Raw genomic sequence first — 144179 nt, 5'->3', positions numbered from 1 at the left:
TTTGGTGTATGGTGTAAGATAAGGGTTTGATCTCATTCTTTTGCACACAGATATCCAGTTTTCCCAATACATTTGTTAAAAAGACTGTCTACATTTTGTATTTTTGGCACTGTTTTGAAGATCAGTTGACCATATATGCAGGGATTTCTTTCTCTCTCTCTCTTTCTTTCTGTCTTTTTTTTTTTTCTTAAGATTTTATCCACTTATTTGACAGAGAGAGAGATCACAAGCAGGCAGAGAGGCAGGCAGATGGACAGAGGGGGAAGCAGGCTCCCTACCGAGCAAAGAACCCGACGCAGGGCTCAGTCCCAGGACCCTGAGATCATGACCTGAGCCAAAGGCAGAGGCTTAACCCACTGAGCCACCCAGGTGCCCACATGGACTGATTTCTGAGAATGAATTGATTCAGTTCCATTGGTCTATATGTCTGCCTTTATTCCTGTACCATATCATTTTAATTACTATAGCTTTGTAAGATATTTGAAATCAGGAGATGTGATTTTTTTTTCCAGCTTTGTTCTTCAGGTTCAAGATTGCTTTGGGTTTTTGGAGTTCCCATGGTTCCATACAAATTCTAGGATTTTTTCTTATAAAAAAGTAGCTATCTGGATATTGATAAGAATGACACTAAATTTGTAGACTTTGTGTAGTATGGACATTTTAACAATATTAAATCCTTCTAATCCATGAGCATGGATAGACACATTTATTTGTGTCTTCAATTTCTTTCATTAATGTTTTCATTAATGTTTTGTAGGTTTCAGTGTGCAAGTCTTCTACCTCCTTAGTTAAGTTTATTCCTAGATATTTTATTCCTTTGATGCTATTATAAATGGAATTGTTTGCCTAATTTTTTTTGATAGTTCATTGTCATTGTATAGAAACACAGTAGATTTTTTTAAGATTTTATTTATTTATTTGAGAGAGAGAGAGAGGGAGAAAGGGATCATGAGTGGGGTGAGGGGCGGAGGGAGAAGCAAGCTCTCTGCTGAGCGGGGAGCCCGATGTGGGGCTCAATCCCAGGACTCCAGGATTATGATTTGAGCCGAAGGCAGATGCTTAACAAACTGAGCTACCAAGGCACCCCTGATTTTTGTGTGTTGATTTTGTGTTCTGTAAATTTACTGAGTTTGTTTATTTATTCTAACATTTTTTTGCAGTCTTTCATGTTTTCTATGTACGAGATCATTGTACATAGTCCCTGCAAACTGTACAATGTACACTGTATATTGTCCCTGCAAACAGGGACCATTTTACTTCTGTTTTTCTGATTTGGGTGTTTTTAAATTTATTTTTCTTGCCTGATTTTTCTGGCTAGAACTTTCATTACTATGTCAAGGAGAGAGTGGGCATCTTACCTTGTTCTGATGTTAGAGGGAAGGGTTGCAGTTTTTTACCATTGAGTATGATGTTAGCTGTAGGGTTTTCATAAAATTTTTTATTATATTGAAGTACTTTCCCATAGAAATCTTCTGCACAGCAAAGGACACCAACAACAGAGTGAAAAAGCAACTATGGATTGGTGGAAAATATTAGCAAACTTTATATCTGATAAGGGATTGGTTTCTAAAATATAAAGAACTCCTACAACTCAACAGTAAAAGAACTAATTGGTTAGTTTAAGAAAGAGACTAAAGACTTGAATAGGGATTTCCCTAAAAAAGGCATACAAGGGGCGCCTGGATGGCTCAGTGGGTTAAGGCCTCTGCCTTCGGCTCGGGTCATGGTCCCAGGATCCTGGGATCGAGCCCAGCATCAGGTTCTCTGCTTGGCAGAGAGCCTGCTTCCTCCTCTCTCTCTCTGCCTGCCTCTCTGCCTACTTGTGATCTCTCTCTGTCAAATAAATAAATAAAATCTTAAAAAAAAAAAGAAGGCATACAAATGGCCAACAGATATGTGAAAAGATGCTCAATGTTATCAATATTAGGGGGAATACAAAATAAAGCCATGGAATAGCATCTCATACCTGCTTGAATTATTGTTACCAAAAACAAACAAACCAGAAGACAGCAGGTATTGGCAAGGATGTGGAGAAATTGAAACCTTTATACACTTCTGAGGGAAATCCAAAATTGTGTGGCTGCCATGGAAAGCATTATAGTGATTCCTCAAAAAAATTAAGAATAGAACAACTATATGATCCAGCAATCCCACTTCTCATATTTATTCCAAAGAATTGGAATTAAGATCTTAAAGAGATAATAACACTTCTATGTTTATTACAGCACTATTCACATTAGTCAAGATATGGAAACAACCTAAATGTCCACTGGTGGATGAATGGATAAAGAAAATATGGTATAGGGTGCCTGGGTGGTTCAGTGGGTTAAGCTTCTGCCTTCGACTCAGGTCGTGATCTCAGTGTTATGGGATCAAATCCCACATCAGGCTCTCTGTTCAGCAGGGAGCCTGATTCTCGCTCTCTCTCTCTGCCTACTTGTGATCTCTCTCTGTGTGTCAAATGAATAAACAAAATCTTAAAAAAATGGTATATACATATAATGGAATATTATTCAGGCTTGAAAAGGAAGAAATTCTGCAATATGCAATTACATGCATAAACCTGGAGGATATTATGCTAAATGAAATAAACCAGACAAGGAAAGACAAATACTGCATTATTCCACTTATATGAAGTATCTAAAGTTGTCAAACTTGCAGAATCGAGAGAATGGAATGGTGGGTGCCAGTGGCTGGGAGCAAGGGGAAAGGGAAAGTGGTTAATCAACAAGCATAAAGTTTCAGTTATGTAAGATGAACAAGCTCTGGGGATCTGCTTTAGAATATTGTGCCCATTGTTAAAAATACTGTCTTGTACATTTAAAAATTTGTTAGAAGAGTAGATCTCATGTTAAGTGTTCTTACTATTTCTAAACTCTGATTATTTGATTGCATTTGGTCTTTCATGAGAAACTCAATATAAAATCATTTCTAAAGTCTATGTCTTTTTAGTGTTATTTATTAGGTTTTCCTATTATTTTCTGGTACTATATAGTAGAAACAACATTAGAATTTTTATTAAAAAGGAAAAAATCAGAAATTGTATTCTAAGAGTATGGTGTTAGAATAGAATTTATGAACACAATGCACAATACCAAATATTTGGGCTACGCTACATTAAAATTTAATAATAACATATTCCCATGGAAGAAATTGAAGCATTCTAATTTTTGCATAATTTAGTATGCTATCACAAATTTCTCCAAATAATAAGTAGTATTTTCAGTGATACAATTATAAGTTAGCAAGAAGGACTTTTGTTAGATGTTCAGTTACAAAAAACAAGCTGTACTGGAATAGATATTGTTCTAGAATGTGAACGGTTTCCAGTTTATAATATTCTATATAGCTATTCAAATACAGATAGGATAAATTAAAAATTTTATTATTTTTTTGTTTATATGCAGGATTCTTTATTAGATTATATTTTGAATTTTCAAAAATACCTAAAATCTCTGGACATTACTAATTTTATTAATGCTGAATTAATTTACAGTTAATGTAGGTAATAGGAGAACTATCTATAATTAGAGCTCAGTGGCCTAGAAAATGGGAAGAGAGATCCATTTACAGTTTTAAATTTGCTATGGATTAGTATCTCACAAAATCTGTTGAGTTATAAAACATTAGGTTCCGTTATAAGGATTTTACCTTATCTTACTGTGACTTAACAACTGGGTCTATATTGCCAAAGAGAAATAGAAATTGTTTGCAATTATTTGACATAAGTCTATCAACCCATGGTGTACTGGAATCAACTTAATGAGAGCTGATGGTGCACAATTTTTTGTTCAATCACATTATGTTGGTAACAACAGCTATGGTGAGAGTATTTATACTACAGAAATTGAAAAATGCTACAAATCATGTTGTTTCTACAAGACTGTTAAACATTACCACTGATACTAATTCACATTTTATTTCATTTAATCTTCACAATAAGCTAACGGTGTAGATTTTTTATCACCATTTCATAAGAGAGGAAGTTGCAATTCAGAGAAATCAAATTAAATTTTTGAGAATTTAATGCAGAACAGAGTCAGGATTCAAACCCAAGTCTATCTGATCCCATGGATAATTAATTTGTAAAATTTATCCTCTCTCCTTGCTGCAATAGGTATTTAGGTCATATCTTGATTATTACGCAAGTCCTATTTTGAAGTAATTACCTATTCAATAACGTCATAGAGCTGACTCTTCACAAGATATTAGGATTTTTAGGATAGGCTTGGAGAGAAAGAGAAACAAGAAGAATAATGTAGTATAAAGTTTGTTTTGATAAATCTATATACAGTGAAGAGTGGGGGGAGCTGAACATGAAAAGCATACATCACATCTACAGTGTAGAAACCTGATTGAGGCATAATTCTTATTTTCTCAGCACTTGGAGAAATGATCAAGCAAGCCAATATTAAATAAATCAATATTAGCATTGATTAATGTTAATATTAACATTAATAGTACACTACAACTATTATAAGTACTGACATTATTATTATTGCTATTTCTCCTTCTACCGTGTTTTGAGTATATACCATGGCCCAAGTTGTGTCAAAATGTTTTAAATAGTAATGTCTTATTTGAATCAGTCATTCAACATATATTTAACACCTGATCTGTATAAGACATTGTCAAATCTCAAAACTTTATAATGAAGTTTTATGGACTGAATGTTTATGTCCCTGGAAAATTCAGAACCTAACCCCCAGTGTGATTGTATTAGGAGGTGGGAATTTGGAGAAGTGATTACGTCTTGAGGGTAGAGCCCTAATGAATGGGATTATTGCCCCTACAAAGAAGACTGCAGAGAGCTCTTTCACCCCTTCACCATGTGAGGATACTGTGAGAAGATAGCTATCTGTGAACCAGGAAGTATGCCCTCACCCTACCCAGAATCTGTTGGCATCGTGATATTGGAATTCCCAACCTCTAGAATTGTGAGAAACAAATATCTGTTGTTTAAGCCACCTAGTCTATGGTATTTTTGTTATGGTGTCTCAAATAACTAAGGCAGCAGATATTATTGTATTGTTATAAAATGGGGATCCATTTTACAGGTGAGAAAAATGAGCTTTAGAGAACTTTCCTAATTTGTTTAATATTCAAGTGTCTGGATGGACTCTTTCTTAATCTTACCATCTTAGTGTGTGATTTGCTAGACTTCTGGAGTTCCTAGGCAATTTTCTCTAAGAAAATATAACTGTGCATGATTGATATGAAATATTCACCTAAAGGACCTTAGGGTGATACTGGAGAACACCATCATCCTCCACTTATCTTTTGAGTGGGTAATTTGAGGCTTATAAATCCATGTGAGATGTGATGATGTAAAATCTACTTCCTTGGCCTTGTGAAACCATGATGTACATAAAGATTCACATTGACAAAATACACAGCTTTTTAAGTCTCTGTGTTTCTCCAGAGAAGGAAAGGGACCACAAATACTTGGAGAAATGACCAGGGATTAATGCAAGGAAAATGACTAAACACATACCGAACAGTTCTAATTATTCTAATAATGATAAAAATCAATAACATACCTTGACAACTAGTAACTGGTCTTCATCATTATTAGAAGAATTAGAGCACTGGCTGTTATGTGCAAGTGATGAATCACTAAATTCTCCTGAAACTAATATTATATCTTATGTTAACTAACTAGAATTTAAATTAAAAACTTGAAACGGGGGCGCCTGGGTAGCGAGGAGCCTGCTTCCCCCTTCTCTCTCTGCCTGCCTCTCTGCCTATTTGTGATCTCTCTCTCTTTCTTCATCTGTCAAATAAATAAATGAAATTTTAAAAAAATTTGAAACAGATAATAATTCCAAATATAAAATATAAAAAAAGGAAATAGATTGATTCTCTATAAAAATTCACTTAGGACAAAGCCTGAAAAAAAACTACTTATACATTGAGAAGCTCAGTAGCCATTTTCATTTCTACTTTGATGGGATCTTGAATTGGAGGCCATGACTTCATTCTTTAAATTGCCTTTGTCCAACGCAATAAAAAATTTATTTCATTCAATGGAATTACCCAAATATTAGATTTTATTACTTTTACCTGATTCTCATAAGAAAGACTCCGTATTGATTTCAAAATTGTGTTGTTACTTCAGCTAAGATATTTTGAATTTGAGAGTTTTGAGCAACATGGTGATGACCAACCAGGCAATTTAATGGTCTTATGATTCAGACTTGAAGCAGTTTAGCGTGAACGTTATAGGAAACTATATCCTCAGACTAAAGAAGACCATAACTAAATTGTCAATGCTAGGTATGTTTTACTTCTCTGATATATATCTCATAGAATAATTGCAATTTTGACTTTCATAAGAGTTTTGATTACTCCATATCTATCTGAATGCATGTAATTCTTGAGCATTTCACAGATCCATTCACGATAAAGGGGGTAATGCAAGGCAGCTTTTTGAGGACAATAGTGACTGGATGGAGCTGGTGGCATGATACACTTTTACACCTTACAGTATTAAAGGCATTGTAGAGATCATTGACTCTACCTCCTTTCTTTTAAAGCTTTCATAATGTTTATAACAGAAATGCAGAAACAAACTAGAATGATCAAGAAGAAAAAGAGAAATGGTCATTTAAAATCCTTTTTCTTCTTTGTTATTAGTCAAAATATTAGGACATATAAATCCAAAAATATACTTTGAGCATTTCTGAGTTTTAAAGTATTATTTCTATTGATACTTAATGATGATAGAAAGTATCAAATGATCATTATTTGCCAGGCACTGTTTTAAGTACTCTATGTAGTTTCTCATTTGAAGTTTCTGTTATTAGCAGAACTTCCATAACTATTCCTGTAAGAATATTAATGTTATGATAAAATAGATAGCATCTGAGTTACCCCACAAAATAAATATTTTGAGTGATCATATTTTTGTACATATTTTTGAGTGTTAGCTTTATTGGAACCACTATTTAAATTCTAGCTAAATAGGAGAGACTAAACTTCAGACCCCATGTACCATATATTCTTGAAGGTAAGGCAGGAAATGAAATAAGTATATAATATAATAGCTACCAATAAAAAAATAAAATAAAGTGAGAGATGATAGTGATGGGGATGGTATTTTAGATAAGTTAATTAGAGACGTTCTTTCTGAAATGTGCCTTTTGAGTAGAGATGTAGATGAAGTTAAGGGGCAAGCCTTATGAATATTCAGGATGAGGGTATTTGAAGAAGAAGCCTCGGGCAAGTCCAAAGACTCAGAGATGGGAAAGCACAAGGAGGTCAGGATGACTGGAGAGGAGCAGACATAGAGAAAACGGTATTGGAAAAGGGGAAGTCTGAGAGGCAGCCAGGGGTCAGTAGGCCAAAAACTTTGTAGGTCATGACTATATAGACACATGCAACTTCAACTGTCCCTCTTTTGTTTCTTTGTAATTGTTTATAAAAATCAGATTGTAGTTAAATCCAAATCTTTGTCTACTCCAACCCTAAAGTGCTTCAGCTGAAACTGGGAGAAAAACAAAAACATTTTTTTCTGTTTGATCTCATTCAGAATCCATGGTCATCAGCTCCACGTGAATGGGATTAAGAATTTTGTCATGCACTTATTAAGCATAAGACACTTATTATAAATCAGGTGGAGATGTAGAATTGGATAAAAAGTAAGGAGTGTGGGATGGGAGTAAAAATTTGGAAGTTATTACTGTGCAAATAGTATGTGAGAGAATAAACATGGATAGAAAGACTGAGTCCTCAGGGACACCAATTTATGGAGCAGACACAGAAGAAGATGCAGCAAAGGAGGCTAACAGAGCAATGAGTTATGTAGGAAGGACTTCAAGGGTTGTGGTATCCCAGAAGTCACGTGAAGACAGTGTTTCATGTAGGATGGAGTGATCACTCTTGTCAAATACTGTGAAGAGTTGAGCAAGAAGGGATTGATCATTAGATTTGACAATGAGGTTGTCTTGAGAAGACAAGTCTAACTGGGACAGTCTCAAGACGATGTGGAAAGTGGAGTTTGCAAGTTTGGACAGTCCTTCCCAGAGGTGTGTTTATAAAAGGAACCAAAGTTGAGTGGTAGTTAGAACAATATATGGAATCTAGGGAGGAATGGCTTTTGATGTTATAGCATGTTTGTATGGGGATAGTCATGTTATATAGCATGTCTGTATTGTGGTAGTAATAAGCCAGTAGAGAGTATGAAAAGGTGATGATGAGACAAGAGGTATAATTTCAGAAGCAATTGCTTAGAGAAAGTGAGAGAAGGTGGGATCTAGTGCCTAAATGGAGAAGTTGGCCTTGGATAGGACCCTAGATGGTTGGCCTTTATAACTGGAGAGAAAGTAGAATATGAAGGAGTACAGATAAAAGTGGGCAGGTGAGGTAATAGAAGTTTGTGGACGTTCTCTCTTAATTGCTTTTCTTTTCTCTGTGACATAAAAAAGATCAGTAGCTGAAAATAGTAAGAAGGGAGAGTCTGTTGGAGGCTTAAGGTGAAAGAAGGTAGGAATAGCTTCTTGCCATCATGGGAGAATGAATGAAATGAGGAAATGCAGTTTGTCATAATTTTTGAACTTATGTTCATAAGTTTACAGTCAATAAAGTCAAGGTGTGGAAGAATTGTCTAGGTGGGCATTTTAGTTAAGACTTACAGCAGGATGAATGGTTTAGACAAAAACAACCTGCCAGATACTTGAGAGCAGGTACTTTTTAGGGAATAAGCAACAACAATGGTTTAAAAGTGGTGATATAGAACAGAAGAGCATGACCTCCCCTCCAGTATAGATGCTATGTGTGCTTTAGGAGATAAAAGAGTCATCACATGGGAGGGCTGCGGAAGAAAGAGATAAAGCATGTATTCATAGTTAAGATCAAGAAAAAAATGCCATATGAATTAAGGAATCTAGTTTAAAGAATAGTCTTCTCTCATCTTCTAGGGCTGGGTAGGTTTTGTATAAATACGTAAAAATGTAAACACCTGGATATTCTGAATTAGGATATCTCTAAAGAGAACAAGTTAAAAACTTTCACATAAGTATAAAAATTTATACTTCATTAAGCCTTAAAAGAGTAGCAACAAATAATCCTTAGTTTTAACTTTTCATCCTGTTATACTATCACTGGCATTAAGATAATAGCTTTATTTCCTATAGTTGACTTGTTTGGCTGTCAAAGATGAGACTGTTCTAGATTACTTGATTTTAAAGTTTTTTTTTTTTTTTTTTTTTTTTGCTGAATTCTTCCTTAAGTCACCTGGAGTATAGAAAATAGTTATAATATAGCTATTGCATTTTATGCTATTTGTTTCATTTTTAATGTTCAGTGCAAGTTGCATGAGGGCCAGAACCACATCTGGCATGACTCCCACCTAATTCTTTGTATCTGTCATAATGTTTGGCTGATTGGAAGCACTGATATTTGTTACATGAATCAATCATGATCAAGCTTTGTATTATTATTTTATGTTCTTTCTTTAACAAGATTCTAAGTTCCTTAAGGAGGGAGCAATGCCTATATATATATATATATATATATATATATATATATATAAAATATTGTGTGTATATATGTATACACACATATACATATATGTATATACACATACACATATATATACATTATATTCATACAAAACTGACTCACTTGACTAAATAAATTAATGAGCTGTGAAGCCACTTTCCATCTCAAATAATAAAAACATAAAATGGAAACACTAAGAATATTTCACAGTTTGTATTTTTTTTCTTTAGTTTTTATTACAACCTCTTCTTTCCTCTCAGGCATTAACTATTTGGGGGTATTTTTGATGATTTAAAAGTAATTAATAAACAAGCAAACAAAATCTTTCCTCAATATGCTCCTCTCTGTAGCCATCATTTTGGTCTTTCTCTCCCTTCACTGACAAACTTTTTGAAAGAACAAACCGCATGGCTGTTTCTTTCCTCACCTCATCAGTGCCTAAAAATCCACATCAGTCCTTCCCATTCTACTGAAATTGTTCTTCTGAAAGCACTAATAGCTTCTTAATTGCAAATCTGAAGTCCTATTCTCAGTTTTTAAATTATTTTTTTATTATGTTATGTTAGTCACCATAGAGTCCATCATCAGTTTTTGATGTAGTGTTCCAGGATTCATTGATTGCGTGTAACCCACAGTGCTCCGTGCAATCTGTGCCCTCCTTAATACCCATCACCTGGCCAAACCATCCCCCCACCCCTCTCCTCTCTATAACCCACAGTCTGTATTCTCAGTTTTTATTGGGTTTTATTTCTCTTCAGCCTTTGACACAGCAGAACACTCACTGAAGTCCTTTCCTCTTTTTTTTTTTTTGAGACCAGCACATACCCTGGGTCTCCTCCATCTTTAGCAACATTTGAACTCTGCCCTTCCAGTGACTCTTCCTTTATTTTTTCTTAAAATTTACTTATCTATTTCTAGATGGCATCTCTGGTTGAATTAATCCACTTTCATGTTTTCACTTGCCATCTTGCATTTTAAAGATTCATAAATATGCATTTCCACCCCATATTTCCAAATATTCCTATTGAACAACTGGACTACGTGCATGATATGAACCTTAAATTTAGCATGTCAAAAAGGGAAGTTACTATCATTCCATATTCAACTACTCTTACTTCTATATCCATTTTTGCTCTGGGAATGGCATCCATTCAGTCTCCCAATCTAGAGATCTTTCCTCTCTCACACCCAACAATTAATGTGCTGTCTGGTGAATATACTTTTCTTGAAAGTTATCTGTAACTTCTTTTCTTCCACCTTCACTTCCATTCTGTTTTCCAAGGTAACATCACCTTTTGGAATAACCTTCAAAATGATCTCTACCCCACCAATTTCTACCTACTCCAATTTATCCTTCACCCATCACCAGAATTACAATGCCAAAAACCAAAACAGAGTGTATCATTTCCTTACTTAAAACATCTGTTGATCCCACTAACTTATAAAATATGAACAAAAACCATTCTGGCATACTAAGCCTTTTAAGAATGTTATAAGCTATTCTTTCTGTCCTTTCTCTTGTTTTTTAATGACTGACTTTCCCCAGGCAACTTAACATTGCTATCTGCATTGAATGTCTGCCATTCCCCATAGTTGCTAGGTTTTTTTCAAGATTCTGAAATTGTGCACGTTTCTTCTCCCTTCTTCCCATCCAGTGTAACCACGTTCTTTTCCTTATTTATTTGTGCTTGATCCTGCACATGTATTATTGGATGACACTACATGATAGCTACTGGAAAAAGGACTTGGAATATAATGGTGAGCAAAAGTAAGTGTAATTCCTCTTGAAGTAAATTTATAACATAGTGGAGGAAGGGAGACAGATATTAAATAATCACCATAATGAACGCAAAATTTAAAACAGTATAATACCCTGAATGAAAGGGATGGTGTACCACGAGTGTCTGAAAAAGGCTCCTGTTATATTTCCTGAGAGGAAAGGTGATCAGGAAAAGTTAAAATCTGAGAAAAAAAATAACTAGGTGAAAAATAGAGGAATGGGCTTTTCTGACAAAAGGATTAGCATTAGCATAGACCTTGTGGTGGAAATGAACATGGCCTGTTTGAGAGACAGAGAGAAGATCTATGTGGGTGGAACACAAAGAGAAAGGAGACAAGAGATAGGCACTGAATTTGGACCGGTAGGCAGGGGACCAGCTACAGAGGTTGTAGGTAAGCAGGGGACCAGCTACACAGGAGGCTCTTGGTCTTAATCTCAACATTGGTGGAAACCATTGGATAGGATTAACCAACTGAGCCACTCAGGCCCCCCTATCAAGTAACTTCTTAAACTCAGTCTAAATATTACTCATTCAGGGCTCATGTCCTTCAGGTTCTTTTGGCACAACATTCAGATGTCTTTATGGCACTTAAAATAGTTTCTCTGCTGAATAACTGTCTCTTCAGTTATTATGGGACTCCTGAAAGCAATCATCATGATTTATTCTTCTTTGTATTCCAACAAATTCCAGAGATCATACCTTTCAAATTTTATATATATATTTCATATATATGTATATATATATGTATTCCAGCAAATTCCAGAGATCATACCTTTCAAATTTTATATAAATATATATATATATATATATATATATATATAGTGGGGGGGTGGGTGAGCCTGGTGTGGGTATCAAGGAGGGCATGTATTATATGGAGCACTGGATGTGATGCATAAACAATGAGTTTTGGGACACTGAAAAAAAAATTAAAAAAAAGAAGCAAATGAGCAAAATAAATAAATAATGTAGTTTTATTTTTTGGCATACATATCTACTACACAGAGATAAGTTAACTTCACTGAAGAAATTAGGAGATTATTAAACCTGAACTCTTAGAAAATATATTTAGTAGTGTGTACTTTCAATAATTATGTATGACTACAAACTCTCAATTTTGTTTTCATTTATTATCCCATATCTTTTTCTAGTTCTCTTCAAAGAACTTTTTGGTTAACTGCACAAACAATATATGAGCAAATACACTAAAACACAGAGTTTTTGAAATGTATTAGTAGTATTTATCCCACTGCAAAATGGAATATTTCAGTTTTAGTAGAACTGCATTTTGAAAATGATTTGAGAATACTATTAAAAGTATGAAAATGAAATAAGTGAATGACTATGTTGCAATGATGCTTAATTTTTCAATATTCAAATTCTGCTTAATTTTCCAATATCCATATTCTACTTAGTTATTTTTCATATAAATTAATTATATTTCCTTTAAGTACTGAATATTTTTATATTTAACATTTTATAAAGGATTTACATAATTTTGTCTATTTTTTCCATGCTGTGTAAAATACAAGTAACTGAATAGATTGTTAAATATTTTTTTGATTAGTTGATACTTATTATTATGAATTTTATTCCATATAACTTATTGAGTATCTGTTTTGTGCAAGGTGCGATTTGAGTGCTTGGAGTCTCTGGGGTAGGAAAGAGAGACTTTCCATTTAAAGGTCAAATTAGAGCAAGGAAGGAGAAAAATGTTGTGGGAGTGTGAGGCGGAGCTGGCTGACTAACTCTTTCTGGAGAAATCAGAGAAGCTGTCACAAAGATGTAAATCTTGAAATGTCATGAAGAAATAGATGTTTAGGAGGTGGAAGGAGCAGCATGGTTGAAGGTCTGGGTTGTGAACTATGTATGCTTAAGTCATTAGGAAATGCTAAGTATGAGGAGAGCAAAATGTTTCTATGAAGTGTCTGAAGACGAGGCTGTATGTTCTTTAGTCTTTCAGTAAAACAAATAGCAACCACGACAGCAAAAAAGAAAAATAATCCCTTACCGTTTAATAAAATAGTATCAATCCTTGTCATTCAAAGAATGAATAATAACAATAGCATCGTAGTCTCAACTCCAAACCATTAACCACCAGCTGAACACTGAAAAGATATTATAGATACAATATGCCAAAATTCGCTAAACATGCACTATTTTTGTAGTATTAATGAAATGTTTTTTGTTTTTGTAGTATTAATGAAACATATGAAACAAGATGCTAGGAAATGTTCATATCATCTTAGAACCTGGGTATGGTGGTATCTCAAAAAAGTGCTTTTGAAGGATACCTATAGCTCTCCTTTCCTAGCTTAGAGAAACAAGATCTGAGGCATAAAAGGGCTGTGGAAACAAGGCTGTGTCTCTAAAGAGACTCAACTCTATACCACTGAAACCACAACATGGCTGGGACGTGAAGGGGGACCTGCAGGTGTCACCCAGACACCATTGTCATCTGCATCTCAGCCTTCTATTGAAGGAGGCATATGGAGGTGAGGGCAGGGGTGGAAAAGAGAGGATAAACAACATCATTAGATTCAACATGGCGAGAGGGTGACTTAAGGAGCTTCTCTGAATTTATCTCCTAAATTCTGAAAAGCAAAGTGAGCCATGCCCCTAGGCAGAGGACAAACGAGGTTGGGTAGTAGGACATTCTCAACAATAAAACCAGCATTGTCGTTATGACCCTTTCCTGGCAGCTAACTCTTCCTGTGCTAATCCTACATTTGTAGAAATAGCCAAACAGATGTCCAGATGGAGCAGGCCCTACTGACAGACAAAAAAGATGAAAGATAAACAGGAAAGAACCACACCAGATCTATAAATACAGAAGGGAAAATAAAGTGAAGAAACGAACATAAGCAGAGGCATATTGAAATTCAAAGGTCGTGCTTTTATTGCCTAGTTTTATCGGCAGGTCTCATTAACATTGCTGAGGCATAAATATGTTGAGATTAGATTTATAGTGGGGCACTTTGTTTGCTAGTCACTCTTCAGGTATTAACTAATACTTCAGATTTTTAGGTGTTAAAAAAACAAGACCTGTCTAAATTGAGACTTCAATCTCTCTTCCATTCCAGACTCCCACTGTGACTCTACCCCCAGCTCAGGCCAGCTCTTACAGTCCAATGGAGTAAGAGGATGTGATCTGCCTTTCCCTCTTTTCCACCTGTTCTTCCACTCTCTACTCCCTGTGCTGCATTCTTTTACCTCCAATGTCAGGGCAGGGAGAAACCTCAGAGGAAATGCTACTGTTGTAACTTGGCTTTAGGCCTTCTGTCTGACAGATGCATAAATGTTAGCTTTCCCTTGTAGCCCCTTTTTGTGGGTTATTGGAGAACTCTACCCACCCAGCTGATAACTTTGATAGATAAGTTTTGAATACTCTTTGACCTCCAGTAGCTTCTCATGGTTCTTGTTCAACAGCTTCATGCAGTATGCCATGCTTCTTTCTTTCTGCTTTGTTCTCATAACCACGGAAGGTTTTTATCCTGGGAGGAAGTCCTTTGAAACTTGACCAAGCCTGGCTAACTTCTAGACTGTCCATTTTGGCTTATGGAAAGTATGTATATTCATGCTCCTCCACTATGCTCTAGAAGTTCAAGCCTCTTTTTCTGCAGTTTTTTGTCTCTATCAATCAGCAACTAGGAGCAGCTCTTGCCACTTCTTGCCTTTTGAGTCTTCCAGACAAAAGGAAAGCTCTAATCCTTGTACCTCATCCCTAAGTTTCTTCAAGGACTGTCATACTATCTCCTCAGTAGCCGCAGAACAAAGACTGGCAAGCTTCTGCAGTCAGCAAATATCCAGTCCATGGATGAGTCTCTCCTCTAGCAACCACCTTGCTGCTTCCTGGAGCTTCTTACTCCCCTCTCCTGGTGTGGAGGGTAACCTGCCCTTCTTTTGAGGACAGGAAGGAAGGGGAATCAACAACCTTTGCATGATATTACTATAGGCCTTTAACACTTTTCCGAAAATGTCTCCACATGATAGTTCTTACAGATAAATAGAAGCTGGAGAGGGTGATGAGTTTAGGGTTACAAACTCAGTAGGATCCTCTTTTTAACAATTCTGCTATCAATAGTGTATCTTTCAGTCTTAGAAAATACATTTGTTTTCTACTGTGATTGTCACCAATTACCCACAAACTTAATGGCTTAAAACAACACAAAATTTATTGTCTTATCATTCTTTCAATTGGAAGTCTAATGTATCTCACTGGTTTAACATCAAGGTATTAGCAGAACTGTGTTCTATTTTAAAGGCTCTGGGGAGAATTTACTTTCTTACATTTTCAGCTCCTGGCGGCCATCCACATTTCTTGGTTCATGAGCCCTTTGTCCCATTTTCAAAGCAAGAAATATGGAATTTCTTTGACCCTTTTTCTGTAATGTTTTAGTCTGTTCAGGCTTCCATAACAAAATACTATAGATTAGGTGGCTTAAACATTAGAAATGTATTTTCTCAGAATTTAGCATTCTAGGAGATCAAAATCAAGGTACCCTCAGGTTTCTGACCCTTCTTCCTAGCCCTAGACAGACACTTTCCTTCTGTGTCTTCACACAGTTTCTTCTCTGTCCATGAACAGAGGTGGGGGCCAGTAGAGGGCTAGGGAGGGAACAAAACAAAGAGAGGGAAGTGCCAGAGTGAGGTCTGGAATCTCTTTCCAGATTAGGATCCTACCCTTAAGACCTCATTAATCTTAATTGTCTCTCTCAAGGGCCTCTCTCCAAAAACAGTTACATTGGGGATTATGGTTTCAACAAGTGAAGTTTGGAGAAACAAGTTTATAATTTATAGTCCTGCCTAGTGACTTTCTGTGACTATAGAAAAGAAACATCCCTTGTTTTTAAGAACTCAGTGACTAGACTGGGCTAACACAGATAACCAAGGGTAATCTCTCCATTTCAAGATCCTTAAACTTAATTACATCTGCAAAATCTCTCGCCATGTAAAGTAATGTATTCACAGGTTTTGGGGATTAGGGTGTGGACATCTCTGGGGGTCCATTGTTGTTCCTACTATAGGAAATTCTAGTTATGGGAAATGTTCAGTTGAACGTTCTGTTACACAGGTTACCAATTTATAGTCCAGTGAACACCATTTTAGGATATGTCAATTTCATTAACTCTGAACAATTTCATTAACTCTGAACATTTATATAAGGAATACTTGTTGGAGAGGATATTTTAGGCCTGGAACAATGAAAATTGTAATTTGTTAAGTTATTATATGTACTATATTTAATAATTGTGCCTTTTTTATGACTTAAGGAACATTTTCTCTCAGTTGTGAGATGAATGATTAGCCCACTAAAAGTACCCACTTAGAGAGTAAATAACTTCAAAGGAGGGCAGTATCAAGGAATAATGTCCTTTTTCTTTCACACACACTGGAGAAGAGAATGGGATTTAGGAACAGAGATGGAAGCTCTTATCTGCAGTTAGCAGTTCTTATTGACATTAAGTTTCAATATGTACTAAACTGCAGAGCAGAGAATATGAAAGAGGAAGAGGAAAACATTCTCTGCCAATGCACTCAGCAAAACTTAAGGAGAAAGAATTCGGTGAACAATAGAAGAAACCATCTTGAATAATATTAATGTATAATGGGTCACATATATAAATTATCAATCCAACAAATGCATAGATAAGTGGCAGTCCCAATTTGTCTACTTGGGAGCAATTAAGGATAAAAAGAGCATTTATTGAGCTACATGTTTCTATAATTACATGGTAGGCTTAATCCTCTGCTATGTCTTTGGGGATAAGAGCTTGCAGCTGGCTTTGCCTTTTTTGGAAGGCAATTGGAGGGTACCAGAAAGACATTTTCAAAATCTCTGCCCCTGAGATCTTACACTGTCTAGAATTTCACAATGGTGTAGGTGATCTTTTGGGAGTGAAGTCTTGCTCTCTCCAGTGCATGGTAACAGTACTGTTAAAAAAATAAATATATTGGGGCTCCTGGGTGTCTCAGTGGTTTAAAGCCTCTGTCTTTGGCTCAGGTCATGATCTCAGGGTCCTGGGATCTAGCCCCACCTCGGGCTCTCTGCTCAGTGGGAAGCCTGCTCCCCCCGCCTCTGCCTTTCTGTCTATCTACTTGTGATCTCTGTCAAATAATTAAATAAAGTCTTTAAAAAAATATATTAAGTCGTGAACATCTTCACCTGAAATTTAGCATGTAGCTGACCTCTTTCAGGCAGGCTAGGAATATCAAGAGAATACTGTGAATTTACAAGGGTAGGAGTTCTGGGGGGGAGAGTTACTTTGCCTTCTTCCTTACAAGGGAGTGCCTTGCTCTCCGAAGCCATTCAGATTTTTCTCCTCACTCAAGACTCAGAGCCAAACTCTGGGGAGCATAGCATCCAGCAGTTTCTACGTTCTTTCCTAAAACTAGAAAAGTGCTGGATGTGGGGTATTGTATTAGATTGGAAAGTACATTGAAATACTGGCTGAAACAAGGAATAGGAATAGAGATGGAGAATTTATAACTTGACACTCTTTTTCCAACTATTTAAAATATGAATGTGTATGGAAAAGAACAAGATCATAACATGGAAAAAAGAAAGGGGTTAAAGGTAATGTTTTACTTTTTAAAAACCATTTATTTTTCTTACAAAGAAATAAGAAAAAGTTTCTATCTGAAGGATGCATAAGAATCATTGAAATTCTCAACAAACTCAGTTTTTAGGGGAAAAAAGTGTATATTAAATTCACTTGTATAAAGGAGAAGGCAGATGACAACTAAATATTTCTCAATAAACTTTGATTCCTGTTTTTCCTGAACTGCAAGACTGTAAATCTGAAAAATCATAAAAGGCTTTCAGTATTGGTTATAATTTCTTTTTTTTTTTAAATACTTAGACAAATATGTATTTTGGAAGATCTACTCCTGGAGTTCAATTTTATTTTGTAGAATTGTTCCTGATTTTCAAAATATGGAACATACTGTGGACCATGTCAAGTAAAATCTTGAAAACAGTCTGTATAAGAAAAGGGAACAGAATTGTCCTCTGAATCACATAAGGATTTCCATTTACAATGAATGCGAATTCTGTTGCATTGTATTTTCAGTGATTTTGATAGATGCAAACATTGTGTTATCACATTGTTTTCATTTGCATCTCCTAATGAAAAATGGTACTGAGCATCTTTTTATATATTTGTTATATGTATATCTTCTTTGGTGAGGTATCTTCTCAGATCTTTGACTGCTTACTTGACCTAAGTAAACAAATTTTTAAGTTTGTTTTTTCTTTACTGTTAAGAGTTTTATGTATATATATGTGTATAAATAAATACAGTTTTACATATATACACATATATGTAAAGTTTTATATATAGCTATATATACATACACATACATATAAAGTTTTATATATACATTATATATATTTATATTATATATATTAAGAGTTTTATGTATACATATTTGGTTATAAGATGTATGTATATATGTATATATATGTATGTATATAATATGTGTATTTTGCATATAAATCCTACATCAGGTATGTTTTTTGCAAATATTTCTGTCCAATCTGTGACTTATTTTCTCATTTTCTTTATAGTGTTTTTGGCAGAGCAGACTTAAAATTTAATGAAGCCTAACAATAATTTTTTTTCTTTCATGGATCATGTTTTTGATATGTAAAATCTCTTCACCAAACCCAGGGTCATGCAGATTTTCTCCTATGTTTTCTTCTAAACGTTTTATCATTTTCCACTGAACATTTGAACCTCTGATCAATTTTGAGTTAATTTTTGTGTACAGTGTAGACCTGCAAATTTTTTACTTGACCAACTAGATATAGTGATAACATTTACTAAGATGGGAAAGACTGTGGGTATGTCAGTTTTGGGGTTGGAGTTTGGAATCAAAAAAGTTCAGGTGTGGACTCATTATATGACCCCATTCGATAAACATGGTTATGTCAAATACGCAGTTGGAAAGAGAAAAGTAATGAATTTCCACATTCCAATAATATCAGGAAGTTCAGGAATTTTATACATACCTTCACCAGTACCTTAAACACCATCCTTCCTATGTCCTCCCCATCCTTGAGGTGTGGGTTCCTAAGGTTATTAGGTAAAGAAGGTCACGTGGATATTTAGTGAGAAGAAGTAGTGGTGGAGGTATAAAAATAGAGGTGCAAATTTTATTCGCAAATCTCAGATCAGAAAATGAATTTGGGACAATGAGGAGGTCTGGAATAGAAACTTTAAGGGTGTTTTTTCAGAGGGCAATGAGAGCCAAGTTTGTTAGATGGCCGTCCACATGGGCGTTGTTTTTCAGAATGATGACTGGACTCTATGGAAAGACTATCATCCAGATCCCAAAGTCCTCAGTAAATGTGGCATAAGGAAGTGGAGGTCAGTTGATGACAGTGAGGAAAATGAGTAATACAAGGTATAGTTGAATATTCAGGGACTCCCTGAGGAGGGGTTTTTGGATGAGTATCAAATGTAGTGAAATGAACAGTGAAGAGAAAGATGTACATACCTTCTCACTATAGAACACAGGGAGAATTTGTTTTCTTTTGAGGATTTATTGAGCAAAATTATAGCATTAGAGGAGAGCCAGGTTACAGTTAGGGCCAAGAGGTAGAGGGAACTGTCAAGGTCTTCCGTATCATAGAGAAGTTTCTTTGGAAATAGCATGGGGATTCTATGTAGTTTCTGTAAAAGGAGGTAGAAATAGAATCAATAAGAGAATGATAACTCTGAGAAAGAGAAGATATAAATTAGATGGAAGGTTTGCAATGTGATTATACCTTAAGGGCACTAGAAAGGCAGGGAATACAGAGGAAGATGGGACATACTTGAAAGTAACTAGCCTCAGGGTTCCAGCTGGGGCTTTGATGGGAAGTTGTATTGTTGCTACTACTGTATCTGGATCTAAGCATTCCTGGGAGCCCAAGAACAAGAGGCAGATTGTAATAAAATCTCAAGGAATACTAGCGTGAGAAAAAAACTTGTATGAAAATGAGGAATTAAAGTTTAAGTGGAATAAAATAAAAGGGCATGGTAATTTTGAGGGGAAAACGAGGAAAATAATATAATCTCTTTATTTTATAAATTTATCTTTTGTGTTAACAACTTTGCTGTGATCAAGATGGCCTTAATGTTTTCCTCAGTTAAGTGAAAATTTAGACAGGCTTCTTTCTGTCTTCAGGGCCTTCCCTTCCAGTCTGGTCCTTACAGAATCTATATCCTAGAGGTCCTTCCCCTCCCTTAGAGTATCCAATTTAGAACCCTTGTAATTGTAAATTCTTCCTCTGCTCCTTTGAGATGTAAATCTTTATTATTATTTTTACTTTTTACTTTCTTTTTTTTATTTTTACTTTCTCTGTCTGACTTTTTAGAAAAATTTTACTATTGAGGTATAGTGTACAATGTACACACATGTACACTATGTATAGTGTACAATGTTATATAGTTTCAGATGTACAATATGGTGATTCAATTACTTTATGTATTACTGGGGGTTTACCACAGTAAGTGTAGTTACTATCTGTCACCATCCAGTGTTATTACAATATTAAAGATGATATACCGTATTCTGTACTTTCCATCTCTGTGACTTATTTTATAACAGGACAATTGTACCTCTTAATCTACCTCACCTCTTTTGCCTATCCTCCACTCCCTTCTCTGGAAAATAGCTATTTGTTCTCTATGAGTCTGTTTCTGTTCTTTCTTTGTTTGCCTGTTTGTTTGCTTTGTTTTTTTAGATTCCACATATAAATAAAATCATATTGTATTTGTCTTTCTCTGTCTGACTTACTTTACTTACATTTAATACCCTCTAGGACCATCCATGTTGTGATAAATGGCAAGATCTCACTCTTTTTATGGTTGAATAATATTACTAATTTATAATATTATCTATATATCTATATATCACATTTTCTTTATCCTTTCATCTATCAATGGACACTTGGGTTGTTTCCATATCTTGGCTATTGTAAATAATATTGCAATAAACATATGGTTGCATCTATCTTTTTGAATTAGTGTTTTTTATTCTTTGGGTAAGTACCCACTAGTGGACTTACTGGATCATATGGTAGTTTTAAAAAAATTTTTTTGAGGAACTTTCATTCTTTTTTCCACAGTGGCTTTACGTTATACTTACATTCCCACCAGCAGTGCATGAGGGTTCCCTTCCTTCCACATCCTCGTCAACACTTATTATTTTTTTAAAAGATTTTATTTATTTATTTGACAGAGAGATAGACTTGAGAGAGGGAACACAAGCAGGGGGAGCAGGAGGGAGAAGCAGGCTTCCCACTGGGGAGGGGGAACAGGGTGGGGCTAGATCCAGAACGCTGTGATCATGACCCGAACCAATGGTAGATGCTTAATGACTGAGCCACCCAGACGCTCCAACACTTGCTATTTTTAAATCTTTTTTGATTCTAGCTGTTTTGACTATGTGAAGTTATTCTCACTGTAGTTTTGATTTGTATTTCCCTGATATTAGTAATGTTGAGCATCTTTTCATGTGTCTGTTGGCCATCTATATGTCTTCTTTGGAAATGTGTCTGTTCAGTTCCTTTGCCCATTTTTCAATTGGATTGTTGGGTTTTTTTGGTGTTGATTTGTGTAAGTCCTTTATATATTTTGGATATTAACCCTTTATCAGAATACCATTTACAAATATCTTCTTCCATTCAGTAGTTGCCTCTTTGTTTCCTATGTTGTGCAAAGCTTTTATTTTGGTGTAGTCCCCATAGTTTGTTTTTGCTTTTCTTTCCTTTGCCTAAGGAGACGTAAATCTTTTTAAATGCCTTTTGCCAGTTTTAACAGTACAAGAACTATCTCTTTTTTTGGTTACATTTTACACATTTACTTCTCATTTTCCCTTCTTGCTTTCAACAGGGATCATTTCCCTTTAGCCTAAAAAATTGCTTTTAGTATTTTTTTTACTTTCAATTTTTTTATTATATTATGTTAGTCACCAGAACTATCCAGAACTATCTTTTTCAATGATCTCTTTGAAATGTAAACATTACAGAGGATGGTGCGTCCATCTCCTAGTCTCTGTGGGAAGGTAGGTGTCTAATTTCAGTGATACCTTGTTGCAAGTTATAAAACTGTCTCTTGCCATGAAGGTAAGAGAAAGTTAGATTTTTCTTTGGATGAGGCCAATTAGCAGACACAGATCGCCAATGTATTCCATCTCACCTCAATGCTAAAAATGGTCCCATCTTTTGTTTCAGGGAGTTGAGAACAAACTGACTTCTGATCTCTCTTCCTTGTTACAATAGACTTGACTAGTTTACTAGTTGAGTAGTTTCCAGCAAGGTACTTGTTTAACCTTGCTGGAATTTCTGCTTTGACAATAGCTTATAAATCTTTTCTATCATTTCTCTAAGGACTGACTTTTCAGATGCAGACTGTTCCTTAACCAAGGGCAGGAAAAAACAACTTGAAATAGATTGGGAGACTTGATCACTCAGTTTCCAAAACCTGCTAAAATTTCTGGAAGCTATTTTCATAGAAAAACAGGGCAAGTATATATTCAAGTAACCTTCTTTTCCTGGACATATAAAAATGCCACGGAATACTTACAAAGTCGAGAAAGATGTTTGCCTTCAGATTACCAGTATTGACCTCCCACCTTTCAGTGAGTCATCTAGTGGGATGATTAAACCTTTCCCCAAGTCGGTCTCTGAGAATATCTGTTGTATTTTCCAGAGGACACCATGGGTGATGTATTATTTCCTCTACAAATCACCCTCACTTTTATGGTTTGTCATAAATGACAAACCAGGTATTTAGCTAATGTTTGGTTGTAACAGCTTTTACACTGTTTATTAAAAAAAATTTAAGGGTAATGCATATTAGAAAATTTATCAAAAATGTGTTCAGTGAGACTGGAGATGGTCATTAGGAAGCTTCTTAGAATCTTTGTCTTAGAACATTTGAAAGTGTGGTGTAGATATTTTATAGATCATAATTGTACTAAGATAGTCTTCATCAATGCACATTAATTTTCTTCAAATATCTTCTTTCATTGACATAATGTATATGTGTACTAGATAGTAATTAGAAAAAATAATTTAATCATCAAATATTTGTGAACATGTAAGTAGGTACTATTACACTGATATGAACCTTGTCCTTAAGGAAATAATAATAGTAACAGCAACAATACTTGTGGAAGAATGACTATGGATTATGTTGTGCTTAGTGCTTTTCACATATTATTCAGTTTGCACAACAATCAGAAACTTATATTACACACATATGTATTATATAATATATTGATATTTTGCCAGTGAGAAAGCTGAAGCTTAAAGAGGTTGTATAACACACCTAAGTTTACATAACTGGTAAGGAGAGGATGAAGACACAAGTGTAACTGATGAAAAAGTTTGGGCTGTAATCCATTACACAATGCTGACTACCTGGGGTTTATATTTGAGATATAATGAATAGAGAGAAGTAAATAAGTATTTATATTGCTGTTTTAGAAGTATGTGCTTTTCACTTCCGAGATTTAGATCATTAATGCTCCATCATCCAGCTGCAACACTACCATTACTTGACTTCAGGTGGAGGTCAGTGTGCTTGGTATAAAAGCATCACTCACTTGGCTTCCATGCTTCCATGAGTCAGCGTCAAGAGAAGATCTCATAAATCCAAGATTCTAGTGTCTACCATTGCAAGCAATTGCAGATTCCATGAACTCCTTTTCCTTTTCCAGGTTGGCTTTTGGAGGAAGCTAAGCACCCCTCCACTCTCCCTCATGAGGGGAACCACCATAATGCTCTCTAGGCATATGGATCTATTTCATTTTCATTTAGCTTGAAGTTGTAAAGGACCTACTTCCTCTTGGAATATAGCAACCATTTTCTCCAGCTTTGAGGATTTCGTTGAAATTGAGATGGCAGGAAAAGGCCTATTCTATAAATTAATGCACTTCAGTTGTAAATCTCTTCCTCCTTATCCTCTAAATATACAAACATGCTTAATTTTCATTTCATTTTATTTAAATGTAAATAATTCACAAAGGGAAAAACTGGAAAAGAAGATAAAAGAGAGATTAGAAGACAAACTCACACTAAGGCAAAATAAACCAAATTTAAAACTAAGCCTATCACTGCATGAATAAAATGTCACAGAACTGGATAGATGTCTAAGAATCAAGGATTAAGTTGTGTAATTTTTTAGAGGTATTGAGATATTATCTTAATTATCTTTAAATCCTTTCTTATCTTTTTCTATCTTTTATTCTACAAGGTTGAGTTTTGCAGAATTCTCCTACAAACCTGAGAGATTAATGTACTCAGAGAGGCTAAAAAATCAAACTCTGGGTGTGATCTCCCTAGGAAACTGGAGCAAACTAATAATCTGTTCTACCTTAACAGAGTTTGTTTTGTAGGGGAACACTTCACTAGGGTCAATTTCTAAAGTAAATCTGATTTAAAATCTATTTGAGAACATTAGCTGCCTTTTGATTCCCTTCAGACTCAAAATGAACCAAAAAAAGGACACATTTATTTTCTCTTTAACTGCCATCAGGCTTATAATATTTCTATTCTGGTCTTCCTGGTGTCCTATGAGTATGACTGCTTTGGGCAATAGACCCCAGTTAGGAGTACAGGAAACTGACGTCTGCAGCCACCTGGGATGAGATTTTGATTATTTCGTTTGTGTGCACATAAGTTTATTTCTCTCGTATAAAAAGGCAGGAGTGGAGTGGTAGGATTAGTATGTTTGTTTTAACTTTATGAAAAGCCGCCTACTGTTTTCCAGAGTGGCTGAACCTCATGCATATCCTCCTTTACTTGGATTTTTTTTCTCTGTACCAGTTGTATGCTGATAACCAGGACCTGGCAAGAATGAGAGAATTACATTAATGAGGACTATGCTGGCAGTGGGATGAAATTAGAAGGAAACAGTTTTCTGGAAGTGGGTTCCTTGAGCTGCAAGCAGTATAGCTGTTGAACATCCCTGATTTCCAGGTTAGTCCAGACTTCAGTTTAAAATAAAAGGAATTTTAACTTGTTTAAAAGCCAATACGGAGCAACAAGAATTCTCATTCATTACCAATAGAAATGTAAACTGATACAGTGACTTTGGAAAACCATTTGACAGTTTCTTATAAAGGTAAAGAAACTATTATCCTAAAATCTGAAATTTCATACATAGGCATTTCCTCAAGTGAATTGAAAATATATGTTCACACAAAACCCTGTACACGAATGCTTATGACTGCTATATCATAACTGCCTCAAGCTGAAAATAGCTAAGATGTCCTTTAACAAGTGAATGCATAAAAACAAATAAATAAACATAAACAAAAGTAAAAGCAAACAAACAAGAACTGTGGTACATCCATACATTGGAGTTCTCTATTCAGCAATAAAACGAAATGAACTATTGATTCTGCAACAATATGAATAAACTTTAAATACATTTTGCAAAGTAGAAGGAACCAAAAACTGTACACAGTCTCAAAATGACACTGCAACTTAGCCGATATCACAATATTATTTAAAATATTTTATTGAATAAAATGACACATAGGTAAATTATTAATATCTATAAAACGAAGGGAAAGGTAACTTTCATCATATTTTTGTGTTGCTATTTACAGTTCTGCCCAGTTTCTTTGGAGGGGGCCCACTCTCTTTTGAAACTAATGATCTGGGCACCTGGGTGGCTCTGTTGGTTAGGTGTCTGACTCTTGGTTTTGGTTCCGGTCACGATCTCAGAGTAATGAGATCGAGACCACGTTGGGCTCTAGTCTCAGTGCGGATTTTGCTGGGGAGTCTCCCTCTCCCTCTCCGTCTGTCCCTCACCCTGCTGGCACTCTCTCTCTCTAAAAACTAAATAAGTAAATAAATAAATAAGTCTAATGATCTGTAAGAAAAATTAGTTTTTCTTCAATTTTGCAATCAAATACTTTTAAATCTTAAAACAATGACAGCTCTACATAAAATGTAAAATTTAGAAAAGTTTCCAAAAAGTTAAAAACTATTTTTATAGGGGCACCTGGGTGGCTCAGTGGGTTAAAGCCTCTGCCTTCGACTCAAGTCATGATCCCAGAGTCCTGGGATCGAGCCCCACATCGGGCTCTCTGCTCAGTGGGGAGCCTGCTTCCTCCTCTCTCTCTCTACCTACTTGTGATCTCTGTCTATCAAATAAATAAATAAAATCTTAAAAAAAAACCCTATTTTTATAAAGCAAGATTATGTAGTAAGCTTACTTGTTTTATTTCTATGTGGGACATAATAAAGAAAAAAAATTTAAAAATTTTAAAGTAATGATTCACTGTGTGTTATAATGTTATATAGATTATAACATGTATAATTAAAGAATATAGTAACAATACTATAGAGGTACTGAGATTAAAGAACATATACATACAGAACATGTACATTTCTATACCCTACACCTTAATTTAGAAAAATCTAGAACATGACAGTCTACATAAGCATACTTTCCATTAACTATCAGAGTGATGATGTCATCATACACCATATAGTCCCTGGAAAATTCTACCTTACATTTATGAAAAAAGGGAGTGAACAGTTTATTATGAAAATAGTCATGTATCCTCTGCACATTGAGAACTGCTGTATTAGGCTGTGACCTGTCACTGACAGGTTGGATGGAAGGAAAAAGGAAAGTATAACTAAAGGTTCAAATTCTTAGGTGTCTTAGTAATGGAACTTTAATAAAATGAGAACGTTTTAGTCTATATTAAAATAATTGAGAGACAAAGTCAAAACCACGTTATATATCTTTGTTACTTGTTTTTACCAATGGCGCCCATGAACATTTTGATAAATATTTATTATCAAAATTTGGTAATACAATAGAGTTTTGTCGTCAGTAAGCAGGGAAGCCATTTGATCTGTCGTCTAAACACAGTCCATCAAGAATGAAAGGGGTGCTACTAATTATTATGCAGAGGCAATAGATGCAAATAGCTTTGTCCCAGAGGAACCAGAACATAAAGCCATCTTATCTCTGAAACACATGTTCTGGTTAGCTTGGAAGATTTCTAAATTTGTGAATATTTCTGTAGCTTATACATTTCACACATTAAAACTCAGTAAGTTTAAATTCCTGAGGGTTGCTGAATTTGTATGATAAATAGCAACATTTAAGCAATGATGAGGTTTGAATGCTGAAATTTTGGTTGGCTCACTCAGTAACTAAGTTACTTCTGTACATCCATTTTAACATAATTGCATCTATATTATATACAGTGGAACTGAAAAGCATTATCTGATTCTAAATTATATGTAGTTATTATTAGTATATTCTCTTTACATAGGTTTCACAACAATTCTCAACATACAAAACAGGTGCATGCCATTTATGAAAAGAAAAGGTCAGAATTATGAAACTGAATCTTTAACCCAATAACTTATTATTATTGATGGTATTATTATTTTGGTTATATGTGAATGTGTTATATTAAACACAAATTATGTTGATAGTCTTATGAAGAAAAATATTTAAGAGTGTATCTTAATCAAGGTATATTTGGTGGCAGGCATGGCTAATGAACAAAGACTTGATGTAGCTTATCTCTCTCTTTTTTTCCTAGTAGTGGCTAAAGACCAATGCAATCATCTTGAACAGAAACAGAATAAAATATTTATGAGGATTGGCTTAGAAAAAGCTTCAGGAAGTGGTTATTCTTTTCACAGTATTTTCATTTGGGTTTTGGAGTGCTGAGCAGTTGTTATGTGTGGTGTTTGTTCCTTTAAGAAGGAAAAAATCCTCTCCAGATCTAGCAGAGAGCTGACACATGGACAAGAAGGAATGGTGTCAGAGTGGCCACTGTCTTGCTATGGGCAGTCTTGTGTCATCTAATCCACCTTTCCTTCAGTTGATAAAGAATGGATTGTAGGAGTAGCACACTATTCCCCAAAAAGCCGTTGAAATGAGCAATTAATATGAATTGCTGCAAAGCAGTAGTTTCTGTTTTATAGCCCTCCATGGGCATGATTATCCAATATCCAGGTTGTCCAGGATCCTCACATTGACTTCTTTATTATTGCGTGCCTTTTCAGATATTTATTCCTGAAATAATGCTTCCAATAGAAAATCAGTCACTCTACAACTTTTTTTTAGTCAGTTAAATAAATATCCAACTTTTACTGAAAAACTATTTAAGTGTTCTTAAAATACAATAGCCCTTTCTTCTCACACTGCTGAAAGACTGTACTTTCTAGTCATGTTCCCCCAAAACTCTTGTCACAAAACTCTCCATCTACAACACACTTTATCTCGGCAAGCTTCAGATCAGGGAGTTGTGAGCTCTTTTCGTAAATCATATCTACCATATCTGAATTCTTTCATAGAATGTCACATTTAAAACCTTTATAAACAGGTTGTAGCTTTACTTTGTTTTAATTGAAAAAAGCAATAAACTGATAGATGGTTATTTATTCCAAAGTAGATGGCTTTCAAAAGTTTTTCATTAAAGTTCCATCAAATTAGTTCAAAGTCTCTATAACTTGATTGAATCTGTGGAGCTTCAGTGTTTCTTTTATTCACTGATATTTCTTCTTTTTTTTTTAAACTGTTTTTTTGTCTAATCTCCTGAAACTGCTTTCTTTGGGAGACATTACCTTTACAATGAGGGAAGGTAGAATGGTGGTAGGATGTGAGCTCTGGATATGGATTGCCTAAGTTTAAATGAGTTAATGAGTTAAATGAGTTAAATACCTGGACCTTCCTCACAGGGAAATTATGAATTTTAAATGAGTTAATTCATGTAAAGTTCATAAAATTATGACTGATATGAAATAAGCATTTAATACAACTTATTGAGGGCCTACAATAATCCAGGACCTATGATAAACACTTAGGGATATAGCTAAAAAGGAAACACATTTTTAAGGACCGACTTTAGAAGGAGAAGTGCCCATTGAAACAAATGGAATGGAATGCAAATGGAAACAGCATTGTACTAATATCACATAGGTTACAGAGGTGGCATAAATCTGGGGGGGGGGGTTGAAAAGTCTTCCCAAAGATTACAACTAATCTTGAACTCTGGATGGATGATGAAGAATCATCTGGCTTCTGTACTTTGGAAAGGCAGAGCAGGTGGCATTCTGGGCAGATGGCATCTCTGATATCTTTCCTAGAGTCATTCCCGGAGGCTTGCTCAGGGCCTACTTCTCAAGGCATTCTAATGATTTAGGAGGGTCAATGAATTAAGTTGTCTTTTGCTCAAAGTAGGTAGAGCAAGTTTATCTTTTTTTTTTTTTCAGTAGAACCCTGAAAAATATAGAGGCTTATAGTATTTTTTTCACATGATTTTTAAAGAAATCATACTTGTGATAACTGCTTCTAATCTTGGTCACCTGTTTACTTTTAATCTACATATAAGATAGGCATCTCATCTATACTTCTTAGATGCCAAGTCCTTTTATGGATTGTATTTTTAAAGTGTATTTTAAATATATGTTATCTATTTGTACTTTTCAAAGAACTTAACCTCATGAACTCTGACTTAATTAAATGTAAAATATAGACACTAATACCTATTACATATGATTGTTATGAACAGACAAAATAATTGTTTTTATAAAAATGCTTTGAACACTTTAAAGGATTATTATAAACATTAGACACTACATGTATTTGTTTTGATCCACTGTCATGGAATTCTCAGAAAAAATCGTATCAACTGAAGAGACCCACTTCATAGCAACAATGCGTGGAAAAGGACCCATGAATATGGAATTCACTGGTTATATGACATTTTGCACCACACAGAAGCTGCTGCCTAATAGAGGATTGGAATGGACTATTGAAGGTCCATGTGAAGTTCTGTTTCAAGGCAATATTTTAGTAGCATTGGGAGTCATTCTCTAGACCTCAGTATACACAATAAACAAAAGGCTTTTGTATGGTTCTGGTCCTCAAAAGCATAGTACATGGATCTGGAAAACAAGGGGATGTAAGCAAGATCATCACTTGCCATTATTCCAGTTGACCAGATTGGAGAAATTTGGGTGCCTGGTTTCTAGAACTCTGGGTTATTGAACTACAAGCTACAATTTCCACTTGTGCATTTTGTCTTCTTTATGCTCATTAACCATCCCGAAGAAAGAGGAATCATCAACCTGGAAGAGGTGATTGATTCTTATCATCAGGAGAGGGTATGGACATTATTACACATTGAAGGCAGGAAGATTATGGCTACCAAGCAATCCACTGAGGACTCTCCTTCTTAGTACTCTCTTGCCCAGTTTGTTATGGTTATTGTTTTTTTAATAGTCAAAATAGTTTACTTATTTAGGTTTTTTTTAATAGAGAATCTTAAGCAGGCTCCATACCCAGCTCAGAGACCAAGATGGGGCTTGATCTCTTGACCCTGAGGTCATGACCTGAGCCAAAATCAAGAGTTGGATGCTTAACCAACTGATCCAGATAGGCTTCCCAAAATGGTTTATTTTGTTTATGAATGTGGGGTTGGCTGGGCCTACCTTGGCTGTTGCACTTAAGGTCTCTTATGCTGATGTGTCCAGATAGTGACTAGGACTAGAGTCATCTCCAAAGGCATGTTCACTCTCGTTTGGGGCCTAGTCTGGGGAGACTCAAACAGCTGAGGACTGAAACAACTGGGAATCTTAGACATCTCTCTCTTTCTCAATAGATCATTCATTTTTGTTGCTGTTTGCAAAACTGCTATTGTAATACTTTGTTGAATGAATATACCACAATTTATTTATCCATTCTACTACTGGTAGGCATTTGGGTTGTTCTAGCTTGGGGCAATTATGAATAGTACTGGTATAAGCATTCTTGAATGCATTTCTTGGTACACAAGTGTGTCGATTTCTCAGGTACATAGCTAGACTGGAACATTACAGGTTTAAGTAAAAAATAACTTTCAAAATAGTTCTATTGCATGGAGCACTGGGTGTGGTATATAAACAGTGAATCTTGGAACACTGAAAAAATAAAAAAAAATACATATTTATCCTCTTTAAAAAAAAGTTTCAACAACTGTTTCTTTTACTGTCTTACAACTGTCCCTACTCCTACCACAAAGACGAAGGTTTTTTTATATCTCTGACCTGGTGCTAATCACAATTATAAAATGAATCATTTGCCTTCTTGAATTTGGCCATATCTTTTTTTTTTTTTTAAAGATTTTTATTTATTTGACAGACAGATCACAAGTAGGCAGAGAGGCAGGCAGAGAGAGAGAGGAGGAGGAGGAGGCAGGCTCCCTGCTGAGCAAAGAGCCTGATGCGAGGCTTGATCCCAGAACCCTGGGATCGTGACCTGAGCCGAAGGCAGAGGCTTTAACCACTGAGCCACCCAGGTGCCCCTTGGCCATATCTTTTAAAAAAATAAACAAAAAGTATTTTTTTTTTTTTCTGAATGAAATTGTTGACGATGTCAACATTTCTCTGTAGTTAAAAACCTTTCTGATTTCCGTGTGTCTGGAATTTATAAAATCTATTTTTTGAGATGGTAGTCAATCCATCCATCATTCATATATTCATCCATTCATTAATTGGACCCAATGTAATCACAAGAATCTTGTAAAAAACAATATATTTAATAATGACAATAACATTCCCCTGAGATGTGAGCAAAACAGATATGTCTACTATCATTACTTCTATTCAGTATTTTACTGGAGTTCTTAGCAAGTGCAAAAAGGCCAGAAAAGGAAATAAATGTTAAAGAACTAGGGAAAAAAATAAAACTGTTATGATTTGCAAGTGATAGGATGCTATTTATAGAATATCCCCAAAAATCTACACTTGATCTTAGCCAAAAGGCTGAGAAGCAATTCCCCCAAAATCTATAGGGATATTTTTAGAACATCTTAGTGAATTAGCAAGTCCATCCAGATGCAAAATCAACATACAGATATCAGTTTTACTTCTATGTACCAGAAGCCAATTGGTATATGATAAAATTATAAATTGATACAATTAATATAGTATCTTAAAACATCTGGTATTTATGAATAAGTCCAATGGTTTCTACACAGAAACTTATGCGTTATTATTGACAATAATGAAATAAATGTAAAGGAATGGAAGTATATATGTTAGTAAATTAAAAAGTCAGTGTTGGTTAGATATTAGTTTTCCTCTCATTTATTCTTATATATAGTGCAATTTCATTTGAAGATAAACATATTTTCTTGTTAAAAATGACAAGCTAATGCAAAACCTCAAAGAACTTAGAGTAGCCAGGACCATCTTGAAGAAAAGGAAGAATAGAATTGGGGGGGTTTCACCTACACATACCAACATAGTAAAAGCTCTAGTATTAAGAGAGTATGGACCAGAGATCAACAAATGGACCAATGGAACAGAGTGGGATCCAGAAAAATACCTACACATATTTATACTGCCAACAAGTGGCATTTCAATTTAGTGAGGCAGGAGAAAGATGGTCTTTTCCATGAAGTTGTGCTAAAGCAATTAGATATATGTAAGAAAAAAAAATTTCGACACCTACTTCACATCATACACAGAAATCGTTCCATACAGATTGCAGATCTAAATGTCAAAAGTAAAACAAAAAAGATTCTGAAAGAAATCCAAGGAGATTATGTTCCTAAATTTGAGGTAGACAACCATTTCTTTAAGGACACAGAAAGCACTAACTATAAAGGGAAATACTGGTGAGTAGTAGTATATTAAAATTAAGAACTATTATTCATGAAAATATAATCAAATGTTAGAAAATTCAAGCTACACAGTAGAAGAATATATTTAAATGTACATACCTGACAAGGCACTCATATTTAAATGCATAGATATCCTACAAGTCAATTAGAAGAAACAAGTAATCCAATAAAACATTGAACAATAGACTCAAGCAACTATTCATCAAGACACAAGCAATCTGTTCATCAAAGAATAGATTAGTATGACCAATACATTTTTTAAAGGATTTTATTTATTTGATAGAGAGCACAAGTAGGCAGAGCAGCAGGCAGAGGGAGAGAAGCAGCAGCCTCCCTGTTGAGCAGAAAGCCTGTTGCAGAACTTGAACCCAGGACTCTGGGATCATGACCAGAGCTGAAGGCAGATAGTTAACCAACTGAGCCAACCATGTGCCTGTGACCAATACATTTTTAAAAAGGTGCTCAACTTCTTTGGTCATAAGCAAAGAGTTAAAACAATAATCCAACTTAATGCACCCTTGCCAGGACAGCTAATTGTGAAAAGAAGATAATCTAAAAGTTGTTGAGGATGTGGAATGGCTGGAAACAGGAGTATTAATGACTGCGACCACTTTTGAAACAGAAGAAAACTAGGATTCAGAGAGATCATACACTGGGATTTGAATAATGGTTTGTATGAATATGAACTTTTTGCTTTAACGGTTGCATTCCTTTGTTTTATTCATTTATTCTTTTAAGCATTAATTTCTTATTATATGTCAGTCACAGCCCTGGATGCTGAGATTGTAAATAAGCCAACCAAGGTTCCTGCTCTCATCAGCTTTCAGTCTGGTATCCAAAGCAGACACAAAACAAATGAACAAATAAATAAGCAAGAAAGCTATCAGATGGTAGTAATGTACGAAGGAAATTAAAAGAAGGTGGTATGACAGAGATTGAGAGATCAGGGAATATATCTAAGAGAAGATACCATTGTATCTGAGATCTGATTGAAAATAATCAGGCAGCCATGACAAGATCAGAAGGAACTCTTTCCAGAAAGAAAGAACAACTCGTGTAAAAGCCCAAAGGCAGGGATCTAGTTCTAGGGACAGAAGAGGGTTACTACGGTTGAAGCAGAGTGAGTGATGAGAAGGAAGCATAAGGCAAGAGAAGCCGAGGAGGCAGGCAGAGTAAAATCATGGAAGACTCCATAATCTAACAAAACAATTTACACTTTACGTGTGGTGGAAAACAACTGGAGATTTTAAAACTGACTGTTGTGTGAGGAATGAATTGTTTGTGATAAGAGTAAAGGTGAAGGATCCAGGTGGGAGGGGTCATGTAGTTGATAAGTGAGAGATAATGTTAGTGAAACATTGGAGGTAATGCAGATGGAAAGAAAGTTTTTGAGGCAGGAGTTGATGGTACTTTTAAACTGATTAGATTGTGTAGGAGGGAAAGAAAAGAATCAACTCTTACTGGCTTAAGCAACTTGTTGGATGGTGGTTGCACTATGTATTGAGATGTGGATCAAAGGAAGAGTTTGTTTTGGGGGCATTATGATCACCTCCTATTCATTCCATCAGTGAAGGAAGGATCCTGTGCCCTAAAATACAGGAGATGGTCAAACATACAACACCTAATTCTGGACAGATGAGACTGACAGCAGTTTATTATTCATGTATTCTCGGTGCAGGGGAAGACCACACTGCATGCCGTGGTAGGCCATACAGGTGTTACACTTGGGAGCTGGGCGAGCCAGAAGGACTGTGGGGAGGCAGGCCTTATAGTAACAGGAGGGTGCAGTTCCCACTGGTTCCTGCAGGAGGGTGATTAGTTTGTTTAAATGATTTTATGGGTTTAGCAAGGAGGTGAATCTGTTGGTTTGGGGATCAGTTTGGGGGTGCGTGCAGCTGGTCCCGCTGATAGTGTTCAGAGAGAGAAAGTTTCCTACTGGGTAGGAGCACTTCTGCAGGAGTAGAGGAGCTCACAGCCAGACTTTTGGGGGGTCTATGAGGCTCAAAGATGTCAAGGCAGCACTTGAGAATTCAGATCTTATAATACAGGGGATATTGAGTTCTTTTGGCCATGTACGTTTGAGGTGTCTGTGTGAAGATTCCATTCACACGGAGGTGTCAAGTTGGATATACACATCTGAGAAATCAGAACTGGAGATATGAATTAGGAGATATGAATATATCAACTTATAGTCCTGGATGGGAGAGTATAGAAAAGAGAAAAGGGCCCAGGACTTAGCTTTGGATACATTTGCACTTTGAGAGAAGTATCAAAAAGACCAGGAAGAGTAGCTGGAGAGACAGGGAGACACCAGGAGAGATATCATGATCCAAGAGAAACATTTCAACAGGGAAGTGATCATATGTGACAAATGCTCCTGAGTTGTCTTGTAAGATAAATAATCTTTGGATTTACAACTTGAGAACCTTAAGCAGAGGGTATCTATGGAGTTGTGGGAAACAGAGTGGAAATTGGACATTCTTTGCTGGTGCCATTTATAGTTCAGTGAAACCAGTGGTGTCTTCTCCTCTCCAGCATTTAGTTGTTTAATTTTGACAACAAAATCCACTATGGAATCTAAGGCATGTGGATATAGAAAATAAGCATTCAGGGGCACCAGGGTGGCTCAGTTGGTTGGACATTGGACTCTGAATTTAGCCTCAGGCCATGATCTCAAGGTCGTGAGATAGAGCCCCGAGTAAGGCTCTGCAGTCTGTGGGAGTCTGTTTCTCTCCCTCTCGATCTACTCCTCCCCCACTGGCCGCCCAAGTGCTCTCTCTCTCTCTCCAATAAATAAAGAAATCTTTTAACAAAAGAAGTATATATTCCTTTTCCATAGGAAGTTAACCTTATCTGTCTTTCAGAGGCTGATGTAACAATTTGTGGGGTGTTTCTCATCTAAGAGGGTAAATACTTATCACCTGAGAAATTGCAACAGGCAGAGGTATTGGCAGTCACCACATGGCCCAGACTTCTTGATGTCACACTCCCTCAATATCTATGCTGAAGCCTTATTAAACTTCTAGTTTCACAAACAAGTTCTTGCTTCAGAATATTTGCATATGCTTTTATCTGTGCCTGAAAAAATAATCTTCCATTTTCTTTTGGATACTCAGGATCATCTTAGCTTTCTGTTTAAATGTCTGTTTCTCAGGAAAATCTCCCTGACTTCCCAGGTTAGGTTACGTTTCTTTGCTATGTATTCTCATTGTGAACTTTTCCTTTGCAACTGTTTGATGGTCATAATTAAATACATATCCAGGTAATTATTTGAGTACTGTCTTCTTACTTGACCGTAAGTTCTAAGACATCCTGATCTCCATGTTGTTCTTAACGATATTTCTAGTGTTTGGCACAAATCTTGGCATAGTGTGAACAAACAGTAAATACTTGGATTATTCTCTTCTCAGTCATAAGTGGGAGTGGAAGGACTGTTTAACAGTAAGGATAAAGACAAAACCAATTTCAACTGTTTTTTTTTTTTTAAACTTTACTTTATGCCTAGGATAGCTTATTGGAATAGTTTTTTAAAAATATTAGTATAGCATGGAGGATATTAGGAGAAGGAAGGGAAAACTGAAGGGGCAGATATGAGAGGGGGATACAAACAATGAGAGTCTGTGGACTCCAAGAAACTGAGGATGTTAGAGGGAAGGGAGTTGGGTGAAATGGGGGTGCCTGGTGATGGATATTAAGGAGAGCATGGATTGCTTGGAGAACTGGGTGTTATACACAAACAATGAATCATGGAACACTACATCAAAAAACTAATGATATACTGTATGGTGACTTACATGACATAATAAAATAAATAAGTAAATTTAAAAATGTTAGTATTACTGAACTTATAATAAGTTTCTGTGTTCAACTTCACTCTTTAAAAAAATCTACTCAAAGATTGAACTGTCATATTGACTTAAATAATAATAATTCCAAGGAGGGCCACTCTAGTTAATATATAGTTCTGTAGCAAAATAATTCTGTTATCAATCTATCTATCTATCAACATCTATTTTGTTATTCTCATATTGCATACATCTCTTAAATAATGATAAATGACAAATATGGGCAAGTAATTTGCCCATATTTGGGCAAATGACAAGTAATGGAGTAATGCCTCAGAGTTACTTCATACATGATCTTCATTCCAGCCATGACTCCCTCCGAACTTGCTGTCACTCAATTCTGATATCTATATATTTCTTTCTTCCACCCTAAGCCATTTAACTATTCACTAACTTGACCCTCATCTTTTCCTTCATTTCATCCCTGACGAGGCTGGTATCAGACACAGAGCAAACACATCTGTTTTAAACAGTATGATAATAAAACAAGGCTGAATATTTCATATTAAAGTCTTTCTGAAACTAAAAAAAAAAATGATTGCACTAATGTTTCAGAGTCAAAATAAAATGTTATGTACTCAATAAATCCAACAGCTTGTACAAATTGTGTAGAATAATAAAAAATTCCTTTCATTGCTTGTAATGATTCAGGAAAGTCTCTGCATTCTGAGTTTGATGTGAAATGTTTCAGACAGGAAAGTCCTTGGTCATTTGTAATCAGATTAGTGTCCATTCATATGACTTTGATGCATGGCTGAAAGAACGTCAGGAGAATGTGAGGAAGATGTGAGCACTTCTTTGGTTGTGTGAATCAAAATGGTATTATAAAAGCTGGAAGAAATAACCTAATATTTGGTATATGCAAACCCCGAGACAATTTTAGTATTGGCTTTCTTTACTCGAAACTTTGAAAGTAATTTAATGCAGAAAAAAGAAAAAAAAAACTTGTAGAATTTTTAGGCTCCTTGCCTCTGTGCTCTCTGTTTTCTGTAATTTTTCTTCTCTTTGGAGAATTCCATTTTGTGCTTCAGGATTCAGTTCAAAAATCATCTGTGAAAATTATTCTTTATGCATCTCTACGTTCGTTGCAATTTTTCCAGGGAGACAAGGTGCTTTCCCTAGTCTGTTCCCATGGTGACTTACTGTAAATCTCTTTTATTTTATTTTTTATTTTTTTAATTTTTTTTCCAATTTATTTATTTTCAGAAAAACAGTATTTATTATTTTTTCACCACACCCAGTGCTCCATGTAAGCTGTGCCCTCTATAACACCCACCACCTGGTACCCCAACCTCCCACCCCCCCGCCACTTCAAACCCCTCAGATTGTTTTTCAGAGTCCATAGTCTCTCATGGTTCACCTCCCCTTCCAATTTACCCAAAAGCACATACCCTCCCCAATGTCCATAACCCTACCCCCCTTCTCCTAACCCCCCTCCCCCCAGCAATCCACAGTTTGTTTCGTGAGATTAAGAGTCACTTATGGTTTGTCTCCCTCCCTATCCCATCTTGTTTCATGGATTCTTCTCCTACCCACTTAAGCCCCCATGTTGCATCACCACTTCCTCATATCAGGGAGATCATATGATAGTTGTCTTTCTCTGCTTGACTTATTTCGCTAAGCATGATACGCTCTAGTTCCATCCATGTTGTCACAAATGGCAAGATTTTGTTTCTTTTGATGGCTGCATAGTATTCCATTGTGTATATATACCACATCTTCTTGATCCATTCATCTGTTGATGGACATCTAGGTTCTTTCCATAGTTTGGCTATTGTGGACATTGCTGTTATAAACATTTGGGTGCACGTGCCCCTTTGGATCACTACGTTTGTATCTTTAGGGTAAATTCCCAGTAGTGCAATTGCTGGGTCATAGGGCAGTTCTATTTTCAACATTTTGAGGAACCTCCATGCTGTTTTCCAGAGTGGTTGCACCAGCTTGCATTCCCACCAACAGTGTAGGAGGGTTCCCCTTTCTCCGCATCTTCGCCAGCATCTGTCATTTCCTGACTTGTTGATTTTAGCCATTCTGACTGGTGTGAGGTGATATCTCATTGTGATTTTGATTTGTATTTCCCTGATTCCGAGTGATATGGAGCACTTTTTCATGTGTCTGTTGGCCATCTGGATGTCTTCTTTGCAGAAACGTCTGTTCATGTCCTCTGCCCATTTCTTGATTGGATTATTTGTTCTTTGGGTGTTGAGTTTGCTAAGTTCTTTATAGATTTTGGACGCTAGTCCTTTATCTGATAGGTCGTTTGCAAATATCTTCTCCCATTCTGTCAGTTGTCTTTTGGTTTTGTTAACTGTTTCCTTTGCTGTGCAAAAGCTTTTGATCTTGATGAAATCCCAAAAGTTCATTTTTGCCTTTGCTTCCCTTGCCTTTGGCGATGTTCCTAGGAAGATGTTGCTGCGGCTGAGGTCGAAGAGGTTGCTGCCTGTGTTCTCCTCAAGGATTTTGATGGATTCCTTTCTCACATTGAGGTCCTTAATCCATTTTGAGTCTATTTTTGTGTGTGGTGTAAGGAAATGGTCCAATTTCATTTTTTTGCACGTGGCTGTCCAATTTTCCCAACACCATTTATTGAAGAGGCTGTCTTTTTTCCATTGGACATTCTTTCCTGCTTTGTCAAAGATTAGTTGACCATAGAGTTGAGGGTCTATTTCTGGGTTCTCTATTCTGTTCCATTGGTCTATGTGTCTGTTTTTGTGCTAGTACCATGCTGTCTTGATGATGACAGCTTTGTAATAAAGCTTGAAGTCCGGAATTGTGATGCCACCAACTTTGGCTTTCTTTTTCAATATCCCTTTGGCTATTCGAGGTCTTTTCTGGTTCCATATAAATTTTAAAATTATTTGTTCCATTTCTTTGAAAAAGATGGATGGTACTTTGATAGGAATTGCATTAAATGTGTAGATGGCTCTACACATTTATGCTACAATGTAGCATAGACATTTTCACAATATTTATTCTTCCAATCCAGGAGCATGGAACATTTTTCCATTTCTTTGTGTCTTCCTCAATTTCTTTCATGAGTACTTTATAGTTTTCTGAGTATAGATTCTTAGCCTCTTTGGTTAGGTTTATTCCTAGGTATCTTATGGTTTGGGGTGCTACTGTAAATGGGATTGACTCCTTAATTTCTCTTTCTTCTGTCTTGTTGTTGGTGTAGAGAAATGCAACTGATTTCTGTGCATTGATCTTATATCCTGACACTTTACTGAATTCCTGTACAAGTTCTAGCAGTTTTGGAGTGGAGTCTTTTGCGTTTTCCACATATAGTATCATATCATCTGTGAAGAGTGATAATTTGACTTCTTCTTTGCCGATTTGGATGCCTTTAATTTCCTTTTGTTGTCTGATTGCTGAGGCTAGGACTTCTAGTACTATGTTGAATGGCAGTGGTGATAATGGATATTCCTGCCGTGTTCCTGACCTTAGTGGAAAAGCTTTCAGTTTTTCTCCATTGAGAATGATATTTGCGGTGGGTTTTTCATAGATGGCTTTGATGATATTGCGGTATGTGCCCTCTATCCCTATACTGTAAATCTCTTAATCATTTATTATGTTGTAATGAAAATATTGTTCATAAATGTAACTGAGCTTAACATTTTGAAGATTCAACAAGATAGATTTAACAAGGATAGATACTATAATTATCAACAGTGTCTTAGGCAAGATAAGAATTGTAGTCCAAGGGAAAAAAATAAAGAAAGTGAATAAAAGAAAATGTCTATATAATAACCCTTGTTGTGATTCCATTTTCATCAATTTCCTGAATAATTATTTTTCCATGTAGGACATTAGTGTGCTAGTTAGCCAATATCTGATATTTTCTCCAGTTTCTTGCTAGTTTTGCTGAAATAACATAACTCTCCTGATTTGGAATCAAACCTGGGATACCCTCAGGCTTAGAATAAGAACCACTAGTGGAGTGTAGTCATGGTATTAACTAGACCTAATGAAAGGTCTTAACATCTTACTGACCAGCATCTTCTCAGAAAACACTACACGTTAAGATTATTATCAGAGACAGATATATACAGCCTTTACTTCACCAAGTTCATGTGGCTAGATCTCAGACTACTAGTCAAAGGTGTAAGTAGTTTCTAGAGTCAAGCTTTGTGGGTCCAAAATTAAGTTTCACCAGGGGCACCGGGGTGACTCAATTAGTTGAGTGTTTGACTCTTGATTTCAGCTCAGGTCATGATCTCAGGATTATGAGATCGAGTCCCACATTGGGCTCTGTGCTCAGTGGAGAGTCTCCTTGAGAATCTCTTTCTCTTTGCACCTACCCCACTCATAGATACACATGCTCTCTCCAAAATAAATAAATAAATCTTTAAAAAAATTTTTTTTAAAGATTTTATTTATTTATGTGACAGACAGAGATTACAAGCAGGCAGAGAGGCAGGCAGAGAGAGGGGAGGAAGCAGGCTCCCCACTGAGCAGAGAGCCCGATGCGGGGCTCGATCCCAGGACTCTGAGATCATGACCTGAGCCGAAGGCAGTGGCTTAACCCACTGAGCCACCCAGGCGCCCCTAAAAAATTTTTTTTAATTTAAGTTTCACCAGTAGCAAGCTGTGATTTGGGCAAGATCTGAAAATCTTTTTTAATTTCTTTATTAATTTAATTTATTTATTACTTTATAAGGTTGTGTGAAAAATTAATAAACCACCCATGACTTCAAAAATGTAGACTAAGTGCTCTAATTGGTAATAAAGAGTGTGAGGTTGATTGATGAACTTTATTTGCTGAAATAAACATGTTAACTTAAAAAGCATTCTCCTACTAAATCCCCTTACCTTCACACAAATATTTGCCCTTCAAAACAGACAAAATAAGAGGAATAACTGAGGAATAACTGAGCATTCTCTAAGTCTATGTGGGAAGGAGATCCTTAGGTCCTTGGTAAATATAAATTCTTATGAATGGCATGTTGGCCTAATAGTCTATATACTTACTATATTCTCTGGGGATGATCATAACAATAAATTGAAACATTACTATTATCTCAACCCCATTCTGAACAATAAAATGTCATGTAATCACTGAAGAGTATTAGCAATGTAATTACATAATGTTTAGATAGTTTTAGTTGTTTTCACCTTTATCTGTAAAGGACTGTCCTTAACAGTCTGCTTTTCTGTTATCATATGAAGTAAGTGGGAACTACATTTTATATTTGACCATCATCTCCATGGACTCTGGCAGGCATGAAGGGAAGTACCTGGTTCATGGTTGCAGAAGTTCCTTTGACTTCTGAGAGAAATCAGGAGGTAAAGTTTAAGGGGGGTTAAACGAGGAGAGGGAGCAGCCATCTCTAAATTTAAGGTGATAGCTTTTTCAGCCTGAAGGGAGCAGCTGGCATATTTACTTTAGTTTTACTCAGGGTCAAAAGATTTTGTAAAGAGGTTGCTTGATTTTGGTTCACTAGGAACTTAGACCTCCAAGTCTGAAAGAAGGTTTCCCATAATCCAAAACAAAGAAGGATATTTCCTATAAAATCTTTCTTTGCACGCATACTTTGAAAACTTGAAAACAAACTTTTCTAAAGTATTTAAATCTTCTATATTAAAATGTCCATTCTTTGGTGTTCATACAAAGCACATTAACATATTTGTTAATCACCTAATATACAGCACCTTTCAGGATATAAGAGCAAGCAATTGAATTACAGACCAGAATATTAGGAAAAACTTCTGTGCAATTGGTGAAAAATAAATGTAATGATTAATTATTTTGTGGGCTTATTTTCATATAAGGAGTATTGTTACTTATTTTATATTTTAACATCCATAGTAAATATTAAAGGAGGCTAATGATACCTCATTTTTCCATTTCAATCTACATATATGTTTGCGGTGTGTGTGTTTTCAGATATGACAGCCCTTACATTTCACAGTTTTTTGGACCAGTTAGTCTAGATGACTATTCTTTTTTTTTTTTAATATTTTATTTATTTATTTGACAGAGAGATCACAAGTAGGCAGAGAGGCAGGCAGAGAGAGAGAGAGAGAGAGAGGAGGAAGCAGGTTCCCTGCCGAGCAGAGAGCCCAAATGCGGGACTTGATCCCAGAACCCTGACATCATGACCTGAGCCGAAGGCAGAGGCTTAACCCATTGAGCCACTCAGGTGCCCCGATGACTATTCTTAAGTAAAGAAACAACGTTATTCTGACCTATACTCATGAGGCGTTGTAATGAAAGGGTAAAGAGTGTTGTCTAGGAAAATTATGCTCTTGATCTCTTATGCATTTATTATGTAAGCAGAGAAAGTTTAATTTCAGCCAAATTCCTTCATTTTTTAGTAATGAGCTTTATTTGTCAAGATTGTCATGTTAGCATGAATTCTATGAATATATAAACATATATTTAACTATGCAAAATTGTCTTTGAAATGTCTGTGTTCTTCCCATAGTACTAAACATGTCCAACTCAGTTCCTCTTGCTTAAAACCATCATACAACTCTTCACGGATCCAGGGTCCCCACTGTACTCCTCACTAAGTCAGTTTCACTTGATCTCTCTTTGCCTAGTTCAGGTTCTCAGTGGCTTCTTGGGGTCTCAGAAGTTGTTGCTATCATGATCCCTTATTTGAAATCAGTTAGTTCAAGGATGCTTCCGCAAACTCTCTCCACCCACTACACTTGCTTATCTAAGACCTAAGGGTGCAGTGTTAAATAAAAAGTCATGTACCTTTGGGGTCTGCCTTTTAGAAACACAAAGTTGAAGCTTTACATGTTTTTGTACTTTGCTTAGCCTGGTGCATAAGCATATGCTTGGGGGATATATTTGCATTTGTCCTCTCAGACCACCTAGGACTGCCCATACAGATCCACTCTTAGGTTATCTGGAGGTTGGAGAAAGTTGGAACCCAACATTTAAGACCTCCCGTACAAATGAGAATTCTGATTTAGCACAGGACCATATTCTGATACTTTTTCATTCATACACTAGGATCATTTTCTATAGCCTTTCCAATATACTTTAAAAGGAACTGTAGGTGTCTTGTTATAAATTGAAAAGAACATTTTACTGGTAGTAAAATATAAATTAATTTAAAAAGGTCTTCATCTTGTCCTCCTGAAATCTCAGACTGGGCAGTTTCAAGTTCCTTAGGAGGAGACTGGGTCATCATTCACCATTCATTGTTTGGCTTGTCAGAGTCACAGGAGTGGCTTTAATTTAAACATGTGTTTATAAATGTCACATTATATCTAGAGAGTAAATATGTTCATTTCCCCGAATAGTGATGTCATCTGCCAATAAATAGCCAAATTTTCTAACCTCCAAAAATCGTAACAACCATTTCTCATGTTTGCAAGCCATGGTACAAATAATCTTGAAAAAAGTGGACGCATTTCCTACGGAATTCAGTTAAAACAGAAAGCTTCACTTTTTTTCTGCAGAATGATGCTCTTGAAAATTTGTGTAACATATACAGTATTTGCTTGTTAAGGAAAATATGGTTAACACAAGGATAAAAGGAAAATTGCAAGCTGTGCTTCTACTAACTAAAAATATTTATGTAACCTTAAATATATTTCCTTTCCCCAAGGCACCTATTACAAACATCTGCCATCCTTACTGAATACCTAGCATGAGTGTTTGGGGAATTTCCATCTATGAGGCAGAGCCTGTCTCCCATTTTGGAAGCAGGAAGGCTAATAATCCTCATTCTTAACTGGGTCTGGAGCTGAGGGCATGCACCCAGCAGCCTAGGCTACACCGATCAGATGCAGCTGCCGTGGGCTTTGGGTTCAAAGCTAGTGAAGTAAAGCAGCAGAGACGCAGGAGGACCCAGTCCAGGGAAGGCTGTGCTGCAGGGGCACCAACATGCAACGTCCAGAGGCTAAAGCAGCGGCAGTACTTAAGCCATGCTGGCTGCCTGGTTTTGCGAAGAATGATTGTGCCCAGTGGTTCTGGTGGCAGTATTGCTACTTTCGTGGCTCTCAGATGTTCTTTTGTCTGTCGCCAGTGACTGCATTTACCCAGGCCTGTTCTTCCAGCTCTTAAAGATAGTTTGTTAGATAGCTAACGTGTTTTATAAAATTCTTTTTGACTAAGATTACCTGAGCTCATTTCTATTGCTTGTAACCAGAAACACTGAATCAGCAGATTACTTTTTACTATATAATTGGACTCCTATTGCTGTATGCTTGAATCTAGGGTAAATTCTTCCTCTGGGCTAGGGTTTTCTGAAGGACATTCTTAGGCTCCATTTCAGGTCTTTTGGGTTCCTGGACCCAATTGAAACGTGGGTGTATGTGTGTTGAGGGGGGAGGTAGTGGCAGGTGGTCTTTCCTCACAACACCAAGCAATGCGCAGACAGGAGCAGAGTGTCTGAGAATTCAACTCAATTCGGACAGTCTATCAGAGTCTTCAGGTTAAAGGCTTGGCCCTATAAGACTGCTCCCCCCCCCCCCAATTCATTTGCCAATCTCAAGCCAAGGTTATTACCTGTTTCTTACCTTTGGCTACAGATTGGAAGTTCCAACAACCTTCTCCCATGCAGGATGCCAATTGCAAGTCCAGGTCGTTACCTATACTTCTGACCAACTGGTTATAGATCAGAGGTTCCCATCATCTCCTATTGGGGCTCACCTAATTTCCTTGAGCAGCTCACAGAACTCAGAGAAATATTTCACTTACTAGATCACCTGCTTATGACAAAAGGATATAACTCAGGAACAACCAGATGGAAGAGATGCACAGGGCAAGGTGTGGGGAAAGTAGGTGGAGCATCTGTGCCCTCTCCCGTGCACAAGTCTCCTAGTACCCCCATGTGTTCACCAATCCAGCAGTTCCCTGAACCCAGTGCTTTTGTGTTTTATGGAGATTTCTTTACACAGATAGGCATGACACATTAAATCACTGCCATTGGCGATCGATTCAACTTCATTCCCTGGCCCCTCTCTAGAGGTAAAGGGGTAGGACTGAAAGCTCCAACCCTTTCATCACAGGGTTCGCCCTCATGGCATCTAATCCCAGTCCTCAGGCAGGGTCCAAAAGTCACCTCATTAACATAACTCATCATTGCTCTCAGAATTTAGGAAATTCCAAGAGTTAAGAGCTTTGTGGTAGAAATGGGACCTAGGGCCAAATAAATATTTCTTTTTCTTTTTTTTTTTTAAAGATTTTATTTATTTATTTTTTTGAAGGAGAGAGACATAGTGAGAAAGGGAACACAAGCAGTGGGAGTCAGAGAGGGAGAACAGGCTTCCCGTGGAGCAGGAAGTCCAATGCAGGACTCCATTCCAGGACCCTGGGACGGGGACCTGAGCTGAAGGCAGACACTTCAATGACTGAGCCACTCAGGTGCCCTTTATTTTTGTTTTCATTCATCTCAAGTATTTTCTAATTTCCCTTGACCTTTTGATTATTTAAGAGCATATCGTTTAATTTCCAAATATTTATGAGTCCCCCCCCTTTTTTTGGTTATTGAGTTCTAGTTTCCTTCCAGTGTGGTTGAAGAAAATTTTATTTTTCTAGGAGAAGTGGGAAGCCCCCAGAGGACTGTGAGCAAAGGAATGAAACGATGTGAAGTTATTTTAAAAGAATCACTCTGATTGCTTTATTGAGAATCCATTTTAGGGATGCATGGGGTAGAGACTTTGGCAATAATCCAGTAGGAGATGATGGTAGCTTGGACCAGGTTTGTAGCAGTTGACATGGTATCAGTTGAACCTTGGGTATATTTTAAGAGCTTAGAGGATGTCCTGATGCTTTGGATGGGTGGTGGACAGTGAAGACATCCTGCTCCTGTTTTTCTCTTCCTTTTATGATAAGTTGGTAAGATATGGTGGAGGATACTTGGCTTGTATCTGAGTGGGGTTGAGGAAGTAGATCAAAGAAGATGTCTTTACAGGTGTTGGAAATGGATAGGCAATGAGGTCACTGCTGACACCTGACATGGAATTGTCTCTGGGCACTCCTCTCAGAGCAGATAGGAGAATGCAAAGGAAGCAGTCTGTGGAGCTGCCCAGGAAGCCTGAAAAGAAATTTTTCTGTGTTCTCTTCCTCATCTATTTTCTTTTGAAGTTTAAAATTCTTATTCTTCAACCTAAAATGGCTGCATCTTTCCTAAGAAGTGATTTAACTTCTCTCATCCAAAGCTACTTCTATTAACTGGCCATTTCTAACCCTTCACCTATCCAGCTTTCCCCTGCCTGGGGGCCCAGGGCCAGGTAGCACATTCCCAGAACACTCATACATGATCCATGAAGTCTTGTGCAGACTCTGAAAATAGCCTAGGGCTAAGGGGTAGGAGGCTATATGGCTACCAACGCCTCAAAGAGCTTTGGATGGGGGCAGAATGATACAGGCATGAAAAGGTTCCTTTAATATTCTCCCCATGCACATAATGATAATAATGATGTTTTGAACATGTGTTTATTGTTTGGCCCTGTCCTATTCATGCATTAGCTCATTCAGTTCTCACATTAGCGTTTTGAAGAAATCACTATTTTCTATTTTTTATTGATGAGTTAAATGAGGCTTAGAGCAGATTTACTTGCCCCCGTTACCCCAGCTAGCTGTTGGTGAGGCTTAGATTTAAACTCATCTGTCATTTGTTAGAGATCTGATGCTCTCTAAAATGCTATGCTCTGTACTCAACTTCATACTCTTTCCCTTCTATATTCCAATTCATGTACTCTCCACACAGAATATTTTGTACATTTTGATAACTTTTTTATTTCCATAGATGCTTTTTTCCTGCGTCAAGTTAACTTAGAAAAACTAGATATTTTCAATGAGGAAAACTAAGGAAGAAAGCAAAGCACAATCTAGTTCTGAAGGTGAGAGTATTTAGATAATATAGGATCTTCCATAATATATATTTTGCTAGTCAGTAAGGAAATACTAGGACTGCTTTTGTTTTTAATATTATTTTTAATAGTTTTAAAGAAAAAAGCAAAATCAAATCTGTCACATATTAACCACATATACAAAAGGTATGAATATATTAAACTATTCAGTATAATCAGAACAACTTAAAAATACTTAATTCACTAGCTACAAACTTTATATTTATTTATTTCTTATATACACAGAATTTTTGCCTAACTATTTTATAACACACAATCACTGACCTAGTATAGAGCTATTGTACATTATTCTTCATTCCTGCTTAGCCCTAAGGGAAATTATTACAACATTATTCTACATGGCCTGTGTCATGCTTCATTTCCTTGACTTTTAGAATGTTATCAGCAACAAGTGGGATCTCAATTTGTTACTATTAAAAGTATGAGAAATTGTAACTCTTCTGACTTTGCATTCCATGGAATAATTTACCAGACACTAGTCAGAAGTTTTTTGATGTAATTCTGCATTAACAAAATTCAAGTTCAAATCTGAGCTGGCTAGCATTGATTTTTTTCAACTTTATTTTGTGCTTCGCAGGTTTGATGGTAAGCTTCTTGGCATTCTTCTGCATGCTTTGTAAGTACAGAGGTCACTTTGAAGTTGGTCGGATCTCTGTTGATAAGAGATTGGCAGGATCTGGAGAAGAATACAGATTTGGCTGCTGGGTCAGAAATGTCATCCTCATGAAGTTGGGAGATGGAATAATGCAGCAGAATACTAAGCTTACTGAAAAATAAAAGATGTTAGATAAGGTTCTATAATAGTCATGTTTGCTTTAATATTTTCCTATGCAGATAATTTCAAAAACACTTTTTCCAGACGCAAAATAATGAAAATACAGCCTTCATTATTTATTTACTTTGGTCTTTTAAAAAATACTTACAGTGATGCAAGTCTTTTTGATTCCCTCAGACTTTTCTCAAAATATTTTGTATTTTTCTGTTGCTGACCTAAATCCAAAATATCCTAAGATGTTTTAACCATTTGCCTATTATTTCTAGTCAGTTTTTACCTTCAAATAATGAAAAAAATTTGGAGTGAACTTTCACATCAGAGGGTAGGGTGAATTTTGGAGGTAAATTATTCTAAGCCCTGACACATGTGAACATATCAGCATAGCTTTATTTAAAGTGACCTCTACTGGATATGATTTCCATCTGTATTATTCTATAATTCTCAGTGTCAAAATTCAGACAAAAGGGCTAAAATCCTCTTTCACATTGTTCTCATTTTATTATTTTTAAACCTTAAAAATTCTGCTTTATAACTTTCCTTTAAGGTTATAAATACCAAGTGAATGATGTCAGTTTTCTTGGTACCATCTGGACCTAAAGTATTTCTGTCACACTCGAAAGGTGAAAGTTGGTAAGCACAGCAACAACAAATCTCCTGGAAAACCCCGAACAAACAAACAAACAAATAAACAAAAAAAAGGAGTCAAACAAAACAGCAGATTGAAGCAATGTTTTTCCTTAGATGTCTTAGCAAATTATACTAAATTTTCCTAGCATATGAAGGCCAGGAATTAGGTTTTTCAAACTGCATTTGGTGGTGGCTAACTACAGTGAACCCAAGAGCCAAACTTCATGTTCATGGGCTGCAGCTGAATATGGTCCTATGTAATTAGAATGTTAATTAATGCCAGTCTCAGAATCATTTGTAAATTTAAGAAGATAATGTTTGCTTTAAAATATGAGGCTTTTTTCTTGACACTTTCACATTGTAGGATAAGCATTTACATGTTTTGAAATGAACATTTAAAAAATTATATTCAATAATTAAATCCTAAATAATGATACATTTCTCATCCCAAGCATGCACACAAGCCTCATAGATTTTATTGATCTTTCTATGGCTACTGTGTAACAACCATTTACTAATTTAGCATTCGGTTTTTAATTTAATTCTTCGAAGCTGTTAGATACATTAGGATGCTTGTATTTGCACACTTGTGAGTGTATATATGTGAGTCTGTTTATTGGTACAATCAGAAGAAATCAGCTTAAACACATGGTGGAGGTGTATAGATTTTTTTTAATACTTTGTACTAATTAGATATTTCTGGCTTTGGGCCCAAAATAGGAAAGAGGATTGGAAAATTTAATGTAGTGACAGCAATGGACCATGATTTTCTTTTGAATAATTGCTTTTACCTTGTTCTTCATAATAGTTGGTTCTGTATTGGTGGAGGCATAACAATCCAATAAAGCATTAGAAGTAATTAATTTAGCTGGATAGCTTTAACAAAAATCTAACTGAATATTTTAAACTTTCTGAAAAGTTTGTATTGTACATACACATTCTCAGGTTTCTGCTTTTTTGAACAAAATTGACAGTATCTTCAATTCAAAGAAATATTTATAGCGCTGAAATCTACACTTAAAGTGTGCTTTTTTTGTTATAGCTCTCAGAAATATGACAGTAATTTTTTTTATAGTAAACAGATGCTTCTTTAGGATGATTAGCTCATTTCTTTCTGGGGGATGTCTGCATTATTTAAACAGACAAAAAGAAAGCTCTCTGTGGAAAGGTGTAAATTATAATCTTGTTTGCATGGTATTAGTTCACATATATCCAACTCTTGTTCTACTTTCTATTCTAACAGCTGATTCACCTTTCTACACATGTTTATTAGTACATATGGGTGTACATTGACTTATTTACTAAGGATTTGCATTTGATCTATTTTCTGATACTTTCCCCTAGTCTTTACTCTTATTTCCCATGGAGGGAGAGGACAGGAGAAGGATGCTGTAAAATTGATAAAGTCGATGTCTGTCTTAAGCTTTTTCCTTGACTTATGGGGAGAAGCACTTCTTCCTTTGGAGCTGGTTGATGTTCCTGTCTGCCATCATAATTATGAATGACTGTCTTTAATTCTTGACTAAAAGTTGGTAGCCAGTTTCAGAGACAAATGGAATTCTTCCCTTCTTCATTAGAAGGCATCTTTAATGTTTTATAATCTGCCTGTTTTCTAAAATTTTTGAAAAATATTTATGAAAAATAAAGTAAAGAGGATCATAGGAGTTTGTTTTGTCCTTTTAAGGACAAAGAGGTCCTAACTTGGACTCTTTCTTAGCTTGGTACTTTATATAACGGTCAAAAAGTAAAGGATTATTTTTTTTCTTTTGAAGCCATTTTGTCAGAGAAAATAATAAAGAGAATGACATGTACATCTGTCTAATAATTTTACTAGATTTCCTTTCCAATTACATTTCATGGAGAAAATCTTTAAATCTTTAAAATTTTTCATTCTACAAAGTGAGTTCACGTGAGCAAAAATTGTCACTAATTCCTATTCTTCAAGGCGATTTTCCTTCATTCTAGTGGGAAGATGAGTCATTTTTTCCCTGTTTTATAGCTATAGATGAAAATGTTTCATTTATATAGATTTTGTTTTTATTCACTCACAACATTTTATTTTTAAAGTTTTTTTAATCTCTTGGAAAAATCATATGTTATTTTGTGTCATAAATATATAATTGCTATTTTTAAACAAGAAAAAATTTTAGATGTTTCAAATCTATATTTAGTTTGTTGATTTAATAATTTAGAGTTTTCAAAGAATAAATCGACAGCTTATTTAATTTTTGAGGGGTCAAATATCTTAATAGTGTCTTTGTTACATTTCTATTCTACCCTCTCAGTTGAAGCCCGGCTCCCCAAAATTGCCCTCCGTTTCCAGAGAGTAGGTAGGACAGGACTTCTAAACAGGAGAATAGGGCTTATATTTTATAATCTGCCTGTTTATAAAATGAATTTAGGAATATTCATCCACAGAGGTATAGGGCGAATTTATGAAACTTGACGTGGTGGAGGCAGATTTGGAATTCCTGCGGGAGCAACCACTGAGGCTCGGATCTCTTGGAGTCGCTCTCTTCTTCCGGCTGGATTTGGTGTTGTCTGCCTCGCTGGGCTCAAACTCCACTGTCATGGACTCCATCCTGGTCACCGTGTACAGGCTGCTTTGCCGAGTGGGGAGAAACCTGGTGGTCTTGAGCTCTAGCTCCTCATAGCTAGAAACTTCAATGAAAGGACACCAGCGGAAGGCTCTTTTGAAGCCAGCTCGAAATCTGAAGAGAAGCAGGCCACAGAAAGAAAAAAATCACGTTTTCAAGTGGAAATTCCCTTCAACTGTCACAGAAAGCCCTACTTCAGGCAATTAAACAAAATCAAATTTTGAATTTGCCAAACTCTTAAAATGTATGCCACAGTATTGGTACTAGTCCTTCAAGTTTTCTTGTTTGAATTTTAATGTCTTATCAATGAGAAGGAAGTCATCAAAGAGTGAAAGCATGGCATCAGGTAATCCTTATGCCAAAGAAACAGTGTACATTTCTTCAGTCATTTTATACGTTTGCAGAAGTCTAATTGAATTAGGCTTGGCAGTTAAGGCACTTAAAAATGACATATTTCAAAATAACTTCTTTCAGAAATGATTACACATTTTTACATTAAAGTCCCATTTAATGTTAGAATTAATTGCTAATCTTGAAGGTTTTTATCTAATGATATATGAAAGCACACAATCCTTTGTTTGTAAACCATTAAGTGAAGTTGATTAAAAACAGATGTACTGCTTGTGGGGTGGTTTGAATTGATACACGGCTTATGCAATTAATGAAAAAAAAAAGCAGAATTAAGTGTTTACAAACTGAAGGGATAGTGTAATGGAGGCCCAACTGCAAAGAGAGTTTAGGATTTGGTTCACAGTTACTCACATGAAGTTGTTTCTAGTTGTGCTCAAAACACACTGGATTTTTAGGGAATCATCAGTCTTAGGAAATTTACCCCTGCCCCTCCATGTGTCTTTACATACAACCAAGGTGTTTTTATCTGGAAACAACATTTTACCTTCCTTTCCAGTCTTAAATTTGGCTACAAATACTACCCTTTGAAAACTTTACTGTACAAGTAGCTTTGCCTTGACCACTTCAATTTCCTCACTGCCCATTTCCATGGATACTGCCCCCTGTCTTACTCACTGACCTCATTATATAGGCAGAAGGGGCAGAAGGATTGGAATTCTCCTTGCCTTACTGATTCTAGAACCCTCACAGCAACATCTTCTATTTTGAAGTCTGTTTACAAGACATCCTTGTTAATAGAGACTCACATATGTCATCCTCTCTCCCCATATAAAAATTATCTGTGTATTTCTATGAAGTGTCTTCATTTCTCTGAGGACTCGAGCACATATTCAACTCACTTCCTTCAGTCATGATGGATTTTTTTTTCTTTTTGTGCAGACAAAATTTGGAAGGGTTTGGAGGGAGAATTTAGGCCATATAAAAATTTCCCAGTTAGAACTTCTAAGTTATTGTAATTGTAATTGTTAATTTTAATTGTTATTGTAATTGTTAAGGTGGGATATTTCATAAAGTAGGTTGAAGTCTAGGAAAAAAATCAAGCTTTGTACTCCCCTCAGTGAATTTTAAAAATTATCCTTCTTTTTGACATTTTTAATTTGCACCAAGAAGCTGGAACAACATCATATGCTTTCAGCTAAGCCAGGAGGGATAAGAAGCTTGGGTTTGATAATTTCATTTCTACCTTTTATTCAGGCAGCAGTAGATGATGGGGTTGTACATGGTCGAGCTCATTGCCAGCCAAAAGCTGGCCAGGTAGACCTGCTGGATGTATTTCCACCTATTTAGCTGTTGATAGACTGCAGTGAGGATGAAGTAAATATGATAAGGCAGCCAGCAGATGGCAAATGTCACCACAACAATTATCATCATTTTTACAACCTAGAAAGAAAGAAGGAAAGAGGTCAATTCTGGAAAATTTTAAAGTCATTAAATATATTTGTTGCAGTAGCTTACTGTAAATCATATTTTTCTGCCAATATAGTTAAATACATAGCATGCCCGAGGATTAGTATTAAAAAAGTGGGAGGTAAGCTAGGGACAGCTGCCTTAGGTGAGTCTCAAGAAAGCTATGCTGATGTCACCATTCCTTCTTTATCTAACCCAAGTGAATGGGTTACACTAACTCAAACAGAAACACATATATATTAGATGGCCTGAAGAAAATGAGTGTTTAGAAGAATCCAACGAGCTTAGGGGAGAGAAGAGCAAGATTTGGCTGTGCTGGCCTGAAGAGCAAAATAGCAGAGATATATCTAGAGAAACCGACTGTTGAGTCATGGTGGGGGTAAATTAGGCTCCAAGGGCTGAGCTGGTTCCTCCATATTTACTATAGCCTGACTATATAGCTTAAGACTATTCAGATTTCTTTACTCTAATACCATGTCGATGAGGCAACCTTTTGAATGTCAACTTGGTTTCTCTTATAATCTGGTATTGGGGAAGCTTTCTCTGGACAGTGATTATGAATATTCACATTAGTCTGAGGAAATATCATTAACTTTAAATTTACAAATAGTCAACTGTTTTATACATTAGGTCTTATGAATTTGGTAAGCACAGATTGTTTCCTTGGCTTCCACACCTTTGAAACAAAATATTCTAGAGAGTCCTGGCCAAAGTAACCTATCAACTTTTGTTTCTCCACCACTGGACCTTAACTTCCTAAATGGCAGAGAGAATGTCTTGTTTATCTTAATATTCTCAGCATCTAGCACAATCTGAAGCATATAGCTGATGACAAATAATTAGATATGGAATTAATGAATAATGAATGACAATGTACAATTTAAAATAGTAGGTTGAACGGGAGGATATTTTATGTGTCCCTAAATGAAATAAAATCTGTTCATTGTCTGTGACTATAAGAAACGCAGACTCAAAGCAGCTTGGCTTTGTGTGGAAAAGGAGATAATAATAAAATGATGACCTTATTTATTATTTTTCACTAACAATCTGCCTACTAAATTTGTCCATATTTCTTTTGGCAATTTGGAAATAGTGAAATGTTTAGAATGACATATGTTAAATAAAAGAATTTGGGAGCTTATCCCTAGTCACATCAGCACAGAAATCAGGGAGAGCACTGACATTAGTGATTCATGAAGCATCTTAGAACTAAGAAAATATGATATTTATGGACTGGACTCATCATTTCACTGCAAGTTAGGGATTCAGATGAAAAGTTGGCAAGGTTAAGAGTCAGGAGAGACATGATTCTAGAACAAGGCAAAGCATTAAGTGGATCAGTGTGGAAGGCAAAGCTTTCCCAAGAGCCTGATCACTGTACCGTCCAGGTAACAAGTACTAAGCTTCATTAGAGCTGAAGATCTAGGTCAATAGCCCACAGAATGTTATCAGTGGCCATACCACCAAAAACATTTTTTTTCTCAATGCTCTTTAAACTGATTTTTTCCCCCTGAAAAGCTGTATTCAGATTTCTGCATTTATCTCTCTGATTTCTTATTTATATATTTGTGGAATGTAAATAAGAACCACATTTTAAAAAATAATGAATACTGTTTTTCTGAAAATAAATAAATTGGAAAAAAAAAAGAACCACATTTTATTATAATTCACATTTATACAATGCTTCATGTATTTAACAACTGATTAGCTGGTTTTCAATTGTGCTTTAGGAAACTGAGGCAAAGACCAAAAGATTTGACCACTGTGATTCATGAAACAAGGCTGGAATTTTAAAACTAAGATTCCTAAGTCTTTTTTCTTCCTACTTACATTAATAACATTTACTAAATCTCTTGGGTCTAGAAAACAGAATAGAGAAAAATAATGAGTAGAGGACCCATCTTTTATCCTGAAGAAGCTTAGAATATAATGAAAACAATGTAAATAAAAAATACATTGAAATGTGGTGAATATAAACACGTGTGTATGCAATTGAAATAACATTTATGAGAACTTACTAGTTTATTATAAGCAAGAATGATTCAGTGCCTGGTAACTAGCTCAGGGACAGAAGACTGAACGAAACAAGTTCTACTACTGCCTTTTAATTTCAACTATACGAACATCATACTACTCCTTAAACACGACAGGCAAGCTCCTACCCCCAATTATTTGCCTTCCAGAACACTGGTCCCCCAGTTATTCCCACAGGGTACCACCCTCAACCTCTTCTCGCCTTTGCACAGCTGTTACTTTCTCTGCGACTCCCTTCTGACCAACCCATGTAAGACCGCAGTCTGCCCGTTCTTTATTTTCAGTTTGTTATGTTTGTTCTTTACTTTCTGTCTCCTCATGTTGGAATATAAAAGAGCAAGAATTTTATGCTTGCTTTCTTTTTTTTTGTTGATGGATTCAGGCATATAGAGTGGATTTCATACATAATCGGTGCTCAGAAATTTTCAGAAATAAATACATGAAAGTGAATTAAAAAAAAAAAGAAACCAAGAGTCCATTTTAGTTGGTCATTAAACACTGGTATCATTTGTCCTCCAAGTTTAAAATAGGCATGTATGTATAAAATGAGCTTAATATTTTATTGCTCTTTCATTTTCCTAGGCAAACACATTTAAAAGAGTATGAGTGTACAAATGATATAATCAATATTTTAGGTGTGTGAAAGCATTAAATTTTATTCTGAATTAATGTTAAGGGCAAAAAAAAAATCCTGTATCAGTGTGAACATGCTACAGGCTACTCTGTTAAATATGGTATCAGCAAATATACATAAGAGCTTCTTGGAATGCTTTTTTTTTTGCAGGCTGACCACAAACTCCCTGTGCATGAAATTGTTTTCCAACAATAGTAATTAAAGACCTACAAAGGCTATTAGAATCTTATAAGTGTCTTCCAACCATCAATGTGGAAGAAGTCCATAATGTGGAAAAATTAAAGTGGATGTGGAAAATTAAATTAAATGAAAATGCCTCTGGAATGGAAATTTCAGATAACTTCTAATTCATGGATATAGGGCCTTATGGACCTTGTTATAAAACATTTAGAAACTTATTTGAAAATAAGGAAAAATCTAAGAGACCCTACAAGACCCTAAAAGATTTGAAAATAAGGAAAAATCAAAAGGACTCTAAATGAAAAGATCTTCTACATGGTTATAATACACTTCACTTATTTCTATAAAATACATTTTAACTGTTAGCTTCAGTCTTGCTCACACAATCTTGTGGAATTATTTACGATATCAAACTTTCAGGACTCCAGCTGTAATGTAAATGCAAAAGCGGGGTCTTTCGGTGGAAGAAATTGCATTGCTTTGTCAAGTGTCAAAAGCAAAACAGCACCTTGAAGCACAAACCTTGAGCAATGATAGATGCGCAAATACCGTGAGCTGCTCGCCTGAGTCTCATGGCTGGACGATGGCACTAGCATATAAATACTAATCAGGAAAGGAGTTCAGTTTGGTAGCCTTCCTGAAAATCCTGAAATTTTTAGGCAAGATAAGAGACCGGGGCAGAGACAATTCAAATCTTTCACCATGTGTTACAACTTGATATAAATGATCGATTGATGTTGGGTATTTCATAAATCTGAGCTATGTCCCACTTCTGGGGCAACGAGATTTATTTTCCATTTTCCATGGCAACAAGAACAGTCATGGCTGCCCACTATCCTTGGCACAGACACTTACGAGCAGGAGAAAGAAGGAAGATGGGACAAGTGATGTAGTTCCCACAGTTCTACTGCCTGTTTTTAGTAGTTAAGGATCCACTTTACTCACATAGATAGGATTGAAATGCATGACCTGGTAAGTGAAAATAAGCTTTGGGCACCTTTTCTTTGTGTATCAAAGGGAAAAACAAATCTTTGATTTTTGTATCCTGTACAGATTAGACTGGAATGCCTGCAGCTGTTCTTATCTTTCATAATAAATTAGTGTAGGAGGGATGATTTGGGGTTTAGGTCATAAAAGAGAAAAAAGTAAGTCTAGGAAATGAAATGGAATAGTGCCAACTATAAAATATGTCTAGGATTATATTCTTCAGTAGAGGATTTATTCTTTCTAAATGTATGAACTGGAAATTTTTAACGCCATGTGACAGGAAGCTTCTTGTTTGGATTAGAACCCCTCAGAATGCATGTTCTGGAGAACCGTCCCATGGGTCACACCCTACCACTTCACCACACCTTTTGTCCACAGAAACGTTCTTAAACGAACTGTTATATTTCTTTCAGTCAAAATTGCAAACCTGCTTATTTTAACCACACATTAGCAAATTAAAATATATATTCTCCAAAGTAGGTATGGGAAAAATTTCAATAAAAGTGTCAAAAGGAAAAGTACCATTTCATGGGCTATTTAGGCTCAGCTTTTGCTGTTGCAGTTACATTCAGTAACTGCAAAAATTTCAGTTTTGAGGAAGAAAATAAGAACCCAGTAATAAGAGTTGTGAAAAAAAAGGCAACATGGTCTAGAAGCCGAGTTGAATTTTGCTAGTGATTTTAGAATTAGATAAGAATACAGGCACTGTAAAGACAATTTTCATATGATCTCTCCCATACGAGAAATTTGAGAGGCATGGCGGGGGCTTGTGGGGGGGTAGGGAAGGAAAAAATGAAACAAGATAGGATTGGGAGGTAGACAAAGCATAAGAATCTTAATCTCACAAAACAAACTAAGGGTTGCTGGGGGGGGTATGGATAAGGTGGTTGGGTTATGGACATTGGGGAGGGTATGTGCTATGGTGAGTGCTGTGAATTGTGTGAGCCTGACGATTCACAGACCTATACTCCTGGGGCAAATAATATATTATATGTTAATAAAAATTTAAAAAAATGCTGTTAGTGTCATCAAAAATTTAAAAAAATGCGCTGTTAGTGTCATCCAAGAAATGTGACACTGATGCCATCCCCAAGCAATGTGAGAATGTAGTTAAGTTAGTATGGAGTCATGTCTGTGAGAAGTTATGTCAACCCCAAACAAATGAGAATAACCTGTGTGTGTGTGTAGATTCAAGTGTGGAAAACATTTGTGTGTGTGTGTGTGTGTGTGTGTGTGTACAGTGTTGTATTTGGACTCTCCTTCTTTACATGTTATTGTGGTTTGTTTTTAGTGTATTTTCATTTCTTCCATTGAAAACTTAAACTTTGAGAGCATCATAAGATTTTAGGCTTATCATCGTAAGCCTAAAGATCTAAAGTCAAAGAAAGTGGTGCAGCCCACAAAAGGAAGATGAGATGAAATTAAGAAAAGGAAGTATATTAAAGCAAGATGTGTAAAGACTGATATTATGGGATCATGGTTGGAGATAAAAATGTATGGAGGCTTCTTATGGAGAAAGTTGTGTTCCCCCATTCTTTGGTTAAGTTTACAAGGTTTGCTTATTTATTTATTTATTTTTCTCTAGCTTTATTGGGATATAATTGTTATCTAATGTGTACAATATGATAACTTGATACATGTATGGTTTGTGAGATGATTACCACAATAAGCTTTCACATAATTACCGTTTTTGGTTTGTGTGCATGTGTGGTAAATACACTGAAATTTTACTAGCAACTTTCCAGTATATAATCCAGTCTAGTTAACTCTAGTCCCCATGCTTCACATCAGATCCTCAGACTGTATTTGTCTTATGACTGGGCCAGTAGGAGACCTGCAGGGAGGCATCCCAAGCTCCTTGTGGCCTGGCTTCCTGTAGAGTCCATGACTGGTAGTAGAATCTAAGTCCCTCTGCTGGGTTCCATGTACCCTGCTTGCTATTTTCCCAGTCACTCACCTGCTTCCTAGTTTAGCAGTTCATGACTTAATTCTCTGACTGGAGGGCGAGAAATGGGCCTTTTTGGCAGCACCCCACAGAGCTGGGGCAGTGAGTACTCCCTCCCTCCTTCCCTCCCTCACTCACTCACATACTTCCATTTTTGCCCTTGGGAGAAATCACCCCTGAGGAAGACCTTCTTGGCACTGAGCTGTGTCACTTTCAGGGAGAGGTGATGTGGGTGTGGTTAAGCTGTTCCTCTTACCCTCTCCATGGCATCTGCCTTAGACTTTTTTTCTCTAATGTTATGCTAGAACTTCTCTGCTAGACTCCTGGACTTCCATATGGCTCTCTGGTCCATGGGTGATTATCTAAATCAGTATTTTCCAGGGCTCCTGGACCAGAGCTAAGAGGAGCTACGGTTGGTTCACAGGCCATGGTAGGGTCCACAGCTGCATGGAGGTCTCTATATCCATTACCTGACTCATGGTGGGTGGGACTCCTCCCAGATTCCTTCACCTTGGTGTTGCTGAAAGAACCAAATTCGAATGAGGCGAGAGCCAAATCCTCCAGGATATAGAACTGTTTCTGGTTCTATAGCTGGGACCTTGTTTTAGCCTCCTGGATGCAGGCCTGCCTTCTCAAAATGACTCTCCTCTTTCTTGGACCGCACCAGATCTATCTAGATCCTTCAGCATCCACAAAAGCACTTTTGCCTCTGGATGGATGCCACATTGTTATTAAAGAGATAACAAGAGATGTCTTGTTTTGTCATCTTGGTGATGTCAGTCTTCAAAATTCATGTTGATGTCTTAATCTCAGAACCTCAGCATGAGTCTGAATTTGGAGATAGGGGGTTGAAAGAGATAATTAAACTAAAATGAGTTCATTAGGAGGGGGCCTCAGTCAGTATGACTGGTGTTGTTGAAAGAAAAAGTGATTAGAACACTGACACACAGAGGGAAGACCATGCAAGACAGAGGTTTGCAGTCATCTGCACACCAAGCAGAGAAGCCTTAAAGGAAACCATCTCAGACAACACCTTCCACTCAGATGACTCACCTCCAAAACAGCGAAAAAAATAAATGTCTGTTGTTGAAACCACCAGTCTATTGTATTTTGCTATGGCAACCTGAAAAGCCAACAACAATGTTTGAAATGCTGAGAACACTAGATGATATGGCTTCATGCCAGCAAACTTGGAGGCAGAATACTCTACAGGTCCCCAGAAAATGGAGACTTCCAGAGAGGTTTGGATCACCCGTAGAATTGCTCTTATCAATATCAGAAATAGACTAGGATCTCCATTTGCATCAGATGAGCCTCTCTTAGGTTATATATGGTCTTCTTCAGGAGTTCTGTTTTCCATGGTAATTCCTTGGCAGTAATGACACTGCATACAGAAACCTTGCTTGCTGAATAAGATGATAGATTTTTCTTGGTTGTTCTACTGTTCAAAAATCCAATTGAACCTGTCACTTGAGCTTAGACTGAAGAGTGGTCTCTGATTAAGGCAAAAGCCTTCTTTGTTATTACACTTAGGTGTTCACCTCTAAAGGAGCAGAGCTGTTATGGCTTCTTAGGTTAGATGAAGAAAATTAAAATAGGAAATAGCCAGAAAACAATTTCTGTGGTTTACAGAAACAATAGAAGTAGATTCATTTACCAGCATTTCCTGAGTATCCAAATAATCAAGAGCAATTTTAACAAAAGTTTTTGAAAAGGAATTGTCACGTATTGTGACTATTGGGACAAAGTCCTGTTTTTGAGGCTTCTGTTTTATTAGAACAGGAAGGAATGTAAGAGTATGGTTTAAAAATATGGGGCGCCTGGTGGCTCAGTGGGTTAAGCCGCTGCCTTCGGCTCAGGTCATGATCTCAGAGTCCTGGGATCGAGCCCCGCATCGGGCTCTCTGCTCAGCAGGGAGCCTGCTTCCTCCTCTCTCTCTGCCTGCCTCTCTGCCTACTTGTAATCTCTCTGTCAAATAAATAAATAAAATCTTAAAAATATGGATTACGTTAAAGTGTTTGTTTAGCAAATTAACACAAAAATGTGATACAAGAATATAATTCGCAACATGTTGACTACAAGATAGTGGTCTGGTAATGGGAACGAAGTTTGAAAATCTTTGATCAGTATTTGTGCTTTTAGGGAAAGGGCCTGGGTTGTTACATTTTAACTGGAGTGCAGTGAAGAGCCCATTCCTGACTTTGCATTTTTAAATGTCTCCGTTTTAAGCTCTAGAAGGTAAAGCAATGTTTTCAAACTTATCCTGTGCTTATTTCACCACACATTTCAAAGCTTCTATTCCCTTATCTTTTCCCTCCTTAACGCCCCGTGCTGGTTTCTGGTGCCACAAGCTCTGTGCTCCAGAATGCAGCATTCGCCCCAGGTGCTGCACTCCATGCACCGGCCAGGTGTTCTAACACTCATTTTGAGACTCAGCAAAGGAAAATCATACTGACAGCAACATTTTCCTTTGGGTGAGGCAAGGCCAGCAGACGCATTTGAGGGTGATCTTGATGGATGACTCAGTGGAGTTGTGTTCCCTTTTGATTTTAGTAACAGGCTTAGTGCTTTTTATAATCATTAACAAATAAACTTCCCAGTGTATGACTTTCTCTAGCCTTCATGACAAACCTATGACTATATAGCTTCTCCATTTTATGGATGAGAGACTTAAGACTCAGAAGGTGGGGTGCTTCCTCCAGATCCCAAAGGTAGGTTTGGAGCTAGAGTTCCTGGGTCTCTTAATTCTTCGTTAGCTAAGGCCTCATTTTCTTTCTCAAGACCTTTAGAAATAGCCCTGGCTTTCCTCATTTAACGTGCTCAGGCAATGGCTCAGTGAAGGATAGTCAGACAACCTTTTTTTTTTTTTGCCAAGGAATTGCCCATTTGAGCTTCAGGTAAGATGAGATCTTGTCCTAACGCTGGAAGATGAAAGATCAAGAAAAGAAGTTGGAATGGTGGAGCGGGCTGGGAGCTTGAAGTTGGAATCTGATTTACCTATTTGCTATGGGAATATGGACAGATTTATCTGCATTAAAGCTATGAAATAGGGACTCAGAACTTCAGATATTTTATGGGCTCATGTGGCACCACTTACTTCCACAGACTTCACTTATGCTGAGCATGTTTAAAGACAAATGGACAAGAAGTACCAATTCTTGACAATCTTCTATATTCTTTTCACCTAGTAGCCATAAAGCAGGTTTGCTGAAAAGGATTACTTTAGTCCCAAATAAATAGTTCCTGTTAGGATTTAAGATCCTTTGACATTCACAGAAGGGGACTGAGTGAAGAGAATTTCTGCCTCAGTTACCTTTGTGGGGAAGTGAGTGTTAAGAAGCAAACGGCTGCAATCAGCTTCTGGCTGCTGGCAACATAATTTCGGGTCAGCTCTTCCTTTTCTGTTCCAGGAGCTGGGGCAGGGGGAGATCTGGTATCTCAGGAGTGTGCCTGGCCAGGTGATAAAAGCAAGGCTGACATCATTTGCTCAGCCAAGAGATTCTATATCTTGCGCTATGTTGACATAACTTGTCCTTTAAAAATACACTGTTATTAATATATTTTGGTCGAAATAGTATGTAAGCCAGTGTCTTAACATACTTTTGCAGTTGGCTTTTTGTCTTGAAGGTGTGCATACTTTAATTGCTTTATGAAATAGCATAAATCTAGAATACTTAAAAATATGCTTTACTATGCTAAATCTGGTAGAAAATGATATGAGCCCACTGAATATTCATATTTTTCTGTATGATAATCTAAGAAGGCATGGATTATAAATAATGTTATTGTCCTGATCTGTAGTTACTTTGAAATAAACCTATGTAATTAGCATGTGCTTATTACTCTGGAATGCCCTGATCTGATAGCCTTCCCTGTAAAATGCTCTATGCATCTTTTGCGAGGTTACCTCAAGTTCACCTATCTCAATAGCTTCCCTCATTTCTTCACGCAGGTATTGTTAGATACTTCCTAATGAGATTTAGCAAATCATGCTTACATCTTATAACACAGATGCATATTATAGTCAAGCATGTTTCTGTTTGCTTCCAAATATGGGCATATGCATTATTTGTTTTTGTGTCTCCAGAACCTAGCATAGTTCTTTTAAAAAAATTATTTTTTTATTAACCTATAATGTATTATTAGCCCCAGGGGTACAGGTCTGTGAATCGCCAGGTTTACACACTTCACAGCACTTACCATAGCACACACCTTCCCCAATGTCCATAACCCAACCACCCTCTCCCTACCCCTCTCCCCGCAGCAACACTCAGTTTATTTTGTGAGATTAAGAGTCTCTTATGGTTTGCCTCCCTCCCGATCCCATCTTATTTCATTTTTTCCTTCCCTACCCCCAAAACCACCCACTTTATCTCTCAACTTCTTCATATCAGGGAGATCATATGGTAATTGCCTTTCTCTGATTGACTTATTTTGCTCAGCACAATACTCTCTAGTTCCATCCACGTCGTCGCAAATAGCAAGATTTCATTTCTTTTGATGCCTGCATAGTATTCCATTATAGATATATACCATATCTTCTTTATGCATTCATCTGTTGATGGAAATCTAGGTTCTTTCTATAGTTTGGCTATTGTGGACATCCTAGCATAGTGCTTGACATTGAATAAATTACCTGTTGACTGAAGGTACTGAATTTTCTCACTCATATTAATGAACACTTCAATTGCAAGAAGGACCATTTATCTTTATCTTACCAGTGTTTGGCCCTATCATGCACATAGTAGGATTTCAAAATACACATTTTTGAACTAGAAAGGCAGAATTTCTTTTTCTTTTTATTTCCTTCTTCGCCTACCCCTTATGCTATGCCTTTTATTCCTATGACTTATTCATTCCATAACCAGAAGCCTGTATATCCCACTTCCCTTCATCCCTTTTCTCCAACCATCAGTTTGTTCTGTATATTTATAGGTCTTATTCTGTTTCAAAAGTATTATTTAAGTGAATAAAACAAAAAATACATTTAAATATCTTATATCTAAATTAAGATAATTATTATTGTCCTTAACTTTTGTGTTTAGCACCACGTTTAAGAAGAATATATGAACCTGGTGATGGCTCAGGCTTAGGAAGGAAGTCAATTATTTTTGCAAAATTAGTTTATTGTACACTTATATAACAATTGTCTTACAATAATGACATTTTTCTAAAGAAACCAAGGCTCCAGACTCTAGAGATACAGTGCTAAATTAAAAAAGAAAAAATGTCATCTATTTTCATAGTATTTACATCCTATCAAAGAGATATTTGTTAAAAGTAAGTATAGAAAACATATGAAATTACAGATTATGGTAAATTCTATAGAGAAAAATAATCACCTCTAGATTTGTAGAATAAAATGAAACGTCTATTTGAGGAACCACTAAGCTGAAACCTAGATGATGTACAGACGGAATAATAAAGGCCACGTCATTCTAGGCTCTGATAACAGTGTGAGTGAAGACCAAGAAGTGGAAGAAGGTTTGATGTGTTCAAACAACTGAGAGCAAGTGTTATTTGAACAGTGTATGGGGGCACCTGGGTGGGTTAAGCCTCTGCCTTCGGCTTAGGTCATGATCTCAGGGTCTTGGAATCGAGCCCTGCATTGGGCTCTTTGCTCAGCAGGGAGCCTGCTTCCTTCTCTCTCTCTCTGCCTGCCTCTCTGCCTACTTGTGATCTCTCTGCCAAATAAATAAATAAAATCTTTAAAAAAAAAAAGAACACAGTGTATGAATGGCAAAGTGGCACAGAAGGAGGTTGGCAGAATAAATGGTGGCAAGATTATGTAGAACCTTATAGGTTATTTTCAGAGTTTGCAACTTCTTTTATTTATTTTCTTAAGTAAATTGGGGAACTACTGAAAAAGTGCAAGGAGGTTGTATGAGTTGATTTACATTTTAAGAACATCATTTGTAATATACAACATGGTGGCTATAGTTACAACACTCTATTATATTTTGGAAGATACTAAAGGAGATGGTTTTTAAAGTTCTTATCACAAGAAAAAAGAATTTTTAACTATGTGTGGAAATTGGTGATAACCAGATTTAATGTAGTGATCATTTTGTAAAACATACAAATACCAAATCATTATGTTATCCACCTGAAACTTATATAGTCATATGTAAATTACATCTCATTAAAAAGTCCTTGTGGCTGCTGAGTGAGGAATTGGGGAAACAAGGCAGACCTGGGGAAGTGAGTTGGAGAGGCTGTTGTGCTGGACCTGTGGACTTGTGAAAGAATTTTGGAGAATTATTTCAAAGGATATAGAGAAAAGTGTAGAGATAGGAGCTGTTTTAGGGAGGAAGACCATTAGGCTGGATCAGGTAATGGTGAGAGGGAAAGGGGAGGTTTTTTTTTAATTTTTTATTTTTTATAAACATATATTTTTATCCCCAGGGGTACAGGTCTGTGAATCGCCAGGTTTACACACTTCACAGCACTCACCAAAGCACATACCCTCTGGGAAAGGGGAGTTTTTAAGAATGACTCTTCTTAGAAATTAGTATTTGGATAAATGGAAGTACTATGTACTGATATTTGGATGACAATAGGAAAAGTCTACTTTTATGCTACACCTGAAGACTCAGAGATCAGTTAAATACATCATAATTTTAAAAGATCTGAGAAATAGGCGAAGCAAGGACATCAAGTATGTAGCTTATTATGTAAATCTAGAGCTCATAGAAGTAGTATTGATTTATAATATACATTTCAGAGTCAGTGACCTGTAGATGATATTTAATGTCTTGAGAATGAATGAATATAAGAATGAATATAGGAATAAATGAATTATATATGTAATTATTTATATATTCAGATATAATATGAATGAATTACATATATGAATATATATATTTCTTACGGTTCTGTTTCTCTGGATAACACTGACTAACAGAACTATGATATCTATTATACTGCACAGTTTCCCATTATATGCTATATATTTCCATATTTTTGGTCTTTCTAGAAGCAGCCAATTCCTGAATACTTTCATTTTCATATAGAAATATATTTAATCTAAGCAAGAATATTTTTTTTCCTGGTAAATAACCCATTCCTCATCAGTTCAGCTAATGGCAAATGGCCTTGCTTCATATTTCATTAATTCATTAATTCTGCAAATATATATATATATATATATATATATATATATATATATATTTATAGTCTTGGTTCACACAACTAGGGAGGCTGAGTAATCCCATGATTTACCATGTTCAAGCTGGAGACCCAGGGAAGCTGCTGGAGGAAATTGATGTCTCAACTTAGGTGGGCAGGCAGAGAACAATTCAACCATTCTCCACTTTTTTGTTCTTTTCAGGCTCTCAACAAATTGGATGATGTTCACCTGCATTGGAGAGGACATCTGCTATACACAGTCTACCAATTCAAATGTTCATGTCTTCCAGAAACACCCTCAGAGACTCACCTGGATATAACAAGTTTAACAAGCTATCTGGGTATCCTGTGTCCCAGTCAAGCTGATATATAAAAGTGACTATTACAATAGCATAGACTTCATTATGTTCTTGGATTTTATTTTAATATGCTTCTAGAGAGTAGGTTAGATACATGTCTGTATTGTACACTGTCTTTTATTTCAATGGTGGTTACAAAAACTATTTCCACACACAAACTTCTTTTTGTAGAGTGTGATCTTGTGTCAGTATAGATTTATTTGCACCATGAAGTAAATATAAGTCAAGATATATATTCTAGAAGCTGGTACTTTGTTCTCTTAATAGCAACAATGGTATCAAGAAAGAAATGCCTTTTTATTGTAAGAAATTAACTCAGAATATGGTACTAGCATGTAGGTGCAATTCGTTTTATAAGAATGTTTAAGAATGATTCGGGGTCTCTTCTGATTCCATAAGAATTTTTGGATTATTTGCTCCAGCTCTTTGAAGAATACCGGTGGAATTTTGATCGGAATGGCATTAAAAGTATAGATTGCTCTAGGCAGTATAGACATTTTAACAATGTTTATTCTTCCGATCCAAGAGCATGGAATGGTCTTCCATCTTTTTGTGTCTTCTTCAATTTCTTTCATGAGTGTTCTGTAGTTCCTCAAGTACAGATCCTTTACCTCTTTGGTTAGGTTTATTCCCAGGTCTTATGGTTCTTGGTGCTATAGTAAATGGAATCGATTCTCTAATTTCCCTTTCTGTATTTTCATTGTTAGTGTATAAGAAAGCCACTGATTTCTGCACATTGACTTTGTATCCTGCCACATTGCTGAATTGCTGTATGAGTTCTAGTAGTTTGGGGGTGGAGTCTTTTGGGTTTTCCATGTAAAGAATCATGTCATCTGCAAAGAGAGAGAGTTTGACTTCTTCATTGCCAATTTGGATACCTTTTATTTCTTTTTGTTGTCTGATTGCTGTTGCTAGGACTTCAAATACTATGTTGAACAAGAGTGGTGAAAGTGGGCATCCTTGTCTTGTTCCTGATCTCCACGGGAAGGCTGCAAGCTTTTTCCCATTGAGGATGATATTTGCTGTGGGTCTTTCATAGATAGATTTTATGAAGTTCAGGAATGTTCCCTCTATCCCTATACTTTGAAGCGTTTTAATCAGGAATGGATGCTGGATTTTGTCAAATGCTTTTTCTGCATCAATTGAGAGGACCATGTGGTTCTTCTCTCTTCTCCTATTAATTTGTTATATCACATTGATTGATTTGCGAATGTTGAACCATCCTTGTAGCCCAGGGATGAATCCCACCTGATCATGGTGGATAATCTTTTTAATGTGCTGTTGGATCCTGTTGGCTGGGATCTTGTTGAGAATCTCAGCATCCATATTCATCAGTGATATTGGTCTAAAATTCTCCTTTTTTGTAGGGTCTTTGCCTGGTTTGGAGATCAGGGTAATGCTGGCTTCACAGAAAGAGTCTGGAAGTTTTCCTTCGGCTTCAATTTTTTGAAACAGCTTCAGGAGAATAGGTGTTATTTCTTCTTTGAAAGTTTGGTAGAATTCCCCAGGGAATCCGTCAGGTCCTGGGCTCTTGTTTTTTGGGAGGTTTTTGATCACTGCTTCAATCTCGTTATTAGATATTGGTCTATTCAGGTTGTCGATTTCTTCCTGGTTCAATTTTGGTAGTTTATAGTTTTCCAGGAATGCATCCATTTCATCTAGGTTGCTAAACTTATTGGCATATAACTGTTGATAATAACTTCTGATGATTGTTTCTACTTCCTTGGTGTTAGTTGTGATCTCTCCCTTTTCATTCATAATTTTATGAATTTGGGCTTTCTTTCTTTTCTTGTGGATTAGTGTGGCCAGTGGTTTATTGATCTTATTGCTTCTTTCAAAAAACCAGCTTCTAGTTTCATTGATATGTTCTACCGTATCTCTGGTTTCTACCTCATTGATCTCAGCTCTAATCTTGATGATTGAGGATAATAAATAAATAAATAAATACTTCAAAAAAATAAAGGACAATAGTCGCCTTTGAAGCTGAAGGGAAACTAAAATTTGTTGAGGACCTGTTATTTGAAAAAGACTGTGCTACATGTATTCTGTGTGTTACCTCACTCTAATTGATGTACTTGGTACATATTGGAGGTGCCCTGCTGTTATGATTGTTATATGATACTGTTAAATGTCAAGTAGGCATGCATCTCTTTTCTAACAGGGATGTAGAAGGGGCTGATTCTGGAGATAAAGGTAAATAAAACATTCTTCTATACAGTGAGTACTTTGTTATTCAAGTGAATTAATTTATATCGCAAACCTAGACCCCTCCTCTAAACTTCTGTTACTTATTCCCTCATGATCCTTAGGTATTTTGTATATTTGTGTTTTGATATATTTCTTTACTTTGCAGTGATGACATCTTTTTAAAAACTGGAGTTTTACATTTAAAAATCATGTATTTAGTCTCATAATTTTTTAATCATAATAAAGTGACCTTATCTTTTGTGCTTTAGTTCATGAAGTACATACAGCTCATTCTAGGTGATCTGTTTCTTTGTCTTATTTCTAGAAGCTGGGTTCCCTGAAGTTTGCTTTTATTTCTTTTTTTTTTAAGATTTAAAAAAATTTTTAAGTAATTTCTACAGCCAACATGGGGTTTGAACTCACAGCCCTGAGATCAAGAGTTGCATGCTCTACTGACTGAACCAGCCAGGCTTCCCTTTTATTTCTTTTTTCCAACTCCAGGTCCTGTTCATCCTTGCTTATAAAGATAAACTGAAAGTGTTCTCTTCAAGCAGCAAATCTGCTCATGTATTCTTGGATGATGCAGAAGACAGTCTTCCCCACGTGGACACAGTAGAACCATTAACATTCTCACAGTCTCAGGAATGATGAGGTTGACGCATAAAACTCTGGGCCTTTCCTGGGTTTCAGCAGCCCTGGCCTTCACACATCCCTCTGAGATGGCCCACTGTCCTATCTTAGTTGCTGCTTCACTCAGGAGAATTAGCAAGTTGTAGACCAGAAGGTAGAACTTTTAGGCCATCATCTTCCTCCAGATGGATGATTCATCTGGAGTCTCAGAGACATCTCAAAATGTTATGTATAAAAAAAGCTCCTTCCATTCTCTCCCTGTCTCCAAAGCTGTTTTTTCTGTGAATGTCCCTGTCTCAGTACGTGACATCACTACCCATCTTGTATCAGAAGCCAGACACTCGGAAACCATGCTTGTGTCTTTGCATCCACTCATTTTTACTGCCCTATTTAATACCGAGGCAAATCCTGTTGGCCAAGTCACCAAAATGTCTTAAATATGCTCAAGTTTTTTCATCTCTATTGCGATTACTTCTGTGAAAGTTATCACTATCTTTCTCCTGGACTAGAACAATGTCCACCTAACTGGTCACTGCTTCCATAGCTAGAGGGACTAAAAAGAAAAGACATACTGTAACTCTCTACTGAAAATGATTTCCTCATTGTATCCAGAATAAAACACAATCTTCTTACTGTTCTTTAAAACATCTACTTTATTTTGCTTCTGCTCCATTTTCTAGTCTTACCCATTGCATCCTTCCCTTGGTTCTTTACACTTCAGCAATCTTATTTCTTGTCCTTAAGCACATCAACCTTTTTCTTGTTCCAGGTACTACTCCTAGTACATTTGGTCATTATTTTATTTACCTAGGAGGTCTTTCTGCTCGGCTTGAATGCAAATTCCTTCAGGACCTTTAACATTTTAGTTTAATTTATCCCAGTATCTCTATAGAGTTTAGAAGAATACACACAGCACATGATTACCCTTTTTCAAATAAATGAAATTAAATTTACATGTGAATGGAATAATATGAGTAATCTAAAATAAAATGATTGGTATTCTTATACATAGTCCAGGGTTGTGATATTCTGAATAAAATACACTTTTATCTTCATACAGGACATTATAAAGTTTCTCTTTGGATTCTCTCTGTACTATAAAACTAATTAATGTTACGTGGATAATTGTGCACAACTGGTCTTTAACATTGTCATATTTTTAACTCATAGACAGTGCTGACGCTAATGAGCCTTTGCATATGCAAAGTGGTTATTATTTGGTCTCACAACATGGGTGTTGATAGAAGAATAGATGAAGGGTCAAGAGATATGAATTCTAGTCACGCACAGCATCATTAGCAAATTATGTGTGTGATCTTCTGTACGTTATTTAATCTCTCTAAACCTCAGCTTTCTCGAATGTGACATGAGATGATGGATTGTGATGAAGATTATTTCAAATAATGTATTTAAGCATCCTAGGGAGGAAAACTGCCAAAACTACTATTATATTTTAGTAGCTAATAATAAAATAATAACTGTCTTAGTTCAGGCTGCTATAACAAAATATCATAGATTATATGGTTTAAATAACAGACGTTTATTTTCTTACAGTTCTGGAGGCTGGAAGTCCATGATCAGGATGCCAGCATGGTCAGTTTCTGGTGAGGGTCGACTTCCTGGTTTGTATGTAGTCAGTCACCATCTTACTGTGTGCCCATAGGACCTCTCTTTTGTGTGTTCAGAAAGAGAGAGTATAAGCTCTCTGGTGTCTCTTCTTTAAGGGCATTATTCTTATTGGACCAGGGCCGCATCCACATGACCTCGTTTAACCCTAATGATCTCCCGATAGGCTCTATCTTCAAATACAATCATATTAGGATTTAGAGCTCTAAAATGTGAATTTTGGGGAGACACACTTTGTCCTTAGCAATGACAAATGTAAGATAATATAATATATTATCTTATATATTATATTATAATATATAATATAATATAATTATATAATATAATATAATATATTTTCAAGTGCTCATTTATGGGTGTGTTAAGTTCTTTTATTTTCTAGATATTTTTTTCTTTTGAGTTTTTAATGATCTATTGGGTTTTCTAGAAAGTAATGGTTTTCCTTTGATATCAGTTTTAATATTTATATTAATATACTGATTCATTGTTTGGCTTAGGAAGAATGATTTCCAAATTTGGAGAGACACCTTTTTTAAGGAGTTGCTGAGAGGAATTTTTTCCCTAATATTTTAAAGGCTTTATTAACTTGGTTTTATATAGTGATGAGGCAAAAGAATTTTAATGGCTCATCCCACGGCTGCCCAGTGGCATATGTTTAAGCATACACTGTCCACGCAATAGTCAGAAACAAATCTTGAAGTCTTCATTGCACAGTGATGTGGTAGAGTGTCAAGGGCACTAGACTCTAAGACTTTGATTTAAATCTAGGCCTTGTTCATAAACCGCTAGTGACCTTAGGAAAATTACTTAATCTTTCTGCATATCATAGTGTTTTTAGTAAAGAAAAGATAAGAACACTTTTCATGCAGAAACTGTGAGGATTAAATGGAAGTGTGGATGCCAGGCTCATTAGATACTCTGGGCATGCTGAGATACTCATTTTCACTTCATTCCCCAATCTGACTAATTTATAAGCAAGTTTTAAATCATTGGCACCATGTAAATTGATTGCAAACATGCCTTTTGTAAAGACAAACAAAGGTTATGGTGACAGGCTGGGGAGCAATGGGTAAAATGCACACAGTACTAGAGAGCCAAGAAATTTTGTCAAATTTTCTAACAGAAGGTGTGCAGACAATAGGAACTTTAAGAATGGCTCTTTTTCCCATCATATTCCTGCTATCTGTGCGTGAATGTGTGTGTCTGTGATTGTGAATGATGGAGGCAGAGATAGTAAGAGAGAGGAAAAAGAAAGTAGGAAGTAACATCAAATTCATGTTTTCTATTACAGCTTAAAAAAACAACAAGACTATTTTATACATACGGTGACTTTGTCATTTCTCCTACATAGCATATTTCTATAGAATAACAGGATAACAGGTATTTCTTGAAAAGGTTTCCTATGTAAAAAAACTATTATATGGCCAAGAAGAAAAAAATAATAAACACACTGTTTTTTATATTTGTTTTAGTTTTACCATTGGAAAATTAACAATGTTAAACTTAGTTAATAAAATATTAATTGAACAGTAAAAAGACCATAAAAGTTTTTAAAAAGTTTAAAAAAAGCACTTTGACTGTCATGGCCAATTAATTGTTAACTATAATATGTATAATATAATAATAAAACAATCTCTGGATTTTTTCTATTAGTATTTAAGATCTCAATTGGCTTGTGAAGTTCATCTGAGAAAAAAGAAAATAACCTATCTATCTACTCCTTTAGATGCATGAATAATTTCTGAGAAAGATTGATATCCTCTGCTCTAATGATTCCAGAAATATATTTTAAAACATCAAATTTAAGTCTTCTCCAAAATGTGTGTCAGGAAAATTGGAAGTGACCTAGAAAATTAAATTTTATGGACTCAGATCATTAATGTCAGAAATTAGTGACTTGCTACAGAGGAAACTCCAAGGTGGGATATTAGAGAATATGAAGTGAAATATTAGTACAAGTTTGTGGGTCACTACACAGCGCAAAATGTACAAACAGAGATAAAGGAAAAGATTGTATTATAAAAATGTTTCTAATATAAGAAGCATTAATATGTTACATAACTTGTATATAATATATATAAGTATATATACAAGGTGTATTTTATTATAATAGTATATACACAGTAGTTTGTATATGTATATACACATACATATATGTATTGTATTCGAGTACATGCACATAAAACATTTTTTCCCAAGAACAACTATAAACTCTTGAGAAAAAATATAAACAATGGTAACAACAGCAAAACTGTTTTATTGCATTCGAGACTGATCAAAAGGAGGGTGCACCTGGAGCTATATAACCTGGGTGAGACTACTATATTTATATATACAAACTTCTCTTGAGTCCTTGGCTGCCCGGCAGTGCACATGCACAAAACTAAGCGTATGAGCAACTCGGAGGGTGAACAATAGTTGAAAGCTGCAAGAGTGGGGAGATTTTAGTAGCCACTTCTAACAGAAGAGACAGAGTTTTAGAGTTTGAGTCTCACCAAACTAGAGGGTCTCCGTAAACGCCTTGAGTTTTCCCAGAAGAAAAATGCCTTAGGAGTAAAGACTCTGCCCATGATTAAGAGAATAATCCTAAACTGAAGGGCAAAGCTAAAATAGATTTACCCTAACAAAATATAAAACCAGCTTCCACAAATTTGAATGTTCCCACCAGTAATTTTACTGCCTGCTATGGGAAAACATAGCAGTTTTCACATGAAGATAATAGCATATAGAATCTTAACACCATATCTCACAATATCCAGTAGATAACCAAAAATTATTATGATGCACATATAAAAAGTAATTCATAATCAAGAAAAAGATGAATCAATAGATTCTGCAGTTAGCAGATAAGGTCTTTAAATAACTATGATAAATATGTTAAAACAGTTACAGGAAGAGTTGGTTATAATGAATTAAAAGATGCAGGCTCTCAGGAGATTTATCAAAACTATTACAAATGAAAATCTTACGTCAATATCTGAAGTCAATACAAAGCACTAGATTTCATTTCAATTATGATTATGTGAATATTGATAATAATTATTTGATAATACTTGATTCATTTTGTCAGTATCTCCTATCACTTTCTAAAATTATACTCCTATAACAAGACATTTTTTTCTTTCACTACTAGAAGAGAGAAATAATTTTCTTAGAACCTTTAAATTAGGAAAATCATTGAAGTGCTGAGTTCCCATTAACTGCCAGTTTTGACTAGAGTCAATTCTTGTTAGCAACTCACAAAACATGAAAATCAGTGTACAGTGTCTTATCAAAAATAAAACCAGATTTGGAGAGCCAAAATGAATCATGATCTTTTAATATTTCAGTCATAAACATTAGAAGATTGTGATTCATTTGAGTTATGGTTTAAGACAAATAAGCACGAAAAAACAGCAAAATTTTATTCATTTTGAAGTATTCTGTCCTCCACATTAAGTATAACCTTTCACATATGAAAATAATTTTTAAAGTAATGACTCATTTAAATAGAGGAATAGAAGAATTTAACTGTGATACATCCCCACTTTAAAAGAAATTGTGTTCACCAGTCATCCAGGAGTAAAGGCAATTAGGAGAAAAACGTACCTCAAGACACCAATGAAGTTTACAGGTAAAGAAGAAAAATGAGGAGTGAAAAATAATGCAATATACTGAAAAAAAAATCAGTGTCTATGAATTTAGAAGAATCAAATTCTCAGTGTTTTTCGGTCTTCCTTCAAGGGCATTTGGTCATCAGAAAAAAATAATCCAAGGAAACAGATTCATTTATTCATTTTAAAAGCCTTTATAGAGTTCCTGAATTATGCTAGGCACTCTAAATTGTGGAATATCTAAAGGTGATTGGGCTGTGAACCTTGCTTTTAAGCTTTGTAGTTTGTTGGAAGAGATAGTTAAGCAAGTTGAGCAAGTGGATGCTTTCTATATAATAGTAAGTTGCATGCTGGAGTTTTCCATGTGCTATTGCAGGTGTCTGAAGGCAAAAGGGGGATGGACATAGGAAAGAGGCAGGAAATAGCCAAGTGAGAGGAGCAGAAAAGGGGTGGAAGAGTAGGGGAGAAGAGTGTCTTAGTGACAGAAAATAAAATATGCAAAACTTATATCTCACTCTAATACTACACAAGGCTTGATTGACTAGGAAGTAGTGTACAGTACAGGATACATGATGGAGAAGATGGGGGAAATAGATGGAAGTGAGCCTAGGGAGGGGTAAGTGCAATTTAGAGGCCAGAGAAGCCAGTACAGGATTTTAAGGAAGGTATTAATAGATTCAGATCTTAAGAGAGATCACTTAGAAGACAGTGTAGAACGGATTTTATTTGAGTGAGATTAAATGGAGTCAGGAGGATCCTTAGTAGACAAGGATATTATCTAGGTGAGAAAATACATAGATCTAAGTTAGAGTAGAGCAGGAGCTTATGAAAGAAGGTAATCTATTTGAGTGTTTTCAGAGTTCATTTGAAGAACCCTGTTACTGATTGGATTTCAGCCGATGAAGGAGAGATATTACAGATTAAACCCAGTTTTTGTGTTTGTTTGTTTTGATCCGAACTACTATTCAGTTATGAACTAGGGAAGAAGAATTTCAGGAATAAAGATGATTAAATCATTTTGACCACTTATTTTGAAACGTTTATTATATTTGGGCTGGGGTAAGAGATGATGAATAGAATTTTAAAGTGGAGCCTAGAGCCTGGACCTCAGAAGAAAAGTCTAGAAATGGGCATAATATAAATGTAGATTTGGAAGTAATTTTCAAGGGTGTTGATGTAGGTGAAATTATCCAAATAAAACTCTATATGACAGCTATAAAAATATGAAGAATGGGCCTCTGGGGTCAAGACTATCATTTTAGTGGTAGTTAGAGGGAAAAGAGCCAGAAAGAGATACTGAAGAGGAATTGCCTGAGGGGAGAATAGAGACAAATACCATAGGAGAGACCTCTCAAATGGAGAGTGATCAGAAGATATCTATTGCTCCAATCTAGCCAGGGACTGAGTATCTCCAATAGTTTTAGCAACAAAGAACGCAAAAGTAAATTTTGCAAAGATAGCTTCAGAAGATTAGTATGTTGGAACCCCAAAAAATTTAACAGAGAAGTAAACAATTGGTAAACAAGAGGAAAATGCAAATATGAACAACTCAAGGTGAAAGCGATGTGAGTGTGCCTGCCTTTTGAGCGGAATCATCGTGAAGTGGAAGATGGTTTTTTAAGTGATGGAAGAATAGTTTTGAGAAGGAGGCGCCAAGGATCCAGGACACAGATAGGGCATAGATGAAGAACATGGGAACACCATCACTGGAGGAAGACCGCAGAAACTTGATGAGGTGTGCAGGTGGTGTGTCTTACTGAGAATTGTTCTGGACAACGGAACAGATGTGTTGCTGTGGAGTCATGGAACTCAGTTGTGTGGGGGCAAGAAGACCCAAGAAGGACCATTGTTAAAGCCATTGGGAAAGGGCATTCACCAGCTTTAAGGAAACACACTTCCTAAAATTAAATTAGAATGCATATTGAAGTTCAAATCAGATTGAATTGGAGGATAAAAATTAATGGGAATGCTGTAAGGTCGTTTGCTGGATCTACCTGTCTTCACATTGGACTATACATACCTATGACTGTCTTAGAAAAAGGATTAAAAATAAATAGATTCTCCCTTTTCTCCTTAAAATTAATATCAATAAAAATAGAAGGAAAAAAAAAAAAACCAAAACAGCTAGATTTTTTTTCCCCAGCTAACTAGCATAACCTAGTACTATAGCTGGATGAAAAAAGAATGATTTTGTGTGAAGCAACACAATTCAGAGAGATGAGAATCTGATCTTTGTTGTTCAATCACCCAAAAATATGGATTCTATGACCTTCCTCAAAAACTTAAAAAAATATTAACAACTTCATATATTGGAAAATAATTCCTTTTGCTTGTGGCAAGATATTTTTCGGCTTATCATCGCAGAATATAATAGAACAGCTGTTTGTACGCCATACACGCACTAAAAAATGAAATCATTATAGAAAAAACTGTCCTGAACCCTGCATCCCTTTTGGCCTAATGGACTTGAGGAAAGTGAGGGTAAAGACCTTTACAGTTGAATCATTTTCTCAAAGCTGCTGAAATTCTTTTTTTTTTTTTTCTTTTTAAGATTTTATTATTTATTTGACAGATAGAGATCACAAGTACGAAGAGAGGCAGGCAGAGAGAGAGAGAGAGAGAGAGAGAGAGGAGGAAGCAAGCTCCCTGCTGAGCAGAGAGCCTGATGCGGGACTCGATCCCAGGACCCTGAGATCATGACCTGAGCCGAAGGCAGCGGCCTAACCCACTGAGCCACCCAGGCGCCCAAAGCTGCCGAAATTCTAAGATGTCTTCTAGGAAGATAGGAGAACAATAGAAACGGAATTGTAAGGTCTGAGGTCTCCCACTCAGTGTATTACAGGTGATCCCCAAGTAAATGCAAGTTGATTTATTGTCTCCCAGCAGTGGAGTTAGAGCTCTCTGTACAGAGTCCTTCCTAGTCCAATGCCTGGTCTGGTAATGAAATGTTCTCTGAGATGTCGCAAGCAGTCTTCTGGCTAGAAGGTAGACTGGGGTTGTGATGATGGAGACCTGGTTTGTTTTGACAGTCAAATGAATGAAGCAGTGTCTTCTAGTTCTCCATGAAGGCTTGTTTTAAAATAAACCAGTGTGTGCTGTTTAAGCTGGATTAACATGGTATATGAGCTTATGGACATCAATCATGCATTTTCAATTTTCGGGGAGGTGCTGTTAATATAAAGGAAATTACTATCTCATACTTGATCTTCTGCCTTTTAATCAGCATGGATAATGCTGAAGGACCTGTTGTTACTCTGATATTAAAGTTTGTATTCCTTTTTGGTATGTAGCTATTATTCTATCCCTTGTTTTCAGTTTGTTAAGATGTTCTTTTCCTTTACAGATTTAATATGTGAAGCTTGTATGTGTTCCTTTAAGTTGTCAGTGAAAATCATTATTCTCCTCTGAACTTAGATGGCTGTGGCAGAAAGCTTTAGAAATTCCAATTTCAGAGATTTGTATAATGCTGCCAGATCATGTTAGAGAATGATGGAATAATGAGGCAGACATAATCAGAGGATAATACCTGAGAATGAAAATGTAAAAAATATTCACAATGTATTATTTCTCTAGTTCTAAACATTTCTGAATAAAAAACAAACTAAAGACAGATTTGGAAGGAATACAAATGATTTGAAAAATACATAAATTTGGAAATACATGGAGGAAAGCATATAGAAGTATACAGAATTATAGCCCTTTAGGATTAACCACCTAAGCAAAGTAGCCAAGTCTCTCCGAAATCTTTTCAGAAGTGAAATACAAATAAAAAAGGAGTACAAAGACATCTGAAAAAGACTTAGAGAGAATAATTAGAATCATGTACATAAAGGGTCTCTGCAACATAGTGTGATAGAAGACAACAACTTCAACAGCAATAACAAAATTACTTTTCTATTTGTAATCCTCTGACATGGAAGAGAGAAAAATCGCATGTAGGGATATATAGGATATGTTGTTTATTTAGAAGGGTAATGGATGTAGACAGGAATTTGCAGGTTTGGGACTATTTGAATTAAAGGAACAGTACTAAATTTGTCCTTGAAATTGTGGGTGCATGGTCGTTGTGGAGCATAGAAATGAAGCAAGGAGGGGCTGCGAGGAGGAAAGGTGGGGAGGGAGAAGATGAAGAGGGAGCGAGACGGACACAGTTACCTGGTTGCTGACTTAAGAAGACCTGCTAAAGGGGTTCTGTGTTCTAAGAGGCAAATTCTCCTTTTCGACTAATCTACAAAGTCCTCGAGAAAACTTACATTTTTCATTCAGGACATATGAAAAAAATGATACATATGAAGTTAGTTAAAAACCAGGTCACATAACTAATGGTAAATGAAAACGGAGAGTCCTGGGAACAGGCTGTCATTAAACACACACGGAGTAAGCGTCACTCACAGAACGCTGTGCTGGGGGACTTGCGCATCATGCCAGGCATTTTAACAGAAAGATTACGTAATGATGAGAAGTTGAAATCATTTTAAAAGGAACTGTTTCTCTGAGGGCAGGAATGAAAAAAAGTGGACTGGAGGAGAATGGGGAAGTACTAAGGGCTCTCATAGGCAAACTGCCAACGAGGGATGAAGAAGAATAAAACATTTAAGTCAAACAAACAGAAAAATCATTTCGATTTTTTTTTTTTTTAGCCCAAGATAAGCCTGTTGGAATGAAGTGGAGAGGAGCATACCCTAGCCCTCATTTAGTGTACTCTCTCCCCCTTGTTGAGGAACTTGCATCTTTATAACAGCAGAAATACTCCTTGGTGCCAGCAAGCAGCCAGGACGCTGAAGTCACTTTATCAGAGGGTTCCTTTCTAAAAATTATGAATGACATCTTGTTATGGGTTGAATCGTTCCCCCCCACAAGTGCATGTGTTCAGGTTCTAATCCCTAGAACTCCCAAATGGGACCATATTTGGAAACAGGGACTTTAAAAAGTTTGGGAAGGTATGTGTTATGGTAAGAAAAAATTTTAAAAAATGAAAAATTAAAAAAATAAAAATCAAGAATATACAAGTTAACAGACTATTAAAAAAGGAGCTAAATAAGATACAGTGAAGGTCCTATGGGTGGACCCTAATTTAATGTGACTGCTGCCCTTATATTCAGAGGGAAGTCACATGAACACACGGGAGGAAGGTGGTCATCTACAACCCAGGTACGGAGACCTTAAAGAAACCAACCCTGGGGGCACCTGGGTGGCTCAGTGGGTTGGGTTGCTGCCTTCAGCTCAGGTCATGATCTCAGGGTCCTGGGATCGAGTCCCGCATCGGGCTCTCTGCTCGGCAGGGAGCCTGCTTCCTCCTCTCTCTCTGCCTGCCTCTCTTCGTACTTGTGATCTCTCTCTGTCAAATAAATAAATAAAATCTTTAAAAAAGAAAAAAAAGAAAAAAAAAAAAAAACCAACCCTGCTGACACTTTGATCTTCTAAGCCTCCAGAACGTGGGGAAAATAAATTTCTGTTTTTAAGTCACTTAGTCTTGGTTGTTTGCTATGGTTTCTCTTACAACCTCATACATTTTCTTTCCACCTTTCTCCCCTCATCCCCTCACCACTTCTAAATCATTTGTGGCAGGTATTATGAAATGCAGCTGGTATTTGTATTCTGTTGGCTAACCTAGACAGATGCACGGTGAGCCCGAGACATGTGCAGTTCATGCAGCTGCTCCTGGGGCTGAAATGGCTCATGGAATCTGGTATCTCTTACTTTTACCTCCAGCGGAGAAAGCCCTTGATTCTGTCGGGTCCTGTGTCCTAGCTGCCAACCAAAAGGACACTAAGAAAGAAATGCCTGTTCTTCATGTATTCTTTAGGTTTTTGGAAAGGAGTTTTCTTTTTAGGAAAAGCTTCACAGCTGATGTTGCCAGCAGAGGGCATGGGCAGAATGGGAGGTTTGTGGAAACGTTTGCGAAGACGGCAGAACTTCTATGGGGATATGCACTACGTAAGCCTAAAAGTATACCCTCTGCAATCTATCATTCTGTTAACCTAACCTCTCTATTATAAATTATTGTATATGGTCAGGGAATTTATATTTGATATTGATAAAGTTAGTCCTACAAAACACTGAAGTGTTTTTGTTCTTTATGAAAGAAAGGAGGCTTTTTTTTTTTTCTTCCAGCATAGTTTGATGTTAAAGGAATTTGGAATTGTATAATGACCATGATATGCATGCATATAAACTCGTTTTACTGACTAGAGTTTTTAACTTACTGGAATACTGAATCAAGAATCTGTATAACAGGGAGAGTCCTACATATTATTTTACTTGTGGCAGGGTTAAGAAATATTTTTATTTAATGAAATATGGAAAAATTTCAAGAACAGTTTAACTCATTCAGCAATAGATCATTAGATTTCATTTCTAGTGCTGAGAATAATAATATAGTCCTGAAGTCATGCACTTTGTTCCACAGATTTAGACTAACAATATTTCCTGTGTGTATTGGGACGAGGGGCAGAGTTCCATTGTGGAACTCAGGAAGTCTAAATTCCAGAACTGGTTCTTTCCTTTCATGATTTTGGCTTTTACCAAGTCACATCAGGTGACTTCACAAGCAGAAGACTACACATTATTATTAATACTGTATGATTATGATGCAAAGTTAAATAGGAATAGAAAAAGAGAGGTGATATTCACTCTCTTACTTTTGAGAGCACAAGAATGGCTACATAAATGGTCAGTTAGCCATTCACCTGTTTCAAAGAATGTTTTACTAATCTGTTATTAACTTGTTACCTCTAGTAAAGAGGAGCAATGCTAGCAGTGGAATTTTCTGCATCGGTTGAAAGACCTTATTTAGAAGAATTGGAAATAATAAAAAATAGAAATAATGAAAAACATAAACAAAAGCAGGTAGTTCTGGCAAAACGATTTTTCTCCGCTCCTCTGATGGGCTTCGAGAGGTTGGTGCTGTGGAGAATAGGAGGAAGAAAGGGACATGAGCAGAGGAATTTGGGCTCATGATACTCAGTAGGTGGTGCACCTATATGCACAATTATTATGCCCTTCAGAGGCTGGGACAGAATGTTCTGCTTATGAACATTTCTAATCACAGCACAGAATGGGTTAACTGAAACTGGTGCTCTTAGTGTACAGAAGTGTGAGACATTTCCCACAGTTGTAACACTAGCTGTCACCGTCCTTAGCGTGAGTAAGCGTTCCCTCTGCTGGAACACACCTCCAGCTGCATGTGGACCATGTTTGTTGGGTTCTTCCAAAAGTGAGTTCATCTTCACTCTAAATCACTGGATTTGCTCACAGGCAAATTTCTTGTCACTAGCATCTCAGTTTTCTCAGCAATTGAGTCTTTAAATAGAATGTTTAATTTCCTCTCTCTGTCTTCATATCTAATCAGTCACCGAACTCTGATGATTATTTTAAGGTTTTCACATTGATCTTCTTCTATTTCACCTTTACCTTCTCTAATGCTGACTCTCTTGCTTATGCCTCTCTTAAGTATGAAACAAAACAAAACAAAACAACACTTTCCTATCTATTCTGGAGCAGTACTGTGAGGGTAAAGTAAAATAATGTAGAGATTGTGTGTTATAAAGGTTATGAATTAGAAAATTTTTTCATCGTAGATCTTTAGCTAGTTTCAGATGCCATTATTACTTCTTAGCCTCATCATCTAGTTCACTACTGCAGTGCATAGAGAGACATTATGCATATTTTATATGAATACATATTTATATAAGTAATGGAAACAGAACTACTGCATATAAAAAACATCACCTTGCACTATAAGCACAAGTTGATACTCTTAAGTATTAATGTTGCCTGTGATTTTCCTTCCTTTGTTCTGTCCCATTACTATTCCCATGGAATACTTGCCTAAGCATATGTCAAAGCACATAATTTTTCTTCCCTCCAACTAGATAGGGCTGGGGATAGGAGGCTGTGATCAGAGAGAAAGAAACGTAGGTACTGAAGTGTTACAAATTTGAAGAAGAATAATTTTATTTTTGAGTGCAGGGAACTCCATACTGAATTAAGCTTAAGTGTGGGTCTTTCCATCTGTATCTCTGCATGACACATCACTTGAGGATAATAATATAATATGTGTGACTTTCATTGTTTGAGTGGGGTCAGAGATATGAGGAAAAACTGTGGTGTGTAAGCAAAATCAGCTGCACAGAACCCATTAGAAAATTTCCAGTGAGCTTGGGACACTAATATTTCTGACCTGAAATATAGACTTCTTTATAGGATTCTGTAAGGTTAAATAAAACCACTTGTGCACAATGCCTAGTATATACTAGATGTTGAATAAATAACTCATGAATTGCAATCATGGATATTTATAGCTGGAAGAGAACTTAGAGATGATATATCTCAATCTTCTCATTTTACAAATAAGACAACGAGCTCAGAGAAAAGTGGTGAATCAAGCAAGAGAATGCTGAAATATACCAGGTCTAGCACGCAGCGGTCTTCAATCCCAGGTCTCCTTCGTCTGTGTTAAAGTCTTTCATCTTTTTTGTTACAAATCATGTATATCACTCTCCTTCCTAGTTTTCTTTCCTTGCTTTAATCCTTTTTCTCCCTCTCTTTTCCTCTTGCTTTCTGGCACAGACAAAATGTTGTGCTCATTTGGCTTCAGAAATCTAGATTTTCTGGAGAAAGACAACTATCATATGCTCTCCCTGATATGAGGAAGTTGAGAAGCAACATGGGGGGCTTGGGGGTTGGAAAAGAATAAATGAAAAAAGATGGGATCAGGAGGGAGACAAACCATAAGAGACTCTTAATCTCACAAAACAAACTGAGGGTTCCCCGGGGGAAGAGGGTAGGGAGAGGGCGGTGGGGTTATGGACATTGGGGAGGGTATGTGCTATGGTGAGTGCTGTGAAGTGTGTAAACCTGGCGATTCACAGACCTGTATCCCTGGGGCTAATAATACATTATATGTTAATAAAAAAAAAAAAAGAAATCTAGATTTTCTCCAAATATAAGAAAGAGTTGTACTTATATTTGTCTACTGATATTTGGCAACGACAGTGTAATTATTGTGAAATTGTTTTAGTTGCTGCAAAACCATTAGCTAATATCAGTATGCTTTAGGGTGTTATATTAACTAAGGGCAGTTTGTTGGGGAAGCCTATTGTTTTTATTTTTTATGTATTAAAATGAGCTTTAGAATGTTAAAAATTGATCTGAACAAAAAACAAAATAATACCATTTATTGAGCTGATTTACAATTTTCAACTATCAGCAACACATTTTTAGTGCATATTTTTGCATATATAGATGCCTCTTCAGTTTGGTAAATGCATGCAGTCTTAGTTTACTGATGGATTGTTTTCTAAGAATTAATTTTTAAGTTGATTGCTGGCACTGGGAATAAATTTTAAGTTGACTGCTAGTACTGGGAAGTACTTATTCTTTAAAAACAATATTATGTATTTTGGTCAGTTTAATCTTCAAAAGCCTTTTAATTCAGAATGGATCACTAAATAATACAATATTATAATTCAGTAATACTACTGGTAATTAAACAAATCAAAAAATAAATGAAGAATTCTTTTATTTACAACCCCCATACTTGGAGCAAAGTATGGAAATGATCAGTATTATAGAGAAGTTAAGAACATGTTCTCTAGGGGCAACTGGGTGGCTCAGTTGGTTAAGTGTCTGACTCTTGACTTTAGCTCAGATCATGATCTCTGGATCGTGAGATCAAGGCCTGCAAAAGGCTCTGTACTCAGCAGGGGAATTTGCTTGAGATTCTCTCTCTTTGTCCCTCACCCCCGTGTGTGTGTGTGTGTACACACCTTCTCTTTCTCTCTCTCTAAAATAAATAAATGAATCTTAAAAAAAAAAAAAAAGGAACACATTCTCTAGAATCAGATTTGCAGGGTTCAAATCTTGACTTTTTCATTCAGTAGACCAGGCAATTCTATACCCCATCTATTGACTGATTCTTTATCTGTAAAATGAAATAATAATAGTATCTTCCTCATGTGGTTGTCAGAATTCAATTGGCTCATCTACTTAAAGCACCTAAGTCGAGTGTCTGACATATAACAAGAACAATAAATGCTGTTGCTTTTATGAAGCTATCATAAGCATTGTTTTTATTAGAGATCATAATTAGGTTTATTTTTGTCTCACGAATCGATGAAAGTAAATGTAGACTGGAATTGCATATTTATGAGCATTAGGAACCAGACACTTTAATACATACATTATCTTGATTAGGCCTTATCAAAAAGTTTCAAGAAAAGAAGTAGTATTTTGGTATTTTATAAATGAGATATGGAGGGTGAGAGATTAAGGATGAGAGAACTAGTAGCCAATAATTCAGGAATCAAACCAGACTATCTGACTCCACAATTCATATTTTGTTTTGTTTTGTTTCCCCATTAACGCTGTACAAATATGTTACATATGTTTGTGTTAGGCATGATGTCAGAAATTTAAGGATGTCATAATGGGCCTTTTCTTACAAAGAAATCTTTACTTATGGCTCAAGAAACTTAGTAGCCAAAATAAGTATATATGTGACACAGTATAGTTAAAATACACACAACACAAAATAATAATCAAGAATAGAGAAAAAATACTTCAAATACTAGAATTCTATGAACAAAATGTTAAAGTAAAGGAATCTTAGTTTTTTAAGAACTGAATGGCAGAATTACTAATTTTCTTCAATTCTTACTACAATTTCACAGTAAATGAGAGTCAACACTGGTTGCAAAATAAATAGTTGGCTTATTATGCCTTTTTAGAGTAGCACTGATAAAAATATGGTAGTCATTATCCAGATGTGACATTTAAATTTCAATCTACATTAATAAAATAATTTTCATTTCTTGGTATAGTGGCTGTACTTGGTGTTCATTTGTCGGTTACATGTGGCTAATGACTATCACATTGGGCGGTTGAGATACAGATATTTCCATCGTTGCAGAAACTTCTGTTGGACAGCACTAGACTAGAGTAAATCAGGATGTGTAATGGAATGACCAGGCAAAATTTTTAATGCACAAAAGATTGGCTAAGGGTAGCTGCCAATTCTTTGCAGTTGAATATGACAGAAGGAATGGTCATCTTGCATTCCATAGTACTGAATGGGCACATGTACACAATTCTCAGCTGTTTGGGCCACTTTCACCCTCCTGGAACATCAGGTTCCTGATTTGTTCAGTTAAAGAAAACACCTTCTACCAGGCCTACTACCTCAGGGAAATTATGAAGCTCAGTACAGACAGTATGTAAGAATGTACTTGTATAATACAGATAGTACTCAGACAAAGTATCATTCTGAAACCTGGTTCTTTGAACTAAGTAGTTCTCTAAAAGAACACAGCCCTAAAAACTTCTGTTGATGATTCAGGTCCAAGTTCTGCCACTTATTAGTTTTTTCATTTTTCTATAAAGCAAGAAAAAGTCACATAAATATTGTGAGAATTAAGTAATATATATGTGGAAGGAAGTCAATGAAGGTGGGTAGGGGGATGGATGAAATAAGTGAAGGGGATAGAATCACAATGTTATACAATAGAAGAGAATCCAGAAAATAAAACAGTTATTCCATTTCACAACTTGTATAAACTTCGGATAAGTCTAAGTTTTAAATAATAAGCACATATAAAATCAGAAGAAGAGTTTCATTCAATCTCATCTATCTAGATGGTCATTTTGTAAAATCTATAATAATTGATACCATTCCGTGTGTGCATTTGTGTGTTTGTGTGTCCTGAAGTATTCAGAATTTTAAGACAGTGATCCAGTTTCATTCTTTCCTATATAGCTGTCTAGTTTTCTCAACATCGTTTATTGAACATGCTATCCTTCCTTCTCTTATTTTATATTCTTGGCTCCTTTGTTGTAAAATAATTGATCATATTTATGTGAGTCTATTTCTAGGCTGTCATTTCTATTCCGCTGATTGATGTGTCTGTTTTTATGCTAATACCATACTATTTTAATTAATATAGGTTTGTAATATAGTTTGAAATCAGAAGTATCATACCTTCGGGTATGTTTTTCTTTCTCAAGATTCCTTGGCTATTTGGGTTTTTTTTTCGTGTGTGTGTGTGTGTGTGTGTGTGTGGTTCCATACACATTTTAGGATTATTTATTCTATTCTGTAAAAGATGCTATTGACATTTTGAATGGAATTGGTTTAAATCTGTAGATTGCTTTGGGTAGTATGGGCATTTTAACATATTAATTCTTCCAATACATGAGAATGGAGTATCTTTCCATTTATTTGTGTTGTCTTCAATTTCTTTCTTCAGTGTCTTATAATTTCAGTGTACAGGTCTTTCACCTCCTTAAATTTATTCCTAGGTATTTTCTTCTTTTTGATGCGGCTGTAAATGGGATTGTTTGGTTTATTTCTCTTTCTGATAGTTTGTTATCAGTGTATAGAAATGCAACCAATTCCTGCATATTGATTTTGTAGCACTTGTTACAGATTTCGTATGCTAAGCTTGATTTTCCTGTGAGAATTCCACGATTTCTGAACCTAATCCCAATGTTCTCTGCACCTGTGATTGCAGAATGAGCACTATTAATGGATAATCCACGGAGAAATCTTCTCAAGTGATTGCCAAGCGCTGAAGGGCTGCAGACATTTCTCCTGAAAGTGCTATCTTTTCAAAAAAGAGTAAATACTTCCTCTTCTCAAGTACCTTTGGCAAAACAGAAAGAAATACACAGAAACTTTTCTAGGCTTTTCAAAATGATTGCTATCCACTGCCACCCATAGAGAGCAGGGAGAAGATTTAATCAAAAGATTGCCTGGGTGGCTCAGTGGGTTAGGCCGCTGCCTTCGGCTCGGGTCATGATCGCAGGGTCCTGGGATCGAGCCCGGCGTCGGGCTCTCTGCTCAGCCGGGAGCTGCTTCCTTCTCTCTCTCTCTGCCTGCCTCTCTGCCTGCTTGTGATCTCTCTCTGTCAAATAAATAAATAAAATCTTAAAAAAAAAAAAAAAAAAAAAAAGATTGCATCCAAGTGGCATCTGCATTCAGTGCAAAGGTCGCGTGTAGAAGATGCTCCTGATTGTGAGTTGTAGCCCCAAGGGGGTAGAAGTTAATGAGCTGGAGCAGCTATTAGTTTCTTTAAGATTCACTGTTTCCATTAGAAGTATTTCTAGGTGTTACCATTCCTATCTATCATAAATTTCAGGTGTTTTTTTACTTTGTTTTGGTCTTAGTTCTTTTTCTTGAAGACATCACGGTTTTCAAAGGCCCAATTCATATAAATTTTCATCATATCCTGAGGGAATATTTACATATTTCCCAAAATAAAAAAAGGAGGTATGTTCTAATGATGCTCATTGATTCAACAGCCAGAGCACAAACTGTTCTCAAAATATATGAATAAAAATATATGAATAAAATACAGTTGATTAAATTATCATGAACGTCTATATAAAAGTGCTTATAATATTTATTTTTCTTCATGGGGGAGATATTTTGTGATACATGAGAGAAACTTAAAAATATATTTTACAGTCCTTGATTTTCATTCCCTAGAAAATCTACTACTAAAATACTGGTTTTAGACCTGTATAAACTTTATATATATATATATAGATATATATATATATATATCTATATATATATTGTTAGGGCCGATTTAATGTTTAAACCTGTTTAACTATTAGGGCCTGCTTAGCCAGAGTGAGTCCATATTGCTTAGGTAGCCATATTGTTGTTTACATCCACAGACTTCATTCTGGGAATAAATGCCCCAGTAGTTCCTGGTATGGGTTTCAGGTATCAATTCTGGGAATAAAAGCCCTAACAATAGAAGCCACATACCTTGGGTCTGTGATTATGCCCTATAAATCCAGCCCGTGAGATCGGGAAGGCATCTCTCTCTTATGAGGTGGCCCTGACCGGTCAGTCTGGTTTCCGATGCCTGGCATGGAAATAAAGCTTTGCTTAACCTTCGCTTTGTATCAGTCTCGCTCCTTTGATCATGGACCCCATCATATATATATATATACACACACACACACACGTACAAAATGTATGCCTATACTATACATTTTAAAGGGAAAAATATGAGAAGATATGTACTTCTTAAAATACAAAAATTTTAAAAGGATATATGGTTTTATGATTATAATATGAATAATAATATTATTATGCCAAATTTTGGGTATGAAAATAAGTGGAAATGTGTCATGAAGGCACAGAAATGAGGGAGAGACACAAAGATAGGAAAATCACACTGAATTATACTAGCTTGTACGTTTACATAATGTATTAGTATTTGAAGTCTAAGTCATATAGATAATAAAGTTTTTTTTTTTTTTTTGGTGGGAAAGTGAAGTACACAAAGATAAAATAATTGGTTATGGGGAAAGAGTCAGACACAAAACTTCTAGTTTATTCACAAAGCCAGCATTTCAGCAGATTCTCAATTAATCTGAACGTCTGCCACTGCTGACATTGCATAGCAAGCTTTCTTTTAGAAAAATGTGCACATGTTGTGTTACTTTATTTGCTACAGCTGGGTAGCTAAAGGAAGACAATTGCTAGGGAAAAAATGAGATTAATAGCATAAAATGTGATGTAAATATTAAAACACAGAGAAGGAAATGTGCTATCATACTATTGATTCACCTTGTTTTAATGGATACTTTCCAAGACTAAGAGGCTTTTAGGCTAAATTTAAAAAATTGGAAGTAACATTTTTTCCCCTTGTGGTTGGGCTTGGGCTGTTGTTACTTTGGTTAGATGTAGTCACAGGATATATCCCATTTGTATTTTTAGTTAAATTAATGCATAGAAAAAACAACTCTAGGCCACTTGGAAATGGATTTTATCTTTAATATAATTTATCTGAACTGTAAGCCTTGATAAAATCTATAACCATCTTAAATAAAAACCATTGATTTATTAAAAGGACTAAAGTGAGAATCAGATATAAATGTCTGGACAGGATTCTGCATTCAGTTTTATGTTCTCCATATTGAAAATCTAGAAAATAGCTCAAGAAGAGGGAAATATCAACAGGAAAAGTGTCTCCTTTGTAAAAGGCATGATGCTGAGTGTTAGAACCACTGAATTTTAATACAAAAAGTCCTTTTTCAAACCTCCACAGTCTTAAGTAAACAAGGATTCTGAAAGTTAAAGAGATGTGTCTAAAATCACACTGATGGGGCAGTAACTAGATATCATTGATGCGGCAGCTGGGTGGCTCAGTTGGTTAAACACCTGACTCTTGGTTTCAGCTCAGGTCATGATCTCAGAGTCCTAAGAACGAGCCCCAGGTAAGGCTCTGGATTCAGCATGGAGTCTGCTTGAGATTCAATCTCTCCCTCTGCCCCTCCCCCTGCTCTCAAATAAATAAATATATTTAAATTAAAAAAAAAAAAAGAATAGAGATCATTGACATCCAAGACCCCACTCTTTTTCATGAACCTTGGGATCAAGACCATACAGCATGCATGCACATGGCCCTCTGTTCTAGGCCTTCCTAGTTCTTAATTCAGTCATCTAATATTCTTTTTTTTTTTTTTTAAGATTTTATTTATTGGCAGAGAGAGAGATCACAAGGAAGCAGAGAGGCAAGCAGAGAGAGAGGGGAAAGCAGGCTCTCTGCTGAGCGGAGCTTGATCCCAGGATTCTGAGACCATGACCTGAGCCCAAGGCAGAGGCTTAACCCACTGAGTCATCCAGGTGCCCCTCATCTAATATTCTGTCTCTATCTCTAGGATTATTTATCATGGCCACATAGTTATTGATCAGTTTTGAATGAGCTAGTACTGAGGATAGAGCTCTCTGGCGTGCCCCTCAAAGCCTCTGTTTAGATTGACACCATTCTCTTCATTGGCACACGTGGAGCATCCTAATTAAATCAATACTAATATGATTTGCAACAAGGCCATTTTTCTTTATCTGATTTATAAGAATATCACAAGATAACATTTTTTTTTTCTGGTATCAGATAAACTTTGTCAGTGGTCTTTCTATAATAGGAACTTCTAATATATCACCTTTGATGAATGAATTAAAGTTGATCTGATATAGTTCTTATCATTGTTTTCCTTCTCTAGCCATGATTTATTTTTCTTATAGATGAATTTAATAATTTTAATTATTTAACGTGTTAAACTATGTTTTATGTCCAACTCATATATCCGTTAATGAATATAATGTATTTTCTTTCCATCTTGCTTATCACTGGTCTTCTAGAATTTATTTCTACATAGTTGCTCCAAGATGCCAGCAGACTCACACATATATTTTGGGATATATTTTGTTATTGCCAAGAATTTAATATCATTTATAGGAGAATGTCACTACTTTTTTTTCAGCCACGTTGCCAAGAAAGTAGTCAATATATGAGAATACTAAGTGGGAGAGACCGATAGCAACTTCTGTTTCCAAAGTGCCGCTTTCAAATTGTAGTGTGTAGATTTAGTTGTAGATAAGATTCTAACTCCAATAAGCATTATCATGGCTTCTGAGACAGTATCTACAGTTTTCTTCTAGATACTTAAGGAAATGGAACAACTTTGACAAGACTGAAAAAATGTCAAAGAACACACTAGATTTCTTTTACCAAAACATCCTAAATATGAGATGTTAGCACCCCATACTCATTTCTTCCTTATACTGCATTTGATTTTAATCCAGAATAGCAGTAAGCAAGGGATTCATGAAATTTTAGGTTCTGATCAGATCTACTTTTTAAAATGCAGATGTCTTTTAAAATCAGCTTGTGAATTGACCACTACATAATTACAGTCTGACTCTATATGCCAACATAAAGAGATAAAGTTTCAAATTTTGTTGTATAATTGTTATGACTTCAAATAGACTGCTTTCATACATAGGGTAGCCAAAATCTGTGACTATATCCACCAGTAAGTAGAACAAAGTAGAACAAGATCAGTTTTTTCTTCCAGACACTAAAGTATTCTTACACTGGAATGTAAACATTAGTATAACAAGCTCAGCAAACAGGAAAATGTTAGAAAAGCATTCTCTTAAAAATTTGTAAAAATATTATATTTTCAATTTGAGTATTTATAACAGTGCACAAAATAGTACACATTTCTTGAAGGAGAGCTTTGGCAAGAATATTAACAAATTACTACCCCCCAAAAATGAACTAATGAGAGCTAAGACTCTGGGGATTGTGCGATATTAACTGAAACTTTGTATTTTGCTACTATTTGAAGATATTTTTATTTAAAGTGCCTGGATTCTTAAGTTACCCACTTTATTACATTAAAGGTACATTATTATTTCAACATTTATATTTAAATAAACTTCTATGAAAGCCAGTGGGTATATAAAATACAATATTTTAAAATCTAGCACATTTACCATAAATTAAATATACCTGTGCTATGAGGTACACAAAATACTCTGAAGTTGTAAAATACACTCCATAAGAAAGACTTTATTAATGTGATTGTTAACATATTTTTGGAAGACTAGTTCTATATATCTGACTCAAATGTAGACAATCCTACCTATTACCTCCTAGTGTTGAGTGAGCTGGTTAGAATCATCGAATTTTAATACTGATTTTCAGTTTCAACACTCCTGTTTTAAAGATGAGAAAATATTTCTAGAGGTATTAACTTACTTCTCAGGACTAATATTTAGGTTTTTTACCTGGTACTAGCTAGAACTACTGGTATTATTTTCAAACTATAAATATACTTGGGCAGGTCATATGTAATGATTAAATGGGGAAGTTAATCCTCAATTATCTGAAAGTTTCATATTAGTTTAGGTTGCTAAATTCATTATGACTTCGACATAGTAATTTATTTTACTGGCTGTTCTTCGGAGAAGTTGATGTCTAATGTTTGAAATTGGGCACAATTCCTGCAGATTGTGGGAGAAAGAAAAATGGAAGTAATGTTTCTCAGTGGTGGCGGAGATCTCAGTGAGTTGCCTAAATTTTGCAAGCTTTCATTTATTCTTGTTAATGTATGTTTGGGGCACTATTACTCTTTTATAACTAGGAGGCTGGCTCAGAGTTGTTATGGAGTCCTTCTTCCCCACAGTCATCATGAATTTGTACTACGTAACTGATACCCTCTTATTTAATCTCTGAAGTCCAATCTGTATTACCAAAGATGTATTTCCCTAGAATATAGGGAAGATATTATTAAATAATATCTAAGAATATAGATATTATTAGAATATAGAATATTATAGAATAATATAGAATTTTATTAGAATATAGATACTATTATTAATAGAAGATATTATTAAAATGCTTATCCAGGGTGGGATTTACATCTTTGACCTAATTTGTCATATTAAAATACAAAAAAAAATATGATTACTAGATAAATAACTGTATTCCAGACCACAGTATTTTAATTTTAGGTACAAATAAATTAAGAGAAAAGCCAGCTCTATTTTTTAAATTTTTAGAAATGAGTGTTATTTCTGCAATAATCTTGATCATTCTAATACATGCCTATGAAAGGAATCCAAGGGTAAGGTGATTCATTATGAGAAGTCCATGGCATGGATGTCATTTGGATTATTTTAGCCCAGAACACAATATGACAGAAATATGTACTATAACTTCTAAATGTCTTACTTTTTTGAAATGTTCTAGAAGGGTTCCTCTCAGTTTGAATTGGCATTTATACTTTGAAATTGTAGAGTAATGAAACAAAAAGTAAATATTTATGCCTTACTATCATCAGTTATAGGAGGGCAAAGACAAAAACACTGCCTTTTGCTTTTCTTCCCTCTGGGACTCAAATCAAAAATAAAAAGGAACACTCACATGAGCTTTTCATTTCTTGGTAGAAAATATTACATGAATATGAGAAAAGGAGAACTATCATCAACAATTACTGGGCTTATTTTAATTTCTTTAGGAGTGAACAAGAAAAAATATTTTAAAAAATATGCCGAAACCAAAGGAAAGAAATAAAAGATGGGAAGCTAAGTGGTTAGTACAGAGACAAGTGTTACTCTGAAAAACCTATCAGTTATTTAATGTGATGACACCTAAAACACAGCTATAAAAACTATTACCCCCAAAGTCTACTGCAATATGAGCAAAATGTTGGAAAATGAGAGCTGACACTACAAAATAGAAAGAGAAACTGTTCGTTTAAGATGTGTGTTATTTATGTTCTCTAAGTTTTTAGTTATAGGGACTGTGTGTGTGTGTGTGTGTGTGTGCTAAAGGCATAGTCTCACTTCATTTTTAAGGTAAGTTTCTTTGAAAGAGAAACCCATAATTATCCATATTATAGGCTGAAATGACTAGATTAATGTGTAAAAGTTCATGCACTTTTTTAATGTGTAAAAGTTCATGCACTTTTTGTTTCAAATACTAGAGACCATGATAAAATGTGAACTGGGCATAAATCTTGTTTTCCTTTATTTATCGGTAACAGAGGAAAAAACTAAAACGAAATCGATTTGCTACATTAGATTTTAAAACATGGTTGATCTTTATTAAATGAGGGTTTTTAGGTAATTGGTTTTTAAATTGTTGAGTGTTTTTTAAGGAAGTGTCCATGTAGTAAGTAGAGTTCTACATAAATAAATGAATCACAAATGGAATAAATAATAATTGGCATAATCAGTATGACTCTTTTCTCTTTGGGAAAACCTCTCTGATTTGTATGAGGAACACATCAACCGGAGAGAGGAAGATGGATAGACAACTCTAGAATTCTTTTCAACTCCACACATTTTTTTAAAAATCTCACTTGAGTCACATGATAGAAAAAAAAATCTTCATTAAAATATCCTAGTAAAATGTCATTATAATAATTTTTAGAGGCTTTTTGTTTCATGTGAGTTGTTCAAAAATAAGTTTTTTCTTGCCACCCAGTAAGTCATAGAAGAGCTATACTGTGGCTCTCATCTCTTAATCAGACATACGTGATGGCTCGGTGGAAATTAGATGGGGCTGGGGGAGGAGGGGAGGCATGTTTAGGAGGAGAGGGATAGGTAGATGGATGTTGGGAAATTATAGCACATACCAGGAGAGATTCCTGGGATAAAAGAAGCTTCTGGAAGATTAGAGGACATCAGGGGTATTCTGTTCAATAAAGGACAAAGGTAGCTACTGAGATGCCTAAATTATAACCATTACCGCTATTTCTGCTTCTGTACCTTGGCTTGCTAACCCATGAGGAGATGGAAAAATACCAGCATACTTTCTATAGACACTTTGTAACCACACATCCCCCGCCCAGAATTGGACATGACAGAATGGCTGCTCTCGGGCCCCCCATCGGGCTCTGGTCCAAGAGATAACAGCCCTCTGACGCCAGAGAAACCCCCACCTGGAATTGGAAGTAACAGAATGACTGCTCCTGGCCCCCCATCCGGCTCTGGGCCAAGAGATAAAAACCATCTGGTGCCCCGAGGCTTGACAGGAAGACCCCGGCCAATCCTGAGGTGACACATAACCCTAGCAGCGCCAACTCAGCAGTTTGAAGAATGACAGCCTCTTGACCTAACCAATAATCTGTTCCCAGCCCTTTTCCCGCTCTGTAGCGCGCCAGTCATATTATAGAGTTCCTTTTTGATTTGCCCGCGGTATGTAGCGATTTGTTACAAGATATGATGCATGCTAAGTCCCTGCCTCCCCAAAAATAGTGTATAAAAAGTGATGTGATCCTGAGCTCGGGGCCTCTTAGGGTCACTGGCAACGAGTGAGCGGAGGTCCAGGTTCCAACTAGTAATAAAGGACCCTTGCTGATTGGCTTTGACTCTGGACTCTGATGGTCGTCTTTGGAGGGGGCCTTGGAATTTGGGCATAACACTACAACTGCAGAAATATAATCACTGGGACTTCAAGTGAGATTTCAAAAGTTTCAGGTGGAGTAATTGAGAACACTCTGCAAAAGGTCGTACAAGTCCTGCTATAAGAAAGTGATTGTCTAATCTGGAACCAATGTTGTACATTACATAGACAGTGCTTATAGAAGACATAAACTAAAAAAAAAAAAAATGGGTAGAAAGAAAGAAAACAGGCAAAAAATGAGAGTAAAGCATCCAATCATGTTAAAATGCTATGACTAGGTTTTCCCCTCTCTGTTGGGCTACATACACAAATCCTATGTAAAATAATATGGAACAGTACCTTTCTTTTAGCCTTTAGCTGCTCATGATACTTGTTACAGGTATCTCCTGGGATCTCTCCTCCCCAGAGAGTAATTCCAACAATGGTGTATGTGACACCCATGACGAGCAACGGAAAGCAGTACACCAGTATAATGACAATAATATGATAACTGCAAAAAATGGAAAAAAAAAACCAACCCACATGTTGATACTGCATATGGAACTTTGCATTCATTACCTTTTAAATCATAATAGAAAATTCCAAAGATTATTTCCACATTTTTTCCAAGTTATCATTTCCCAAATCTGTCAATATCATGTTCTTGCCTACTACTGTCATCCAAATGCTACCAGTTGATTCTTGTCAATCTCTGATTCATATGCAAAAACTCTAGCTGCATTGCAATGCTGATTTAAACTGCTACCCAGGTTCTCCCTGCCTAGAGGTTCAGGATGAATGCCATTTTTCTGCTTGGTAATTGTTGAATTAATATAATTCAATTTATCATCAGAGAGAAAGAGATGAATCAACTGAGAGATATTTTCTCATATGTAAAATTGTTCTATATATCTCTGGGACACCGGTCATATTTGAAACAAATTGTTTTTTATCCAAACAAAAAAATGTAACTACTCTAAGCCACTTTGGATCCACAAGTTATATGACTGTAATTTAAAAAATCAGGTAATTACATTTACATTCATTTTTCCAATGTCATGACACATCTGATAGCATTATTAATTTGGTAAATAACATTCAGATGTGTTAGTCACACACTAATTTATAGTGTCATGATACTATAAATGAGCAAACTAGACTCTAGGACTTCATAGCTTTCAATTAAAATCATAAGGATAAAGTTAGGGAAGAATAGGAGAGCTACTGATAATATAACCACACAACTAGAGTTTGTATAAAGTTTTGTGTAGCTTCCAGAACTGCCTTTCCCTGGCCAGGATTTTATAAAAGGGCAAGCCACACCTTTGGGCTTCAGTTCTTCCCTTCTCATTCTTTCCTCAATCAATAGGAACCTTGCTTTTGTTTGTGTAATGATTTCATCTCCAGGGATCTTATCACTTCCTCCAGGAAATTCCCTAATTCAACCCCATATAAATGTCATCAAATATTTCCTAATAGAAACCTTTGAAACTTAACAAAACTTACTGATCATATTATATGGTAATATTTTAACCTCCCCCCCCCCCGCCTTTTTAAAAGATTTTATTTTTAAGTAATCTCTACACTCAATATGGGGCTTGAGCTCACATCCCGGAGATCAAGAGTTGCTCTACCGACTGAGCCAGTCATAATATTTTAATATCTCTTTTTCCCAACTAATGTGTGAACCCTTAAGGGAAATGCTTATGTCTTATTTGCTTAATTGTTGCTCCCAACCTGTAGCTCTTCAAGTATTTTAATAAGTTGAATTGAAAACCACAATAGAGAATTAACTTACATGAAATGTTGTTTGGGACCTTCTGGCCATTGCACATAGCAAAGAGTACGGCCTGGCATGACTTTAATTTTGGAGTAAAGACATTGAGGGAAGGCAAGTAGGAACGCTAGAATCCAAATACTTCCAATGACGATCTTGGTTGCTGTAGCAGACAGTCTGGGTTTCAGGGGATCAATAATGGCCATATACCTATATAAAAACAAACAAAACCATTTTTTTGTCTCTCTTGCTACAGACTTAAAAATGGAGTTTCAAAGGAGTTATTTCTCTGGTAAGCAAGTTAAGGAGGATTTTGCTTATGTATAGGTAACATAGAATAACAATCATGGCATAGTTTTAAGGATCAGGCAGATTAAGTTTCAAATCCTATTCTGTCACTTATTTAACCTTTTTGAAACCCAGCTTCATTATTTTAAAAATAGAAATAAGAACACCTGCCTCATAGAGGTGAAGTCAAGATTAATAGAAATAATATAAGTGAAAGTTATCGATTATTTGGTGCTATGCCTAACACATTATCAGAATTCATAAATGTCTGCTCAATGGAAGTGGAAAAGTGCATAGTAAGTGCTTAAAAATAGGAGTTCTGTACCTCAAGGTCTCCCTTTTCCTTCTGTATGTTCAGCTGTTTACAAGAAAATTCTGGAGAACTAATATGGTTATGACTGACAAAGATGAGGAACCCCTATAAAGGATATCATCAACAACTCCATTTAAAAATATCAACAGACAAGTTCAGGATTCAGATAATAATGAATAAGTCAACTCTGACTGAGGCAGGCTCTGCCTTGCTATTATCTCTAAAATTGAATTCTTGGTTTATCATGAAAATCTTCACAGTATCTATATAACTATGTATAACATGATAGTTGTAGGAAAATATACTTGGCTTTTAAAGTGCGAATTTGTGGGAAATTGTAAACTCTGAATATGGTAGCAAAAGTCAAGCTATATCCACTTGGTAAAATAGTAATTATGTCTGGGAGAATCAATTTAAAGTTTTAAATAATATGTCTGATTGCCAAATTCTGTCTAATAGAGCAGAAAATTAGTTACAAATTATACAAAAAATTAATTATATTTCTGCATTACTATCAATGAAACATTATTTAAATTATTTTACTATTGACCATTCTGTGTTTCTCAAATATTTTTTGATTTATGCAAAATTTTCAAAGGCAACAATTTATTCAAAGAATGAATATTAAACCCAAACATTTTAATCTTAAGAATAAATATTTTAAAATAAGGATAATTTATTAATTTGCTTATTGCTCTTTGTTTTATAACTATTAGGCAGAATTGGACCTTTAATAGATATATTGGAACTTACCTATATACTACAAATAATAAACTAAGGATTTTTCCTTTAAGTAAATTCAACTAAAGTTAGTATTATGTATGTCAGCTAATAGGTATAAGTGAATGTTAGGTATGAAAAAAATCATAAAAACAGTACCATAGTTTCAGAAGATTAAGTGAACCACACAAGAAAAGAAGATGCATATGTTTGAAACTAAAAATATTTTAAAATGTACCTTTTGTGATTATTTTTGTGAATAATAGCACATTACTGATTGCGAACCATGAGCAGGCAATTTATAATATGCATTATTTAATATCCAGAACAATCTAATCAACCAAATAATATTATCTCTATTTTATAGATAAGTGAAGCTTAAAGACATTAAAGTTCAGAATGACCCAGATATTAAGAGCTAGAATGCTAGACCAGTTCTGCCAGTGTTCAAAGTCTGTGTGTTTATAGACCGTAGCTTTGAATATGACTCATATAAGGAATTGTGGAAGAGAAAGAAAAATACACAAGATAGATGCCATCCAAAGAATCACATTTTGCCTTGGAATCTAAAAGTGTGCAGGTGCAATATTAAAGCATAGAAAGGTAATATTTGTAGGTGGGCATTTCTGTTTCCACTGCTGCTGATTATGATTCACCACAACATTTCTCTTCTTCTATTGACTTGTTGCTTAGTGGGTGTTTCTAGAACCAAGCACAGCACTTATCAATAAATTTTGTTGTACTGAACTGAATATTCCTCAACTCCATCATAAGCTTTTGCTTTTTTGCTTGCCCTGGAAGTGTATGAAGGCAATTTGGATATTTGGAACTGTTGATTTTTCGAGACTAAAAAGAGAATTTGAGTGACACGAGTGGGTTAGAGTCCTGTACAGTTACTACAGCACAAATAATTCAAAAAACAGTACAAGTTCTTTATTGATGGTTTTGGTGAATTACTCTCTATTACAGAAATTATTTCTTGGCAGGGAGAATATTGCTTTCTATGAAATATATGAAAACAATTAATTTATATTCTCATTAACTAACACTTTAGTGAAAATGGGAAAATTAGGAAATTCAAGTTGACGTTTTTGTCATTTCTGGTTTGATCCATTATTCATTCAGCTGAACACTTACTGAATGCCTATTGTAGTATTATACTATTGTAGTATTCTAGACGTATAGTGATACAACACTGAAGAGAAATGACCTTCACAGAGCTCAGAGTCCAGTTAGATAGATACTAACCAAATAATGTAAAATAAACATAAAATTCCAAATATGACAAGTGTTACAAAAACATTTAGATTGTGACTCAGTCTTCCTAAGTCATTCGGGGTTGAACCGTGGAAAGGTGACTAGGCAGGGTGGCAGAAGAATAAAGATTGCCAGAAGATATGTGGAAGAACAAAGAACCTGTGAAAAACTCCTGTGTTAATGGATTTTTATTGGTTGACTTGTGTGTCTCTCAAAAAGATATGCTTAAGTCCTGAAACTTTGTACCACAGAATGTGACCTTAGTTGGAAACAGAGTTTTTATAAAGGCAACTGAGTCAAAATAAGGTCATTAGGGTGGGTCTTAATCCAATATGATTGATTTAAAGGAGGAATTTGGCAGCAGAGAGAAACATATGGAGAAGGCCATACAAAGATGGAGAATTGAATGATGCATCTAACTGAATGATGCATTTCTAAAGAAATCAGGAGAGAGAAACCATGAGAGACTCATAACTCTGGGAAACAAACTGAGGGTTGTGGAAGGGTGGCGGAAGGTGAGGTGGTTGAGGAGATGAGGTAACAGGGTGATGGGCATTAAGGAGGGCACGTGTGGTGATGAGCCCTAGGTATTATATGCAACTAATGAATCACTGAACACCACATCAAAAACCAATGATGTACTATATTTTGGCTAATTGAATTTAAATTAAAAAAAAAAAAAAAAAAAGCCAAGGAGAGCCAAAGACTGTCAGCAAACCACAAAAAGCTAGGAGGAGACAAGGAAGAATTTCCTTACAGGTTTCTGAGGAAGCATGGCCCTTGACAACTGCTTGATTTCAGACTTTTAGCTTCCAGAACTGTCAAGACAATAACATTCTGTTGTTTTAAGTCACTCCATTTGTATGACTTTGTTACAACAGCCCCAGGAAACCAAAGCAATGGGTAAGGATGCGGGAAGCATTGGGCACTTGAGAAATTAAAGACTGCTGTAACAGAAACAGAAAGTGAAGGGCAACGTGGTTTGAGATGGAGTTGTACAGCAGGTTGTAGGTCTTTTGTCCTGTGGCAAGTTGTTGAGGTGATTAGAGAATAATCAGATTTTAGTATGGAGAATGGACTGAAGGAAAGAAAGAAATGGAAGCAGGGAAGTAAGTAAATTGTCTATTGTTTTGGCTTGGATGAGAAGATTGCTGCTTGGAATAGGGTGTTACCTGGGAGATTTAATTATGTTAATGATTTGAGGAAAATAAAGGAAATGTTGAAACATTGTAGAGAGGGAGAGCCAGTTGGCCAAAGAAGTAGGTAGAATTGCCAGGTACTGCTGACAAGACCAATTTGAAACTGGTAATTAGGAATTCATTGTGGCATCAATATTTCATATTCTGTGACTCTCTCCAGCAATAGTAATTTGCTCAAAAGTAGGCATAAAAAATAAAATGATCCTTAGGCTCATCCACATGGATATCCTCTGAACCCTGAGAAGAAATGATCCAATCTGAGATATAATATCACATAAATGATTGTCAGGACTTTTATTTCTCCTTTAAAGAAATACGTATCTTCGATGTGATCACATTAGCTGTTCCTAGGTTATTGTCTGAGCTCACTACCATTCTTCCCTCATTAAATAGATTCTCAAATGTGTTAGTCTCCTTGGTCTGATAATTTCGTATGTAATAGCTAAGGTTGGATTCTTCACTCTTCCAATTAGCATATCACCTAAACAAGTTTAAAATTACCTTTTATTATCTTTTGAGTCTGAAATTCTCAGAAGCATCCATTCTTTACCACTTATTTTTTTTTTCTGGCATAATTGAAGGATCTTTTCTGGTCCTTTCATGTCTAAAACAGGATATTTTGACTTAACTTTTTCAATAAGTAAGCCTTTTCCATTTTGCAATTGCTCTTGATATCTGGTATAATTCTTCCTTTTGCTAGCATTTTTATTGAGCTCTGTTTCTGGATCTTTTTGTGCTTCTGCAAATTTTAAAATTTCGATAAGAAGACAGTGTTCTCTTCAGATGGGTACTTGATTATATTAACAATGCGAAGACTATTTGCCTGAAAGAACATGGATTTGACTGTTTTCCAATTTGCTTCTGGCTTCTTAACTATTGTCTATGCAAAGTTAAGATTAGTTGCAACAGCTGTTCATGACCCATAAAAGTTCAACTTCTGGCCTTTCGTGCTAAGGCATTTTCTGCTTTGAAAAATCACTAAAGAGAAATATAGTCTTTTCTGAAATTGCATTTTGTGGACAAAATTTATTTTGTGTTTTTTTTGTGTGTTTTAAAGAAGCAAGAGTGAGCCAATTAATGTGTTATAAATATAGTCTTGGTGAATTTTGAAGGGAACAAGTATTTATTAAAATAAACATATACATACCTTCAAATATATGTATACATATAATAGGAACTTCAAAATATTATTAAGTGAGAAAGAAATCAGTTTATTCAGGTTTTTAAATATTTTTAAAAGATTTATTTATTTATTTGTCAGAGAGAGAGAGAGAGAGAGAGAGAGCAGAAGCAGGGAGAGTGGCAGGCAGAGGGAGAAACAGGCTCCATGCTGAGCAAGGAGCTTGACAGGAGATTCTATCCTAGGATCCTGACCTGAGCCCAAGGCAGGCACGTAACTGACTGAGCCACTCAGGCATCCCAAGTTTTTTGATTCTTACAAGTAAAATTTATAAACAGGCATTTGAGGGAGAAGATATTTAAAAAATAATTTCTGAATAGTGAAAGTACTTGACCCTCACTATACATACTTCCAATTTAAATTTGGCCATTAGGTCTATCTATTCATTTATTAATCAAATATCAGCTATTTGTTTCAACTATTTCTTGAATGCTTTTTTCCCCCAAGATTGTATTACAATCTTTGGCCATATTGGTAAATGAAATAGATACAATTCCTCCTCTTGTGGAGTTCAGAGTCTAAAACAGAAGAAATACATTATTCAGATAGTTACAAAATATGTTAAGAAATTACCACTTAAATGTTGCTTAGGAAATATTGCCTCTGGGGCATTTAATTAAATTTTCCTTGGAGTTTTATTGTAATGGCCTGGGCAAGTTCAGCACCCTTCCCTATGATTTCTAAGTGAAATCCAATCTGACCTATTTGATGCCCTCTGTTTCTGTTCTTGAATCTGTATGAATACATTCATCTCACCCACTGTGGACCTGGCTGAGAAATTGTACTGATGATTTCCACAACAAATGCAATTATATAAAGCATTTCAGATCTCAAAATTTTATTGGATTTAGAAGTTTAGGAGAGGGGAGGATCTACCAGCAGTCTTCATCCTCTGATTCTAAACTTGATTTTTCTTCTCTTTGTTATGCTTACTTTATATTCTATAATTTAAAAAAATGCTATGTGTACCATGGGTGACCCTGTCATTTACAATGCCTTTAGAAGTTTAGCCCAGTTCCCTGTACTGTCAGTAAGCTAGTCTCTCTAGTATAATCCTTCAGGAAGTCTGCAAAATAAAATTGTCTCCCTTGTGTACACCATGATGTTATAAAGACATGTATTAGTAATTATAAAGCAGAAGACAGGGAATTTGACCTAGTCTGGGGTATAGGTGAAATGATGGTAGAAATATTAGCAGGCATGGCTTCCCTGAGGAAGCAGCATCAGTTTGGAATGATAAATAGGTGTTAATTAGAATGAAGGTGGGACTGGAAGAAAAAGTGGAATAGCAAATCTGAGGTTAGAGAAAGCATGAGGTATTTGAGGAACTAAAAAAGCCAGCTTCTCTATAGCACAGAGGAGGGAAAAACAGAGGTGTCAAATGAAACTGGAGATGTAAGTATTAATCATGACTTCACTGATATTTTATATCCAATATATAATTAGATTTTCTTTTTTGGCAATAAAGCAATAATTGCTAACACCTGTATCAGATGCTATTCTAAACGCTTTATATATAAATCATTTAATCTTTAAATTCTATTTATAATCATTACAAAATGAGTTATAATGAAATGTTACCTCATTAGTGAGTATGACATAAAACAATTTCTCCTCAAAATTTCAGACATGAATTTAGAAGTGGTTTTCTTAATAGACAATATAAAACTTGTTGCTAATGAATACCTTATGTTATTCATACTGTCTCTGATGATAAATAATTAAAAAGTCAGAACACAATAGGTTATTTCATCCACTAAATACTGTAAAGCTCTAAATCAATTTTTAAAAGTCCAATTTACTAACATTTTGTGTCATCTCTGTATTGTCTCGGAAAAATAATGGGAACATATATCACTACTTTTATATATCATTTTGAAAGTACTGCTTTCACAGAGTCACCTTTATGTTATCAATCATATATTAGAAAGTTAATTAGTTTCTTTGTTAAGAAACTAATTCCCCCTGAAAATAGTTTTGAACTCTTGGCAGATTTTTTTTCTGGAAGAAATGTCTTCATTAAAATATATCTGAAGTTTAAATCGACCTATAAATATTTTCAGTATTTTATATTTTATAGACATATAAAATATACTATACATATACATATACTATACATAATTGTGTATAGTATAATTACACATGATATTCTATTTATACTATAAGGTAATATGCTTCCTAAAATACATACTGAGCCTCTTTTTAAGGCACTAAGAAAAAATATTCAATCCAGTTTAATTTCATTTTATAAGGAAAAGAGTTTTTAGATGAAGAGGGAATTCAAAAGGTTGCCCCAAAGTGGAGGAGTTGGGATAAGAGCTAAAGAAACTCCCAGGTGGGAATAATAGACATTTCAAAGAGGACTCAGGACACTTGCTAGCTTTAGTCAATGTATAAAACACTATAGGGTCAAAACCGTAGACCAGTTTTAGATCACTATAGGAGGTAGAGCTCAGACTACAGTTTCTGGAGAAAGATGAATCACAACTCTCTAGGGGACGATAGATTGTCTTCAGTGGTAAAAGTTCTTTTTTTCTTCTCTCTGTTGTTGAGGCACTCAGGAATCAGGAATAAAATGAGTCACCATTTATTGACCGAATTAAAGGATTATAAACGTAAGGTGAATCGTTGAAATAGATAAAAGTAGTCTCCCACACAACTCTGAGATTCTAAATTTAATTAGAGAGAGGTTGTCTGAAAACTAATTATAGTTTGAGACCCTTATCATCAGAAATATGACAGAAAGCATATTATTGGGACAACTGAGTGAAGTTACTTACTACTTTGTGTAGTTTTCAGAGTACTGCAAGTATGACTCAGATGCCAAATGGTATTGAGCCAAAATTCACTTCCCCTCTATTAGCTTCCCCTCATAATTATTTGGCTTCCTGTTTTATATGGCTTTTATGTGCACTGATTAAGTAAAGCTACATGTTATACTTGGCACTACAAGTCAATAGTTTTGGCAGATATTTTCCTTAACTAACAGCAACGTTAAAGAGATTTATAAGAGTGGGTGGAAACATTTTCTACTCTGACAGTGTGAATGGCTTCAGGAAAAAAAAAATCAATATTGCTATGCATATATGAAAATACATTTGTGTTTCAACAATAGGTTTTTCCCGTCTGGAAAATGAACACTTTTTTTTTTTTTTTTGAAATGTGCTCATTGTATTAGTCATATGTACATATGAATTACTCTGAACTCCTTTATTTTTTTCATTTCCTTTGCACGACCATAAACCTTATCAGTTCATCCTCTGACACCACCAAATCTATTCTGCTCTCCCCTCCAGCTCTCAATTCCTGAACTATTGGAACATCACCATAATGGGTTTCCCTGATGCTACTCTTTCTTAGCTTTCTTCCAATGTCTTTGAAGTTATCTTTCTAAATTATTTCACTGTCTCTTCACTTTTGACAAGATTAACTGCAGTTCTGCACACCCTTTACTACAGTGACTCTAAATATCTTCCCTTTTGCTCAAACTTACTACATTGTATCAGTCAGAGCTCCAGGAGAAACAGATGGCACATTGGCATGGGAAAACTGATGTGAGTTTAATAAAGAGGCCATTTATAAAATTAAGTTACAAACCCCATTTTACAAAGGTGTTAAAGGAAATCAACTTGAAATGAACATTCTTAGAACTAGCAATAGCAAGGAGTGGGAGGAGTGGGTGTTCCCTCTTGCCAGGTCTGAAGGATGAAAGGGTGCTCTAATTGGAAGTGAGGAGATGAACTCTTGGGGGAGGAGCCCTTGGCAAGAGCTATGGGTACTATTGGAGGCTTAGCAAATTTGCAGCAATCCTGAATGGAAAGAATGGTAGATACCACCCAAATTTGCTCTCCTCTCTTCCTCCTCTCTCCTCCAAGTGTCTCCCATTAGGCAAAGCCAGGAAGAGGCCAGGGAGCAAGCAACCCTTTAGATGCATTTAGTCCACAGAAATAGCCTGGTGGGAAAGGGGCAGAAAAAAAGGAGTCAAATAAGTAGAGAGTAGATCTGAACTGAGAAATGGAAATTGTCCAGCTAACATAGCCTTTAATAATTTCATCCTTCTCACCTTGTAGTTTCTTTGCTGGTATGATTTCTCTTGCTCAGACCTTACTCTAAAGTTCTGCAACTACTAAACTTCCAGCTTCCTTCAGTTTCCACACAAATTACAGAATGACCACCATGGAGTCCTTTCCTTCTCTCTGTCCAGAGCTAGTTTTTAACCTGTGCAGTGCATCAACAGCATTATGCTTATATTTTTATTTCAGCTCATTGGAATTACTGATTTACTCTTCTCTGTGTTCTGTAGCACCTAACAAAGTATAGAAGTCAATATCATAGTTGAATAGTGACTGCAAATGATTGTCGCATATTTGGACAGTTGAGTACTTGAATACTTCTATGGTGGTTGAATGTTCGGATGGAATGAATAATTATTTACAAATAAAACCTCCAGCATGTAAACAGTTTTTAAAGAATAGCTTTCTTAACTTTGCTAAATAGGATTAATATATGTAATATAGAGTAAGATTATGAGATTAAAATAACTTTGAATAACACTGTGTATACAAAGGGACTTAGCTAATGTCAGTCACAGTAGAAACTCAATCTAAAACATTCCAAACTATGTTGAATAAAATGAAATTAACACTTAGGACAAAAACAAAAGCAAAATAAAAAAGCTAGAGTGGTAAGTTTGAGACAAAAACAAACAGAACAATTTAACATGGTTCTTAAAACTTCTGATTGACATGAAAAGAAAAACAAATTTATACCAAAATTCTAATGTAAGGATTGAAAAAACATCTTTTGGTATTGCCCCTACCTCTTCAACACACACCTATCCCATAAGGGTAGCACAGTTTAGGTTATTTGTCTTCTAAATCTCTCCATCTGAAACAATTTACTAAGAGAGTAGTGAGATTTTCTATGCAACTTCAATAAGGACATCTAATGCTCAGTTATTCAGGGATTAAATGGAAATATTCAGTGTTACACATGGAGATTTTTAAAATTCTTTTTGTATACTAGGAATTGACTCCTTTCAATTTTGTCTAATGTGGATCTACACCCTATCGGACTCCTTTCTGAAATAAATAATGGCATGTAGCAGCTCAACGAGGTTATCTTTCAACTCATAGAGATGATGACATCCATCAAGCAGGAGGATTTCTACATCTTTGGGTATTTAAGTTGTGATGATGTAAAGGTTTATTTAACTGTGCGAATGGAAGAAAACAGGCAGTAGATAACCTTTAAACTTGGATTATAAAAATGGAAAATGAAAGCTCTTTCATAGCTTATTTTTCTTTCTAATTATATTTTCATTATATCCTTTTAAGGTAATTTGTGCTCAAATTATTTGATGTAGGAAATGATAGGAAAACAATTTTAAAAATTTCTTCCATTCACTCAGTCATATAAGAAATCCATATCGAGTGTCAAATTATGTAGTCATTATCTTAGATGCTATGAATATAGTAGTAAACAAAATATATAATAATAAGCATTATGAAAATAAATCAGAATACATGGATGGAAAATAACATGAGGCTACTATTCTGATGATTACTCAGTTCACATATGATATACAGTGAAAAAATGAAAGGTATCTACTCATTTCTTTGTAAGAGTTGTATTTTTGTCCTCTTACAACACGCCTATAAATAGAAGATAATTTTATTTTAACAACCTTTCTTCTTTGTAGGACATAATTCTTCCATGCTTTCCTGAACAACAATATGCCAACAAATTATGTCATAAATTCAAGGTTGGTCTGAAAATCAGTTAATATGTAATATGTAATGTGCCATAGTAATAGGATAAAGAACAAAGACCATGTGATCATATTAACAGACACAGAAAATACTTTACCAAAATCTAAAAGCCTTTCAGAATAAAAACTCTCCACATGCTGGGAATATAAAGGCATTTCTTCAACTTGATAAAGTGCACTGATGAAAAATCTACAGTTTTATACTTGTTAAAAATTTAATTCTTTCTCCTTATAACCTGAAACAAAGTAAAGATGTCCAATTTCATCACTTCAATTAAAAATTGTACTGGAGATTCTAGCCAGGGTAATCAATCAGGCAAAAAACAAACAAGCAAAAATAAATTACAAAATAAAGAAAAGAAAAAGAAATAAAAAGCATGCAAATTAAAAAGAAAAAAGTAAGTCTTTATTAGCAGATGACATGATCCTCCAAACTGAATATCCTAAGAAATGCACAAAAACCAAACCCATTAGGGATGCCTGGGTGGCTCAGTCAATTATCATATGGTTTCACTTATATGTGGAACATAAGCGGCTGCCTTTGTGTCAGGTCATGGTCCCGGCATCCTGGGATTGAGTCCTGCATTGATCGCCTTGCTCCGTGGAAAGCCTGCTTCCCCCCACCCCTCTCTCTGCCTGCCTGTGCTCTCTCTATTTCTCTGACAAATAAATAAATAAAATCTTTAAAATATTAAAAAAATACCCAAACCCATTAGAATTAATAAATAAGTGCAGCAAGTTCATATGATATAAGTTCATTCAATTGAATTTTTCCACATAAGCTATGAACAATCTGAAAATGTACTTTAAAAATTCCATTCAGCAATGTGAAATTTAAGAAAACAAAACAGATGAACACATGGGAGGGGGAAATAAAAGAGAGAGGGAAACATGAGAAACTCTTAAAGATAGAGAACAAACTGAGGGTTGACTAGAGGGAGAAATGTGGGAAATGGACTAGAGGGGTGGTGGGGATTAAGGGGGGCACTTGTGATGAGCACTAGGTGCCATATGTAAGTGTTGAATAACTGAACTCCACTCCTGAAACCAGTATTTCACTGTAAGTTAACTAACTAGAATTTAAATAAAAATTAAATTGAAAAATTCCATTCAGCAGTACCAAGAAGTATAAAATATTAGGAATAAATTTAATGAAAGACTTGTCCATTGAAAACTACAGAGCATTGCTGAAAGAAATTAAAGAATACCTTGATAAATGGAGAGGCAGTCCATGGATGGGAAGTCTCAAAACTGTTAAGCTAACATTATTTCCCAAGTTGATTGTGTTCAACACAATCCTTACAAAAATCCCTATTATAATTTCAAAATTTAAAAAGCTGATCCTAAAAGCAATTTAAAAGTGCAGATCTTTGAGAACAGTCAAAACAATTTTGAAAAATAAGGCAAAGTTGAAGGACTTACACTTGCATATTTCAAAACTTATTATGAGGCTATAGTAATCGAGAGATAGTATACTACTGACAGAAAAATAGACATATAGATCAATGAACTAGAAATATTAAGGGCCCAGAAATAAATACTTATATTTATTAGTTGATTTTTGAAAAATGTGCTGAAGCAGTTCAGAGAGGGGAAACTGTAGTCTTTAAAAAAAACAGTGCTGGAACATTTGGATAACTGCATACAGAGAGATGAATTGTTACCTCACACTCACATTGCACACAAAAGTCATCTCCAAATGGATCATATATAAATATAAGATCTAAGTCTATAAAACTATCAGGAAAAAAAAACATAGAACTGAATCTTCACACCTTGAGGTAACTAATGATTTCTTAGAATTGACTATAAAAACACAGATAGTGAAGGAGAAAAAAATATATATTGTACTTCCTCAAAATTAAACATTTTTGTTCTTCAGATTCATCATGAAGAAAGTGAAAAGACAAGCCAAAGACAGGGAAAAAATATTTGCAAATAATACATCCAATTGAAGACTTGTGTCTAAAATACACAAAAACTCTTACAATTTAGTAAGAAGACCTATAACCCAATTTTAAAACAGAGAAAATAATTTGAAGTCCACACAAAAAACTACATATTGTATGACTTCATTTATACCAAGTCCCAGAAAAGCCAAGTCTATAGCAGGAGAAAATAGCATAGTGGTTGTGTAGCTCTTGGTATGAAACAGGGAGTGACTGCAATTAGAGTGAAGTTTCTTTCTGGGGTAATGGAAATATTCTAGAATTAGACTGTATTGGTGTTTACATAACTAAAAACTTAAAAATAATTATTGAAATAGTACTTAAAATGACTGTATTTTATGACAGGTAAATTATAACTCAGTAAGGTATTAAAAATAATATCTCAATAGTAAGAAAACAATCCAACTTAAAAATGGGTAAAGATGCAGATGCAGTGAAAAGAAGGGGAACATGCACTGCAATGTTCATAGCAGCAATGTCCACAATAGCCAAACTGTGGAGGGAGAAAAGATGCCCTTCAACAGAAGAATGAATAAAGATGTGGTCCTTATATACAATTGAATATTACTCAGCCATCAGAAAGGATGAATATCCACCATTTGCATTGACATGGATGGAACTGGAGGAAATTATGCGAAATGAAATAAGTCAAGCAGAGAAAGACAATTATCATATGGTTTTTATATGTGGAACATAAGGAATAGCATGGAGGATTTTAGGAAAAGGAAGGGGAAGACAAAGGAAGGGGATCAGAAGGGGAGATAAACCATTAGAGACTATGGACTCTGGGGAAACAAACTGAGGTCTTCAGAGGGGAGGGGTGTGGTGGGATGGGTTAGCCGGTGATGGGTGTTAAGGTGGGCACATATTGCAACAACGTATTGTTGTGGGGAAATGATGAATCATGGAACACTACATCAGAAACTAATGAAGTACTGTGTGGTGACTAACATAATAAAAAAAATTAAAAATGGGCAAATGGCTTGAACAAACACTTCCCTGATGAAGAAATATTAAAGAGAAATAAACACATGAAGATGTCCAACATAGTTATCCATTACTGAAATGTGAATTAAAACCACATTGAGATACAACTACACACACATTAGAATTGCTAAAATAAAAACAAAACTACTGACAGTATCAACTGCTGATGAGGATCTGGAATAAGCTGAACTCTCATATACTGTGGGTATGAATAGAAAATGATATAGCTACTGTGGAAAATAGTTTCACAATTTTTTTCTCTTTTCTTTTTATTAAAGTATAGTTGACATACAATATTAGATTGTTCTCAGGTGTACATCACAGGGATTTGACATTTATATACATTACAAAATGCTCACCACAGTAAGTGTAGTTATCCATCAATCACCATACAAAGTTATTACAATGTTATTGACTATATTCCCTTTACTGTGCTTCACATCCCCATAACTTACGTATTTTACAAGTGGAAGGTTGTACTTCCTAATCCCCTTCACCTATTTTGCCCATCTGCCCACCCACCTCCCCTTTGGCAAATACCAGTTTGTTCTTTGTATTTATGAGTCTGTTTTTGTTTTGTTTCTTTTGTCTTTTAGATTCCACATATAAGTGAAATTATATGATATTTGTCTTTCTCTGTGACTATATCACTTAGCATAATACCCTCTAGGTCCATCCATATTGTTGCAAATGGTATGATTTCATTTTTTTCCCCTTATCTGTGGGTTTTATTAACATATAATGTATTATTTGTTTCAGGGACACAGGTCTGTGAGTCATCAGTCTTACACAATTCACAACACTCACTATAGCACATACCCACCCCAGTGTCCCTCACCCAGCCACCCCATCCCTTCCATCCCCCTCTCCTCCAGCAACCCTCAGTTTGTTTCCTGAAATTAGGAGTCTCTTATGGTTTGTCTCCCTCTCTGGTTTTGTCTTGTTTCATTTTTCCCTCCCTTCCCCTATGATCCTCTGTCTTGTTTCTCAAATTCCTCATATCAGTGAGATCATTTCATTTCTTTTTTCATAGCTGAACAATATTCCATTGTATACATATAGCCCATCTTCTTTATCCATTCATCTATTGATGGTCACTTTGGTTATATCCTTATCTTGGCTATTATAAATAATGCTGCAATGAACATAGGGGGACATATTTTTTTAAATTGGTGTTTTTACTTCCTTTGGATAAATACCCAGAAATGCAGTGGATGGATTGTATAGTAGTTCTATTTTTAATTTTTTGAAGAAAACTCCATACTGTTTTCTATAGTGGCTGCACCAATTTATATTCCTGGCAAAAGTACAAAAGGGTTTCTTTTTCTCCACATCCTCACCAACACTTGTTATTGTCTTTTTGATAATAGCCATTTTGACAGGTATGAGATGATATTACAATTTCTTGTAAGGTTTTTTTTTTTTTTTTAAAGGTTTTATTTATCTGAGCAGGGAGCCTGATGAGGGACTCGATTCCAGGACTCCAGGATCATGACCTGAGCAGAAGACAGTTGCTTAACCAACTGAGCCACCAAGGTTCCCTCTTTTTTTTTTTTTAAAGATTTTATTTATTTATTTGACAGAGAGAGATCACAAGTAGGCAGCGAGGCAGGCAGAGAGAGAGAGAGGAGGAAGCAGGTTCCCTGCTGAGCAGAGAGCCCGATGCGGGACTCGATCCCAGGACCCTGAGATCATGACCTGAGCCGAAGGCAGCGGCCCAACCCACTGAGCCACCCAGGCGCCCCCCAAGGTTCCCTCTTATAAAGTTTTTATTTGTTATATGGCCCAGCAGTCTCACTCCTAGTTAATTACCCTAGAGAAATAAAAGCTGCTGTTCACACGCAAATCTTTGCATGGGTGTTTATAGCAACTCTATTCATAATTGTTCAAAACCAGAAACAACATAAATGTTTTTACCAGTGGTGGATGAACAAACAAACTTTGGTATAGCCATGCAATGCAATATTTTCAGAAATAAAAAGGAGTAAACTTTTGAAACACTTAGCAACTTAGATAAATCTCAGAGATGTTATAGTTAGTGAAAGTACCCGTACTCAAAGTTTACCTGTTGTATGGTTATATTAATATGATACTTTTCCCAAAAGACCAAACTACAGTGGTGAAACATAAATCATGGATAACAAGTTCTTAGGGCAGGGAGAAGGTATGAATACAAAGGTGTAGCATACGGGAAAAAATTATTTTGTGTTCTGATTGTGATGGCTGTTAAATGACTCTATTCATGCATTAAATATCCTGCATTGGTACATCAATTAAAAACAATTATACCTTATGTTAATTTTAAAATAAGGTTATATAATTGGAATTTAGATTTTCAGACATCATTGAAATCAAATTTGTGATTTCTAATCATATTAGATATTCTTTGTATTAAAATATTTGTGTGTAAGGGGTTATCATGTAAATACTAACTCCCCCCCCGCAACAAAAGGTAGACTATGTGTCACAAACACTAGACTTGAAAGCATGAAGTGATATTGAATATAAAGATGGACATTTCATAATGGTAAAAAGGACAAGTTCAACAGAAAGGCATAACAAATCCTGATTTGTATTATATTGCTTTAAAATGTGCAAAGAAAAATAGGCAGAACTAAAGTGAAAACTACATTGCCAGTCACAGTTGGACTATCACATACTTCTCTCAGTAACTGATAGAACAGAAAGCAAAACAACAATAAAAAAGCCTAGTAAAGATGAAAATTTGAACATGATTAATGAACTCGATGTAAGTACAGAGGAGAGTTCATCACATCAGACAATGTCAACACTTCTCTCCATTTGTTTTGAAATTTTATATAGGTGGTGTTTGTAGGATTTTTTAAAAAACAACCTATCAGAGTGATTTCCCCTAAAAATTAACAAATCAAATAGTGAAACTGTATCCAAATAGCAGATGAATGGAAAATACTGTACAAAGGGCCATTAAATATCCCCTATTACATATCTCCTGAGATTTGCAGGAACAGGTACATGCAAAGAACCTCAGATGAGTTCTTGTTTTTGGTTTTTTTTTGTTGTTGTTGTTTTTTTTTAAAGATTTTATTTATTTATTTGCGAGAGAGAGACAGTGAGAGAGAGCACGAGCGAGGAGAAGGTCAGAGAGCGAAGCAGACTCCCCATGGAGCTGGGAGCCCGATGTGGGACTCGATCCCGGGACTCCAGGATCACGCCCTGAGCTGAAGGCAGTCGTCCAACCAACTGCGCCAAGGAACAGGTTACAACAAAGGGAAAACCATGATCCAGTAAATAAGCAAAGTTACTAATAATGAGAAAGCATATGAACATCCAGGTCTTTCTATAAAATAAATTGTGGAAAAATATTCTAAACTGCTTTATAGAAAGTTACATCCCCCCGCCCAGGTTATTAAACTAAGGATCCTAGGGTATATATAAAAAATACAGGGTCACTTGGGTGGATAGTTGCTTAAATGTCTGCCTTCAGCTCAGGTCATGATCCCAGGATCCTGGTATCCTTCCCTGTGTGGGGAGCTGGCTTCTCCCTCTCCCTTTGTCCCTCCACGTGCTTTCTCTCTCTCAAATAAATAAAATCTTAAAAAAAAGAAAATATAAATTCCCCATAATCCTGCCACTAAGAGACAACAACATATATCCTGGTTCATTTTTCATTTCCTTTTTATTATTTTATTTATGCATATGCATACTTATACATGTATTATTATATCATTGTATCTTGTACCTGTTTATAATTATCTACATTCTCTGTAATTAATATCATATTGCATGCTCTTTGAATATAAATATTCTCAAAATACTATTCTTAATCACTAAAGAATATTCTAAAACATGCATAAGAATGTCTATTTCTGACCTATTATAGTGTGAAAAAATTGCAAACAACAAAGTCATTCTTTGCAACTTTATTTTTTATGGATAGATACCTGGAGTTAGAATTGCTCTGTTTAATGGAGTAAGCAATTTTAGTATACATGTTACCAAATTGATTTCTCAAAATGTTGTTCTGATTTCTATTTCCACCAGCAAAAAATTAGAATGCCTGCTTTTCTAACTTTCAGTAGCACCGTATTACCATAAAATATTTTTATTTTTTATTTTATTTTATTTATCTTTTTTTTAGATTTTATTTATTTGACAGATAGAGATCACAAGTAGGCAGAGAGGTAGGCAGAGAGAGAGAGGGAAGCAGGCTCCCTGCTGAGCAGAGAGCCCAATGTGGGGCTCGATCCCAGGACCCTGGGATCATGACCCGAGCTGAAGGCAGAGGCTTTAACCCACTGAGCCACCCAGTTGCCCCCCATAAAATATTTTTAAATGAATGTGCACATCTTTGATTATTGTTAAGATAATATTTTAATATCTAATATTTCTTTAATAAGAAATATTTTTCATTTATTTATGTAATAATTTTTAAAAAATTGTCATATTTTGTATATTTGCATTAATATTTTCTTTTTGATTTATAGGAGCTCATTATAAGTTAAAATTATTAACCCTGTGTCTATCATTTATATTGAAAATAATTTTAAAAATGTACTTATTATTTAATTATACTTTAATACTTTTGATTTTGTGGCTAAACTATATAATGTTTTGGTTATATAATTTCTTACAGTCAAATCAACTAATATCTTACACTGTATTCTTTGCTACCCTGATGCTTAGAAATTATTTTCCCAAGATTACTTAATGATAAATTTTTCTGTTTTTTTTCTTCATTGTTTAAATGTTATATTTTAACTATTTGGTCTATCTGACATTTATATTAGCACACGGTGTAAAGTGAGACTCTAACATGTGTTTTTCTGAAATAATTAGATAAATTCCAAATTTCTTATTTTGACTAATTATGCTTTTATTTGCTTGTGATTTTTTTTTTGTATGTGTAATCTCATATGTGTAGGGATTTCATTACATATATTATCAACCTGACTTGGTTCTTATTCAACGGTTCCAATTTTTTTTTTTTTTGCTTTTTGTAATTTATTTATTTTCAGAGAAACATTATTCATTATTTCTTCACCACACCCAGTGCTCCATGCAAGCCGTGTCCTCTATAATACCCACCACCTGGTACAAAGGGGCTGATGTACATTTTTAAAATATACTTTTGATTAAAAAATATTAAAATAAAAATGTATGCATGGATTTTAAATTTTACTTAAGCCTTGTAAGGGGCTCAGTTACTAACTACAAATTTTCTTTTCTTTTTTTAAGCCCCTTTTAACTCTTAAATGTTTATTTTCTAATAAAATTAATTCTGATTTGCAGAACTACTTATTCCAGTTGATGGAGAAAGTGATACCATTTTCAGGAATCAAAGCAAAGTCCCCTTTCATAGATATAATTTCAAGTTTTCCTACAATGGCCAAAGACCATGGTATAAATTAGATTCTTTCCTGATACTGGGAGTGCCTGATGAAGAACAAGGAAGGAGTGTTTTATTAAAGAGATTCTATTCAACTTCCACTGTGGTTTTACTAGAATAGAGCCTTAAGACAGTGGATACATTTATACTATTTCATTTTTTCGTTTCTTTATGTATGTGCAGGCATGTATGTGCATGTGTGTGTGTAAAGTTTATTTCTTATAGTTCTCACATATTGCATTTGGAGATAAATATTTGTTTATCATGTTAAGAAAGTACCATATATTGTAATTCACCAAGAATTCTGTTAGAAATGTGTATTGAGTTATCTTGGATGCATTTCAAAATCCATTTAGATGATGATTTGTTTATTTTTGACATCATATATTAATAGTTTCTGGTATTCAGCTATTCTTATTTCTCTGGGTTGTCTTTCCTACTAAGTATTTCATTTCTACCATTTTCTTTTCAGTACTTAGTTGCACAACTATATAATTTGTATCTCTGACAAAGGTACTTTTTTAGTTTTTATTTAAATTCCAGTTAGTTAACATACAATGTAATATTAGTTTCAGGTATACAAATATAGTGATTCAACACTTCCATACATGACCCTGTGTTCATCACAAGTGCCCTCCTTAACCCCATCATCTGTTTCACTCACCACCCCCCCTCTGGTAACTGTCAGTTTGTTCTCTATAGTTAAGAGTCTGTTTCTTGGTTTGCCCCCTGATTCTCTATTTTCCCCCTTCACTTATTTGTTTTGTTTCTTAAGTTCCACATATGAGTGAAATCATATGGTATTTGTCTTTCTCTGACTGACTTATTTGGTTTAGCATTATACTCTAACTCCATCCAGGTCACTGCAAGTGGCAAGATTTATTCTTGAATAATATAATAATTATGTTTAGTAAATAGAATGGTCTATATGTGCTATCTAAATAGTGTGCAAATGCCTGAGACAAAAGTATTTATTTATTACCAAACTTAGGCAATTAGATTGTGATACTTGACATGCCAGCTGGTCTCACTTTGCAAAGTAGTATGAGAACATCAAAATTACCATGCAAGTTGAAACAGTGCAAAATGGTCTTAATAATCAATGAGAAAAATGACAAATTCTCTGAGACCTTTAAAAATTTCTGTCAAAATCCAAACGGCCAACAGACACATGAAACAGTGCTCAGCATCACTCAGCATCAGGGAAATACAAATGAAAACCTCAATGAGATACCACCTCAAACCAGCAAAATGGCTAAAATTAACAAGTCAGGAAACGACAGATGTTGGCGAGGTGGAGAAAGGGGAACCCTCCTACACTGTTGGTGGGAATGCAAGCTGGTGCAACCACTCTGTAAAACAGTATGGAGGTTCCTCAAAAAATTGAAAACAGAGCTACCTTGCAACCCAACAATTGCATTACTGGGTATTTACCCCAAAGATACAAACATAGTCATCCGAAGGGGCACGTGCACTTGAATGTTTATAGCAGTAATGTCCACAATAAGCAAACTATGGAAAGAGCCTAGATGTTCATCAAGAGTTGAATGGATAAAGAAGATGTGGTACATATATACAGTGGAATACTATGTAGCCATCAAAACCCCCCGAAATCTTGCCATTTGCAATGGCGTGGATGGAACTAAAGGGTATTATGCTAAGTGAAATAAGTCAATCAGGGAAAGATAATTATTAGAGTCTAACTGTCCCAGGGGAAGTTTATAGCCAAATCTGCCCCAGATAGCCTTCAAAGTAGTTTGGAAGTATTCCACTTAGCCCACTTTAGCCATCCTGTGTCATCTAAGGAGGAAGAAAAAAAAAGAAGAACACTTAAGAAGTTCACAGGCCAGAAGCATATGCTCACAAAATGACTGGACCTAATCATAGGACTCGAGAACACATGCCCTTTCCTCATATCTCACCACCACATTACAGTTAATATGATTCAGTAACTAAAATTATAGCTATGTTCTTGAGAGGACTAAATCTGGTAACTGAAATTTGTGCAAAGTGAGAAGTGCATGTATAAAATTGGCTATCTGTTCATACAAATATTCATTCATCTATTTATTTAGTCTTTAGCATACGTGTTCCGTTTGTGAGGGGCTAAGCTATAAAATTGGTATCATTTTATATGTCTCTAAGCAGATGTCATTGCTGTTCATTAAAGATATTTATCAGCAATGGTTCTATGACTGGTGAATGAGGATTGCCAGTAATATCTTGTATAGGAAAGATATTTTAATCTATTATTTAAAAATATTGGATTATCTTCATTTTATTTGATTCTGAAATATTATATCCTTTAACATGAAATTAAGATTATGTAAGTCTTTGTCGAAGAGATATCAAAAATATTTTGATTTAAGAAGTGAAATATTTTAAGCTATTGAAAACATGATCCATAGTTTAGGAATTTTGAATATATTTTATACCATGTAGTTAGCTAATTGGAAAAAACTACCTACATATATCCATTCAACTTGAAGGCATAAAAATCAGTACACATGATACTGTACCATCTTTTAAACTTAAGAGGTTTATTCATCTGGGAATTCTGAATTGTAATTAATAGTACTTATTCAACATAAACACTCAATCTTATGAGTATTTTTTTCTTCTTCAAAATTGTTCCTTATGCTTTGAAAATCTCCAAGTCTTTTTCTTTATATGTAATTCCAGTGGATACTATAATCATGCACTAGACTGTGTAGGTATTTAAGATGTTTTATTTTTATTTAAATATTAACTACCCATAGTCAATTTATTAGGAGATATTTTCTATTCCTCTGTACAATGAACTTTAAAGATGCTTCTATAATTTCTTTTTCTGTTCTAAACTCTACATGTGCTTTCCCTATTATGTGTTTTTATAGTTATCATGAACTTTATTGTTCATTCATTTAATTGAAATACAGGTCTAGTCTGGTCCTCAGGGAACTTATAACCCAGTAGGACAGACAGACAAAAAACAATAAGGAATAAAGATTAATGAATTACATAGTATTTCAGAAGGTGATACATTTGATAAAGAATAAAGCAATTTTAAGAAGTAGTACATGGAATGAACAATGCAGCTATCTGGAGAAAGCATCTTTAAAATAGCATGTAAGATCCTGAAGTGGAAATATGACTAGTATATTGCTGAAACAGAAGAGACTAATGATGGTGGAGCAGAGTGGTGGAGTGGTGAGTAGCAGGAGATAAGAACAGAGAGTAACAAAGGACCAGTTACTACAAATTCTTGTAGACCATTATAAAAACTTTGATTTCTATCCTGAGAGAACTGGAGAACTATTGGATACTTTGCTCAGGGGAAAATGATCAGATTCATTATTAACAGGATCACTCTGGTGGTTTCTTTTAGAACGAACCAAAAAGAAGCAAGAGTAGGAGTAGGAAAACAGGAGAGAAATGAATTGACCAAGACTAGGGAGACAACAGTAGACATCTTAAGAAGTGATTAGATTTTACACGTATTCTGAAAATAGGGGTGTTAGATTTGTTGATGGATTGGATATAGAATATGAAAGAAGAGATGAGTTAAGAATATGTCTAAGAGTTTTGACCTGAGGCTCAGATTTTGACCTCAGAAGACTGCAGGAGGAGCAAGTTTGGAGGAAAGTCAGGAACTCAGTAAAGTCTGGAGACACCTCAATCTCAGTAAAGTTTGAGATGCTTGTTAGACATCTCAATGGTAATGTAGAATAAGTTGTTGGATTTAAGATTCTGGAATACAGCTGAGGGGTTCAGCTAGATATTAATTGGTTTTGTTTAGTCTATGAGCCATATCTACATTGTTTATCCCAATTGTACCATACCTATACAATGTTTAGTACTTAGAAGGTACTCATGAAATACGTGTTAAGTGACTACAAGTATAATGAATTGTGTGCTGGTTAATGTTTAACTATAGGCACTCCGGGGGGAGGGGGGGAATCAAACAGAAAACAAAACTTCTGATTTCTAGTGTTTACAGATTTTCGTGGTGTAAACTCTTACCATAATTTCAGGCTACCAAAATAACATCACTAAATGCAGAGTTGGGAAGAAATGTGTGTAGTTGATTCCCTCATCAGTATAAACCAGCTCCAGGATAAAACTAGGACCACTCTTGGTTAGTGACATAATCACAGACTTGTTTAATGATTTTTGACTTCCCTCAATTCACTTTCCCATTCCTTCCTATCCTTTTACTATTTAGTCTATGATCTTAAATGTGGGTTTAAAATAATACTATCTTGGAGGATGTGTCAGGAGATGGGTGAAATAGGCAATGGGGATTAAGGAGTGCACTTGTCATGATGAGCTCTGGGTGTTGTATGGAAGTGCTGAGTCACTACACTATACACCTGAAACTAATATAACACTGCTTGTAAACTGTGCTGGAATTTAAACATTTTTTAATTAAATTTTTTAATGTTTTAAAATAAAATAAAACAAAATAAAATAAATGATACTACCTTCTCTCCCCCCCAAGCAATCAAATACATATTTCCCTTAATTATAGGTATGCATAAAAGAGAATTTTAAATAAGCTTGATACTTGGGCAGACAGGAAGAAAAGAAAATCTCGTAAGTGATAATGAAAGCTCAAAATGGGGGATTTAAGCAAATATTTAAAACCTATATCACATACCAAACTAAGTTTATCCTTGTACCTTTAGCCAGGCTTTTATATTATCCCACACATCTGAGATACTATTATGCAACTCCTGGAAAAAGATTTCAGAGCCTATAAAATAATGTATTATACGGTTAACAGTACTCTCTTGCCAGAGATTTCTTCATAAATTTGAATTTAGCCTAGAAAATGTGTTTTAAAATGTTACCATAAGACATCTACCACAAGAATGTCTATACAAAGTTTATTCAGGTTATTCTGTTCTGGAGTCCCAGCTCTTTGGCATATATCTAAGTCACTATTGATTCTTTAAAAAATATTTACTTTATTAATATTTTAAAAATTTGTACTGTGGTAAAACGTACATAAAATTTACCATTTTAACTATTTTTAAGTGTACAGTTCAGGCATTATGTACATTCACATTGTTGTGTAGCCTTCGTCACTATCTATAGAACTTTAATTAATTAATAATTCATTTCATATAAAATAAGTGCATGTTGTTGTAGATAATTTAAAAAGCACAAAACAAAATTCCCCAAAGTCTCACCATTCAGAGCAAATCAACCTTGTTGCATATATGGAATTATATCAGATTGTTAAATCCATAGTCTAAAAATCCCTCATGTGTTAGAGATCCTGCTGAATTTAAAATGGGATTCACACTCTGACTGTGTCTAATGAAATGGTATGGCTGCAAACCCCAACTGTCTATTTTGCAGCATTTATTTAATGTACCAGTGAGCAAGCCTCAATAAAAATGATTTATGCTCAGAGTGATGAGGCATGGAGAAGAGGAGGTATGGACAATTCCCCATCCTGGACATAACATTTATGGCTGAGCCCCAAGGAGAGATATTTACAAGTAGAAGATGAAGGAATGTTGGTCATTAAGAAATTGCTAATGGAACAAAGATTAGGAACAAGATCATTCTTCTAAATTCTCTTTTCTTTTCTTTTTTATAAACATATAATATATTTTTATCCCCTTGGGTGCAGGTATGTGAATTGCTAGGTTTACACACTTCACAGCACTCACCATAGCACATACCCTCCCCAATGTCCATAACCCCCCCCACCCTCAGTTTGTTTTGTGAGATTAAGTCACTTATGGTTTGTCTCCTTCCCAATCCCATCTTGTTTCATTTATTCTTTCTTTTTTTTAAGATTTTATTTATTTGACAGATCACAAGTAGACAGAGAGGCAGGCGGGGTTGGTGGGGGGGAAGCAGGCTCCCTGCTGAGCAGAGAGCCCTATGCAAGACTCGATCCCAGGACTCTGGGATCATGACCTGAGCTGAAGGCACAGGCTTTAACCCACTGAGCCACCCAGGTGCCCCCTAAATTCTCTTTCAACACAAATAGACATCACAAAAATTTCAGCAGAGGTTAAAGTTTGTAACTTAGGAGTTCCGCAGATTTGGATATAACATGCCCCCAACAACAATCTGGAGAAAGACATGGCTTCCTTCCCCAGAGAAACTGTCATGCTCTCTACCAATGTGATGGCACTACTTTTTCTTTTCTTTTTTTCCTAGGGAGCTGGATGTGGGGCTCAATCCCAGGACACCAGGATCATGACCTGAGCTGAAGGCAGATGCTTAACCGACTGAGTCATCCATGCATCCCTCCATTTTTTTATAGTTTAAAATGTCAATATTTTATATGGTTTAGCCTAATAGTTGGATATATTTTGTCAAAATCTTTCAGAAGTTCAATTTGCCAATATATTCAGGATATTTTTTCTTTTCTCTCCCTCTTTTTTCTTTCTTTCTTTCTTTTTTTGGGGGGGGGGGCTGCAGAGGAGAGAGCAGGGGAGGGGCAGAGAGAGAGGGAGAAAGAAAATCCTAAGTAGGAACCCATCACAGGGCTCAACCTCAGGACTCTAACATCATGATCTGAGCTGAAATCAAGAGTCAGACCTTTAACCGACAGCTGCATTATGTGACCCTGAAGGATATTTTTCAAACCAAAATTCAAAGAACTGGAAACATTAAAAATCCACCCTCCCAAAAATGATCAAATAAATGATGAGGCACCTATGAGACCAAAATGAGATTTAAAAGTCACATGTTTGCATATAACATCAGTCCTCTGGAGTTTCCAGGCACACATGTATAAATATGGTAACATTAACATAAATATCCACATTTTCTTAGTAACCTTTACTTGCAAACCACCTCTTGCCAGTCTCCAATGATTTCAGAGTCCCTAGGGAGGTCTGATAATAGTTCATCAGTAGTCCTCTTCATCACTTCTAATCTCCCCATCCCACCCCTGCTCAGTGGGGAGTATGCTTCTCCCTCTGTGCTCCTGGCCCTCCCAAATAAATAAATACAATTAAAAAAAACTGTAAAAAATGACAATTGCATATGGCTCAATCTAAAACTATATGTAAAAAATGCCCTGTTCATTATATACCTACCAATCTCTGCCAATTTTAATAGATGGAGTTGAATCTCCTTTATAATGAGATTGAATGAACTTTGATTTTCAGTTGCTTAATTACTCTTATGATTCATTTATTCAGCAGTCTGGAGTCTGTGCTTACCCTGTGCAAACCACTGTGATAAACGTAAGGATACAAAAAGCACTAAGGTCAAAATTGAACCTGTCTTCATGGTGTTTACAAGTCTATTAGAGGAAATTATTAATCAAATATTCTTAAAAATAAATATGAAATTTAATATATGAAAGCTGCCATGACTGACATGTGCTGAGATGTCTATAAAGAGACATCTAATTAAATTGGGAGGCTCATGGAAGGTTTCCTGGTGAATGTGACATTTTAGCTATTATTTAAAAGGAGAGTAAGTAAATGTAACTAATGAGGAGATGGCAGAAGGGAATTTGAAATGGTAAACTGTGTTCAAAGACTTTGTGGCAAAAATAAAGCACCATATATTCAGGGACTCAAAGGAACATAGGAGTGCCTGGGACAGAGATTGGTTCACTTGAGTTACAGTAAATAATATCCAATATTTATAATTTTTTCAATAAAAGTTTAAGAACAGTTTATTAAATTAAAAATGACAATAATGTGACACTATAGTAATTAAAAGGACATCTGTGTTTATGCATGTATATAAAGTACTATGCACCAGAGTATGTGTGTATATATATCATACATATATGTGAGATTTTATAAATATATCACAGATGAGAATTGAAATGTGAATATGAAGATCATAGGTTGGCTATATTTGGGGAGTAGGATAAGCATACATAAATTTAACTTTCTTACATTTATACTTTTTATTTTTTGCACTGTGCATATGCGCCTCTCAAAATGAATGAGTGAAATAATACATTGGAATAAAAGACTGGTATAGAGGATAGATAAGGATCAGAGATTGGGAGCTGGAAGGAAGATGATTTGGAGAGCTTTAGCCCTAACTTCACAACTTTGAGTTATCTGCTTCTCAAGCTATATCCAAAGTTTAGGTGAGAAAAATACTCCTGGGGGAAATGCACTTTATTCCTTCTTGTAGTTTCTTCAATGCATCAAACCTGAACATCTGGAAACTGTTCAACTAGAGAATTGGTACCCTGAGGACTTCATTCACTGAATGCTGCTTTGGCACCTGCCTTTAGCTCACCCAGAAGAACACTTAACAAACACCTGTAGGAGACCAGCTTTTGCATTTGTGACAGTTGGGTTTGAGGACAGTAACCCCACTATTACCCATATGAAAAAATTCTTAAAACTCAATACTAGAAATTCCTTACCTCTTAAAGAATGTGTATGTATTGCTTTTATGGACAGTGTATACTCTATTACTAATTGTATTTTTTTGCAGGTATATCAAGAGTCACAGATATATCTGAAGTTCAACTTTCATTTAATGATTAGAACTCTAACTTTGGGAATCTCTATGCTATAACTTCACTGTAATTTTGTTTGTATTTTCTCCAGTCTTAATTTTTCATTCGTTTATATTTGCCTATAATTGCGCAGATTATTATGTATCTTTACAATCCAGAAGAAAACCAATTAGATGATAGAAAAAAAATGGGGGTTCTTTATTCAAAAGTGAAAAATAAGGCCATGAACTTACTTGGGGAGAGAGAACAAAGTTAGGACAAACTCAGGCCAGGGATTTAGCATTCAGGAACCTATGTATTTAACCACTATAAAGAGGCAGAGAATGAGAAATATAAGCATGGAAGACAGACCATGGGTACATGGAAAGTTAGAAGACAAGAAGCATTGAGGCACCTGGTAGAAATGCTACTGAAAAATCAAGGAAGTGAAATGCCCACTGGGTTTCACAACTTATCTTCAAAGAGGGTGTTGGGAGACAAATTCAGATTTGAGTAGCTTGAGGAACAAACAGCAGGTCAAAAAATGGAGATATGGAATGTAAGCAGCCCATAATTTTATACTTGTTAAACTTTTTTTTTTCTAAACAGAAAGTTTATGTTTTTTGTTCTTTTTATATTAGTACTGTATCTTCTAATTAGTGTGGTAAATGTGTTATGTTTTAAGATTTTGTCTTTACACTAGGTCTGTTAAATATGCTGCAAACTCATTTTCAACATAGTTTTTCCCATTACCGTGAATGTAACCTTGGTATCAACCAGAGTTCTGCTAGTTATAGAAGAGCCACTTGGGATTATATCTTATGCTATGATGATCATATGTTTCACCCATTCAATTAGTGTATATATATATATTGCTTTCACTATGTGCACCTAATTAATTTTATAAGACTTTGCCCCATAATTTTAACAGAATGTTCACAGCTCACTACAGCAGTAGTTTTAGTAGATATAATGGGACATTTAAAAAATTTTTTTTTACGATTTTATTTATTTATTTATGTGTTAGAGAGTGAGAGAGAAAGAGAGACTCAGTGGGTTAAAGCCACAAGCAGGCAGAGAGGCAGGCAGAGGTGGAGAGAGAAGCAGTCTCCCTGCCTCCCTGCCATGCAAGAAGACCTGTGTGGGACTTGAGCCCAGGACCCTGGAATCATGCCCTGAGCCGAAGGCAGCAGCTTAACTGACTGAGCCATCCAGGCTTCCCAAAATGGGACATTTTCAGATCTTTGGATGACAACTACAAATTATAGAAAGAGCCAAAGATTAACAGTAAATTTCCTAGAGGTAATATTTCCCTAAACATAGTTTTAGTTACTATTTTGTAAATAAAGCAGAGAGAGAGCAAATACTCTTAGGCTAACCTCATCCCATTCATCATCTGGGTTGAATATTGAGTCAAGTCTTACTGTATCAATTAAAATAACTCCAAGACCACTTCAGATTTTGTCTAACTGTTGGCAGAAAATAACTGGAAAAATAACCCTTTTCGCTCATCAGAATTGAAAAACCAATTTCACACACACTAAATTTTCACTAAACCTTATAAGGAATTATTACTATTTCAAGAAGCTGTGAGAATTTTATAACATGATATGCTATTTCCCCTGCTGATCCCATTTAAAAAATCACATGTTTACAAGTAATTAAAAAAAAAAGAAAAGGAAACAAAAAAAAATAGGGAAGATGCTCAAACTAAAGGAACATTTGTTTCTATCTTGGAGCAAGATTAGAGGCAGTTTCCTCTATTCCTCAGTTGGAGTTGATTTTGTTCCTTCTTTGTACTCACTGCTGTCCCTACAAAAGTGAAGGGGTTAGATACACATGGAAGATCATAGATAAAGGGAAGATTAACAGTTTCAGAGCCTTTTTAAAAATGTGATTTTGTGCTTATTTATCCTAGTTAGTGGCTACTAACCACTGCTCCTTCAATTTAATCCTTTGAGTCTAGCATGTGACTGTAGTTCTTACAGATTTATGTTTTCAATATCTTTGTGCTATTTCAAAATAGTAAATACAGAGGATGGATTTACAGAAAGAACTTGTTTTTTCTTATTTTATTTCTTAATGGTGTCTTAATGTAGTAAGAATATTAAGTCTCATTTTATTTTGTTAATACCGAAAAAAGTGCTCTTTTCATTTTACGGTTAAGAACATTGAGACTTGAAGGTCGCCTGGGTGGCTCAGTGGGTTAAAGCCTCTGCCTTCGGCTCAGGTCATGATCTCAGGGTCCTGGGATCAAGCCCCGCATCAGGGCTCTCTGCTCAGCATGGAGCCTGATTCCTCCCCTCTCTCTTTCTGCCTGCCTCTCTGCCTACTTGTGATCTGTCAAGTAAATAAATAAAATATTTTAAAAAAAGAACATTGAGACTTGAACTTAAAATTACATTCTCCCTCCTCTGTCCCCTATGCAGCTGCCTGCAGGTCACAGAACAGAGATGAATGAACCAGTGTTGTTGGTTTTTAGAATAATATTGATTAAAGTGTAACCAGCTTTCAATTATAAGTGGGGGGTTACCATTGTCTTAATACAAGTATGCATATTTCATAATGTTCAATAAGAGAAAGTAGGTGCAAACAGAAATTTTAAAAACTTAAATATGGGAACAAATATTGGAGGTCTATCAGGCTTCTTTTAATTGCTTAAGAATTTCAGAATCCCCACTATAGATGCGGGAACATTCTTAAAAATTATCTTAAATAGCTATAAAATGGCAATTCTCAGGTCATTTAGGGTTTTGTTATTTAGGGTTTTCCCTCTATCATCTGAAACATTCGGCTGTATGTAATCTTCCGGGAACAAGATGTACCCAGCTCATAGCCTACTTAGATTATTAAAAGTGAAATCTAACCCAACTTCAGAATATAATGGTCTTTTGGAGGGGCATTGTTACCTCTACTGGGTGTTCCATGACTGGGAGGACAAGAGAGTATTGGCCTTGCAACAAGAATAGGGAATAGGGTGGGTGGGGATGAAGACTAGCAGACCAGAGAGAGGAGAAAAGGTGGGGGGGGGGTGACTCATTGTCCATTTCTCAGACAGAACAGTGACTAACAGAAGGAAGACCAAACCATAGTTTTACAGAGAACATAAATTTTGCAGCAATTGTTTGAGGCCATTTGGGAAAACCTGCTAGTATTGTTTCTAGCTGAGTTTGTCCTACTGGGAATGATGCATTTTCCCCATCTCCCTCATTGGTCTTCTCAATCCCTCTAAATGCCCTTAATGGGACCAAGGGTTGTGGAGAGTGGGGGAGGCCATAGAAACAGAAACTGGTTCAGCCAGTTGGAGGAGGATCCATGGGTTAGTGACCTCCTTTCTCCAAGAACTCTTTCCAGGCCCTTTCCTTTTAACAAATCCATCTTGTCACCATGTCACTTGGTGAACTTATCCCACCGCTCAGATCTTCTCTCCCCCTTCTCTCCCCCTTCTCCCCACTTCCTCCCTATTCTCTCCTCACCTGTCCACCGCAATGGCCGTCATAGAGTAGATGCTGGCGAACACTGCCGTGATAGGAAAGAAGTTCTGGAAGCGACAGTAGTTGGCACCGAAGTACCACTCGCTGTGAAGCGCATAGATGAAGTTGACTAAGGTGTTGAAGGCAGCCATGGAGGCGTCAGAGAAAGCCAGGTTCACGAGGAAGTAGTTGGTGACAGTCCTCATGCGCTTGTGGGCCAGGATGATCCAGATGACGATGAGATTCCCGAAGACCGCCACGGCCACCACCACGCCGTATGCAAGGGACCAGAGGGCGATGCGCCAGGACGGCTGCACGAACTGGTTGGTGAGGTTGGCTCGGGGCCGCGTAGGCTCCGGGGAGGCTGCGGGCAGTCTCGGCTCGGAGGAGGAGGCGGAGAGGTTGCCGGCTTGGACTAGCAGGTGCAGCCACTCAGTCTCAGTCGCCCCTGCCGCCACTCCTGCGGCGAGCGCAGCACTCAGGTTCCCGGCGTTCGCGCTGGCGGTGCCCGCACCGTCGGTCCAGTTCGCGGCTGCGGGGAGAGAGCCCATCGCCGCAAGTCTGCAGCCCCGGACCTCCCCACTTCACCGCCGCCAGCTAGCCGGAGCCGACTCCCTCGAAGTTCTTCTCTGCCTTTCCTAACGGTCGGACCTCAGTCCCGCCTGGTCCCTTTGCTAATGGGCGGACCTCAGCCCCGCCTGGAAGCAAGGTAGAGAAGCTACCGCTGTCCTTGCTGGTTATGAGATGCTTTGAGCCAGCAGGTGATGGGTAGCAGGGGAGTCACTTTCTCTCCGAGGACTTTGCGACTGAAGCAGGCAGATGGATGAGATACGAGGGAAGCGCGGTGTTAAGAGCCCTCACCAGCGGGGACGTCCGGGGTTGCCCCTGCGCTAGCTCCCGGGCACTGGCTGGAGCACTGGGGTTCAGGCGCGGCAGCGGGCTTTATAGTCTCGTTCAATCCCCTGCTCTGGTGACGTTGTGGGGGCTGCGGAGCTGACGAACCCTTTCGTGGGCCACGATTGCCCTCCTTCCCTCTCTTCGCATTTCATTCATTCGCTCGCTACTTGTATCCACCCAGCCGGAGCGTGGCAGGTAGAGACGCTCAAGAAAAGCCGCACTTTCATAGTTGCAATAAAATCTGGGCAAGATTGTTTTTTCCTCTTTTAACTTCAAGATATTTTGCTGAGGTCCCTGCTCTCAGACATTTCCTTTTTAAACCAATTTAAACCACTCACCCCTAAAGCGGAGGCTCGATCCCAGGAGATTTGCCAAGAGCGTGTGTGGGTGTACCTGCTGCAGGCTGTGGGTACAGCTAGACGCACAATTTGGTAGGTGTCACTAGCCTTGGGAATTTCGCTTCACTTTCTGCTTGTGTGTCTGTTCTCACTTCTCAGACCCCTTCTCTTCTCCCACTTCCATAGTATACCCATTTGTCCTCTTGTAATCTCTGTCACCAGGAATCAGTTTCCTTCGCCTTCCTCAGGACAGAGACTATGGTTTCTCCTGAAGGATTCTGCTCACGTTGGAATGTCATAATACACTGAGGGTAAATCAGAAACCTGAGATGCAGATTTTTCCCTGAGTGGAAATTTTATATATATATATATACACACACACATACATATATATGTATGTGTGTGTGTATATATATATATATATCATATATATATGATAATGATAGAATTAGAAGTACTTACAATGAAAAGGGTTTATTTAAATTTTTTTAAATTTAAAATTTATTTTTAAGAGAGGGAGAGAGTGGGGTAGAGGTGTGGACAGAGGGAGAGGCAGATTCCCCACTGAGCAGGGAACCCAATGCAGGACTCTATCGACTGGAGCCAAAGGCAGATGCTCAACCTACTGAGCCACCCAGGCCCCCAGTGAAAAGGGTGTAACGAGTGACTTCTTTCCTTTCAGAGGAAGAGAAGGATCCAGGTCATGGCTTTCCTTTTAGATCTGCCTTCCACAGAGAGAATCTCTGTGTATCCTAGTAGAGGATTTATTGTTCATTCATTGTTTCAGTTGTTCCTCCCATTAGTACTGAAATATATTTCCTTCTAGGAGCTGTGCCAAGTATTAGGGATGGAGCAGTGAAACTACAGAAATAAACCAGATACGAACCCTGTTCTCACTGAGCCTGCAGTCTAGCAGTATTCTGACATTATTTTTTTTTAATTTTATTCTTTATTTTATTTTTTATTTTTGACATTAAAGCAAGTATTATGGATGGTGGAATATGAAAGTACAGAGAAAAATGGGAATGTGCAACTGAACAGGAGAATATTGTGTTCACTGGATTCTGGATTCTGTAAACATCTCTTAAAGAATTTCTTTGTAAGGAAAAGTTATATGCACCCTTCCAATTATTGCAGCTTTATTTACAATACCAAGATATGGAAGGAACCAAAATATCCATTGATAGAAGATTGGATAAAGAAGTTATAACATGTATAATATAATATAATATAATATAATATATAATACATACACACACATGCACACACAGATATACAATGGAATATTATTCAGCCATAAAAAATGAGTTCTTGCTATTTGTGACTATATAGATGGACCTAGAGCATATTATAGTAAGTGAAATAAGTCATAGGAAGACAAACACGATATGATTTCACTTATATGTGGACTCTAAAAAACAAAACAAACCAACAAAAGGGCAGAAACAGAACCATAAATATAAGGAGCAAGTTGTTGTTTATGAGTAGGGAAAAGGGAAGACGGGCAAAATGGGTGAAAGGGAATGGGAGATAAAGGCTTCCAGTTATGTAATGAGTAAGTCACACAGGTATGAAAGGTATACCATAGGGAATGTAGTCACTGGTATTGTAATAGGACGTATGGTGAGAGATGGTAGCCACACTTGTGGTGACCATAGCATAATACATAGAGTTGTGGAATCACTAAGTTGTACACCTGAAATTAATGTAATATTATGTATCAACTCTACTTCAATTAACAAAAATTTCTTTGTAAGGATGAAATGCAGTGCCAAAAAATAGACTTATCAGAAGATTATGCTTTGAAACATGGGAAGGTTTAGAAGATAATGGCTAAGAAAGAAACTTCCTTAGACTTCTTCCTAAGAGAATTTGATGAGTAATCTGCTCATTGTAGCCCCAGAATCTAAATCTTGCCCTTATCCAAGTTCACTCTGCTGGTTTCCTAATTCCTCTCTCTATTACTCTAAGAACTCCAAAGTCTTAGCCTTGGACTCCCGAGAAAAGGAGGACGGGCAGAGGCAATGGTAACATACCAGAAGGTGATTCTTAGAGAAGGATCCTATACTCTTACATTTAAAATTTGGGAGTGTAACTTTTCTGTTCACTTCCTCCTCCCTGCCAGCACTGCTCAGGCTGTACCACTAGCTCAGAGCTCTAGGCTCTGGCTAAATTAGCTCCTTAGTGGTCTTTCTCCTGCTGCCCTCATGATCACCTACCAGAACTTCTTCAGCCATGATGAGACGTTCTCCAACATCTACAAGATTTGGGAGATCAGAGATGAGTTGTGCCTAGAAGTAGAGGGGAAGATGATCAGGAGGACAAGAGGGTAACACTGATGATTTACTGATGATGGAAATACTTCCACTGAAGTCCCGGAGGGCAAAGGTACTGGAAGCACAGTAATCACTAATGTTGCTATTGTCATGAACCATCACTTGCAGGAAACCAGCTTCACAAAAGGCGCCTACAAGTAGTACATCAAAGATTACATGAAATCAATCAAAGGCAAACTTAAAGAACAGAGGCCAGAAAAAGTAAAATCTTTTATGACAGGAGCTGAGGAACAAATCATTCATTCAAATACATTCTAGCTACTTTCAAAAATTACCAGTTCTGGGCGCCTGGGTGGCTCAGTGGATTAAGCCGCTGCCTTCGGCTCAGGTCATGATCTCAGGGTCCTGGAATCAAGTCCCGCATCGGGCGCTCTGCTCAGCAGGGAGTCTGCTTCTCTCTCTCTCTCTGCCTGCCTCTCTGTCTACTTGCAATCTCTCTCTGTCAAATAAATAAATAAAATCTTTAAAAAAAAATTACCAGTTCTTTACTGGGGAAGACATAAATCCATATGGCATGGTTGTTCTGCTGGACTCCTCTGTGAATGGTGTGACTCCATGTATGATTTTCTCTAAGGATGGTTTAGAAATGGAAAAATGTTTACGAATTTGGCTATTGCTTTGAATGCATCACCTGTTGTCATAACTGGCTGCTGCTTTTCATCCATACAATGCAAGGACTTAGACAAATGGACCTGAAGTTATCTTGAGCTCTTCATTTATTTTGACCTTGATTTATTTGGAGCAGAGGCATTGTGTTTAAGTTTTATATATATATATATATATATATATATATATATATATATATATATTTACATATCATGTAGGTGATCTAAAGATAAAATGCATTTAATCTCATTTGAGAGAATGCCTCTTAGCCTAATACATAATTTAAATTGATCCTGTGCAGTGTCCTAAAGAAGCTAGGGCCTGATTGTAGACTACTGCTAGAAAGCACAAGACTGCCTGCAAATAACTTCTACAGTGAAAACTTCTTCTGGGACTGGACCAGGAAAAAACAAAAACAAAAACAAAAAACAAAAAAACCCTAAGAACCAGAATTCTTAATTCTGAGTTCAAGTAAAGGGAAAGACCATGCTCATAGTGGTGTCAATGTTCGAAGTGACTCCTTACACATTTCATCATGTTCAAATGAAAGTAATAATTAACTCAAAAAGATTACCAAAAGAATATGAAGAGAATGATACAGTAAGGAAAAAACCCTTGGGAATATGTTTGAGCACATTTAAAACCTTTGCAAATGCATGAGGCTGTTGGAAATAAGCCAAGTATGGTATCATAGGAAATGTTAATAGGTTTTACATAATAGTGATTAAATCTTGGTTTGACTACATAAATATTAATAAAAATAATGTTCCTTTATGTGAATGTTTGTTATTTATTCCTAATGACCAAGAAATGTTTATCTATTTTAGTTGTATAATAGATCACATTTCTCTCGTTTAATTGGTTCTCCATATTTTGCTTAGAATACATATGGGTAATGTGCCCCAGTAATTTGCTAACAACTTATAATAATAGAATGGATATTGATGACATGCTTTCCCCTTCTCTTTTCTCCTCCTTTTTTTTTCTCTCTCTCTCTTAAAACTCAAGGAAACCATGTGGCATATTTCACACTTGTATTTTTATTTTAACAGTCCTCTTAAAAATAATAAGGTAGAATTTCAGGTATTGGTGCTGGCTAGTGGAGGAGTTATTTTCAGAAAAATTTTGTCAAGATTCCAGATTTCTCTGACAACAAACTTTTCTTTGACAGTTTGGTTTCAGTATGTTCAGTGTTCCCACTGTGTTGAGATTTTTTTTTTCTTATGAATTTCAGATCTGACAGTCCACACTTAGACTCTTGCTTTGCACTTTTATCCTTTGTTATTTCATCATGGTGCTTTGCAGTTATATTGGGTCATTTCCACAAACCAGGCTACTAAGTATTGCTGACAATCAATCAACAATCAACAATCGATACAACTTCACTCACTTGTGTAGACGGGTGCTCCTTGAAAATACTTGCTTTTTGCCAGACACCCTTTTCATGTGGATCTATCAGTTTTCATTTCCCCAAATTCCAAATTTCCTTCAACTTTCTTCTTTCTTTATCATCTTTCTCCTGCTCAGCAAGTTATCTCCAATTCATCTGAAAAAAATTCAGAACACAGCCAAGTTGGAGTGTCTGGGTGGCTTGGTTTGTTAAGTGACCAACACTTGATTTGGGTTCAGGTCATGATCTCAGGGTTGTGAGATAGAGCTCTGCCTGTACTAGGTGCTTAGCACGGAGTCTGCTCGAGATGCTCTCTTTCCTTCTCCTTCTGCCCATCCTCCTGCTCTCTAAATAAATAAATAGATAGATAAATAAATACAATCTTTAAAAAAAAAAAAGAACATCAACCACGAATTTCACATTTCTGTGCATTTTGCCCATTTTTTAATCATTTGTTATCATCTTGATGGAAGTGGTTTATCTTCTAAAACACATTCTTTTATTTGTGCTACCTCTTTAAACAACTCCCCTTCTCTCATGCTCTTCAGCACCTCTCTCTTTTTTTCCTTTAAGTCTGAAACGCATCTAATAATCTACATTAAAATAGCTCCTTGCACCTTGGTGGCTCAGTGGGTTAAAGCCTCTGCCTTTGGCTCAGGTCATGATCCCGGGGTCCTGGAATGGAGCCCCTCATCACATTGGGCTCTCTGTTTGGTGGGGAGCCGCTTCCTCCTCTCTCTCTGCCTGCTTCTCTGCCTACTTGTGATCTCTTTCTGTCAAATAAATAAATAAAATCTTTAAAAAAATAATAATAAAATAAAAGAGCTCTTTGCTGACCACATTCCCTTTTTGTTACCACTTTTCTCTCTCTCTTTCTATTCCCACATGTTCTTCTTTAACAAAATATCTAAGATCATTATTTTCACTTCCTCACTACAATAATATTCCGAAGTATTAAATATTTAGTACTCTTCTGTCAATGCACTGTCCTATCAATTGCCTGCATATTAAATTGAACTGTCACTTTCTGCCCTTAATTTCCTTGACCTCTCTGTAGCATTAACAGTTGACATTTATATCAGTTTCCTAGGGTTATCATAACAAATTACAACAAACTGGCTTAAAACAACAGAAATTTATTTTTTCACAGTTTGGGGGGGCTAGAAACCTAAAATCAGGATGTGGGCAAGGTTGGTTCTTTCTGGAGACTCTGAGGGAGAATCTCTCCCATGCCTCCCTCCTAGTTTCTTTTGGTTGCTGGCAATCTTTGTTCCTGGGCTTCTAGATGCATCATCCTAATTCTGTCCCCATCATCACCCGACGTTCTTCCTGTGTGTCTTTATATTACCTTCTCTGTGTCCAAATTAACTTCTTCTTATAATGAGATAGTTTTGCATTAGGGTCAGCCTCAAACCATTATATCATCTTAACTTGATTATGTGAGCAAAAACTATTTCCAAATAAGGTCCTACTCACAGGTACTGGGAGTTTAGAACTAAATACACCTGGGGTGGGGTATGGAGGGACAGAATATTGAAGATAATAATTAAGGAAGGTTTTTAATTGGAGACTGATAGCTCATCTGTTGTATATAGATTTTGTGAATCAAGTGCTGGGTTGGAAGCAATGAATAAAGAGAATATGAGTAAAGATACCATGAAACCCTACGCCCGTCAAAATACTAAGTGTTTTTAAAACAATAGCCCTCAATGTAGTGTATGAATTATTACAGGAGTGGAAAATATATGATATAAAGTAATTATATCAATAATCTTGATAATAAACTCATTCTTCGAGTCCAGTAATTTCACTCCTAGTAATTTGATCTAAGGAAGTAATCTGAAAATCAGACAAAAATTTATATATAAGGATGTATTTGGAGTTATGTTTATGAAATTAAAAAAGTAAAAGGTGTAAACATAAAATAATTTTGGCATGTCCAAAACCTGTATCCTAGTATCTTGAAAAATGGGCTTTTATCCCATCATTTGAAGAGCATGTTTTAAATGTTCTAAAATTAGATAGACAGGACGGTTACACAACACTGTGAATGTACTAAAAGTTATTGAATTGTATACTTTAAAATTATTAAAATGGTGGATTTTGTGTTATGTAAATTTTACCTAAAACAGGAAACAGTTCCTAAAAAGAACAAAGAACTAAGAATTCAGAAGGATTCATCATGTCAGAATCAAGGTTTATACAAGAGAATCAAGTCAAGACATGTTCAAGTGAAGGTACAAGATCTCTTGACTCATAGATAAGGACATACTATTACATGCAACAGACAAAGATAGTTAAATCACCTTTAAGTTTAACAAATCAATTTGGTCTTGAAATTTTACACATTACCTGCTGGAAGAGTGTTAAGGAATTCTTAAAAATTCTTCGGGGAAGAAAAACATGTTTCAAGAAAATTATCCCATCGAGTAGCTCTTTTTCAAATATAAAGAAAACAGAAAGACATTTTCAAACATGCAGGGACTCAGATATTATAACACCGGTGAGAGTTTTGTAGAATACAGACAATACTCCAACAAACCAACCAACCAACAAGCAAGCAAGCGAATAAAGAAATAATCTCTTTGCAGCTAAAACCCAGCCAACAAATGCAGACTGGAGTAGCTATCAGTTAAGACTAGAGCCATGGACCAGAGTTGCGTATGAGCCACAGCGATGACTTTGAGGTGATCAGTGTCCTCCATACCAATGTTTCTAAACATATGTGTGCACAACACAGCACAGATTATAGGAGGAGTAGCTACTACAGTCTGTATACAAGAGAAAATCACACTATCAAATTTGCCCTTGAAAATCCTCAAGATCACCTATAAAGTATGATATGTGCACAACCCATATTTCCTAAGGAAAAATAGCTAGTCTTCAAACTGGAACGTATTGCTGGTTCAGTTTAGCACAAGATAAAGCATTAGATTGTATTCAGAGTCTGGATGGTATAAAATGCAAATTTTAAACACTAGAATCTGGGTGCCTGGGTCACTCAGTTGTTAAGTGTCTGCTTTCGGCTCAGGTCATGATGCCAACGTTCTGGCACCCAGCGGAGCGAGGCTCCCTGCTCAGTGGAGAGTCTGCTTCTCCCTCTCTCACTTCCCCCGCTTGTGTTCCCTCTCTGGCTGTCTCTTTCTCTCTGTCAAATAAATAAGATCTTTTTTAAAAAAATATTTTATTTGTTCATTTGACAGAGACACAGCGAGAGAGGGAACACAAGCAGGGGGAGTGGGAGAGGGAGAAACAGGCTTCCCGCCAAACAGGGAACCCGATGTGGGGCTCAAACCCAGGACGCTGGGATCATGACCTGAGCCAATGACAGACGCTTAACGACTGAGCCACCCAGGTGCCCCAATAAGATCTTTTAATAAAATAAAACAAACACTAGAATCACACTTACTTGTGCAGAACTTTCATGCAATGAGAGGTGAGAATGCCTGAAATGAAGATTCATTTCTCTCATCTCCTCTTCTCACTGGGATTATGCTAAACAAGAAAATGGGAAGTGCATTACCTGAAAATGTAAATTATTTCTCCCCTTCCTTTTTTTCATCCTACCTCTTTCTTTCTTTATTTACTACACATATTTATTGGAGTTTTAGAAAAATGAAGGGCATGCATAATATAATTCCATAGAATTATAGAGTGATGATAGTTTTGTTATGTGCTTTTATACCCTCAAGTAATTTGGAGACAATTTTCAAAGGAACAAAAACATATTCATACAAAATCATTAAAAGAATTCTAATAACATCAAGATTTTTTTTTTTTTTTTTTTTTTGTCTAAGAGGAGAAAGAGTTCTACTCAAATACACAGGGGTGGTAGGTCAGACATCTGTTGGTTATCTGCAAACACTGGCACTTCCCATGTTGATTCAAAAGATACAGGTGACATAATTAAGAGAATTAATCTTTCAAAACTCATTAAAGTACCTATTACTCTAAATTAAAAACTGCTAAATGTGTGTGTGAGTGGGGGGTAGTTGGATAATTCAGCTTTTTTTAACTTTCAAAATAAGAGCTCCTTAGAGAACTCCTATCTGTTAATTAAATCAAAGTTAATCAGTACAATTATAGGATTCCATGATTGCTATATAATTTCTGTGCTACACATTTGTTTACTACCATTTAAAGGAGGAATCAGAAATTAGTGTGTACAGGAGAAGTTGATATCTTTATTTATGTATGCTTCATTTTGCTTAGGATAATTTTTCATTTCAAATACAATCACTGCATAAACTCTTATAGGAATGGAAATTAAAGAGAAAATAGGTAAAATTTGCTCATAAGAATGCACAAAATTTTATGGATATACATTTATCCCAAAATGTTCTTAGTGGCCTAAGATTTCTAAGAACATAATCTATAATCAAATCAGCATTTTATGTGGTTTAATCTAAATCTGGTTTAGATTAAAAAATCAAATAAACCTAATACCCTGGAGGTACAAATTACCTTCTAATCTTTGTACCATTATAAACTGACTGATTAATAGCTGTTAGTCAAGAGCTGGAAAGAAAGGATCAATATATGTATATTTATGCACAAATTATATATATTGCATTATTGCATTAACATATTATGTACATTTAAGATATTAATGATAAAGAAAGATGAAGCCATAGGATCTCAGTATATAATCTCCATTCACATAAAGCATATTTGGTCATGGATATGAAAATTCTCCTTCTATAATTAATTTGAAGTGATATTAATTGCATTGCATAGTACTTCCCTCACACAACCTGTACAAACAAGTTATTAGCAACCTCACTACTTCCATGGCTGTCTACACAGTTGGGAGAGAACAGGTTTGTGCAGAAATGGTTGTCCTAAATTTTACAATATTGATATGCTTCCTACTTGGTTGAAACACGGGTATTTTCCTTTTTTCTTCTTAGGAAGCTTTATCATCTTTCCTGGATACACTTGGAGTTCCTCAGTATCCCAACAATTAAAAATATAACCCAGAAAACCTCTTGAAACCACCTCAGTCAACACTGACCTGTCTCTCACTTATCCTAAACATGTGTTGTCTGCATTTTGATACTGAAACTTTCACTGTTTATTTTGTTATGCCCAGTAATTTTGACTGGCCTCACGTTTCGTTAAGAATCGTGGGTATTATAGAGGGCATGGATTGCATGGAACACTGGGTGTAGTGCAAAAATAATGAATACGGTTATGCTGAAAATAAAAAATAAATTAAAAAATATATATAACACTCCATACTTGATGTACCTATAGGTGCTAGTTTTCATAGGATTGTCAAATGAGGGAAGTGAATGATAACTCTATTCCTGGGATTCCTGGGAAGATGGTGCTTTTTTTTTTTGAGAGAGGGTTCAGGTACAGAGGGAGAGGAAGAGAGAGAATCCTAAGCAGGCTCCACACCTACCACAGAGGCCAATGTGGGGCTAGGTCTCACAACTCTATGATCAGGACCTGAGCTGAAATAAGAGTCAGACACTTAGCAGACTGGCCACCCAGGTGGCCTTGTTGGTGCATTTTTAATATCTGCTGAGGCTGCCTCCAGTCATATTGACTGGCTTGCTTCAGTAGCCCAAAGTCTTTCCCCCAGAATTGATCGTACATTTGATAGTGCTCTTGTAACTAAATTGTATATATTTTGAAAAATGTTCCTGATCCTTTTTTCCCATATAAGCTGACTTTTTAAAATGTTAATTACTTATTTTTCTTGAATAAAAGTCTTTCATGTACATCTATAAGACATTATAGTACAGTTGACTCTTGAACAACAAAGGTTTGAAGTGCATGGGTCTACTTACATGCAGTTTTTTTTTTTATAAACATGGTACAGTACTGTAAATGTGTTTTCCTTATTAGTTTCTTAACATTTTCTTTTCTCTTGCTGACTTTATTAAATGCAGTGTATGGGTAACATACAAAATATGTGTTAATTGCCTGCTTTTGTTATTGGTAAGGCTTCTGGTAGACCATGGGCTATTAATAGTTAAGTTTTGGGGGAGTCAAAAGTTTGGATTTTTGATTGTGTAGGGAGTCAGTGCCCTTAAGCCCTACATTGTTCAAAGGTCAACTATAGACATGTATACAGAAATGTAGTGGTATAATTGTTAACATCTCTATGTTAAGGAAAGTAACAGAGAAGTAATTTGAAACTTAACTGACAGGGCCAGCATTCAAATCCAGATGGTTCAAAAGCAAATCCCACAGTCTTTATCAACCACTCTTTGGTCTCAACTTAATTGAGAAGTAATTGAAAGAGACTAATATAGTTTCTTATGTTAAATTATCACACAGAATGTAAAATATGCAGGGTGAAATGAAAAAAAAAATCATCATTCCCTAAACGTCAACAAAATAAAGGGAAAGCAAAGGGGAACATATTTTACATTTATATTTATATTTCATTTATATTTATATTATATTTATATTATATATTTATATTACATGTATATCTATGTTTCAGGTTATATTTAATTTATATTACCATATTGGATAAATATTTTGAATGAAATTTGTTCTTATCAATTTCTCATAGGAACAAAGCATCCATGAGGGCATTTTATTTGATAGGTTTTTTTTTTATATTCTTACAATTTTATTTAAATTCCAAGTTCAAGTCTCTCTTCACATCTATTTGTTAGGGGTTTTCTTCTATTTATTAATGTTATCCTTGTTGTAGAAGGAGAATTCACTCATGAGTCAAAATGCTCTATCTGACAGGTAGACAGACCTCCCCAGAAATTTTTTGCAAAAGAGACTACAGAATGAGTCAGAATCAATCCACTTGTGGAAAAGATTTGGAGAAACATCTAAAGATTTTGTATTTGCATTGACAAGTTCAGATCATTGTCATTTCTCTTTTTTTCCCCCCAATTTTATTTAGATTCTAGTTAGTTAACATATAGTGTAAGGGTTAGAATTAATGATTTATCACTTACATTTAACACCCCGTGCTCATCATAACAAATGCCCTCCTTCATACCCATCACCCACCCACCTCCCTCCATCAACTCTCAGTTTGTCCTTTGTCTTACAGAGTCTCTCTTTTTTTTTTTTTTGTCTTACAGAGTCTCTTAGGTTTGTTTCCCACCCTCTCTCTTTTTTCTCTTCACATATATTCATATGTTTTGTTTCTTAAATTCTACATGAGTGAAATTTTATAGTATTTGTCTTTCACTGACTCATTTATTTTGCTTAACATAATATCCTCTAGCTCCACCCACATTATTGCAAATGGCAAGATTTCATTCTTTTGATGGCTGACTAATATTCCATTGTATGTATATACCACATTTTTATCCATTTATCAGTTGATGGATATTTGGGCTCTCTCCATAGGTTGGCTGTTGTTGATAATGCTGCTATTGTTATATTGTTGATAATGCTGCTATGTTATTTCTTCCATAAGACTTAAGCACTGAAACGACTTCTTCATCCGTGGATTAAGCTGCTGTAGATAGTAATTCCTCAGATGGATTTTCGTGAAGTAAATTGAAAACCTTCTAGGAAGGATTCACCATTCTACACACTGTTAACAAAGTTTGTGATTCATGGGAAGAAGTCAAAATATTAACATGAACTGGAGTTTGGAAGAATTTAATCTCATTTCTCATGGGTGATTTTGAAGGGTTCAAGACTTCAGTGGAGGAAGTAACTGATTATGTGATGAAAATATCAAGAGAGCCAGATTTATAAGTAGAACCTGAAGATGTTACTGAATTAGTGCAATTTTATGATGCCTTAGCAGAGGAGTTGCTTCTTATGAATGAGCAAAAAAAGTAGTTTCTTGAGATGGATTTTACTTCAGTGATACTGTGAAAATTGTTGAAATGACAACAAAGAATTTAGAATATTATATAAACTTAGTTGACAAAGCAGTGGCAGAGTTTGAGAATATTGGCTCCAATTTTGAAAGAAATTCTACTGTAGGTAAAATGCTATCAAACAGCATTGCATGCTACAGAGAAATTTTTTGGGAAAGTAAGAGGCAGTTGGTGCAGCAAACTTCATTGTTTTCTTATTTTAGGAAATTGCCACAGCCATTCCAACCTTCAGCAACCACTACCCTGATCAGTCAGCAGCTATCAACATTGAAGCAAGACCCCCCACCAACAAAATGATTACAACTTGTTGTAATGATGGCTAGCATATTTTTAAGAATAAAGTATTTTCAAGACATAATACTATTGCACACTTAAAATGCTACAGTATAGTGTAAATATAACTTCTATAACTTTTATTTACATTAGGAAGTCACCAAAGGAAATGTATTTGACTCCTCTTAGTGTGATACTCGATTTCTTGTGGTGATATAAAACTGAACCCACAGTATATCTGAGGTATGCCTATATTTTGGAAACAACCCTCATAATCTTATTATTTTTATTGTTTTCTATGACAAAGAAAAATTTCCAAGGTAGTTTAATCTTTAGTTTCAAAATTCTTATAGGATTTTGAAAATGTATTAAGTTTATATAAAATAAAGCAGTTGAAAATTGAAAAGATTAAGAAAAATAACATTTAAAACTCTCTAGAAATAACAACATTTATAAAACAATAAAAAGGGAGGCATTATTTCATCTAAATGAATATAAATTGTTTTAACCCTAGCATCTCTTACTTATACCATTGGTCTCCAAGTGAGGTGCGTATACTGCATGGAGTGCTAGAGAAGATTCGTTAAGATGTGGGGGGATATATTAGAAGTTTTATTATCTTTATTCTTTTTTAAATAGTTTTTTATTATGTTATGTTAGTCACCATACCCTTTAACTGTTTTATGCTATTGGTATATATTTCAAAATCTGCGTAATATATTAGTATAGTAAAACAAAGGTATAAATTATACAGTAATGATTATTGTGTGTGTGTGCATGCCCTGCCTATTCACACCGATTTTTAATTGGTGAAAATCTGTGATAAAGCATCTTAATGCTATACTTCCCTTTCCTGTCTCTTCTTCCACTGCCACCACATTCTCCAGCCACAGAGAAGATGCATAGCATTTGGTTCTTGGAGAATTTCCCCCTGGGCTTAAAATAGTAGGACATAAACATGCTGGCATGACAGAAAACTACATTTCTTCTCTTGTTTGTGTCACCTTCCTGAGTCCTCGTGGTAGTGTGAAAAGTAAGGTTACTGAATGAATTTTTTTTAAATTTAGGAGATTATAATTTCCACAAATTTATGCTTATAATTTCCACCCTTACTCCAATCCTGATGTCTCTGTTCAGCTGATATTGATCCTTTATCCAAAAATTTAAAATTATTTCTCTAGGGGTGCCCGGGTAGCTCAGTGGGTTAGGCCTCTGCCTTTGGCTCAGGTCATGATCTCCGGGTCCTGGGATTGAGGCCCACATCAGGCTCTCTGCTTGACGGGAAGCCTGCTTCCTCCTCTCTCTCTGCCTGTCTCTCTGCCTACTTGTGATCTCTCTTTCCCTGTCAAATAAATAAATAAAATCTTTTAAAAAGATATTTCTCTAGAAATACTAGACTAATAGATTTACTGACTTTTTTTCCTAGTTTATTGCATTAGCAGAAATCAGGTATAATAATTTTGGTGGGAAAAATGCCTGAATAAATCACTGTTAAAATGGGAAATTTCTGATTTTAGTCTTTGCAGTGATTACTTCAATTTGTTGATGATAAAAAGTATTACCTACTGAGCTGTAATTAAGACTGTTTCTGAAATCTTAGAGAGCAAAGTTATGAAAAATGCAGGTTATTTATAGAACTGACTCTTCAGACAAAAGTTTATACACCCAGCTGTTCTCCCCCTGACTTAGAGGAAAGTGGTTACTTGATCTGCAGGAATAATTTCCTTGGATGGATGAAGAAATAAAATCAAGGGAGAGAAAAATTGAAGTATTCAAAAGTCTCTTACCTTAGAGGGACTATAGAGATCACTTAATCCAAATACCTTAGAGGTAGAACAATTGAGTCACCGGAGTTGAGAAGTCATTTGCTTTTATATAGGAAAAATGTCTTGGGGTAAGAAGAAACTATATTAGTATTTGTGGACACTGGTCCTCAGTGTACTGCCACACTCAGTTAACAATTGCTAAGTACCTCTTGGGTTTTAATTTAAACTTCTATTGTTGAATGGCGTTATTTTGAGGCCTGAAATATCTATTTTGGTCTGTGTTTTATCAGACCATCATCCCAGCAGGAAGGGAATTGTATAGAGAACTTCCTCAGCAAGTGTAAGTGGAAATATTCTTGGGTTTTGGAAATACTCAAGAAAATGCAACAGGAAAAACCACTGAGGGTACCAACTGCATAAATGAACACACAGCCGCTATTCTTTGGGTCTTCCTGAGGAATTACTTAACATTCTGGCTAAATGGGCCCCTCCCAATGATCAGTTATCTGAAGGTTCTAAAAATGCAACATGGCTTACAGATGTCTCAAGAGTGGAAGGTTAACAATCTGGAAAGCATTTGTATGGTAACTGGTTGATAATGTGATATAGATTTTTAACAT

The 144179-nt window shown here is 35.8% G+C and overlaps 1 protein-coding gene and 1 pseudogene across 1 annotated transcript; one reads left to right on the top strand and one right to left on the bottom strand.

Moving 5' to 3' along the window:
• Positions 1-51382: 51382 nt before the first annotated feature.
• On the bottom strand, positions 51383-128684 carry TACR3 (tachykinin receptor 3). Its single transcript, XM_044224371.1, has 5 exons — positions 128137-128684; positions 97223-97411; positions 95785-95935; positions 53202-53398; positions 51383-51721 (listed from the first exon to the last, which is right to left on the bottom strand). The coding sequence occupies exons 1-5, from the start codon at positions 128682-128684 to the stop codon at positions 51409-51411; spliced, it is 1398 nt and encodes a 465-aa protein (XP_044080306.1). The 3' UTR covers positions 51383-51408.
• A 2891-nt stretch (positions 128685-131575) lies between these two features.
• Positions 131576-132326, top strand: LOC122890276 (annotated as a pseudogene).
• Positions 132327-144179: the final 11853 nt, after the last annotated feature.

Source organism: Neovison vison, chromosome 11 (assembly GCF_020171115.1).
Source record: "Neovison vison isolate M4711 chromosome 11, ASM_NN_V1, whole genome shotgun sequence".
NCBI classification, from domain to species: domain Eukaryota; kingdom Metazoa; phylum Chordata; class Mammalia; order Carnivora; family Mustelidae; genus Neogale; species Neogale vison.
Note: the sequence above shows the minus strand (reverse complement) of the source record. Positions and strands in the feature narration are given on the sequence as shown.

What these genes read in the sequence shown, in the direction of transcription:
- TACR3 (XM_044224371.1), bottom strand. Translation starts at nt 128,684, where the DNA reads ATGGGCTCTCTCCCCGCAGCCGCGAACTGGACCGACGGTGCGGGCACC. An exon ending in GGTCCCAAACAACATTTCAT is followed by an intron (nt 95,936 to 97,222) that starts GTAAGTTAATTC and finishes CATTTTTTGCAG; the next exon opens with TTATCATATTATTGTCATTA. An exon ending in AGCTAAAGGCTAAAAGAAAG is followed by an intron (nt 53,399 to 95,784) that starts GTACTGTTCCAT and finishes CTTTCTTTCTAG; the next exon opens with GTTGTAAAAATGATGATAAT.